Below are 124,670 nucleotides of genomic sequence, written 5' to 3'. Positions count from 1 at the left end.
GTGAAGGCACGAGAAGCACATAATGCCTTTCACCAAAATGCACGAGGACTACATCGACAATTCAACATTACAATGGAGGAAGCAAAAGGAATTGTCCGCGCCTGCCCTACATGCAGTCATCATGGACCTGGTTTAGGGTTAGGTGTAAATCCAAGAGGTCTCAGATCTCAAGAATTATGGCAAATGGACGTGACCCATTTTGCTGCATTCGGCAGATGGAAATATGTACATGTCACCATAGACACTTATAGCAAATATATATGAGCCTCTGCGCAAACGAGTGAAAAGGCACTCCATGTTATAAGACACTTAACACAATGTTTTGCCATTATGGGAGTGCCTCAGGTGATAAAAACGGATAATGGTCCAGCATATACTAGCATGAGGGTCAACGATTTTTACAAACATGGGTAGTACGGCATACTACTGGTATTCCACACTCCCCCACAGGTCAAGCTATTATTGAAAGGGCGCATCAAACCCTAAAGCAGTATCTTCAAAAATTTATGGATCTATCTGATGTTCAAGAACGATTAGCAAAAACTCCTTTGTTTTAAACCATCTATGTATATTTGGAGATCAGAAAGAACCATCAGCATGGATCCATAGTCATGATAGTGATGAGCAAAAGAATCCACCAATGTTTGTTATGTACAGAGATCTGACAATGGGAACCTGGATGGGGCCAGCTGAAGTAAAATACATGGGTAAAGGGTACATGTGTGTACTTACTCCCACAGGACCTAAATGGATTCCCAGTAAATGGACCAAAGCAGCAATAACTCAAGAAGTCAATGACCTACAGATGGATTCTTCCGACGAAAAAAGACAAGCAGAGGGTCAATGACAAACTCTTGCTGACTGTAAAACCTATTATTGAAAGGTTAAGAGGCTATCAAAAAGAGATTGACGACATAGTTGAAAGTTGCACATCTTTTGAAAATATTGTAAATGGGATAGAAGAATTAGCAACATTTCAAGTCAAGGGACCAGCTAAGCAGAACTGTCTTGGATGCAAAAAACCACAATGTGTAGCATGGGTAGCTTTACAATGTGGAATGTGTAAAGAAATATTTTGGATAAGGCAAAAATTTTTTGAGAGCACTATGGTGTTCAACTTGTGAATTTAAATTTGGTTTTTATAATTGGCAGAGAGAGCTGCGGAGACAAACTAAATTACCTTTGTCCATTTCCATAGCCTTGTTTGAATCACCAGAACAAAAAATATTGGCCTTTTATCACTTTGAGGCTGAGGCCTGTGTAAGAAGGATTCAGGCTCAGTTAAGTTCAAAAATTTTAACTGAACTTAACTTAACTTTTAGTTAAGTTTAAAATTTTAAAATTTTAATTGCTTTATCACTCACACTGAGTCGTCCGCTTGCTTCCCTCGCCCATCGCATTTATAGTACAGACAGATGGGCATTCGAGAGTCACCTTGCCATTCATTCCCATCTTGGAAGGGGTGTGTTTGGCTATTTCTGTGTTTGTTCCCATCTTGGAAGGGATGTGTTTGGCTATTTCTGCTCCTGGAGCAGAGGGCAGGGTGTGGCAGGTATTTCTACACCCCAAAGCAGGGGGGTGGCATACTGGCTGTAGAGGAAAGACCAAGGGCTGCCAGCTGGCAAAGCGCGCAAACAAGAAGTTTCATTCATAAGGTATTCCTGTGAGTTCCCTAAAGACAATGTGGTTTAGAGAAGAGAAACAGCATCCTGAAGTGTTCTTCCTCTTGTGCCAGTATGATGGAGGATAGGGAATCCTGTCTGAACTTGAAACTCACTGAGCTGTTTAGCACCTTGCCAAATGCTCCTGGTTATCTTCCTTGGTCTGTTTTTACCCCAAGCGGACATCTGTGCTCCAGGTTTTATTTCTGTATTCCTGAGATTTACGGAGGACAGAGAATTGTGTTATTGATTGCAATTACAGATGTTCAGTACTGAGTACCAGATTATGGTCAGTGATGCATTCACAGAGCCCGGCTCTACATCAGCGACACCAGCAGTGTGGATGGTCCTGTTTCCCAGTCTTCTGACAGATTCCCCTTTCCAACCCAGCCAGGATATATTTTTAGCTTGCGGTTTTGCCAGGTCTTGCTGATGTTGGTTCTCAATCAACAAAGCCTATGGATGAGTTACAGTGTGTCTGGAACAAACAGCACAGCAGCGTCCTGATACCCATGAGGCACTTGCAAGCAAAACCCCCTGAACTTATGTCTCTGCATGTAACCTGTGGGCCTGTCACTGCAGTGGCTGTTGCAATGCTTTCAGGCGCTCCCTAGGAAGACTGGACACCACAGCCTTGTGCTTATAAAGAGGGTCTGGCTCTGGGGGTTAATTTCAGTAGGCATGCTCAGCGCTGTCCTGTCAGTGCATCCTCTGGGACTGGTTGGATGGTCCCTTTCCAGGTACTGCAGTGCTGCCCTAAAATGCGAGGAGAGACGCTGCTGGCATCAAAGGTAGCTTTGTTCACTTAGGCAAACTTGCATTTGGAAGCGTCCAGACTATCACTGCTCTTTCTTAGAAACTAAGGGTCTGTGCCTGGTATGTCTTTGTAATGGTGATGATTTGAGAACACAAACTGTTTTACAGACTTCGTGGTTTTGATGCTAAAGTAGCAGAGACACTACTCTCTGTAGTGTAGAGTACTGTAGTAGAGTAGGGAGGGCTTCCCCTTGTACTGTTGTCTTCTGAGTCTGTCAGTCTCATCGTCATTGGTGAAAAACTAGAAATGGCATTTGGGTTATATACGTTTTTCAGTTGCACTGAATGCACCATGAGAGAACAGTTTCTGCATGCGAAGGAATTTCCATATTCAGTGGAATATCAGAACATAATGTTTGATGCTCAGGGTTTGTAATCGGTTTTCTCTGCTATATGTTGGGTACGAGTGGGTACTTTATTTTAGGCTCTGATTGCCTTTCTTTCTAGAAGTGGAATGGAGCCAGTACGTGGAACAGCAAAAGCAGTATGTAAAAACACAGCTTCACCCTTTTCTCTGCACTCGGCACTTATTTCTAAATAATGAACCCTTGTAGGCATTTTCCAAGCATGAACTTAATATATTTTCCACTAAAACACAGAATATGTTGTAAATACAATGGATTGGATTCAGCACCATAGGAATGGAGAAATGCCATCATTTGCAATGTTCTCATGTCAATATTGGTATTTGTGCCATTATATTTCACCCAGAATACGCTGGAATATTCCCTGTGTGGCTCTGTGTTACACAGGCACTGTGCGATCGTGTTTAGGTCTTTCACGTTCAAGATTTGCACGGTTGAACACAGCACTGTGCTCTGCATGTATCTGTCTGTATCTGTCTGTCTGTACAGCTTCTGCTGTGCTTTTTGTTTCTGGCTATTCAAATGGTTTGGAGTGGACTTTTGCCATTTGCACACTATCACTCAGCTTTTGGTTTTCAAGACTACTTTTGCAGGATGCTTTTTGAAAAGGATAATAAACCCCACAGAGGAGTAGTTCTTCTTGAATTCGATGCCGTTTCCTCTTAGTTCACCAGCGTGTGTTGAAGCACGATCTCGTGTTCATAAACAAATAAACTGAAATATTTTTAAAAATATTTTTTAGCTGAAAATTGGCAGTTGCCTCTCCCCTTTGACTCCAAAGCTGTTATGAGCGTTGGACAGGCGTCCCTTGCTGAGCTGTTCTGGAGCAATGAGCTGATCTCAAGTGAGTGTGGTTCTTTCAGCCTCTTCTCATTAACCTCACTTACGCTGCTGTAGGTTTGGGCTTTGTTGTGAACAAATACAAATCACAACCAGGCTGGAAATGCCTCTTTCAGTCCCACGCAGAGGACACAGCACAGATGTTCAGAGTACAGCAGAGGTTCACTGTGGCTGCATTTGGATAGTAGAGCTTGACTCTGTGTTTGAATATCTCGGCACAGGTTGATGTCTTCTCTGCACCGATGGCTCTCGCCCAACTTATTAAGGTACATAGATAATATTCTCATTAAAGACTAAAAAAAGAGTGTTTGCTTCATATTTTTAGATCTTATACTGCACTCTGTCACTGAGAACTGCTGCAATGTGCACAAAACTTTATTTTTTTATGATTTAAGTTATGTGTTTTAACTTTACAATGAGCGTCTGCTCTGAAACTGCCCTGTAATGAGCAGTTCCAAGATGGGAAGAGAGAAGGGGAGCACCTTCTCAGCCTTAAAGTCATGTTGCAGTGTTCCTCATCTCCAGGACACAAAGCAGCAGCACTGCAGAAGCTGTTCATTGGTCTTCATTCATTTCATTAATTTTGCATTACAGATGAACCCAATTCTTACAGCAGAATTGAATTGGTGTGAGTGATGAACATTTTGTGGTGGGGAGAAACTGCCCAGCCAGAAAAAAAGCATTACTGGAGCTTGGAAAATGGCATGGCTATTTTTGAATTTCTAGTCATGACAGTTCTAGATTCCTTCCTGTAATTCTGCAGTTTCATCAGTTGTAGGACACAAACTGCAGACAAGGCAGTAGGATTTGTTTAGCCATGCACTCTTTGAATTGTGTCCCTGTCCCTCATTGTTCTCAGGAATGCACCAGTATGTGTGTGGTGCATGAACAGACGTGACTGCTGAAAATGCTGTGATGCCGTGTGTTGCTGTGCAACTGATTGTGGTTTTGGCTCTGCAATGTGTAACTTTCTCTGGGGCAGCACTGGTCATCGCTCTGCAAGAGCAGGCACAGGGCTGGCACATTAAATGACGAGTCTGTCAGGTTGCAGAGATGAGAGAAGGCAGAGCATTCCTCCTGCTGAATAGAAAGGCTAGAGTTTTTTTCCAAGACTGAGAAATGTCTTCCTAGTGGGAACTTCTTCCCTCTCTCACTGCAGAAACGAAATTGGGTACATTTTTGGGAAAAGAACAAAATTAAATATTCCAGAAAAATACAGGAGTGGAAGATAAAACAGCTAAAACCTGTGAGTGCCTTTGCCCTCTCAAGCACGAGCCGGCTCAGGGAGAAGGCAATGGGTTGTAAAAGTTTTCTGTTTCTTATTCTTATGTATTCAAATGCCTTTTTTGAATTTGCGTCTATTCCTACTGATGTTTTATGGGTTTGGATGTGTTTTGTAAACCGTTTGTGTTCAAACAGATCTTTGAAGTACCTGTAAGGATTTCTGTCATTGTTATTGGAATAATTTCATAGATGTTGATCTGGGTTCTGTTACTGATCACGAAAAACAACGTCTATGAAACAACAAGGTATAAAATGTTGAAAGGCATTTCTTGCTTTTGCAAGTGAATGCAGACAGAAACAAAACCCGGAGTGGTGGGTCTGAAGGAGCGGTACTTGAAGGTCCAACTAATATGCAGTCATGCCCTTAGACCCTGGTTGTACCTGGACTAGTGTGTAATAAAACCAGCTATTGAACACATAAGCCTTTAAAGAACCAGCTGGCTTCAACAACTGGGAAGACCCAGATCTGTGTAAGGTTTCTGTTTCACTTTGTGTGTCAAAAGGACACCGTCAGCTGAGAACAGCGCAGGTTCTGCTGTCTGTAGTTAAACGACTGAATAGGATGAAGTTTGTAGAGGAGAAAATGCCATGTGGGCTGCCTGCAACACCCGATGGGAAAATTTCTACTGAAAGGAACTTTTGTCTTGCTGAGGGATTATAAAAAGTTTGATTCCTTTTAATGGTGCTGTGTCTGAAGCTGAATTCTGGCAAGAGAAACAACTCCCCCGACTCCTCAGTTGTGTCCTTCAAATGCTGCAAAATACAAACACTGACACTTGCATGCGTCTTTCTGGCACAGTGCCTTCTCCCTCAGACAGTCCGGAGCTGAACAATCAGTGTGAAAGTACTGGATCATATCGTGTTCTCCACACGTAGCTCCAGTCCTTTTGGAAGAAACCAGGGTTAGTCACACAAGTCTTTATGGAAGGGGCAAACCCAGCCTGAGGTTCTGAGTGCCCAAGGATGCTCTTTGCCCATAGGTGAGCAGGAATAGAACCAACATGAAATGGTTTGAGGGCTCCCAGAACATCTTCAGGACATCTCTCTTTTATGTCAGCAGCCGTTTTCACACAACTTCAGCCCACGCTGTGTTGCTCTTTACAGGATGGGGTGAGTGGTGCTGTCTTTGTCCCTGTGGGTTTAAATGTGTGTCAAACGTGCGTGTCCAATGATTCCCTGTTACACAGATGGCTGATCTAGTCAGAGCTCACGTGCCTGAAGAAGATAAAATAAAAGTGATGATGATCCAATCTTGCCAGGACTATGAGCCCATCAAGTAAGTGTTGATAATGTCCAATCTGTCCCTTCAAGGTGATGGAAAAATGGTAGAGATGTTTGTTTGAAGAGGACAGACATATACACATCTTTTCTTTTTTTTTTTTTCCCCAGACCTTTTATTTACGTGAAGACACCTCTGTCATCAAATGCTTGGTTACGTTGTGGAAAACCTGGCCACTCCATAAGGAACAACCCAGCTGATGGAGTAAGATTGTGGGGCACGGCTGAGGTCACTAAGCTTTGGATTTTCTCATCTGGGCAGGGAGGTAACAAATCCATAACCTATCCTGGTAAGAGCTGTGTCTCCTGGGATTGAGGCCAGAGGTTACACAGCAATGCTGCAGAGTCCTTCAAAATTCAGGGGAAACCTTGAATCTAGAAGTGTCAAGTTTTCTTTATTCCATAGGTCGTTCTGGGTCTTTCTGTGAGCTTTCATGGGGTTTTTAATCTATTTCCATATTCCTGGAAATTTGTCTGGTTTTAATTCTTTAATGACAGTTCAGGGTATTAGTGTTTCTTGTACAGCCAAGATGTTTCTGTTGACTTGTGTACTGAATATCTGCATGTTTTAATTACCCAAGTCTCTGGCTGAGTGTTGCTGCCATTGCACATCAGTCACTGACTGCAGATGCACGACGTATGACTTCAGCCTTCGTACAGAGATGGGGGATATCAGTCCCTCCAGGGACTGATTCAGGGCCCCCGATTCAGCTCTCGCTCTGAACTGCACTGTGGAGGAAGAGCGGATTTGTGTCTCTGCTCTGAGGGGAGGATGAGCTGAGGGATATTTCACCCTTAAGAATGTCACATTAAGCCAAGGAACTCGATTGAGTTTGAAACACTGCTCAGGCCTTGGGAACATCCTGTCTGTATTCATTCAGGAAAACAGGTCTTTCAGTCACGCAACCCTTGTGCTGGGTAAAGGGAGAGGATTAATGGCTTTTGCTGCTGACAGAAATCATTGAAATATTGTTTGCAGTGTGAGTCTTAAGACAAGATCTGTCCGCATTTCTGTTCTGATTAGGGCAGACATTTTGGGTCTGTTCCCAGAATTAAAAAGTGCACAGGAATTCCCAGGAGTTTCCTTAAGGAGATGGAGGATCCCAACACAAAGGGCGCTATGCTGACGAACACTGGGAAATATGTCATCCCAATCATGAATGCCTAAGTATGGAATTGATTGGACTGAGCAGAAAGGGAAGGAGAGAAACCATGTGCAAAAGTCCGAGTGGCAGTGCCACTGTGATTGGTGCCAGCGTCTGTAATTGCAGGGCAGGAAGCACTGGCGTTTTATCTTAACCTGGGACACCTTCTGGTCTTACAGGCAAGGGGGCTGCTGTGGCTGCCCTGAGTGCTGAGAATTCTTTCTGCAAAATATGCCAGTGATGTTCACAGTGGAGTCGCTCTCTGGGAAAGCGCATTTTGCTTCTGGTTTGTGTTTCAAAGGCATCTTGCAAAATTTAACAAACAGCTATTGGACCGAGATTTCCTTACCCTCCAGCTTCTGTCAAATCCCAATGGAAACAGGCTGAACTGCTGTTGCTTCTACTCCATGCTAATTTCTCAGTTGATCCTCTGAGTGGGAGAGTTCTGCAGAGGGAAAATTGTTTTCTACTCCCTCTTCTAGTGCTGTGGCTTTACAAAAGGAGAAGGACTGCCTGTGTTTTCACGGGCTGATGTGGAGAGGGAAGAATTCCATCTATTCTCTTCCTTTGATAAATCCAGAGCTTGAAGAAGTTTTCCTTTACCTATCTTGAACCTTTTTCTTTTTTCCTTCCCCAACCCCTCGAGGGAAGCTTATGCCAGAGAGAAGAAGAAAAAGCCTCCCTTGTTACCGGTGGAGCCATCCTCCACCTCCTTAGATCCTCTTCCAGAGGAACAGCCGCCACTGACACTTCCTCCCCCTACCCTCCTGGCTGTCAGACCTCCTGCTGCTCCGGTGTGTGCCCCTGAACTTTCTCCACCTTCCTCTCAGTCAGTCAGACACTTGTTGGATGACAATGGAAGTTTTATTTCAACACATGCAGTAATTCTTTTATTTCAGCAGAGCTTGTTTTCCAAATGTTTGCATTTACTCCTAAGGTCTGTCCTGTCCAAAACCAACCGGCAGCAGCAGCACCAGTTCTTCCAGGTGCCCAAGGGCAATCCATGTCCACACCTGGTGAGTAACCATCACTGCAGGATTGCTGTAAAAACATGATCTTCAGTTCAACTGAATGAGATCTCTTTCTTTTTCCTCTTCCCAAAGCTCATCCCAAGCGAGGCAGGAGGAGGCACTCAGCAGGTAGAAGAGCAGGCTGGGAACTGTGAGTACCTACAGGCACTCACTCTGTTAACTGCTTGTAACCTGTGACAGGAGGCCGTAAGACAGAGCCTCTATCACAGCTGATTTACAAGGGAATAATTGTGCACAGAGGGTTGTGGAGAATGCAAGTGGTGATTAATTTTTAAATTGCTTAATTGGAATTGGCTTTTACAAAGGGGAATTGTGCTTGCAGTAAGAGTATTCAAACTGAACCTCCAGTGCAGGACTGAAAAAAGGACTCTGAAAAATGAAGGCTTTTTGAGGAAACTGTCATTACTTATAGAAACGACCTATAATTAAAGGATGAGATGGAAAGCTACCCCATTGAATAATGGATGAATAGGGCTGAAGATCTCCTGAGCAACAACTTGGTTGATACTAATTGAACAAATGGCTGGAAAAGTCAACACGGTTCTTTTATGAACATTTTGGATTTCTTCAATTCAGCCATATCAAACGGCCAAGCTGCCTTCTGTCCACTGGGGACTGAGGGGCCTGGTTTATCAGTTTATTGTGTTGTGGCTGATGCAAGCCAGGATAATATTGCCCTTCCTTAAATAGTAAGAGGACAATGGAGACGTAAAGAAGAGGAAATGTTTGGCTCAAGGAAGTTGTGTTGGTTTTCACTTTTTTTTATTCCAATAATGAATCAGGCTGCAGTTACATTAATGTGTGTCTGACACAAGCACAAATGACTCAGTCTTTTTCCCAAAATTATTTTGTTGCAGAGGGTGAACATGCCAAACTGAAACCTTTCCCTAAAAGTGGTAGGAATTCTAAACTGGTTTTGCTTAAACAGGATCTTCCCCTTTGGCCTTTGCAGGCAGGAGATAGATTGTCATATTGGCCAGTTGGGTTTTTTTTCTTGATGTCTTTTTGTAATAAAGGTCCAATTTATTTTGACGGGGAAACAAAGAAGTCCAAGCTTGACAAATTTACAAATGAGTTTGCTGAGGAACCAATGGAATATGAAAAGATTCCAAAGGCGTGGAGGTGTTCAGTTTCCAGGTAACTACTTTCTGTGTCCGTAACAGAGAGGCAGAGTTTCTGGAAGAATCAGGAGGAGCCCCACTCTGCCTTTTAACTGTGAGATGGAGTGGATGATCCAAGGGATTAGCAGGGATAGGTGTTTCCTATGGGGGTTGCCAGTTCAAACACGGCAGAGATGACGGTTGATGGAGAGTTAGAACATGGCAGCTGTTGTGAAGAAGCAGGCATCTTTTCTTCCTGAAGCTTCTCTGTACAACTGGCAGGAGCTGGAACCGGAATAGGGGCAGTTGCTGCATTTCCTGTGTCTCCCTATTCTGGTTGTGACCATGACCTCAAAGCGCTTTGGAGCAATCACATGAGAGAAATTGTCTTCATTTCCTTTTCTCACATGGTTCTCTGCTGCTCCGTCTTGTAAGCAGAAACTGAAATATTATCAAGTTCTTCAGTTGGCAGCGGCATTATGTCAGTAGCTGAGAGAAGCTTTGACAGAGGCGCATGGAGAGAATAAAAGACAAAACTTGGGAGGCAAAAATTGAGGAGAGGGACTCTTTGGAACTAACTTTAATTTTTTGTGGGTTTTTGGTTTTTTTTTAAGGTCCAAGTCTCCCTCCAGTGCTTCATCTCACTCTAGAGGTTCATATTCCTTCTCTGAGTTCAGAACAGGTTCTTCCTGCAGTCACTCCTACTCAAAGAATCACAGAATCACCATGTTGGAAGGGACCCACTGGATCATCGAGTCCAACCCTTCCTAACACTCCCTAAACCATGTCCCTAAGCACTTCATCCACCCGTTCCTTAAACACCTCCAGGGAAGGCGACTCGACCACCTCCCTGGGCAGCTGTTCCAGTACCCAATGACTCTTTCTGTGAAGAATTTTTTTCTGATATCCAACCTGAACCTCCCCTGGCGGAGCTTCAGGCCATTCCCTCTTGTCCTGTCCTCTGTCACTTGGGAGAAGAGGCCAGCTCCCTCCTCTCCACAACCTCCTTTTAGGTAGTTGTAGAGAGTAATAGGGTCTCCCCTCAGCCTCCTCTTCTCCAGGCTAAACAACCCCAGCTCTCTCAGCCGCTCCTCGTAAGACTTGTTCTCCAGACCCTTCACTCCTGAGCATTCAATCTCACTCCCACTCACCATCCCCGCCGTATCGTGGCAGGGGCAAAGGGAAGAGTCACAAATCCGGCTCGAGGTCCACGTCCCATGGTGATCCCCATTCAAGATTAAGGTCACCCTCTATAGAAGACACCATTCACGGCCAAGGTCACCCTTATAGAGAGGCCACTCTCACACTCAATGGACAAGACCTCAAGGAGAAGGACAGAGGGATTATTTTAACAGATACGCAGAAGTTCCACCACAATATGAAAGCTCAGAGGGGCAGAGCTGCTGAGTATAGAGATCCATTGTCAAAGGAAAGATACAGAGAATGGGAACTGAATGATATAGAACAGTATGAGCAGTTTTCCAAGGACTGGGCCGTTGGTGCTTGCCTTCACTCTCCTGTAACCCGCGAGAATTTTTCTCCACATTGGTTTTGACCACTTGGGACCAGACGAAAATATCTGCCATGTGCTTGGGGACATAGGCAGGATTCTTCAGGTGGGCAGAGACCCTGCTCTTTAATTCCAGTTGGTATAAGTTTATAACAGCTTTAATCTCAGTGATACAGGACACTTTTTTTTTGTTTTGCATTTAATAAAAATATTATTATTCAGACGTTATTAATCAGGACCTGATTTCGAACAGCAAAAAACACACAATAGAAGGAAACCAAATTTGGTGTGTTTTTAATTAGCTGTCTTGTGTATGACAAGATTTGTCAAGTCACTGGAAATCAGCTTGGTTGGCCAATGCAGTTGACAGCTTTTTGTACCTTTGTTTTCTTTCTCCTATTGGATGCATCAAAAACCTCAGGGAATGAATGGTAAGGAAAAATCTTGGTAGGTAAAAACAAAAAGAGGCAATAGTTATTAAAGACATAAAGCTAAGAGAATGCACAACAGCTGAGTTGCAGAAGTGCACCTGCTTGTTGCTTGACTGAGAAATAGTGGGCAGCTGACAGACTCAGGATGCAGCAAGGATGTTCCCTCTCCGTTACTTAAGGTTTCTCACTGCTTGAAATGAGACTTGAGAGACTGCTATGGTTTGTTCCTCCCAGGGCTCCAAAGTAAGGTCTTTATCACTTCCTCATCACTTTGTGCCCCAGTGTTTTGGAGAAGGAAATAAATCTGAGGGCTTTGCAAGGCTCTTTGAAAGGGAAAAATAAATTGCTTTTTTGCTTGCATGAGCACAGGAAAGCACTGTGTCCAGGGAGGAACCAACGAGCCTCAGGAACTCTTTGAGAAGTCCCTCCTGAGACGCTGCAACTTTGCCTCCTGGGTCCCCAAGGGCTTGGTTGTGGGGGGCAGCAGAGGGGCTGGGGAGACACCATGCCCAGGGCTTGCTGCTGCCTGGGGGTGCCCCAGGGGTGGGGGTGGCCATGCTGGAGGTGTTGCTCTGTGCGGATCAGCCCTAGATGTGCTCACTTTGTGTTGGCCCCACATGAACCTGGATTTCTTGGGCCCCTTGGCTCAAGCCTGCATCCTTCTCATTTCCAGCAAGGGGAAAAGGTCCAGTTCAGGAACCACTTTGCCTGGAGAGCCCGAGCAGTGTGTCACACAGAAGGAAAATGGCAAGAATGGCAACTGAAAGAGTTTGGGCTGAAAAGGAAGCTCAAATCAGAAGCTGGCAGGACAACGCTGACTGGAATGAGACCCAAGTTCCTCGAGTCATCTGGAGGTTCTGCCATAGTTGGCAAGGTTTCTCACACGGGTCACCGAGGAGGGGAGGGTGTCAGAGAGAGAGGAGCACGGTGGAGTTTCCAAATGCCCAAGGCAGTGCCCAGATGCAGGACTGACATAAAACCCAGAGACAGCCACGTCCCTTGGGCTGGCAGAGCCAGGCTACCAGTGCAGGTGCAACCATGACACTCTCGGTGCTCACAAGCGCAGTCACTGTCAAGGATCCCCCGAGTTCTGGCATGGCCCCTCTGTTCCTCAGTGCCCCTTCCTGGATCCCAGCCCTCTTGCCCACCCTATCGGTCCCGTGCTCGCTGGCTGGTCCATCCTGGTGCTCCCTGCAAACAAGCAGCCCTCACACATTTCTCCCACAGGCACCCCACACTCGCCCATCTCCCCAGGGACCAGAACGGACTCTCTGCCTGCCTGACAGTCCAGCGCAGACCCCAGCCCCCCTAGAGCCCAACTGGGCCAGACTGAAGTTTGCTGGGGAACGCACAAAAAGAAGTTAAAACAACTACAAAAAAATCCCCTGAAGTCAAAAGAAAAGAAAAATAAAATAAATCAAAACTATTCAAAACAAGTAGAAACAAGTCAAGTAAAAAAAAAAGTCAAAACAAGTCCACTGAATTCCAAACAAGGCCAGTGACTTGTTTTCAAGTCAAAAGAAGTCAAACCAAAATGAATCAAAACTCATCAAAACGAGTGAAAATGAATCAAATCAAGTCAAAACAAGTCAAAGCAAGTTGACAACATCCCACTAGATCAGGCTGCCCAAGGCCCATCCAGCCTGGCCTTGAAGACCTCCAGGGATGGGGCATCCACAACTGCCCTTGGCAACCTGTTCCAGGGTCTCACCACTCTCATGGTTAAGAAATTCTTCCTAATGTCTAGTCTAAATCTACCCTGTTCATACCCATTCCCCCTCGTCCTATGACCACAATCCTTTACGAACAGTCTCTCTAGAGCTTCTTGAAGCCCTGAACCTAATCAGTAGCTAAAGGTTCTGTCACCCTGATAGCTGGCAGGAATTACTCCCAAAAAAAAAAAAAAAAAAAAAAAAAAGCCTGTTAGACTCATTTTGGAGTTCTAAAATGCAAGCATCCTTTATCAGGCCTGGGCAAGGTGCAGGAGTAGTCTCCATCAATCATGTATAGGGAGACAAAGGCTGAATACAAAATACTTCCCATGTAAGTGTATAGTTTTCCCCAGAAATCTTATGCATATTGTATTACTTTCCAAGGTCTAATTTTAATGTTATGAAACTCTGCAACAGTCAAAACTCTTGCTAATTTGTAGCTGGCTCCAGCTCTCTGCTTGACCTTGTATTTGAGATAAAAAATACTGTGAACAGAGGTGATAAGAGAAGAAGAAACATCTGTCCAGACAATGTTGGACAATGTCGGGGAATACACTGTTATAAAGAAGGCATGCTATCAGAGGGACATTTTGTTTAACTTTCAAAAAAACTACACCTGCTTAGATGAAACTTAACTGTACTTTCGCTTAAATCAAAATATTTTGCTTGTGAAGTTTCAAAATATTCGACATATTGTAGCACTTGGGATCCCTGTCCATCCAGGTTCCTGGGAAGGGCTGCATTTGGTCACCCCATTGGCCTCGTCCCCAAACACTCCTGACCTCCTCAGCCCAGCCCAGTGCAGCAGTGGCAACGGAGACCCCAGCAGCAGGGAATTCCTGTGGGCTTAATGGAAAGAGAACGGGGCAGCAGGAGGATTCGCTGTTAATTCCTGTCAGGCTGGGGCAATGCAGCATGAATCCCAGCTGCTCTGCAGTACTGGGGAATCTCTTCCTTAGCTCGGGTTTCTGCATGACCTGGAGTTCCTGGAGTCTGCAGGACCCAAATGTATTGGAAACCGCTCTTGCTGCTGGGAGGGAACATTAGGAATATAATACTTGAGAGTTCCAAAGTGGCTCAGCCAGGAGATGCACAAACCCCCTGGTGTGGGAGAGGAGTTGCTGCAGCTCAGGATTCACCTTGGAACCAGATTGTCTTCCACAGACAGGCAGGCTCGGTGCTGAGAGGCTGCTTGCTGGCAGCTGAGAAAATCTGTTGTTTCCAGCCATGTCCTGCCAGCTGGGGGCTGAGGATGGGAAGGGGCCTGGAATGCCCTGGGTGTGCAGTGCTCCAAGTTCTGATTGTGCGTGGCTTTCTCCCTGGATTCTCTGAGCTGTTTTACTGACAGCATCAGTGATAGACCCACAGCAAAGGCTGCTGGGTAGCAAATCCTGGGCGAATCTTTCTTGGAAGCAGGCAAGTGGTTTGAGTTCTTTGGGAGCTTACCTTGAGACATTTCTGATCTTTGAGGTCATTTGTGTCACTGTGCAGAAGAAAGTGATGCAGGTTCACCAGCTGCTAAAAACCTGCACCTGAGGAAGAACAGACCCCACAGAAAGCATTGTTTAGAAAATCTATTGGATGTAATTTGACAGGAATGAAGCAGGGAAGCGCCAGGGCAGTGGCAAGGGAGCCGGGAGCTCTGGCACGACATGGCCGTTGGCGCAGCCATGTGAGGAGGTGCAGGGGGGTGGCCTCACTGCACAGCCAGGAAGGGAGTCCAGGGGGAATCGTTGCCCTCTCAGGAGCTGAGCTGGGGTGCCCACCCGGCGGAGAGCTGCATCCTCTGCGCTCACCACAGTGAGTGCAGCCACCCAGAGCAAGCTCCCAGGAAAACATGCAGCCACCCATGTCCCAGGCTGCAGGGAACGCCAGAGTGTGTCCCTGGGAACTGACAGCAGCGGACAGAGCGGCCCGGAGAGAAATAACAGGATGAGCTGCTGGGGCAGAGCGACCTGAGGAAGTAGAAAGTTTCAGGAGAACCAGTGAGACTGAGAGAGAAGGGCCGTGGAGCCCTGCTCTGCCCTCCCCAGCACATAAAGAGGAGCCGCCCCCAACACAAAGCCAGGATGAAGAGGATCCTCCCCCTCACTAAGGTGTGAGTTGGGGCAAATTCACACTCAGAGTGGCAGGAAAAGCCCGGCCTAGCCCACCTCGCTTTCCCAGCTTCCTCTACACAGCAGCTGTGAGGCCCTGGAGGTGGAAGGCCAGGCAACAGACGTGGATGACAGCCCATCTACCCCAGAGGTGTTGCCACGGTCAGACAGGCCCGACCCCCATACTATGGCCACCTCTACGGGGAAGAAAAGACAGGTTATAGTTGTAGAGGACTCCATTCCGAGGGGAACAGAGGGCCTGATATGCCAGGCAGACTCTCTCCTTAAGGAAGTCTGCTGCCTCCCTGGGTCCCAGGTTAAGGGCATCCCTGGGCTGTTCCTAGCCTGCTACAGCCCTGCACTATTGCCCATTCCTGCTCTTCCATGTGGGATCTTATGGAGCTGCAATGCACAGTCCAAAAGAAACTTCAGGGCCTTGGGACAGTTGGTAAGTTTGAGAGTCTGGCTGCTTGTGTTTTTACAAAATAGAAGTTTTAGCATTAAGATGGAGGGCCTTACTTAATTGAACTTGTAACACTCCTGCAAAATATGATTGCATAAGTTGTTTTTCAGCAAGAAATGGCTGAACAAGTGTTTTGGAGATGAGAAATATTATCTCCTGATACCTTTCTGGTACAGTACAAGATATGCTTAGGAATGTAAGAACTTATAAACAACAGATTGGGTAAAGAAATTTAATATATTAGAAGTAGCCTATTAATTGCCTTATAATAGCTTTCTGATAGGCTGTAAATTTGGGGAGAGGGTGGTCTTGCCCTGAAAAGAAATGGTCTACAAACTTCTTTGGTTTTCGACAAAGGTTGAGAACTTTCCTGCTTGCCAAAAGGAGCTGCTCCCGCGATTGCAGTCACAAATAAATAAATGAATAATGTTGTTTCACACGTGCCTCAGTTTACCTATTCGACTTGTGAGCGATTCTCACATAAGGGAGCTGTGGTGAAGAGGAACAGATGTCATCTTCTTGGAGAGAGTTATTTCACACTTTGCAGCAGGTGGTTGGGAGCTCCCTGCTGGAGCTGTGTGGGCATTTGCAGCAGTCTGGGAGACCTGGGCTCTCACGACCTGTTCAGGCTCTCCCTTCCCTGCCCTGAGCTGGCAGGCACTGCGCTGGAGCAGAGTGGGGCACAGGCAGGAACCACTGCTCTGTGGGGACCTGGTGGGTGCTGAGCACCCCTCCGTGTCTGCCACTGCACTCCACAGCCCCGCCTCCCTCTCTGTGACCTCACTGTGCCGGGTGAGTTGGGGCAGGCTGAGGAGCACCATTGCCTCAGGAACCAGGTCAGTAGCCCAGTGGTGGTGGAGCTGCTTTGTGTGTGTCACAGAATCACAGAATCACAAGGTTGGAAAGGACCCATTGGATCATCGAGTCCAACCATTCGTGTCCGTCGTGACAGCCCCTCCTCCCTCTCTGTGACCTCACTGTGCCGGGTGAGTTGGGGCAGGCTGAGGAGCCCCGTTGCCTCAGGAACCAGGGCAGTAGCCCACTGGTGGTGGAGCTGCTTTGTGTGTGTCTGTCGTGACAGCCCCACCTCCCTCTCTGTGACCTCACTGTGCCGGGTGAGTTGGGGCAGGCTGAGGAGCCCCGTTGCCCCAGGAACCAGGGCAGTAGCCCACTGGTGGTGGAGCTGCTTTGTGTGTGTCCGTCGTGTCCCCGTGTGTCCCTTGCAGATTGGAAACATACAGAGCTCCGACTGCTTCAGGAGTGCACAGATTGCTTGTCACAGGTTGTCCGGCCTTGCTGCTTGGCTGAAAGGGTTGGGGAAATAACTCAGGGTTTTACTTCTATGAATCTTAACTCTGCAGCTTTAACATGGTCTGTTCATGAAACGGTGTGGGGAGGCCTCCTGTTCACATAGGAAGGATGCCAAAGCCTGGAGCCACAGGGGTATCCGATCTACCGTGAATGGTATTCTGGATTTTCAAAGTCCCATTATTGTTCTTTCCAGGTGACTGAGACATGGCCACTCGCAAGATCTGTCAGCCCATGGGGGCTGATCGATTCCAGAGCAAGGTGGCAGCACCTCGTGATCAGAAGCTGGTCAGAATGGCAGGGAAACCTGTAACTGTCAGTACCTCCTGTGTCCAGGTAGGAGCTGTGTTCAGGCTGTGTTCCTCCTCTGCCCACCCTTCCTGTTGTCTAGAAGCACTGGGAAGCTGGGTGCCGGCTACTATTTCTGTGCTGCTGTGCTTCTGTCAGAGTGCAGTGGGGTTTAGGCTGTGTGCTGCTTCAAGGCAAATCCAGAATCTTGCCTGAACGCGCCACTGGAGCAGTGCGGGAGAAAAATGGACAATATGCATATCAATGTGATCAAGGTATTGGAAAAATGGACAACACGGAGACCAATGTTATCAAAATGTTGACGCCTTTATTAAACCCAGATAGCATCTTATATATCTTTTCCCTGTGATCATGCAGCTAGTTCTAACAGTGATTGGTATACGTTTACGTATCTTAGCGACTGGATAATGCTTACTTGGTTAATTAGCTTTGCATATTTTACATGCTTTTCCCCTACGTTATCATGATTTCTACTTTTCTAACTTACACCTCCCTCTCAGCTTCTGGGCATACAGCCATAGCTTACTGTTGCTATCTGTTGTTTCCTCTTACCGCACTGTTCATGGTCCTTCAAGGGCACCGTGGCTTATGCTAACCCATAGTTAATAACATCTTTAGCTAATATATACAGTTTCTCCAACAACGTAAGCTGGATTGCTCACATGTCTGTTAAGGGCAAGATATTCTTCCACAGAGCAGAGTTAAATGAATGTCCTGGGCATTGATTTGGGAATGCTGGAGCATGAGCATGTGGCTCTTTCCATCCTCTGTGGGTGGGCAGTGATATCTCCTGTCCTGCCAGCAAACTCACCAGCGCTGCTCTGGCCGAACTGGCCTTCCATAAGCTGGGCATTTGGTGGGTGGCTCCAGCTCTCCCTGAAGATTTGGAGACTCGGCTGGTCTCAGATGGAATGGGTTCCAAAATGGTTATTATACCTCATCTCCTGTGTGGAGCACAGATCCAGCCCTGCAAACAGTAATGGAGGCAGGGCAATTCCTCTTACCCATCCCCAGTTGTCCCCTTTACTGACTGGAGTTCACTTGGCTAGTGCTGAGGCTCTGTCAACAAGATATCTCTGCATACTTCTGTAGGGGGAACAATGAGGCCAGAACAGAGAGAACATGTGCTAATTAAAAACAGTGAATGAAAACTTGGACCAGTTCCTTTCCACATAAGTCCTGGCACAAGGCTGCTTTCCTGCATTCCTCTAACTTACTCAGCAGTGACATCTCCATATGCATGTTGGATTTGAGCATTGTGCAAGGATTGAGTTAGGGGATTTCTGATGGCTCCTCCCCACTCTCTCCAAAGTTCACTGACTCAGTCCAGTGGAGGAGGAAACAAGCGTCCAAAAGGCAGTAATACCCCAAAGTGTCACATCAGATCATGAAGGAGACGATAATGGGACACAGCCACTTGGTTAGATCATCTGCATTCTGCTCTGTATCATTGATTTACCAAAATATTTCAGCAGAGACCTTAGGAGATTCTAGGATGATCCTAGCATCAGTGGCACTTCAACAAGCAGAGCCTTTCTGAACCAATTTCTGTAGCTCTTGCTGATGTTTTGTGTTTCAGATGACTCCTGCTGCTTCCATGAAAGAGAAGTCCCTCATTACCAAGCAGAGGCTGGCTGCCACTCAGGAGGTGAAGCTGCCCCAGATTACCCAGCTTCGAGACATGAGGGAAGCATCTCATCCCAAGGTAGCCTTCCTTTTTCCGTTTAGTGTGGCATTTGTAGAGGCTGCTGACTCAGTCCAGCAAAACTAAGAAGGAAACAAATGTCCAAAGAGCAGAGATACCCAGAAGTGTCACATCAGATCATGAAGGAGACGATAATGGGACACAGCCACTTGGTTAGATCATCTGCATTCTGCTCTGTATCATTGATTTCCTGTTGTTAAATATTTCAGCAGAGAATTTAGGGGATTCCAGGATGATCCTAGTGTCAATGGCACTTCAACAAGCAAAGCCTTTCTGGACCAATTTCTGTAGCTCTTGCTGATGTTTTGTGTTTCAGATGACTCCTGCTGCTTCCATGAAAGAGAAGTCCCTCACTACCAAGCAGAGGCTGGCTGCCACTCAGGAGGTGAAGCTCTCCAAGGGCACCCAGCTTCGAGACATGAGGGAAGCATCTCATCCCAAGGTAGTCTTTCCCTGCCCTTCCTCTTGCTGTTTCGTGTGACATTTGTAGAGGCTGCTGACTCAGTCCAGCAAAACTAAGGAGGAAACAAATGTCCAAAGAGCAGAGATACTCAGAAGTGTCACATCGGATCATGAAGGAGAAGCTAATGGGACACAGCCACTTGTTTGGAGCATGTGCATTCTGCTCTGTATCATTGATTTCCTGCTGTTAAATATTTCAGCAGAGAACTTTGGGGATTCCAGGATGATCCTAGCATCTGACAATTTGCCTCTGACAAATTATCCATCAGTGGCACTTCAACAAGCAGAGCCTTTCTGAACCAATTTCTGTAGCTCTTGCTGATGTTTTGTGTTTCAGATGACTCCTGCTGCTTTCATGAAAGAGAAGTCCCTCACTACCAAGCAGAGGCTGGCTGCCACTCAGGAGGTGAAGCTGCCCCAGATTACCCAGCTTCGAGACATGAGGGAAGCATCTCATCCCAAGGTAGCCTTCCTTTTTCCGTTTAGTGTGGCATTTGTAGAGGCTGCTGACTCAGTCCAGCAAAACTAAGGAGGAAACAAATGTCCAAAGAGCAGAGATACCCAGAAGTGTTACATCGGATCATGAAGGAGACGATAATGGGACACAGCCACTTGGTTAGATCATCTGCATTCTGCTCTGTATCATTGATTTCCTGCTGTTAAATGTTTCAGCAGAGAATTTAGGGGATTCCAGGATGATCCTAGTGTCAATGGCACTTCAACAAGCAAAGCCTTTCTGAACCAATTTCTGTAGCTCTTGCTGATGTTTTGTGTTTCAGATGACTCCTGCTGTTTCTATGAAGGAGAAGTCCCTCACCAAGCAGAGGCTGGCTGCCACTCAGGAGGTGAAGCTGTCCAAGGGCACCCAGCTTCGAGACATGAGGGAACCATCTCATCCCAAGGTAGCCTTTCATTGCCCTTCCCCTTTCTGTTTGATGTGGCATTTGTAGAGAGTGTGTGCTTGTGACAGGCATGCCTCCAGCTCATTCAAACACCTCAGTGACTGGGTCCCCTTGTCCTTTCAAACTGCTGATGGCAGTGGATTCCTTCTGCAATCTGCTAGGGGAGAGGGAAAGCAGAAAGTTTTTCACCAGTCAGACGCTGAAGTCCTGCTCAACGCTAGACCAACATAAAAAACCTCAAGCTGGTGGGTCTTGCTGGAGTTAGCTCCCGTCTTAGCTACCATGGCTAAAGCATGGTGCTGTGGGAAGGCTGCAGCAGTACACACAATGGCACAGCCTTGCCATTTTCCATCCTCTTGCTGGAACAGCCGCCTCCCGCTTTGCTGTAGTCACTATCAAATGCCTGGAATTACGACTCCCTCAGGGGTGGCTGCATTGGTCTTTAAAGGCTGTGGGTGCTCTGGTAATCACTGAAGATTTAACAACACAGATTGCATTAATGTTTTGGGTTGTAACAACTTATGGGACCCTTAGAAAGTTGTTAGCTTTGCACGGTGTGGGATGCTGCCAGATACACAGGGGAATTGCCCTGGGCAGAGTGGAGTGGATGTGCTTTATCTGGATCAATGGTTTCTCAGATGTACGTTTAAAGCTACTTTTCTCACGTGACTGCTCAGTGTAGCTGATGGTCCAAACAGGTTGATGACTGAGCTGGGCTGCTGAGCAGAAAATTGCCAGCAAGAGACCTGTGAAACAAGGGTTAAAGGTTGCTCTAGATTGCATGGGACATTGGGAATGCATTAAACGAGCGCACAAGTAACTGGCAGTGTGCTGCAGCTGGTGGCTTCAGCATGACTGGGATCTCTGTGGAGGAGCAGGGGACTTTAGAGTGTGCCTTTAGAGTGGGAACAGCGCAGCTGGAAGTGGAGAGGCAAAGCAGAGAGGAATTTTCTCAGAGTAATGCCTCAGTCAATATTTGCTGTTAGCGTATATTTTCAGGCATGCTTCTGCAGTGGTATCAGAAAAAACAGCAGTCACAGAATGGAATAAATCATCTATTTAAAGCTCATGGAAAAGGAGATGCCAAGCCCACTCTTACTTGTAGCCTGGCTGTGAAGAGCTGAAGCTTATCACCAACCAGCACTGACCTCACTTATCCTTTCCCTAATGAGTGGGTTACCTCCTGGGGTGCCGATTCTAGGCTCTGTATCAAAAAAGCTATTGCGGGCCACGTGGGGCTTAGTGCCTCACTCTTGGAGTAAAGCTCATCCCAAAATTGTCTCCCATAGAGTCTCACGTAAGTTCTTGGGTTTCCCTTGCTCCATGGGTGCATGTGGCTCTTCCAGTAAGTGCTCTGGAGCTGTGTGACCACATCAATACAGAGCTCAGCTGGAGGTAATCATTGCCCCGTGTTTTTGAGAAGGAAACCTCTTAGAGAAATGCCTGCCAAAAGAGATTCTTAGTTTGAGCCTCCTTAAAGTGATCCAGAAACTGTTGATCAGCTCAGAACCCAGGTGGGTGGGCTCCTGTTTCCCCAGAATGAGCCAGGCAGATGTGCTCATCAAGGGACACTATTTCACAGATCATTCTTGGGGGTTTTGCTCATTAATCTTCCTCCCAGCAGCTGAACCTCTCACTGCTGTCTGTCTTGTGTCTCCAGTTCTCAATGGTTGACCTGGAACGAAGCTTGTTCCAGCCTCTCCCGTCGGAGGTTGTATTTCAGAGCTACGTCCCCCATGAGGTCTATGAAATGCCACTGGTTCTGAGGAATGTAGACAAGGTAAGTGTTGGGACGTGAAGGTTTGATATTACAGAATCACAGAACGGTTTCAGTTGGGAAAGACTTTTAAGATCATCAAGTCCAACCAGAAGTCCACCACTAGACCATGTCCCCAGGTGTGACTCATCTTTAAACACCTTGAGGGATGATGACTCAACCACCTCCCTGAGCAGCCTGTTCCAATGCTTGACAACCCTTCCAGTAATGAAATACCTCTTAATATCCAACCTAAATCTCCCCTAGTGCATCTTAAGGCCGTTTCCCCCCATCTTGTCATGAGTTACCAGGGAGAAGAGAGCCACTCCCACCTCGCTACAGCCTCCCTTTATGTCATTGTAAAGAGTGATAAGGTCTCCCCTCAGTGTCCTTTTCTACAGACTGAACAACCCCAGCTCCCTCAGCCACTCCTCATAAGTCTTGTGCTGGAAAAGAAGAGTGATGCCATCCCCATGCTGCACAGCACATCCAGAATAAAACGTATCACCATCTTTATTTTGAAGGTGGTTGTAATCTTCCCATGCTGTGGTTTCTCCCATGGTTTTGGCCATGCGTTCGTAGTTTCTTACCCAAAGGAGCTTCTCTGGTCACCATCCTTTCCCTTGAAAGCCCTGGATTGATGGGAATCTTGAGGGCTGTACAGTTCTTATCTGCTCTCATGCATTACTGGGAGTGGGGAGGAATGCCTAGAAATCTGGCTTGCCTGTGCTGGCAGCTGCCTGGCTTCCATCAATAGGCAGCAAGAGCCTCCGGAGGGCTGAGACTGGCTTTTAATAATGAAGCCATACTGAGTCAGCGTTAGTCATGTATCTCAAGGCAGAAGGTGCCCTTGAATCCCATAATTGATAGCCAGAGCCTGGTGGGGTCATCTGGTATTCCATGACTGCTCTCATCTTCTGCATCAGTCTTTCCCTGCAGAGTATCACACTTCTCCCTTGTTTCTTTACAGCCCCCTTGTAATTCCCTTAGCCTTTTCCTTTTTTTCTGGGGTTGTCTCTCTGTTCTCTTGTGTTCCTCCTTTTTCTCTTCTTCAGCTTGCTTCTACTCCCAGTAAGACCTCAGTGTCTGCAGTCTCCTTCTCTTGTTGCTCTTCCTGCATGGCCCTGTAGCACTGTGGCTTGACTGTCCCACTTACACCCAGTTTGTTAGAAGGGAATGTCTTCCTTGCCCCAGGATAACAAATAACTGTTCTACCTTCAGAGAATGCCAGAGGTCCCCTCTGGAGGTGTAACTGAATGGATGTGTGCAGACAGAAGCAAGCAGGTTCTTTGGGTTGGTTGATGATGTGGTTGTAACTCGATACTGCTGGTGTCTTCCCTGCTTGGGATACTGCCTCCCTTGCTTCCCTGCTGCTTCTGGCCTAGAGCAGTTTGCCCAGACAGAAGGGATTCAAGCCCACCCTTGTGTGGTCTGTACACGTACCTCTGGAGTGAAAGGTGCCAAGGGTGGAAGGGTGGAAGTGGAAGTGGAAGGGTAGCCAAGGAAGGAATTTGCCAGGGTGTGGCCAGGTCTCTTCTCATGTTTCTGCAAGTGCAAAATTATAGTTTCATGTCTTTCCTGTAGGTTCCTCGGCGTTTGAAGATTGTCATGGAGAGCTCACTGTATTTCAAACTAGACATCCCCAGTGGTGTGTGCCGTAAGGTAGCACCTGGCATGACTACTTCTTTTCACATCCTTTTCACCCCTGAGGAGAACAAGGTGAGCGTGGGTGCCCCAGGAGATTGATGGTGCCTTCAGTGGAAGCTGAACCTGCAGGGCTGGATTTAGAACAGGGCATGTGGTGTGGGTTTTGAGGGACTGTCCTGGTTTCAGTGGGGTGAGACTGGATCTAGAACTGGGGGAAAATCCTTCCCCATGGCAAAGATGATGTTCTCCTAGGCTGGAGGCTCTTAGATGTTTCACAAATAGATTTTTCATATTTCACCAGGGACTGACTGTCGACTGTTTATGTGACAAAGTCCTTTTGAACATGAACCTGAGCATCCCCTGCCATGTGACGTTGCCACACTGCTGGTATTAGGAGCCAGTGCTGTGGCACAGCTGGGTCCTTAGTCGTGCCTTTATTAGTTGGCTGTGGGGACTGAAGCAGGTTCTTGTTACTGCTGTAGTCCCCCACTTAAAATGACTCTGGTTTGGTGTCTCAGAATCAAAGTATGAGTTAGTTTTGTCTGGTTCTGCAAGCTTGCTGTGAAAGCATGTGGATCCACAGAGTAGTTTCTTCCTTGTGAGTTAACAGCCCTGTGCAAGCCCTGTTGCTGGAATGAAAGGTTATTAAGGTAAAATGTGCCATTGTGCTATTGAATGCTGTGGCTGGAATCCTAGAAACATTGTTTTTCCGTCTGCCATGGGGATGGCACTAAATGCCCAGTGATGAGACTGTTTCTTCCCCTGCAGGATTATTTCCACCAGCTCACCTGCATCACGGAACGGGGAATGTTTAATGTGCCTATTCGAGCTATAGGTGCTCGAGCTGTCCTAGATTTCCCTGACCGGCTGAACTTCTCCATCTGTCCAGTCAAGTACAGCACCCAGATGACTCTGCTAGTTCGCAATGTTGGTAATCGGGAGGCCCGCTACTGCATCAGCACTCAGAGGTAATAGAGCTCAACTCTTTTGTGCAAAACACTGTTGTGTGATGATATATGCAGTGCTACAGACTAGGGGAAGAGTGGCTAGAAAGCTGCGTGGAGAAGAAGGACCTGGGGGTGCTGGTTGATAGCGATGGAACATGAGCCAGCAGTGGCCCAGGTGGCCAAGAAAGCCAATGGCGTCTTGCCTTGTATCAGAAATGGTGTGGCCAGCAGGTCCAGGGAGGTGATTCTGCCCCTGTGTTCGGCACTGGTGAGACCGCACCTTGAGCACTATGTTCAGTTCTGGGCCCCTCACTACCAGAAGGATGTTGAGGCTCTGGAGTGTGTCCAGAGAAGAGCAATGAAGCTGATGAAGGGGCTGAGGAACAAGTCTTATGAGGAGCGGCTGAGGGAACTGGGGTTGTTTAGCCTTGATTCTATGGTATAGTTGGTAAACAGTAACAAAAAGGAACAAGAGCATCTGAGCTCTGTGTTGTCGTTCATGGCAATGGACAGGAAGTGGGTTCTGCAGTTCCTTACAGTGTTTTAAGCATGATGCAACTGTTGACCAAACTCTGAAAGCTGCAGCAAAGCTTTATACTGCAATAACATATCTCCAAAACAGCATCCAGCAAGACTGATTCTGTTAGATTGAAGGCACCTCGGCTGCCTGTGGGCTGTCTGAGGTGCTGTGTGGCAGTGACAGCTCTGGGAGCTTGGCTCAGGCAAACCAAATGCTGTGTTCAGAAGTGGGCAAGCTGTGAGCTAGTGAAGGAGGCATTTTGGAATGTGTGAGCTGTTGTGTCTGTTTTAGCAAGTGCAACCAGAAATTAATCCCTTCGTAAAGGAGAGTCAGTAGCTCTGCTGCTGATTCTGGATGTTGTGCCTTTCTTCTGCTGACTGTGGTTTGATTGCTTCTTAGAATCATGGAATCATAGAATCACTAGGTTGGAAAAGACCTCTAGGATCATCAGGTCCAACCATTGCTATTTGCCACTAAACCACATCCCTGAGTACCTCATCTACCTGTCTTTTAAATACCTCCAGGGATGGTGACTCAATCACCTCCCTGCACAGCCTCTGCTAGTGCTGGATGACCCCTTCTGTGAAAAACTTTATCCTGATATCCAGTCTGAACCTCCCCTGGTGGAACTTGAGTCCATTCCCCCTTGTCCTGTCCCCTGTCACTTGGGAGAAGAGGCCAGCACCCACCTCTCTACACCTCCTTTCAGGCAGTTGTAGAGAGCAATAAGGTCTCCCCTCAGCCTCCTCAAGGCTTGCATAAGTAAGTTGAAGGGAACTAGACTGCAAAAGGAATGTGGACCCCAAGTCTCCCACAATAGTCTTGGTATCTCTCTTTGTGTTGCAGCCCTTTCTCTGTCAATCCCTCCATTGGGAACCTTGGAACAGGTGAAGCCACACGAGTAACAGTGGAGTTCCACCCACTGGAAACTGGGGATCATTCCGGGTCCCTGGAAGTTCACTATGACACGGGTAAGTTTCAGTGCCAGAAATGAGCAGATGAGAGGCAAAGGCTGAGTCCTCCTCTGTGTCCTGTGTCACTGTGTGCTGGCCCATCCCTGGGGACCCTGGTGTCAGCAGGGTGTTCTCCACCCAGCACCCCGGTGACAACCATCTGCCACCATTCCACACTGTCCCAGCTGACTTACTGTCCTCTCCAGGTATACCTCCCCATCCCAGCTTTGCCTCAAATAGCAGTGAAAATGATTGGTGATCAGAGGATTGTTAATGCAGATCCCCTGAAACAGGAATGAGGGTTTGGAATCCTGTTTTTCTGGGACTTGCTCAGTGCCAGAAGGAGGAATATGAATTCTCCATTGCAGTGTGCATACACATGTGAGGCATTTTCTTCCTGTACAATGCCATGTTTGCAGTGTAATGTGAGGAATGCATGTCTCTGTCAGACTCTTCCCAATGCTTGCTCTTTCTTACACATCTCCATTCCAAACACTGCTTTTCTGTTGTCTTGCCACAGACTCTTTTTCTGTGTCACCCTCTGCCCGTGCTTCACAACATCAGCACTCAAAGAGCTAAGACTTGAGGCCTCTTGGGATTTGGCAGGAAGTGCTCACTGCCTCCTGAGATAGGTATAAAATTTGTAGCAGGGTGCCAGAAGCCAAGATCAGGCCACAGAAATGCTGTCAGCTTTGTGAGTCACTTGAAGGGAAACTTGAGAAAAACATATGGCGTGTTAAAATGCTTCCTTGGTTCAGCAGAGGTACCTCGTGACCCAGAATTAGACACTTTCTCCATTGCATCTGCTGTGCATTTTCCCTTGCCTGAAGGTTTGGTTTGTCCCTGCTCCTGGATGTTAGTCCTGGGAAGCATGATGTCCTAATCTAGGTGACACTGTGATGCTTGAGCCCAGTGATGAACATTTTGGTTGTCTCGAATTTGTACAAGCTATAAAATGGCTCCTATGTCTTCTAGATGCTCTTTACAGCCTTGTGAGTTATCTTACCTTTGTTTAATATTTGTCATTTTTTATGACATATTCCCAGAGAATGGTTTATGCCCACTCTGAGAAGCTCGGGTAGTTGGATAACTCTTTTGAATGAACTAATGAAATTTCAGAGAAGAGAAGCGCAGAAAGTACCTCGCTTGTATGCATGTAGAGAATCTATATGATAAAATGCAGAGGGATAGATCTTTCCCTGGGGTAAATTAGTAGTGACACGGGAGTTTGGGGCTGTGGGATTTATACTATGTGAATGAAAAGACGGAGTGAATTATCAGGGCCAGGATCTTCGTGGCTTGCATTGGAAACCTGGGTCTTGTTCTTACCAGACTGAAACACCTGGTTCCTCCGTGGTTGATCTTTGCCAAAATGATTTGCATGGATCAGCTGGAGCGATCAAACTGTCTTCTGGCTCTGAGGTGAGCAACCTCCCAGGAACTTGTGCAGCTGCCTGGGAGATGAACCCAGGATTCATTCCTGCCTGGCAGTGCAACGCTGCAGTTATTTTTAAGCGAATCATGAATTAAGAAGGAGAGTAAGGGAATAATAGAGGGACTGTCTCCCTAGCTTCAAAGCATGCAAATAAGGAAAAGGCTGCTGAGATTAAATGCTAAAGTGAAATGGGAACATTTAATCAATCAGTCTTAAAAGCTGAATGAATGACTGTAGAGATCTACTATTTTAAGAGTGAGTCTTGCTTCATTCCCCAGCTCTCCCGTCCCAAGAAGGGGCTCTCTCTTCCCAGAGCAAAGGTGATTCTGCTGAGTTGTCTCTCTTTGAACTTAAGGAGTCCATCCAGCATGTATCCATCTCTCTCCTTGTGTTGTTGCATGGAGGCCTTTTAAAAGCAGTTCTATCTGCTGGCTGCCTTGCAGGGAGGAGTTGCTGGGGGTGCTCCCCAGGCTTGACTGGGTTGCTGCATTTGTCAGCTGGAGCCAGCTCTGAGGCTTTAAGCACCACTTTACCAAAATACTATTTCTAGGGAGTCAGAGTGGTGATGGCCTTCCCCAAAGTGTGTCTGGTTCTTGCTGTTTGCATCTAGGAAACACCTGCAACAGGAAGACTACAACATTTTGCAACATTTTAGTACTAAAGTTTGCTCTCAAATGATTCCCAGAAGTTATTTAGCTGGGAAGAATGAAGGCTAGAAAGCTCTGCAAATGAGGGATACTTTTCTGGAGGGATACTCCTGTTCTGGAGGCTGAAATAGTGGTGGTACTCCAGCAAGACTCAGTTCTGAGTTGATGTGCAGAACCAGAGGCTCTCTGCTTTCAGCTGGGTCTAAGGTGGGAACCAAAGCTGTCCTCACTGTGGTCTTTAAATAGCTTGGCAGCACTCAGTGTAGACTTGCACACGCAGGTGTGAGCAACAGGATCCAGGCTTGCAGGATAGTAATGGGCAGGTTGGTATGGGCCATGGCCCAGCAGTGTCATTTCAACACTTCTTCATAAACACAGCAAGTGAGGTCACTCCTTTTATAATGCAGTTAAATTCCCTTCTGTGCCTCATCTCGCTGTGTGCTGCTACTTCACTTGTTCCTCTGAACCTCCCTTTTTTGCCCATGTGCCCCTAGATGTCTTTGCTTGTGGGCAACAAGGGGTCAGGAAAGACACAGCACTGGTGGCAGGCCTGCAGGAGACTCTGGGCAAGCCTTGACTGACCTGGTAATCGTCTGTCACCTAAATGACCTCGATCCAGAATTCCCAGTGACCCGAGTGGGATGGCAACCCAAAGAAATGGGGTGCTTAAGATGGAGTCTGGGACATCCTCATGCTGCCCACATGCAGCTATCAGGATGTGATAATTGTACTGGTCTGTGGAACTGTTAATACTGCAAAGAGCCATAACGCATCCTCCTGCTACTGGTGGTTTGCTCTGCTCTAGTATCAGCAAGTGAGGTGAGCAAAGGTTCTCCCATGCTTTGTTCCAGGTGAAGCTATCCACACAAGCCTTTATGGAGTGGCTGTAGATGTAAACATTGGGCTGGATAGGAGCTCCTTGACAGTTGAGAAGACTTGCCCTACTCTGTCAAACTGCAGCACTGTGGTCCTCCACAATCGGAGTGAAATCACAGCCCACTTCCAGTGGAAGTCTTCTGCTACTCAGGAAAAGGAAGATCAGGAGAAGCTGAGGTTTGTTTGAAAGACTCATTTCAGTAAGATACTCTGCTGAAGGGTAATACCTTCGTCGAAGGTTATGGCTCAGGGGGTGTCAGTGATCTGGATTGATTTAGGACAAGTATGATTTAGACACCATCTGCGGTGTCAGGGGATGTCACTGAGCTCCAGGGTAGTGGAGCTCAACACTTCGCGTTCCGGTTCAACCCATGCTCCAGCTGAGGATGATGTTTTGGGGAGAAAGTTTGATTGCAGTGACTGTTTTGCAAAGTCGTGTTTTGTGGGAGCAGAGACCACTGAAGTCCAGAGATCCAGGGCTACAGAGGGTCCATGAGGCTGAGGAAATATCAGCAGTTGTTACCTGAGACTTAATGTAGCTACAGGAAACAGAGCTGTTGTGACAGTCACAGCAGTTGCTTCTGTTCTGGTTTTGATAATGCAGCAACTGCTTTCCCAGCAGGGTGCAGGGTGGAGTCCTGCGGCCCAGAAAGCAGAGGCCATCCTGCTGTGGGATATTGAATTGACTTCCACTGTCCTGGTTTCCAGCAGAATAAGGTGTTTCTCCCCTTCCTTAGAACCTGGAGAGAGTTTGGAGGTGAGGGGTTCTGTGGGGAAGGTAGGACAGCACAGGACAGGGAATGTCCATGACTGGAGTTCCTTTTTATCGGCATTTGAATTTAGCTGGGTGGTGATCGCTATACTGTTTATACTGCAGTGCCTCCATCTGTTGCTCTTGGAGCCTTCCACTCATCCCCCAGACGTGTCCCCTGCCAGGGGACTCTAGCGTGAACAGAGGACAGCAATGTGCCAGCTCAGAAGCATCTTCACTGGTGCTCCCTTCCCTTCTCTTGGTTGTGATCTTTAAATACTAGAATGATTTCTGCTACAAGTGCCAATTGTAGGAGAGATCAGCTGTGTCAAAGCTTTGCAGAGAAGGCCAAAAAGGAAAAAGAAAAGACGGTTCAAGGCTAGACTTAAGGGTTTGGATGGAGAGGCGATTCTCCTTCCTTTCTCAGGGCCTCTCTTTTCGTGCATATAACCCCATTCATTTCACTGAGGTGATGAAATGCCTGAATTCATTCATCTGCTTTTCTTGTGCTCTGGTGGAAGGCAATATAGGGAAGATACAGTGTAGAGTTGACTTATCCCTGCAGGTCCAAAAGGGAAGATAAAAAGTGTGGTGCTGGTAACTTCCAGCAGAAATGCAGCTCTTTCTCCCCTTCCCAGTGAAGCACTGCAGTGGGTGCTCCTTGGTTTTCATCTGCCTCCTCTGAGCAGCTCTATGGTAGGAAAAGCCAGTTGAGGTTGTTGGTGGATTTTCCATCAGCTGTGGTGATGTCTTTGAGCCAGGTTGCTCTCTTGAGGGCTGCTGGCTTTCATAAAACGTCTTCTTAGCTTGTGAGCATGGGGTAAAGCTGCCTGCCATGCCAGCGCACAGCACATGGCAATCATGTCCATTTGGGACCCCGTGGCTCAGGGTTAGCCCCTTGCTGAGCTGCTGCTGTTCTTCCCTGAGTGCGTTGCTGCCCCTGTCCTTACACAACAGTGTCTGCAAAGATGCCGCTTGTTAAATGATCTGTGTGGTTTGTCTCTCCCCGTGACTTCAGGCTGTGCCACAGGCTGCAGAGGTCCAACGAGAACATGGAACTCTTTGACTGCACGGAGGACCCCATTCTCCGAGAACACCCTCCTCCTCTCTCTGCCACCTTCAAGAAGGCAAGAGTGCAGAGAGACCCCATGCTTTTCTCCGATGATGTTTTCACCATTGACCCAGTGGTAAGCAGTAGCTGAGAACCTCCCTTTCTTCTCTGCCTCCGCCCTGATGAGGTCAATTGGCACATCTTGCATCAGCTGTTTGGATGTCCTGAGAAAGAAGACTCTAGGTTTATCTTGTGGGGCTGGGAGAGCTTGTTGCAAAAAGCATTTTTGCAACAAAAACCTGGTGATTCTATGATTTATGTCCTGAGATGAAGAATGCCTGCTGTGTGAGCTCTGCAAGATCCTTTCTCATCTCGAAGTAGACCCTAGAATAATCCCAACCACTTTTTTATTTGAAATAGGTGAAGCAGATTCCCCCCTCCCGCCTCGGAAGGGGATATTGTTCTCCTTTTGGTTTCTCCTGTAGACCCTGTAAGGCTGAGAGCCACCAATGTCAGCACAACAGCAGTTTCGCACCAGTGTAGCTAACAGCAGCATGATGTGACCGTGAGATTGTCAGAGCAGTAGGAATGTTGTAGGGCATTAGAGCTGATCAGTTGAGCATAAAGAGCATCCTGTGGTGTGTCAAAGCTGGTTTTGGAGTGTGTCCCAGCGCTCCTGCTTTGCTACAGTTGGACCATGTATCCACAAGTAGCTTAACCTGCTCTTGAATTCCTGAAGTGCATTAAGGCGAGGTCCTGAAGTCTGGCTGCCTGCAAAACTGAGTCCTGGTACTCCAGGTAATGATGTCCCTGCAGCATCTCTATGGGACCCAAAGGCTCTGATATCCAGCACACTGACTGCAGGTTGCAGGCTGATGTCACCAGTTTCCTTCCTCAAGTAAGTGTGGTGTCATGTAATAAGGCTTCATTTTCATCCAGTTGCTTTCTGGGTAGAAATATGAAATATATTTTATCGGGCAAATGTGTTTGCTCTAGGTTTTGAGGAGAATCCAAGTGACTTTATGCTTTCAGACTTCTCTTTTCTTCTTACTGTGGTGATGATGGTTTGTTTGTATTGTCAACAGTTTCTTCCACCTGTTCTTCCCTCTCTTCTGTTGACTCTGAGCAGACTGTGCCTTAGGGAATTATTTGCAGCTGCAGCCCAGTAATTCCCCATGTCACAGCTCTGTGATTTTTGTGGGGATAGTTCTTTGAGCTATAAGTGCTAGATTGATGAGAAGAGTTACAGTTATTTGATATTTATGCTGCAGAAGTGCCAGAGTCTCCCATTAGTTCAAGATTTCTGGAGAAGTCATTGAGGGTGCCCAGCAGTAAGCAGAGTTAAAGCCTCACACCTCTGACAGAAAAATAACTGTTCTTTTTGTCTCCTAAATTCCTCATTCCTGGTATAGGAACATTACAGTTGTCTGAGGTGCACATGCTTATGTCAACAATGCATGAAGAGGCTTTTGTAAGGCTAGAGATTGAGGGGATGCAAGTGGCGCCTTCTTTTAAACCAGCTGCAAGAAGCAATTGGAGGCTTTACAAACCAGGACTGTCTTCGAGACAGCAAGACTCTCAGGGGCTCAACACCAGCGCTGGGACTCTGTCTCAGAGAGAATCTGAGAGAGAAGACCCTGAGGAAGCAGCAGACAGTTTGCACACACACTGCTATCACAGCCATACTTAAATCTCTAAGCAAGAGTGTGACAAGGAAAAAAAGAGATTTTTGGTTGAAAGAGATGTGGAGCTGTAAGCAAATCTCATCTCTTCTTGTTTGAGCATGTGTTCAGGGAACCAGGAATGTGTGCACCTTGCAGAGAAAAACAGCATGCATCCGACTCTCAACTCCTTTCTCAGGTCGTCTGTCAACTAGAAGAGCCTGCATGCTGGCTGACTGCTTATGGCATGGGGCATGAGCAGCCATCAGCAGGATGGAGTCTGTTCTTCATTGATCCCCGACAGGAGGCCTTGTTCTGTTGGGAACTATTGTTCTACTGAGAACCTTGGCTCACTGGAGTGCATTATGTACTTATGTACATGTTCAAGGGAAGGGTGTAAGAGGCAGCTTCTTTGTAACTAAAGAATGGAAAAATCTATTTGATTTGCCAAATCTTTTCTGATCTGAGTCAAAGTGTTCATGTAGCCATAGTGACACAGGGATACAGTGGAAGGTTTGGAGGAGAAAGGTTCCTTAGACTGGTTGGTGACTGAAGAAATCCTGCTTGATTCGCTGGAGTGTAAGACAGTTTGGTTCCTTCACTATAGCCCAAATTTGACCAAATGCCTCTACCAGGTGCCAGTAAAGGTAGGGGACTTAGAATTTTGCAGCTGCTTCCAAACTCTCTTATAAAATTTGTTGTCAAGTGTTACTGTCTTCTTGCTGTGCACTGATACTCTGAATAAAGGCTCCAGGGCTGGGGCCGAAAACAAGAAATGTAATGTTTGAAGATAAATGGTTTGCTTTCTGTTTTAGGAGGGAGATGTCTTGCCAAATTCTTCGATTGAAATTAATGTGATCTTTAAGCCTCGAGAAGCTACAGTCTATCGAAGAGTGGTCTACTGCGACGTCTCAGGTATGGCTCCTTCGTCTCCTGTCAGGCACTGGGAAGGCAAGGCGTGGTCTTCCAGCCCACTCTGCTCTAGGGTAATTGCTAGGAAGGGTCAGTGATGGCCGTGCTGGCTCATGCCCACTGTCCCTGTGGTTTTCTGGTAGCCTCCTGTCCAAGACCAACCCTCAGGATGCCTGACTACAAGCTTGGATCACTGATCCCAGAACAATCAAAGCATGGGTTTGCCAGCATTTGCTTTGCTGTTAGGTGTCTGTGAAGGCCAAAGAACTACAGAGACCAGCTTTAATGGACAAGCACTAAGCCCCAGTAGACCATTTTCCTCCAAGATGAGTCTTTATTATGTGGATACATCACCAGACTCCTGAGGCGGTGGGATATCACTGTTCTCCCAGAGCCCAGATCACCTCCCACTGCTCTGACGCTGCTGAGCACAGAGTGCTATTCATAAAGACTTGTGGTGATAGGACGAGGGAGGATGGGTATAGACTGGAGAGGGACAGTTTAGGCTAGACATTAGGAAGAATTTCTTCACTATGAGAGTGATGAGACACTGGCACAGGTTGCCCAGGGAAGCTGTGGCTGCCCCATCCCTGGAAGTGTTCAAGGCCAGGTTGGGCAGCCTGATCCAGTGGGATATCCCTGCCCATGACCGGGGGCTTGGAACTGGATGATCTTTAAGGTCCCTTCCAACCGTAACTACTCTATGATTCTATGATTCAATTATCATTGACCTACCTAGCTTATACCATCTTTGCCCCTACAAAGGTGATTGCTTTGCTGTGCTAACATGGAGCAGGAATGCTTACAATGAACTGTGTGGTTCAGGTTACCTTGTCCTTCATCTGTGTCTTTGCATGGTGCTACTACAGGTGGTTTTCAAGAGTGAGAGATGGCTGTCAAAATTCCTCCCAGGGAACATTATGGGGTTCCCCATTTGAGAGGAAGAAGTGTGAGGCCCATGGTCCTCCAGTAGCTCAGCTCCCGTTCTGGAGGGTGGAGAAATCACTAACCCAGCTGCCTTGTTTCTTTTCTTATTGCTCCGAGCTAACAGATACAAATGTGATGAAACTGATTTGTAAGTATACTGTAAGCACAGGATTTACTGGGCAAATGCTCCCTGCAGTAATTACATAGGTCTTGTGTTAACAAGCTGTCTTCCTGCTCACCAGCTGCAGTTATTGGAGCTGTGTCAGGAGAGCGTTGATAGAAAAGGTTGCTCCCAGGGGATTCCTCACTCAGTGCTGTGCTCCTGGCTCTGAGATTCTTACGCTGGTGATGGGGATGCCCTTCACTTTGCTGCAGGTATCTTCAGGGCTTGTGATGGGAGAGCTTTTTTGTTGCAGAGAAACAGGAAAACTATTTGTGGGCAAGCCTTGAGCTGGTCTCGGAGTTACAAGAAACAGAGCTGGGAGAATGATGTGTGTTTAGCAAGAAAAAATCCAGGATAACAGAAGGAATTATTGTACTAAACTGAAATCTCTCCCCAGGCCGTGAAACCAGTCTGCCCTTGTGCATCGAAGGGGAAGGCATAGAACCCCCGCTCCGTTTAAGCTTTGAGCAGCTGGACATCGGGAAAGTTCTTATTGGATCAACCAACAGCTATGAGGTGAGCAGTTAGGGCTTCACAGGAGTTGGGGTGGATCCTGATGGGCTCCCTAGGCCAGCCTCATGGACCTGCAGGATTTCTGGCAACTCGGGCAGTTTTTAGCAGGGAACAGTGACATAATAATCAAATCTGGGGTGTTCACAGAATGTGGATGCTTTTGATGGGGTCTGAAATGTGCGTGTATTGTTCGTGAAGACCTAATCCCTGCCTCTGGGCAGCCTCCCTTTGAGTTCAGCTGGGAGGCTTCATGCAAAAGAAATGCCTTGACATACAAAAGCAGCATTGGGTCCAAGAGCCACTTCAGCCTTGGTACAACTCAGGCTTTAGAGTGAGAAAAGCATTTCTGCAAAGAGGCAAAGAAACCATCTACATATTTGTACACACCCCTCCACTCTCAAGTCTTCTGCAATAAAAAACAAGATAGAGGAACTAGAAGAGGTAGAAAATGAGGCGGTACATCATTTCAAAAGCTTGACTGTGGCAGGGAAGGACACATGAAGGTGTTTTCTTACCAAAGCATTGTGCTCTGCATTTTTAATGCTGCTACTTTATTGATTCTCTCTGTACCAATTTATTATTTTCATTTCTTGGGAAAATGTGAGTAAGTAGGTAATGCTCTTAGTGCCACACTAAACAGCAAGACTGGAGGTAAACCTCAGCTCGGTGTACGGTCCCAGAGTACAATTTAGAACTAAGGTGTAAAAGAGATGAGAGGAGAGAGCAGTTTTCAAGTCAGCTTTGCAGACCTGGAGTATGGGAATATTTTCAACAGCAGCTGCAAGATTAAAAAAATCAGGAACATCTCTCTGCTTCTGTCTCAGCTTTTCTGACAGGTTTTGCAAGGACAAAAAAATAGAGAACAGAAATCCAAAGTAGAGAGATCAGCCCATGGAAATGGCAGGGTTTCCCTCTGCAGCAATGAGCAATGTCCCAGCTCTGCTCTGGGTGGGTTTGTTGGTGATACTGTGCAGGCAGATGTGGGCGTTCCTTGCCTGACATGAAAGAGGTGACTCTAAACAGTGCGTGAGCGTGTCATTGGCTCAAGGCAGCTGATTCCCAACTGTTTAACAAAACAGGCTTTGTTCTGAATTTGCAGTTTATTCTCACAGTGGTAAATTCATTTGTGGTGACTGTGCCTATTTAGGGAAGAGAAATTCTTTGGAGCAGGTGGAGCTGCTCTGCATCTCCCACTCCTCCTTTGCTGACATGTCTGAGCAAAGACTGAGAAACTGTCACATTGAAGAAAAAGTAAAAGAAACCTGAATTACATCCTGTAGCAGAGCTGGCGGGTGCTCCTGAGGTGTCTGCTGCAGGCAGTGAACTTGTTAGCTGCATTTGAAGCTGAACTGGTTCTGCCCTTGACAGGACCAGACTCACCTGGAGCAGAAGCCATTGTGGATGGGCCACAAATGAGGCTGCAGCCAGCCTTCAGGGCTCTTAGGGGCAGGGCTGCATTGACGGGGTGATGCTGAGCATGTCCTCTGCACTGCAAGTCAAAGCGGACTGCCCCATGTCAGTGGAATCATAGAATAACAAAATCATAGAATAGTTTGAGTTGGAAGGGAGCTTAAAGGTCATCTAGTTCTAAGCCCCCTGCCATGGGCAGGGACATCCCACTGGCTCAGGCTGCCCAAGGGCCCATCCGACTGGCCTTGAACACCTCCAAGGGTGAGGCATCCACAATTTCCCTGGGCAACCTGTGCCAGTGCCTCACCACTCTCATGGTAAAGAAATTCTTCCTAATGTCTAGTCTAAATCTGCCCCTCTCAAGTTTATACCCATTGCCCCTCGTCCTATCATCACAAGCCTTTGTGAACAGTTCCTCTCCAGCTTTCTTGTAGCCCCTTCAGGTACTGGAAGGTCACTATAAGGTCTCCTTGGAGCCTTCTTTTCTCCAGGCTGAACAAGCTCAACTCCCTCAGCCTGTCCTTGTATGAGAGGTGCTCCAGCCCTCTGATCATCTTTGTAGTCCTCCTCTGAACCTGTCCCAACAGCTCTATATCCTTCTTACACTGAGGATTCCAGAACTAGACACAGTACTCCAGATGAGGTCTCAAGTATTCCAGATGAGGTCTCAATAAACCCAGAGTGACCAAAGGCAGACCTCATCCTATTTCTATCTTCCTTGGCTTCAGCCAAGCAGCAGCACTCAGCCTCTTCTGCCTTTTGCAGATGTTGAGTGTTTAATTAAACGCAAGTCATACTTCTGTAGAAAGGAAGACTTAATGTATTTCTGTTTTCGTTTTCTTGTAGGTGATCCTGTTTAACAAGGGAGCCGTTGATGCTTCCTTCAGCTTGGTGCATCCAACTACAGCTCTGGCCTCCTGCTTTACCTTTGACCCCTGGGAGGGCATCATTTCACCAGATGGACTCCAAGTCATCAAGATCTCCTTCAGTTCCACCATCCTGGGGAAGTTCAAGAGAGCATTCAAGTTCAGAGTGAAGGGATCCCCTGAGTTTGTGACTTTGACTATCAGGTAAAGAGGAATATAGGAGCTCTGTGGGCACGTCTGTAGCCACCTCTGGGTAATAACCTCCCTCCAAACTCATTTTGTTTTGAAGCAGAGGGAACAAAGGTGTTGCCTATGGTCTTAGTGTGGGGTTGCTGGGATCAGAGCCGAGGCTTTTTAACCTTGACTCCAGTTTGAACCCTGCAATTTCATCAGCAAATGAAGTGTGAGGGGAAGTGACCGTGCCTCTGATGCTCTCAATACCCAGTGTAACTCTGAAAGTCTTGGGGAAGCAGCTTTGCCTTCATGGTTGAGACAGGCAACCCTTCTTGTAGATGGGCACAACATCAGCCAGCCTCCAGTCCAGTGAAACTTCCCCAGTCAGCGAGGACTGCTGGAAGATGATGGAAAGGGGTTTGGAAAGGACATCCGCCAGCTCCTTCAATACTCTTGGGTGGATCCCCTCTGGCCCAATAGACTTGTGGGTGTCTAGCTGGGCAAGCAAGTCTCTAACCGCCTCCTCTTGGATCATAGGAGCCTCATTCTGCTCCTTTAACTCCTGGGTTTGTACACAGGGGGAACAACTTCCCGTACTATTAAAGACTGAGGCAAAGAAGGCATTAAGTACCTCAGCTTTGTCCTCATCCCTTGTCACTGTTGTTCCTTCTGCATCCAATAGGGACTGAATATCCTCCCTAGTCCTCCTTTTCTTGTTGATGAATTTTTAGAAAGATTTTCTTTTCTTGTTGATAATTTGTAGAAGTTTTTTTTGTTGTCTTTCACAGACTTAGCCAATTTGATTTCTAGTTGGGCCTTAGCACTCCTGATTTTTTTCCCTGCACGATCTCACTTCCTCCCTGTAGTCCACCCAAGACGCCTGTCCCTTCTTCCAAAGCTCATAGTTATTTCTCTTCTTTTTGATATCTCTGAAGATCTCCCTACTCAACCAAGCTGGCTTTTCCCCCCTGCCGGCTCCTTTTCCGGAACATGGGCATGGCTTGCTCTTGAGCTGCTAGGATTTCTTTTTTGAAGAGCGCCCAGCCCTCGTGGGCTCCCTTGTCCTTAAGGACTGTCTCCCATGGGACTTTGCTAACCAGCCTTCTGAACAGTCCAAAGTCTGCCCTCTGGAAGTTTAATGTGACTGTTTTGCTAATGCCCCTCTTCATCTCACCTAGAACTGAAAACGTTATCATCTCATGATCACTTTGTCCCAGGCGTCCTCTAACCGTCACATCCCCCACAAGGCCTTCTCTGTTCACAAACAGCAGGTCCAGGAGGGCACCCTCCCTTGTCGGCTCAAGGCTCCTTGATTGTTATCTAGGGTTAAAAAGTAAGGTTTAACAGAAGTAGCATTGATTGGCATCAGTCGTGAATTAATGAATTGTGTGCAGTTCCAAGCACTGATTTCATTAGATGCTGGTGAGTTTGAGCTTGGAGTCTGGCTGCTGAATTGGAAGTATGGGTGAGAAGGTGTAGTGGGTTCAGGACGACCATCTTCGGTTTAAGATGTGTGTCATTCTTGGATGTGAGCTGATGCCTCAGTGTCAAGCTGGTACTTTTTTCCAAGATTCATCTGGCCGCTGTGTAGAATGATTGCTGCTCTTGTTGAGGTCAAGGGGTGTTTGGGTGCTTTCCTCAATTCATGTCTCAAAATCCTGCATGCCTAGTGATTGTGTGGATCAAGATCATCTGAGAAGATGATGTTCATGTACTCCGTGGAAACATGAGTTCCAGCTAAGAAATGCCAAAGCAGGGAACCTGCAGCTGGGGAGGCTGCTTACAGTAAGTCCACTTCTGTGTGGACACCTCTCTGTCCATCACATTACAGATGAGGAAACTGAAGCACGGAGCCATGGGGCCAGCATGGGGCCAGCATGGTCCTTCATGGGGTCAGCAGCAACCTGGGGGCAGACCCTGCCTGGCGCAGTGCCCTCAACCAGATCAGCAGGTCTCAACTGCGGACTGCTTTGCCTGGGCTGCCTCCTCTCCACACAGATAGTCATGCTAAGTACAAGGGTGATGGGTTGATTTGAAACCCACTGTGGTTGTGAGGCCAGGTTTTATTGATCTGAGTGGTAATGCAAGCAGAAAGCATTGCATGTCTCTAACCAAGCCAACGCCTATCTTTGTCCTCACAGGGGCTGTGTCATCGGACCAACTTTTCATTTCAATGTACCTTCCCTCGACTTCGGTGTTGTCTCCTTTGGTGAGTGTGCCCTGGGATGGGACCTCAAGTTGAGAGGTCTCTGTGTGAGCAACGTGGAGCACTGTGGCATGAGGGCATCTGTCAGCTGTGTTTCTTTGCAGCAGCCTTCAAGGTGTTAAACCAGGGCTGCTGATTGCTTAGGCAGTATTTGGCCATCATGAGATCAAATGGGACCAAAGGAATAGAAAGTCAGCATGTCCTGGTGTTCCTTGTAGTCTGTCCAGGTCCAGCCTCCCACCCCTTGGCAACAGAATGACTGTGAAAGTCCCAGAGACTGCAGGAGAAAGGAGTTTATGCCACTCATGAGCCTGTAGCTACTCTGTGGGCTTGCCTACTGTGTAGTGGGCTGCAAGTTGCCTTGTGCTCAGACTGGCTGCCCCACCAAGAGATGCCTTAAGGATCCTTCCTAGAGAAACAGCATTGGAGTGCATTGCATCATGCTGTAGTTCCGTATTTTGTCCATCCTTTATCTTGCTGTAGCTTCTCCTTGATGCCAATACACTACTTGTTCACACAGTTACCAGGGAATTTTATGGATTGAATGTTTGGAATAAGTGGTCTGTCTGGATGTACACTCATAAGTGAAAATTAATTGGTGCTGGTTTAGGGACGTATGAGAGAGCTCCTCAGTTAAAGAGAGAAAAAATCTTGTGTGCAGCATTGCTAAGAGCGGGCATTGCCAAGGAAGTAATCTCTGTGGTCTGTATAAAAGGAAACTTCAGTGGCAATTCCTCGCTCAATTTCTCAAATTAGCTGTAATTCCTACTGAAAAGAGCTGAACTCCAAGCAGAGTTTTGTCATAACGGGGTACTCACACTAGGAATCATGGGATAATTGGTGTCTAAGTTCATAACTTGGGTCATTTTCCTAGGCTTTCCTCGGACCCTGTCATGTTGCCTCAATAACACCTCCTCAGTACCCATGACCGTTGACCTTCGCATTCCTGGGGATGGCTCGGGAGAGCCCAGTGTCACCAGTTCTGTTCTGATGTTGGACAACACTCACCCATCCTGGAGAAGGGAAGATCAAGGGCACAGAAGACCAACCGAATTTACCATAACTCCCTGCAGAGGGACCATTCTCCCACAAGGATGCCTGGATATCCAGGTATGGAAACAGTCTGGCCATACATACTTCAGCAGGTCGAGCTGAACCTTTGCTAACGTATGAGAGGGTTTTAGTGCTGCTAGCATAACACAAGTAAGATATATGCACTAATATTAGGCTTTTCTTGGCTGGGCTACTCTGGGACATTTCTGAATGAGCACCATTTTTTCTCCAAAATTGTAAGCTGAAGGTCTGGTACTATTTTGTCAAGGACAGAAGCCATTCATGTGTTTTTTAGAGCTGCTTAGAGCGATTTCTTTGATTTACAGTAGGCAAAGGAAAGATGAAGACAGAAGGTGGCTGTTAAAGAGAGATGTGATTGCATAAAGCAATTTGCTTTTCTTCTTGGTCTGATTTCAGCTCTCCCGCTGAGCAGAAGGAGCTGTATTCACAGCAGAGGTCACCAGCGCAGACTGGAAAAGCTCTGGTACCCATGAACTGCACAGCATCTGCTGGGCCACATTTTGCCCTCAGCTTGCAATTGTGAAGTTGAGCTCATTTTGTTGACAACAACAGTTTTCCTCAGGACTTACACTATTGTAGTCAAGATTAAAAGTTGGTCCCTTAATTTTAATAGTGTCGATTACAGTATTAGTCCAACTCTGCTTCGATTTAGCTCATATGTGCTCCGATAACTGCACAATGTATTTAACAAAGCAGACATTTTCAGAAGACTTTTATTATCCCAGGGACCGTGCTCTACACGTGGACCAGCAGAAGAATTAGGGAAAAATCATCCCTTTCCTTACCGTGGAAGGAGAACCTGAGGACACCATGCATTACTGGGGGCTTTTCAGAGTGATGGCTTCTCTTCTCTTCTCTTCCACCAGGTCACCCTTTGTTCCAACACCGAGAAGACGTATGAGCTGGCACTTGTGGTGGACGTGGAGGGTGTTGGCAAGAATGTGTCAGCATTGCTCCTCACAGCCAGGTATCAGAGATTTCCTTGCAGCTAATCATCTCTCCTTGTGCACCCAACCACCAGCACACTGCCTTGCACGCAGTTTGCTGGCTCCAGCTTCCAACAAGAAGCACTCCCTAATGGGCCAGCTCTGCCCAACCAGATATGAGAACAGCAGTGCTATGAAAGCAGCTTATATTGTGAAGCACTTAAGCTTACTGGATAGGCATGACCCTGAGCCTTCTTCTAAAGGGAACAGTAATTATATTCATTATTCACTCGTTTTTTGGTGCTTGAGGTGTAACAAATATCCAAAGGGCTGCCTGTCTCCTTCCTGCAAGTGCTGGACATGTGTTGGGTTGCAATCAAAATGCAAAACTTGTTTGGGATGCAGTGAGCCTACTGAAAGCTGGAGTATGGTTCAGTTAACAAAGGCACGTGCGAACGGGGAAGGGGCTTGTGGCAGGACTGGTGAGGGAAAAGTCAACGTAGGACATCACAAAGGGGAAAATAGCCCTTGGTTTAGAAGGTGAGGTCAGGTTTCTCTGCTTTCTCTCATTCCTTTGAGCATTAACGTTATCAGAGCTAAGCTAAACGTTTCTTCTGGCTGCAGCCAGGTTCAATCCTGTTGTGCTGCAGTGGGTATCTGTTTAATTACAAGAGAGATGAGTTTCCCTCTCCCAGGAATTGCTGTCCGGTCAGTGCCTGGGCTGCAGTTTTGTAAAACAAGTGCAGATGGGAACAAACAGTGTATGGACACAGGGGAATGGAACTAGGGGAGGGTGATCACCCACTTGCGTAAGGCAGGTGGTGTCTGGTGCCCTCCATCGCTGGAACAAGTGGCTGAGTTTTCAGGAAGGGCAACGGCACTGTGAAAGAGGAGAGAGTCATTTTTACTGAGATACTGGAGTCTTGCATTCCCTGGGCCTTGGCGAGCACTGAGCCCTGGTGGAAAGGCTCCCTGAGAGCTCATGTCTTGCTGGAATTGTTGGGAGGGTCCTTGCAAGACTCGTGCAGCAAAGGTGCCCATCAGGCAACTCTGGCTCTGCCTGGGCACCTGGCAGTTTCTGTGACACTGAATCTCAGGGTTTTCCCCTCCTTTACAAGAAGTTATTGAGTGAGGAGTTACAGGTGGTTTATTGCCATAGGGGTATCAAATGTCTGTTTGGCAGTGACAAATGTGTTATGCTCTGTTTCATGCTGTTCAGGGGGTAAGCAAATTCTGCATTCTCTCGGTATCTCTAATTCCCTGTTGGTCATCTCTGCCTAGATGCATAGTTCCTGCACTGCGAGTGCTCAACCCTGTTGTGACGTTTGGACAGTGCTTCCTGAAAGTCCCCTATCAGCAGATGCTGACTCTTGTGAATGACAGCGATGTTCCAGGCTGCTACAGGGTTCTTCCTCAGGTTTGGCATTGCATCCACCTCCTGCCCTCAAATGTTATCGAAGGGGTTATTAGAGCAAAAATAAGAAGGGATTTGGCTAAGACCTTGGTGAATTATATTCAGGTTGATTCCTAAGTTCATATTCCTACCTGAATATAAACTCTTTAGGAAGGAGTTTATCTCCTAACCTTTAGGATGCTTTCATGCGGGAGAACCTAGAGAGCTGTGAAAAGCCGCTGCGAGGACACTGCCAGCACAGAAGTGGGTATTTGTGGATGAAGCAGCTTCTGGACCTCCTCAGGGTGCTATGCCCAAGCTGGTCTCTGGTTTTGTGCCTTTCTACTTTGTCCTAAAGTTTTTTTTTAAATCTATTAATTGCCACTCTGGTAGATGTCAAGAAGTTTAAAGTTTCCTCTGAAGCTGAGTTCGATTATGTCCCTTATAGGACCACAAGGATGCTGCTGCTGTGTGGTACTCCAGCCCCAAGCCATGCGGGATTATCCAACCTCACAGCTTGGTGGAGGTCCCATTTACACTGGAAGCCCAGATGATAGGAGAGCAGTACACTGTTGCTCAGATTGTGGCATGTGGGAGTGAAGTATTCCCACTGGTGAGTGCTAGAGGAGATGTGTCCTGTTGTGTGACTCGTTCTGGGGGGGTTTGGGGCGTGGTGGGGCAAGAGTGTGCAGGGATTCTTCCTGGGGAAAAAAGGCCTTATAAGGCAGTATTGGGAGTTTTATCCATTCAGATCCCACTGAGGTGTTTAGAATCAATGAAATCCAGCCAGACTGGATAAATTCTCCTTTTTTTTTTTTTTTTTTTTTTTTAAATGATGTGAGAAGTTGGTTTAGCAAAGCGGTCTGCATTCCTTCTCTATGGACTGTGCCAGTTCTGCAAAACGTTTGGGTCTCAGACTGTCAAAAGGAAAAACAGAATGCTGCTTGAATGATGTAATCAGTAATGTCTGTTATTCATATCATACCAGGAGCACATGTAAGCACAATCAGCAGCAACTGACTGGCATGATCTCTGCTCTGAAGAACCTGCTTTGCTCCTGGCTTGTGTCAGTTTCCAGAGGGTGTGGCTTTGAAGTGCCTCTCCAAGTGTGTCTGTGCAGCAGCAAAAGGCAGGGACAATGGTTTGGGGCAAGGGAGAGCAGGAAAAGGGCTGGGAGCAGGCACAGGGGAGAAAAAGAATTGCTAACACATGGACGAGCTGTGGAAAAGCAAGTATGAGAATCTAGACTTCTTCATCTGCTGATAAGGGGGAGACTGTAGCTTTCAGATGGGATGACTCCAGGTTCCACACTTGCTCCAGGCCTTCTGTTTCAAGGTTACAACACTGCAAACTTCAAAGAGCTGTAACTATCCTTCAGTCTAGGAGTGCTCTTAGAGCTGTCTGAACTTTTTAAACCTTCCCTGTTCTTTTTGATGTCTCCTACACGCTTCCTGGAGCAGGAAATCCACTTGGTGAGCGTTGGAGAAGGACCAGTTGTCTACGTCCATCCGAGCAAGATAAATTTTGGCAGGATCCAAGTTCTACAGGATGTTTCTCAAACTCTCCACCTCTCCAATCAGACTCTCACCCCTGCACCCTTCCGGGCAGAGATGGCAAGTATCTGTGGGCTATTTTCAAACAAAAAAGCCTGGTCCATAGCAGCCTGTGACTTGATTTTTATATACAACATTTCCTGTCAGAGAGAAAGCAAGCTGTTCCATCACAATGTGGCAAGAGGAGCCTGGCTCTGGGGACAGTTTTACCAGGAGCAGCCCTCAGTAAAACAGAGAATTTGCCTGGATATTTGAGCAGAAATGAGCCTGGATAGTTTTGACAAAGTTCTCCCTTTATTTTATGGAAGGTATTTAGCTCTGACAATCATGCTTTTGGAGCTCTAGGAGTTCAAGAGAACCCTGTAGCCCATTGCTCCTGACAGGGCATGGGTTTACCTCTGGTTTCCCTGTTATCATCCGCTTTTGCTTTATGTCAGACTCCTGTTAACAATAGAGACCAGGGTGTGGATGCTCTCTCACGAGAGGTATGACTCGGCAAAGTACAGCTGCATTTTTAATGCTGGGTTCTGCTTCCTCATTTTTTTTTATTTTTTTTTTTGGTCTGGATTGTTGCCAGGCTGTGATAGATGGACTTTGTCAGATGGTAGACTTGCACATTCACCTCTGGAGCAGAGCTGTCAGGTCTCCTTTTCAAGTGAGCCACCCTGTGTCAGCACAATCAGAGGAAGAGTTGCACATTAATGTCAGAGAAAACCTGGTATCCACCAGCTTAGAATGAACGTGCTGGCTGGGTGGCCCTCGGCTGATGGCAGCATGGTGTGTGTGCCATTCAGTCTTGTGCTCAGCTGCACATGGGGTGCAGGGACAGCAGCACAGGGCAGGTGGGATCCTGTGTGGTCATTGAGTCCCCAGTGTTTACCCTGTACCAACTACTTTCCTCCATCCCATTTTCATCTTGGTTTTTTTGAAGACTTTCTTTTGCAGGTCTAGAGGATAAGTGATATGGAGTTAAGTTTATTAACTTTGCCAGCACCTGAAATAATTTGGATGGCTTTGGGATGCTCCATGCAGGCACACAGATCTGACCCGCTCTCCATGCAGGGTGCAGTCAGCCTAAGGATTTATTGTAGCTGGGGTACCCACAACACACTGCTGGACCCTGAATGCTCAGCCAGTTCTTGCTTCCCTGCTCTCCAGCTCCTCTCATCCTCACTATTAGCAGAGTTTGTTTTGTGAGGTTATTATAACGCTTCCCATGACTTGGAAGTGTGGCTTGGTTTTCCGATGCTCTTCTCCCCAGTCTGGCTGGTGTCCTGTTGGAGCTTGGTGCTGCCCGCTTGACAGATAGAAAGCCAAGCTAACATCATGTGGATCAAGCACTCCCTTGGATCATGTCAGGCCTCCAAAAGAACCCCCTTTTCTCTTACGGTATTGTGGTGTTTTGGGTGAGTAGTGCCTGTTGTCTCAAACACGGCACTGAACTATGCTGGACACTTGGAAGCCAAACATCTCAATCCCAGTGCATTTCGTGCTGGCCGGGGTAGGGTGGCGGGGGAGCATCATATGTATTTCCCACTGCCTGTTGCAAGCTTACTCCCTGTGAATCTGATTTTGGATGGGCTGGTGTCCAGTACTCTTATTGATCCATCCATAGAGAGAGATCCATGAGAAACCTGAGGAAGAGAGTACTTGGGAAGCCGGGGCCAAGCCCATTGTGCACACAGCTTGCAGTTTTCTTTCTGCTTATTGCTTTACTGCCCTTCTATAAACATTTATAGTTGGATTTTCCAAAGCAGAGGGCACTGGGGCACCTCGCTGCAGTTGCTGATCAGTGAGCAGAGTATATCAGTCCTCCAGGGACTGTTGAGAAGTGCTGCTGAGCTCTTGGGTAAGAAGACTTCTGTTTTGGGCTTTTGGTCAACCAGTTTTGCGGAGTTGTTCCTCGGGCTCTCAGCAGCATCCCTCAGCCATGTGGCCGCTGCGATGAGATTTTAGCAGTCCTGGTTTTGAGCCTGTGTGCAAATCTGGCCACTGGTGGGAAGAAGCCAGGAGAGGTAAAGTAGCTTCTCTTAGCTCACATTCTACAAGAGAGACTGGAGTGGGGATAACCTTCTCCTGAGGATGAGCATCCCTCAGGTTGAGCAAAATCGAGTTAATGAAGTGACTCTGTTAAAGGAGGGTAAAAATACAGGCTGTATAAGCTCCCGCTTAGCGTTTCCAGAAACTGTAGCTTAGATTTAGGGAAATTAATCCTTTGTTTTTTATGCTCATATCTTTTGTCTTTCCTCTTCCTGCACCTCACAGGAAACCAGGGTCCATGGTTTCCCTCCTCACTGTTTGGCTTGTCTTGCAGGTTGGCAAATGCTCACGCTGGAGGATTGAACCCAGTAAAGGAGTGATTCCCCCCAACACTGAGCTGGCTGTGGCAGTCATAGCAAACTTGGATGACACGGAGATATTCAAAGACGAGGTGAAAGTGTTCGTAGAAAACAGCCTTAGCTACATCATCCCCGTCCAGGCTGTTGGCATTGGCACCACGATTGTGACTGACAAACCCATCACTCCGGAGCTCAGCTTGGGACCCCAGTACAGGTAGAGTATGTCTCAGCTCCTGCTCCTCCTGTGGGCTCCGCAAGGACGACTTGTGCTGTAGTCCTTCAGGCTCGTTCTCTTTCTGTGCTCAAGGTCCTGGCTCCATTTCATTGGCACTACAGGAATTCTATTAGAAGTATTTTATGGTCATGTGAAAATTGTTAAGACATCCTCAAAAGGCACCAAAATGGAAACCAGTTCCTATATCATCTCTCAATTGCCCTTAGTTTTAATGCATTTATTTCTTTACGTTTTTTTTTTTTTCTCCGAGGATACAGCAGGTCTCAGAAGCCTCCAGCTGGAAAATGCTACATTATGCGTATAAACGTATTTCCCTTTGCAATAACAGTACTCGTTTTTTCACTGTCTATGGAGCATCATCCTGCAACAGCAGAAAACCTTGGCAGTAGCTTGTTAGCACTTCCTTGACTAAATTAATTGTGCTGTTTTATTTCCCCTCTGCCTGGGATGCCTGGAGGAGCAGCAGATTTTTTTTTTTTTTTTGCCTTGTGCCATCCCTCAGTTCACTCATTTTCCCCAGCTCCCCTACCAGACTGCTCTTTATTAGACATACTTACTCTCTCCTCCTTTCTCCTGCTGGCTTTTCTCTGTCTTCTCCATCAACACAGCAGTGGCAAGCAAGGGTGGCTGCATGACCAGCTCTGAAAGGGAGAGGAGGAGAAGTCTGCTGAGGTTTGGCAGGATAAATTGAGTGTTAATTGAAAGGGCTTAGCTGTAGGAAGGGATTCACTGATCCTGTGTCTGAAACCAGGCACATTCTTACAAACGGGAGCAAAATAGAGTCTTTTCAAAGCGCTCTTTGCCTTGGGTTGGAAACATTTTGGAACAAGAAACTTCTCAAGGTGGCTCTTCCTTTTCCTTGTTGCAAGGAGGGTACTTAGGGCCCTGACACCTACATTTTTTAATAGAAATGGCAGCGCCTGTGACATTTTCCATCTGCTTCTTTTCTAGCCTGGTTCCCTTCTGTTACCACTTCAAGGTAACAAACAAAGGACGACGCACCCATATTCTCTATTGGACAACGGAAGGGTTTTCCACATTTCGACAGCGTCACCATCTCCCTGTCCTCGGTAGCACCAAAGGTGGAAATTCCACCCAGAACTCCAAATCTGCCTGCCCCGTCTTTAAGCTTCGACCGCTGAGGGTGGAATTGATGCCAGGCAGGAGTATGGACATGGTGCTGGAAGGCTTCTCCAGCACTCCAGAGGTGAGGTCCCCCACAGGAACTGAGTCTTTCCCATTGGATCACCTCTACTGGGACTTTTTCAGTAGCCCCTTGACTGAGAAGCTTGAGAAGATGGGCGAGTGCTTTCTAGACACTGTTTTAATGACACAAGTTACCACAGCAGCACAAGTTGCTTTCCTTGCTGGCTACCATCAGTTGCTAAGGCTTTTTCATATTTCTATAGCTACTGTAAACAGAACTTGCCGATACTAAAATACAGGCTGAAGGAAGCATTGCTACTTCAGGGGCAGATGGCAGGTTACAAGGTGCCATGTGCTGAGGCAGAAAGGAAAGATAGAGTTTTAGGTTTAGGGAGTGTTAGGAATGGTTGGACTCGATGATCCAATGGGTCCTTTCCAACCTTGTGATTCTGTGATTCTGTGATTCTGTAAGCTCCTGCTGATAGTAGTGTTTTGGAGGGTATTTTAAAGGGTTGTCTTAGTGGTAGCTTGAGGAAGACTTGATTACTCACCTAGCTGACTGTGAAGTGAATGTCCCTGTGCAGTTCTGAGCTCCAGGGTGTTGCTGAAGAGGAGTAAAAGGTACCAGAAAGGAAATGAAATGGCCAGGGCACTGGCGAGGGTGTCCTGCCTGGAAAGCCAAAAGGGCTGAGCACAACCAGCTCCTGCAGTCAAAGCCAAGACGCTGGGAGTGGGCTTTGCACCTTCCTTCGGTCTGGAGAACTTAATGCTCTTCAGGCTGGTCAGAAGTCCAGCTCCCTGCATTGCATGTGCAACACAGGTGACTTTGAAAGCTGTAGGCTCTGAGGAAGAGTTGGGCTGAGGTGCTGAGGTACCAGAGGGAAGAGTGTGAAATGAGGGGAGGAATTTTGGGAAGTGAAACCATGAGAAGTCAGGAAAAAGTCTTGACTAGAATTGCTTTCAGCTTATGCAGAGGGTTTCCCTGTGAAGTGCAATATCTCTCTTTCCCAGGGAGATTTCTCTTAAAACTGGCTCTAGGAGGGCACTGTTCATCCTAGGAATGAGTGATCCCACTTTACTGGAAGGCAGGCTGGCTATTTGAGGTCTTTCCACGTATCTTTTCCATGTAGCTTCCAAGGGAGGGTTTGCTGCCATTGGTCCTTCTGCCATCTGTGTCCCTAAATCTAGTTATATATTTTTTAATCAGATCCTGCAGCTTTCTGTAAGCATGATATAGCAGTGGGGTACATCTAAACATTAATCATTTGAGGCAGTAATTATTATAGCTGTAGACAGCACATGGCTCACAAGTGAATCTGTGGATGTTAGGATGTAGCAGTATGGCCATTTGAATGCAGAATAAATAGGATGGAGCGTAAAAGGAAAGGGGGCTATTGAGGAAAGCAGTGGCTATAACTATATGGCAGTAATACCTGCTGATGGTTGATGGCCCAGGCCCCATGGTACAATTTCATCCAGGCTATCAGTATCCTTTATGCCCACAGTTGGGTGGTGAGCAAATGCAGTGCGTTTTCTGGATGCCCTGCTCGCACCCACTGGTTGACAAGCTACTCTTACCCACAGGTGGTGAAAGAGCGGCTGTTGTGTCATGCTGTCGTGGGGAGCAAGGCAGGAAAGGTGCAGATAATGCAGGTGGATGTCACATGTGAGTTCATTGCACCTGTTCTGCAAGTGTCCTCCAGAGAAGTCACTTTCCGGGTGGTGAAGGTAAGGCTCTGGATTGCATCCTGGCAGTTAAAAGCGTGGCTGGTGACTGAAAGCCTGTGTGACGTGTGTGCACTTGGCGTTCAAAGGAGGAAGTTAAACAGCTTCTGCAAGTCCCTGGGTCTTTGGTGATTGATTTGAGTGGGACTAAGCTTTTGCCATTAGCATTCAGACAGGTATTTCGCTCCTCTGGGGCTGGGGACAGTCTTGCCAGTTCTGTTCTGCCTTTCTTGATGTGGAGACAGAATTGAGCTGCTGAGTGAGCCAAGGGCACAGGATGAGACATGTGGGACCCACGAGTACAGCATGTGCTTTGCACAGCCACCTCGTGTGCTGGGACTGCAGGTGGGAGAGCAGATGGCTGCAGCTGAGCGATGCTAAACCCCTCCTGAGGTGCTTTGTAAAATCACTGAGGATGTTTTTAGAGATGGGACTGCTTTTTAACTTCATCTCGGTTTTACTTTGGTGACAGCTGCTCTGGCAAGGGGGATCATGGCCACCTCAAGAGAGACACACTCATAGAGAGATGTTTTCAAGGATGCTCCAAGGCGCAGTGAAGTCTGTAGGGCAGCTGAGAAAAACTCAGCTCTGGATTCCTGTCAGTTCCTCAGGCTGATGAGGAGAACCTGTCATCTCTTGTTTCTCTTTGCTTTCTCTGCTGTTAATGTGGATTTGCATTTCCCCAAGCCTCAACTTCTTCAAAGGACCTGCAGGTGTCCCTCAGCTGCAGTAGTAACACCAATGCAGAGCCCTTCAGTCTCTGGAACCTGACTCCTGCATCACCTTTCCCTCTCCTGTGAGGCCTCTGAAAAAGAAAGACTATTTAATGGTTTAGCTTCTGTGTTTTCAGGTCTCACCTCCATTCCTAGTCATACAGAGAAGCACAAAATCCTGTGAGCAGGCAGTTCAGGTTTAATTAGAAGTTTTTCAGCTATCCCTGATGTCTGCCTGTGGTCTGCTTGGTGCCGTGTAGTCCATTTTGTCAAGTGCTACAACACTGCAGCTGTTTGATATCAATACATGCAGAACTAGTTTTTCAAACACTCTCTGTTTTATACAAACCATGCAGGAAGCCCAGAGCAGCGCATAAACAAGAAGAAACAGCTTATGCTGAGCTTAGCTTTGAGGCACAGAACCCCTGTCATTGCATCAGGGGCAGCAGAAGTCATGTTGCTGCTGGACTGCTGAGGTTTCTAGCTGTCTGTGTGTGCATGTAAAAGTTCAAAGCTAACCTTCGTCTACTACGGGCTACATGGTGCTTGCGTGTCTCCTCTGACAAGAAGGAGAATATGAAATTGCTGTACAGGAGTGAAAATCATCTTGTGCCATTCTACACAAGAGAGGATAAAAACTAGAGACAGATGATCTGGGTTCACTTTCTGGTTTTGATATTGTTCAAGCAGCTGCCTCCTCTCAGAGTTCTATTCTCTCATCTGTGCCTGAGACTATTTCCCTGTTCCCCCAAGTGATGCTGTTGTTTCTAAACATGAAAAGCACCTGATATATTTAGAGAAAAAAACCTTCTAGAATGGTGCAGACTAATAGAAATAGAGATGAAAAATTTGAAATGCATCAAAAAGGAAAGGAGGTCCATGGCCACTTTAGGATGTTTTCTCTCATCTTCTGTTTCTGTAGCAACCCAGTGATGTCCTGACTCTTCAACACAAGCCTCTTTCTTTAAAAAACATCTCACTCCTGCCACTCAGCATTGTGCTGGCCTTAGAGCAACCATTCTTAATCTGCGATGCGGATGAGCAGCCCCTCCCTGCAGATGTTCAGGTGAGTAGCCATGGAGCTTCCTGCTGGTGGAGATTGAACAGGAGGAGCATGGTGGTGCATTTCTGTTGGGAGGCCCTCCAGCAGAGATGTTTATTTTTCAGAGTCAGCAGTAGACTGGCCTGGACTAAATCATAGAATCACAGATGGTTTGGGTTGGAAGGGACCTTAAATCCCATCCAGTTCCACTCCCCTGCCATGGGAAGGTCACCTTCCACTGGATTGGGTTGTTCATAGCCATATACAACATGGTCTTGAACACTAGAGTTGAAACTGCCGAAGGAAAGTAAAGATCGTCTGAACTGGGGAAACACCCTGGCTCTAACATGAAGAGAAGGGAGCAGGCAGCGGGGTCTGGGCAAGCCATGTGGTAAAGGTACCTCTTGGAAGACATCTCAGCACTACAGCAGCCATCTTCAGATAACCGCAAGAGCTGCTTGGTCTCTTTGAGGGCAGCTCTTCCTTCAGGAAGGCTGAGGAGCCTGGTGCCTGCCCTGTTGTTAGCGAAAGGTTTTGGACATAGACTCTACTAAATACATGTTGTTATAGGCATGGCCGCCACTGCTGTTCCATGCCGGTGACTGGCCCCAGCAAGGGTGAGGATGCAATGTCATTAGGCTTGTGTTGAGCAGGAGGCTAAAGGAGTTCCTCAGGAGGCAGGGCAAAAGTTCCTGGCTTGCCAGTGTGCTCATTTGATTATGTATTTATCACACAGCTTTTGTGGTCCCAGAATTCCGTAGAACAAGATTTATTTCCTTCTTGTACTGATGCAGAGCGCAGAGATGTGAGCCTGAGATTGTCTCAGACAAGAGTCTTGTGGTGCTTGCAGGCAGGCATGCTCTCTAGAGGAAATGAAGGATGAACTGAGAAGCCCACGTGGAGTTCCCGCTTTGAGCATTTACACGTTTTATGCCATCAGACCTTGGGAATTCATCACACTGGTGGTTAATACTCTTCATCTCCTTGCAGCACGTGAAGCTGGAGGCAGGGGAGGAACTTCATCTCTCCATCAGATTTAACCCTGCTTACGAAGAGGGTCTGAATATCCGGAAGGTAGAGAAGACCCTGAAGATAAAGTTTCTTGAGCACCCTCATGAGGAGCAGGTCACAATTCGGGGAGAAGTCTACTTTCCAAATCTCCATATCCCAACCACAGCCCTGGACTTTGGCTGCATCTTGAATGACACTGAAACTGTGCGTTATATCGAGATGACCAATTGCAGCCCGCTTCCCGTGCGGTACCACTGGGTGTTCCTGACCAACAGCCCAGCAAGCCAAATGAGGTATGTGCACCTTTGCCCTTTCCTTGAAGCTCCTCTTCCTGATGTCCTGTTTGTTCCTTGCAAAGGCCAAGGCTGTTTTCCTGTGATCTGACAAATTGCTTTCAACTTTCCCTTGTGAAAAGAGCACGTCCCAGCTGTGGTCAGGGTAGATGCTCAGGGAGCAGGTGATCTCCACCAGTTTGATGCTGGGAAGATGGCAATTTTCTCCAGCTAAGCTGGGTCCATAAGAGCGTACCAACCCCTTTTCACACAGCCCAGAACCTAGAATCCTGCTTTAGTGCTGGAGCTTTAAAGCCACACTTAGACACCTGGACAACCAGATCTGTAGTGACCTCTTTTTCTTCCCTGCCAATGCAATTTGTTGTCATCTTAAGAACTTACGCAGGCACTGCCACTGGAATGATGTGCTGCTGCCCCAGCCTCTTGCTGGTTTGCTGTAACCTCAGTACTGGTTCCCCTGGGAAAGGCAAGCTGATGTGGAAAGCTGCTTTCTCAGACCTTTGTAGCCTTAGGCAAACACCACTGGGTTTTCACCTGTGAAACTGCATGACACATTCGAAAACCAACTATGTATTCTCTTCCAGAGAAGAGCAACGAAGCTGGTGAAGGGGCTGGAGAACAAGTCTCATGATGAGCAGTCAAGGGAACGGGGGTTGTTTATCCTGGAGAAGGGGAGATCTTATTGCTCTCTACAACCGCCTGAAGGGAGGTTGTAGAGAGGTGGGTTCTGGCCTCTTCTCTCAAGTGACAGGGGACAGGACAGGGGGGAATGGCCTCAAGCTGTGACAGGGCACATTCAGACTGGATATCAGGAAAAAAATTTCACAGAAAGGGTCATCAGGCACTGGCAGAGGCTGCCCAGGGAGGAGATCGAGTCACCATCCCTGGAGGTATTTAAAAGATGGGTAGACAAGGTGCTCAGGGATATGGTTTAGTGGGAGATAGGAATGGTTTGACTTGATGATCCAAAAGTTCTTTTCCAACCTGGTGATTCTATGATTCTATGTTGGTCAAACTATAAACACAGTTCTGTTGGTAAAATGAGCCACTGAGCTGCTATGCTGAATCATTTGCCAAATTGGTCCTCAAGTGGTTGGGATTTAGAGACCACTGGGGAGGTGATAGTGCCCTCAGTAAGTGCCACATCAGTGGCACTTTGTTCCAGCAGAGCTGTTGCTCTTTTAGCATGAAGTGCTGTTGGAGCTGTTGTTTTGCAACCAGGGAATACCTGCTGCACAGCAGGGAGCTGGATCTTGTCATTGCAATTTGCAGTGTATTGGTAAAAAAAGTGACCAAATCTTTCTTCCCCAGGATCAGTGGGCTATTTAATTGTGAGTCTCTGCCTGGAGGTGCTCGATGTGTCTTTCCATGTTGCTGGTGACCTTGTGTGGCAAAAGTATCCAATGCTGGGCCCTGTGGATGCCCTGGAGTGGTGCTAGGCTCTCTCTGGCCAGGGCACAGACAGCTGTGGGATCCATTGCAGCTCCTGCCTGTTTGCACTTAGAGAAAAACACCAGCATTGCCGCTTGCTTGTAATGCCCCACAGCTGTGGGTAACTGTCAGTGGAAACAGTCAGGATAAATATCCAGCACAGCTGGAAAATTTCTGGCTTTGTGTGGGGAAGGCAAGGTCCACAGATGTGGGTGCATTCATGAGGACTGGGTGGGTCTGTAATGGCTTATTGCTGACTGGATCTGCCCCCCCCCCTCCCCCCATCTGTCTCACCAACTTGCACAATTTGTGTGAATTTTCCTTTCCTGCTGCAGTTTTTACCTCCACACAAGGTGTTAACCTCTGTGCTCTTCCATATCTCCTTGCAACCATTTGCCAGATGCTTGCACCACCACTACAGCAGCAGCATCCCTGGGCAGTCCCAGGCATTGACCTGCTCCATCCTGGCTTTGGAGCTGCAGGCTCAGACCCATACTGAGCTCACACCATCAGTGCCCACCCAGGGGCCACATCCTGGTCAGAAGCTGCTTGTGCAGGTTTTCATCTCTCCCACTGCAGGTCCACAATTGAAGTTATGTTCTTTTCCAGGTTCCGCCCTCCCACAAGTCAATTTTTCATCAAACTCCAGCCACGAAAGGAGGAGAGAGCCCAGTCAGAATGCTCAGCATATGCAGAGGGAAGCTCCAAGGAAAGGAGTGTGGATGCAGATGACTCCTTGGAAGCAGAGGTACGTTTTCTTCCACAGCTACAGACGGGCTTGGCAGCACTGGACATGGGGCTTCTGCAGGGGCGTAATAGAATTGTTTAGGATAGCTTTGCTTGGAGAAGGCCACTCAGAATCACGTACCTCTGTTGGATTTGGGAGGTTTTTTTGTTTCTGTTATTACAATATCATAGGAGGCTTTTAATTGCATTGTGTGATGCAAAGGCTTCCATTGTCCTTTCTGTATGAAGCTACGCGATGTACTGATCTCCGGGTAGTGCCTTCTCAGCTCCAGCTAAAACCACCCTTTTTCGCTTGTCTGTCTTCCCCCATGAGCCGGTGTTGCAGTGCCACAGAGATGACTCTCATAGAACGGGATGTCATCCAGAGGGACCTGGACAGGCTGGAGAAGTGGGGCTGTGAGAACCTCGTGACGCTCAACAAGGCCAAGGGCAAGGTGCTACACCTGGGTCAGGGCAATCCCCATTTTCAGTACACAATAGGGGATGATGTGATTGAGAGCAGAGAAGGACTTGGAGTGCTGGTCGACATGAGCCGGCAGTGTGCACTCACAGCCCAGAAGGCTGACTGTGTCCTGGGCTGCATCCAAAGCAGCGTGGCCAGGAGGGCAAGGGAGGGGATTCTGCCCCTCTGTTCCTCTCTTGGGAGACCTCATCTGGAGTCCTGTGTCCAGTTCTGGAATCCTCAACATAATGTTAGAAACACTTATTCACTGGTAAAATACTGAAAAGGACAAAGTCTTCGAAGCAAAGACAGTAATATTTTTATTTTACAATTCAGTGCTGAATCGGATACCCTTCTAAAAAAAGGCATGCCATCATGCAAAAGCAGTGGGTATATATACTAGTTTTAGACAAAGAACCATATAAATCTTCAAAGAATGCTCACTATTTTTTGGAGTATCCGACCATGTCCGGAGACTTCCTTCTGGTTGTCTCTTGACCTAAGACAACTACACCTTACAAGACAACTTAAGCATATCAATACATTTTCGCAGCCCTAAGGCAGGTTATCTCTTGACCTAAAAAGAGCTATATCTTGCTAGACAACTTAAGCATCATGCCTGGAGATAGTCTGCATATTCTCTTCATACAAGAAAGATTTATATGACAAGATAATTAAACATACAAACCAGCTGCAGCAAAACTTATCAATTGATTCTCACAAAGGTCACAGCATGAAACAATTTTTCCCTTTAGTGAAGAAGAGAATATTCTTCAACTTCGAGATCAGTCACAAAGCCCTCATTTATAAATAGGGGTCGGAAGCCTAGGGACAAGCTTCCTTCTGAAACGTGGCCCTTTTGAGGTTAAACATGCACACAGCTGCTGCAAGACAAGAAAAACCTTCCGCAAAGCCCGACTATGCTTCTTTCTTTGCCTTAACCACTCTGTCTGTAAGCCTGCCCCTCGATGTGCTCTGCAGTGCCAGGCTGGGCGGAGGGCCGGTGCCAGAGCAGGCACCGCTCTCCCCACTGGGCTGAGCTTGGGGCCGGCGCTGGCTATATATAGCTATATATAGCCCTCAGTCCCACTGGTGGCCCTCAGTGCTGCTCCCAGAGTGGCTTCGTGCCCCTCCAAGCATTTCACACAGTACTGCTGAAGCAACTGGTCATTGGGGGGGTCGTGTGGGTCATGTCACAGGGCTGACCGAGGACCTTAACTGCATAGCAGATATGGAGGACATTACTCATCCCATCTCTAATCGGTGGTTGATAGGAAATTTCTGCAGTAGATTTTGCTGCAGCATCTTGAGAGGGAACAGCCTGCAAGTCAGAGAGAGCGTGAGAAGCGTCGGGAGTCAGATGAGCTGGGCTGGAGTCCACAACTCAGCTCCAATGGCTTTCACCTCCAGGTCTCGTGTTACTCTAGAGGCAGTCGAGGGTGTTTTTAAGGGCAGGTTCTGCAGCAGAGAGAGAATTTATTGCTGCCAGGAGACCTCCAAAATTGCTTTAATGTAATGTGTTAATTAATGCATGAATTGGTGAATATGGGAGAATATTTTTCATGTAGTTCCTCCACAGGAAGGTGTAACAGATGGGAGATGACATGAGGATGATTTTGCCTCTGTTTAAGGAAGAGGCCCCTCCAGCGACATCCATCCTTTGCTCCAGGCCATGGCTGCCCTTCTGCATTGGTTTTGATGCTTGACATCTTGATCTCTCCTCTCCTGTCTTCAGGTTTTTCACATCCTGCCACTATACGGTGTGCTGCAGCCGAGTCAGAGCCAGCGGGTCGCGTTCACCTTCTTTGGCCATGCAGACATTGCCGCCCGCATCATGGCACTGTGCAGGGTGGAGGGAGGCCCAACCTACGAGGTTGCTCTGAGCGGGGAGGCTTCGCTTATCAACTACCTCCTGGACGTCACAGAGATTGACTATGGGCTGCAGGTACCACACAGTTCTCTTGGCAGAGGTCCTTGAAACCATCACCAGTGGGTCTAGGGCTCTCTCCCCTCCCAGCTACTTTATTGGCTATATGGCTTGGAAGTACAATATTTGAGGGATACGTCCTGTATCCAAGCTGGTTTTTAGTGGCCATCTTCATCCCCTTCTTCAAGGTAACTAACACTGACTCTTTGGGCAGGCAGGATCCCAGTGCCCATCTCCAGAGGAATGTGTTCCCAAGACACTGATCTGCTCCTAAAGCCTGAGGCCCGAAGAGATGGTTTTTCTCCACATGCTATGTGTTGTGCTGCCTCTCTTTTTGCTGTCACTGCCAGCTCTGCAAATACTTGCATGTGGGTGCCTTTTCTGTAATGCCTTAATACCATCTCCTTTGTTTCAGCTGCTAGAGCACACTTTAAAGTGCAGAAAACTTGTATCCTCTTGGGTTTCTTTATCCCTGATCTTCATGGGATTGGTTTTGCCCCTCTGCGTGCTGCCATAAAGATCTGTTCCTGTGTAGGGCGATGAGGCACCTACAGCTGTGGGTTCCCCAGGTTAAACTGGGAGATGTGAGCACCCCCATCTCCTCTGCCCCTGCTTCTCTTCTGTGTTGTGTTCATTTGCTCTCATCCCAGTGAAAGCAGAAGGAATTTCCTAGCATCAGGCCTGTGTCTCTAACTCCCCTCTCCTCTGTGCTCTCTTCAGCTGTTTAACAAGGTTGCGGAAGCAGAGGTCACCCTGTGGAACAATGGGAAGGTGGGATTCACCTACGCGGTGTTAAACCCCAGTGTGGCCACTGCAGACTGCCCACAGCCCCGTGAGCCCATGGTCCTCCCCAGCACGGTGAGTACGGAGGATGCACAAGTGGTTAACCACAGCCCCGTGTCCGGCTGCCCAGGAGGGACTGTAGGGGAAAAAAACAGGGGAAAATAAACAGAAAAAGAAAATGAAAACAAACCCCTGATAAGTAGTGGGAGAGGGAAGGCTGTAAGCAATCGCTGCTGGGGGCAGAGGGGACCAAGATAGCACAGTCCTAACAGTCCTACTAGGTCTGCACTGGGGGAATGCATCCCTGCCAGTCCTCTGAAGGACGTGCTGCATCCTGGTGTAGGAGACCTTGGCTTTTGATACAAGAAAGCTAGAAGGTGGTGTTGTCTGATACTTTCTCAGAGTTGCCTTCTCTTCTCAGAGTGTCTGTCATCAGAGCCATCCCTCCACCAGTCCCTCTTTGGTGCATTCCTCTTCTTCTATGTCTGCAGGGTTACCTTGGACCTGGCAAAAAGCAAGTGCTGAAGGTCTACTACCTGCCAGGAGTGCCTGGAGTGTTCTTCAGGACTTTCCAAGTCCAAGTGGGTTACCTGGAGCCAGAAGAGATCTCCCTGAAAGGAGAGGGGAACTTTCCCAGGTTCTCCTTGGACCTCCCCAGGAATATCAAAGGTGAGCACTGCCTGTCTGCTCCCCCAGAAGGTCCTCTGTTCCCCACCCCACCTGCTCTACGTCTTCCATCCCCAGGGCAGCTCACACCCACTCCACCAAGCCTGCAGGTTTCGGGGCTGCCAGACCAACACTCAGCCCTCTGGTTGCTTCCTGAGTCTCTGGCAGATGAGCCTGTGGGCTTTGCCCCAGGAACCATCCTGCAGAGCTTGCCAGTGTATCTGTTGGAGTCCTGGAAAGGTGATGGCTGGATAGAAATGCTCAGGAAAGCTTTAATAGAGGCTGTCAGGGATTTTGGCAGGGTTGGATTTGCATGACATTGCAGGGGATGAGATGCTTCTTTGTGGAGAGGAAGACTGAAGGGGAGTGGACCTCAGGATTCAGAGGGGAGCAGCAGGGTCCACTTGCGATACATCGTTCAAGTAATGTGTTCTTGGGAGAAGCCAGTGTTGGGAGAATGGGGCTTCCAGCTCAAACAGGAATGGCACTGTGCACATGCTTCTATTTGAGGATGTTTTCTTCCTTCAGGAAATGAAAAATACGAGAAGGTCCTCAAGGAGGCAAAAGAAAAGATGGAACAAGACAACCAGAGAGACCAAGCAAATGTTCTGGGAGAGGCTCTGGCTGCGGAGGCACCAACAGACAGCTCAGACACCATGGTGAGAACAGCTGCTGCCCTGTTTGGCACATGCCACCCTCCCTCTGGGTCATTTGGTCCCCTTGCAGCCCAGAGCAGGCTTCCCAGCGTCCTGCTGGCGCTTGGGACCTCCTTGCCTGCACCTGGCTCAGCACTGCCCTAGGAGCTGCCCACCTCTGGCAGGTGTCCTCCTATAGCCACACCAGTTTCCCCACTGCCCCAGGGAGAGATCCTAAAGGCTATGCTCAAGTGATTGAGTGTATGGTAGTCTGTGACGGAGATGCACGTCCCCGCTGGGATATTTGTTGCTCACAGTCCAACCCCTGCCAGGTATACAGAGCATAATACCAGCAGCCTCACTGCACCCTGGGATTATGCTGTTAATGTTCATCTCCAAGAGCTTTGTTGTGGTTCCATTTTCAAGAGGGATTCTGTCCAAGCTGCTTTGGCATTGGCTGGGGGCAGGCAAATAACTTGGAGCTCTGGAAGGTTCCTGGCTTGTCTGTCTGTTTGCCAGATAAGCTTCCGTAAGAATCACTGGGCAGGTGAAGAGGCTGGAGTTCTTTTCCCTTGAGATAAGGCAGAGAGAGTAGAAGGTGTCACAGGCACTGACTAGTGAAACAGGAGGACCCCATTACCCCTCTCAACAGGAGCAGGGTGGGATCCTCTTTAAGAGACCATCCTGTGCTCTGGGAAGGATCCTTGTTAACCAGGCACTGTCTTTCCTTTCCTCAGTTGGAGCCTTGGCTACAGATGCGGATGGAGGACTTGCTACTAGAGGAACATGCCCTGGAGCAGCAGAAAGCTCTGGCCTCCAATGCCCCAGGGGACAGTGGCTTTGACCAGCATGCTCACTGGAGGCTTCTTGAGTAAGTAGGGAATGCCGTACCCTGTCTCCATGTGGCCTGAGGGTGACACCCAGCAGTGCCCCTGTGCTCCTGAGACCTCCTTGTGTCTGCGTCTGCAGAGCTGGGGACTTCAGAAAGGAGCTGATCCTGACAGCTTTGACATGCTCCTTGTGAGTGGATGAGTGTCCTCACTTCCACAGTGCCACCTGGAGCTTTGGTGCTCAGCTCCCCAGAGATGCTGGGTTCTGCTCTTCTTGCTGAGGGCAGGGCAGTGCAGACCATCAGGGCCTTCCAGATAGCACAGACACTACCTCTGCTGACCAGCTCTGAAAAAGGCAACTGTTTGAAAAAGACATCTTTTTTCCACCTAGCAGACCACACTAAGTCAAAAGGGCAGGGGATCACACAGGTTGACAGACCCTTGACAGACCCAAAATCGGATGGCTTGAATGTTGGTGGGCCTGCAGGGCTTTCCTTGGTAACTTGGCCCTTCCCTTTGCTCTGTCATGATGAGGCACGGGCACGGTGGGCTCCAGGAAGAAGATGCTCTGCAAAACAAATTAATTGATGTGCTTTCCCGAGTGGGATTGCTCTGGAAAAGGACCTTCCCAGGAATCCTGTAGGTGTTAATGACTGCATTTACTGTTTCTGCTTTGGGGACAGATCTGGTTGCAGAGCAATGAAGATTTCCTCTGCGGGCAAATCCTATTACAAGGTCCTGAGCCAATTTCAGGCTTAGCCTGTTCACCAGGCTTAGCAGTTTCATTGAGACCAGTGGAGGTCCAGGGAACTTATCTAGGATGGATTTTTGTAGCAGAAGAACTGTGACCCGTATCCATTTTGAAGTGATTTTATTTTAAGGTCCCATGGGTAGGTGGTAAAACCTTGGACCCGTATGTCCCCATGACTTACCATGTGGCCTTGGGTTTCACAGATATGAGTTGAGTTTTTACAGCAGTGAATAGAAACAAATCCACTATATTTGCTTCCTCCGTTTGCTTGGAAATGTATCCAGCCTGTGGTTTAAGGACTGTCCTTATTCCTTCTTTCAGAGCTGAGCTGCCTGAGTACATCTTGGACTTTGGCTACGTCATTCCTGGTAGCATCCACACGCACACTGTGACGGTCACCAATACTGGGCATTTCCCTGTGTCCTTCCACATTGGTGGAAGGGTCCTGCGTGGCACAGGTAACCGCTACTGATGAGACTTCACTTGGGCTTGAAGGAGTTGTCTCTGACAGATTAGCTTAAGGCACTGGACATGGGGAGTTTTTTGTCTTTGTTTGTGTAGCTTTTTCCTTCTTGAGGCCCTCTGCTTGGTGCTTTAGAGGTGGAGTTCTCCTGGGCAGCAGTGCCCAGAGATTGGGCCTGCCTGTGACTGCCCTAACACTTTATTGTGGGGCTGGATTGGGAGACCGACTTGGTCAGCATTTTCTACTCTTCACTACCATGAGCATCACCTACCTTTCCTCATGCGCTCTGTGGGCTTGTGTTGCAAACAGATGGACTATTAGTGGTTGGGAAGTGCTTTGTTTAAAGTTCATAATGTTATGGCACTTCAGCTCAGAAGTGGCACTTTATTGAGAGAACAGCCTCCGAGGTCCTCAGTTGTACTGAACAAGGCTTCCAAACCAGGCCTCAAGCTGAGGCTACAGCACCACCAAGCAGTGCCTTGCTGTGTCTGAAGGGTGGTCAAGTGTCTCCTCTAAGTTGTTTTCCAGGGAGCACTTTGGCACGGAGGAATCTTAGCTGGAAATTCTCCTTTGGAGAGTTCTGTGCATTCTTCCTTGGGATACCTGATGAAGGAATTGCTGGAGTCTCTCAGCTGATAGGTTTCCTTTTTTTACCATGTGGGACCCTTTTTCCTTGTGCTGGGACAAGGGAGAAAGAGTGGCGTTCTTCTCCACAGGTGCAAAGGGTCCTTCAGAGCTCCCAGCCGGGACACCCATGGCCTTAACATGCACGTGACATGCTCATGTTGATTGTGTGGCTCAGCTGCTTTATCTTCCTCTGTTCAAGGTTTCAGTGTGAAGCCAAACCGCATAGAGGACCTGCCCTGCTGCAAGACTCAGACATTTGAAGTACGCTTTGACCTAGGAAGTGCCAACCTGCCTCTGGGAGAAGTGGACAGGCTCCTGCCCATCAAGGTACCACCTGCTTCCTCAGATCCCTGTGCCTGCACTCCCTCTCAGGGCAGGTGGCAGGTTGGGGACAGCAGCAGATGTCGCCTGGGCTCTCAGCTGGATTCTCTTCACTAGGTAGCAGAAGGCCCCACGTTTCACATCCGCCTCCGTGCCAACGTGACTCTGCCATCTCTCTGCCTCTCCAAGGACAGCCTGGAGTTCTCCGCTGTCCAGTGTGGGCAGTGCCAGGAAGAAACTGTCCAGTTCCATAATCAGCTGGAGGTTCCCTGTACGTGGTTCCTCACCATCAATGAGCCTGTTAAGAAGGTAAAGCATAGATAATGTCTAACATGTAACTTCTTGGTTGATTTTTCTTTGCCTCTTTTGCCTTTTCTGCCCCTGCGGCTGCTTCAGCACTTGGGCCACAGCTCATTCAAGGATGCTTTTGAGGGTTCAGCGCAAGGCTGGTTCACACCTGGACGTGTTCCTGAGCTGGTGCCTCACTTCTCTGCCACCTTCACCCATTCCTCCTCTTCTGAGAGCAGTGCCTCCCCATCTGCTCACTCTCCAGTTCTAGGCTAGTGGTGGCTGGAGCTGCTTTGGATGTGGGTGCTCTCAGCACCATGGCAGTATCTCAGAGCACTACGGGAATTGAGGGTCTGTCCTCCCAGACCAAGGAGACGTCACAGTATGTTTTTTGTGCTCAGGTGGACAAACAAGTGCGAGGGACTGTGCGTCGGAAGATGCTCCAGGAGCCAAATAGCAAGCCCCATGTTTTCACAGCGCTGCCCTCAGCTGGAGTCCTCTCACCAGGACAGCGATGCAACGTGCGAATCAGGTTTTCACCCACAGAAGAGGTGAGATTGGTGGTTATCATCCCCAGGAGGTCTGGCAGGGCAGTGTGGTAATGAGAGCCCAGCACAGGGAGCCGGAGATGAGTCTGCCATCCCATGGAGCTTTCTGCAAGCCCCATACCCACTGTGCCTCCGTTTCCCCTGGAGCACTGTCTTCTGAGAGGCACTTTGAAATCCCCGTGGGGAGCTTGCACGGAGAGCATCAGGGCACTGCAGTCTGGCTCCCTCTCTGCACGTGGTGGAAAGTCTGCTCACCCTTGCCTGGGTGTGTTTGCAGGCTGCAGTGCCTTTGTGCAGAGCAGCTGGCACCCTCACAGGGCATGATAACCTTGGAAGGACTGAGCTAAGCTAATCCTGCTGCTGGTACCAGCGGAGAAAATAGCCACCAGACACCTTTCTGGGCATGGCAGGACAGTCACCTGTAGTGGTTTGCTGCCAGCAGTCCCCGTGGCTCTGGCACAGCCTGCCCGCACACTGCCAAGTAGTTTTAGAGTCAGCATAAATGATGGAGCAAGCATTCCCGAAGGCAGTTTGCATGGAGCCATGGTGATTTGAAAACTGGTAGTGTGTAACAGTGTGGCCACAAGGGCTTCTGTGTTTTGCAACAGTCCCAGGGATGTTTTAATTGCTAGTAGAGATGTGTCTTGTCTCTGGCTTTGACCAGGCAAGGACTGAGCAGAGAGGAAGGGCCTTACTTCTATCCAGTGAGACCTCATCTACCTCTTCCATGTAGCTGATGTTTGCCTGATGAAGCAGTGCCAGGACTGTGTCTGGGCAACGTAACCCTGAGGACCTTGCTCCAGAGCATTGCACTCCCTCATAACTAGGTGGAAACATCTGATAGACAAATTTAGATCATCCAATACCCAAATATCCAGTTACACTTGACACTAGGACTTGTCTCAGTTACTTGGAGCCAGCATGCAGATGCTGTAGCCCCTGCTATAAGTAAATATCTGTTTTCCATTCACTTTGGTGGTACTAATAACTGCCCTGATCTTGGGGCAAGGGTTGATTTTGAGACCCTGTCACGTGGAACTTTACAGAAATGAGCTTTCTACACTTCTCTCTTTTCAGAAGTCCTACAAAAACATTCTGAAGATTAACATTTCCCAGAGCAGCCAGCATCTCCAGCTGCTGGTCTCGGGGCATGGGCTGAAGCCACAGCTGGAGTTCTGCCCCAAAGTGCTTGAGCTGGGACCATTGCTGCCAGACGGCCATGGGGTGGAGGGGACAGTGGTGGTGAAGAACCCATGCAAGTTCCCCATTGAGTTTTACTCACTGGAGTTTGACAAGGAGTACCTTGCCGAGGAGCAGGTGAGAGGGAAGGTCTGGTCCCATGGGCATGCTGCTGTAGCTTCGCAGTGCTCCAGTGTTCCCAGGCTAATGTCAGGGAGATGGAGGCATCTTCCGGACAAAGTCTGGTGATGTTTCAAGGTCAGCCAAGCTCTGCTGGCAGGCTGTGGAGGGGCTTGAATAGTCTGTGTTGTTGGGATGAAGGAATGCAGGAACAGATAGGTTGGCTGGGGAGTCTGTTAATGCAATGAAGGTCAAGAAACGCGTCCTGTGTATGGTTTCTCTTCCCCCTGCGCACAGATCCTGCGGATGCTGAAGGAATACAATTCCCAAAACACCTTGTTGCTACCTCCACGCGCCCCGGGTGAGAAGCTGCCCGTAGAGGTGCTGGAGTACTATGAGGACCAGAAGAGGCTGCAAGATGAGCAGGCAAAGTCCGGGACGGTGGAACCAGCAGGCCAGGCCAACGGTGAGGCTTTGGCATTTGGACTATCCTGGGTGTGGACACAGCAGGGAGTTGAGTCCACGCACCCTAACCTTGACCTTAGTCTCCATGGAAGGCCCGTGCTTTTAGCAGCCACCCATTCCCCAGCGTGGTGGAGGAATTCCCAGATGAAACACACATCCTCTGCCAGCCCTAAGCACAGCCAAAGCTCATACCTGGCTGAGGAAATAATCAGGGTGTCCCCTTGTGTCCCTCAACGACAAGTAGGATGGGATGAGTTCTTCAGCCAGCAGGACCAGGTCCAATATCGGTAGCTATTTTATATTTGCTCCTTCACAGCAACAAAAGCACAAGCTCAGAATTTCCGTGAGGGCAGAAATAGCCTGGAGAGGCCTTGGGAGTCTCCCTGCTTGGGAATTTTTCCGTCTTTTGCATGTGGCCATGCAAAGTGGCAAATGGCAAAGAGCAGATTGCCTAGAGGTGTTCACCCACTTCTTCTCTCCCCGTGTCCTTCCTCCTCAGGAAACTTCGAAGGCACCCAGTCTCTGTCAGATGAAGGAAGAAAGCCCTCTGCTGGGATTATTCACAATATCTCATTCCATAGCTCAATCACTCCTTCCCTCGTTTTTGGTGAAAACCAGTCCAATAAGGTGGACTGTAAACCTGAATGTGGAAAAAAGGAGAGAGTTATTGAGAAAAGACACAAGAGGGCCAATAACCCTAAGCTTTTCACTTCTTTCATGTCCATTGTGGCAAAAGGGCCTTGGTGAAGGACTTTTCGGTGTCACCTCCATCACTTCACTGCAGCCCAGTGTCACTTTCATTCCTACAGGCCCTGAATACACTCTTCTATAAGTCATTTTTGGGCCCTGGCAGAGGCTGCCCAGGGAGGTGGTTGAATCCCCATCCCTGGAGGTATTTAAAAGATGGGTAGATGAGGTGCTCAGGGACATGGTATAGTGAGAGATAGGAATGGTTGGACTCGATGATCCAAGTTGGGACTTTTCCAACCTGGTGATTGTATGATTCTGTGATTCTATGATCTGTGGAATCCTGAGAAGAGTCTGGGGCAGGGACAAGTGAGAGGCTAGAGAGGTTTTCCCCAGCTTTGTCAAAGGAGCACTTTTTTAACCCAGGAGCTGGTGGGATCAGGGCGATACTATTCCCTTTCCTAGGCAGTGCCCTCTGTGGCACTGCAAACTGAGATGACTTTCAGGGACTCCTTAAGGGCAGAGCTTGGAGCTCTCTGAAAATGCTGTGGAAAGTGTTATGGTGAATTCAGAGCTCACCCACCTCTATATTCCTAAAGCACCCAGGCTTTGGATAATCACTTGGTCCCCAAATGGAGGCTATCCCTTGGGACTGTGTAAAATGCCTGGTCCTGCCTGTCCAGCCGCTTACCCAACAAGACTTGGGACAAAACTCTCATGAGGACCATGTTGACAATTGGTGGAAGGAGGTTTGGCCCAGTCCTTTTAGGTATTGCCAGATGCTTGTTCTTTCCTCCTGCCACCCATCTACTCTGACCAGGCACCTTCACCAATATCTAGGGCAGACCCTGGTCTGCACGAGCCTGAAGGAAGGGCATGGTGAGAACTTGAGTGTGATGTTGGTTTCAGCAGAGTCTCCTCTTGCAGGGTCTGAGGGGATGGGGAGGGTGATCAGGGTCACAGGTAGGCAGGACGCTGACCCTTTACCCGGTTCTACACAGCAGAGCATTGGCAAAGCACTGCCAGCAGTGTGGAGGCTGCAGGAGAACAGGATGACAGCCCTGTCTACAGAGCCATCGCCCGCCACCTTGGCATTGATATCTCTGCAGAAGGTCGTGCAGCCCAAAAACGCAGAGGAATTGTCGTCATTATCCATGGGGCACCCCTCACAGGTATGTGAGCTACAGCCCTTGGCTGCAAGGAGGGAGAGGAATTGGGTGGACCATGGCACTTTGTTGATGAGTCCAAGTGAAGTAGACCACTAGGCTCTCATTCCCCAAAACAGGATGGTCCCTGTTGTCTTGTGGGACCACACTGCCTATGGTCCCAAGGAGGTGGTTGAGTCCCCATCCCTGGAGGTATTTAAAAGATGGGTAGACAAGGTGCTCAGGGACACGGTTTAGTAACAGATAGGGACGGTTGGACTCGATGATCCAAGAGGTCTTTTCCAACCTGGTGATTCTATGATTCTGTCATTCTATGTTGCCTTGTGGGAGCTGTTTCTTACCCCTCCTGACCCCCAACCATGCCCAGATGTTGCCTTGGACAGCGCCGACCAACACAGGCTGGAGAATAGTCAGAGTAGTGGTGGGACGAGGCTCAAAACCTGGCCCAGAGTTGAGGTCACCACAAGGGTCAAAGTCCTCAGCTGAACACGAGGTGGAGACGACCCACGTGGCTTTAGAGTTCAACATTTGTAGCCATGTTCAAGCTCCCTCCCTCATGGCCTTCCCTAGAGGGGCACTTCTGGCTGTCCTTGAGAATTTGAAATCCCATATGGGGGCTTTTCAGAGCCTGTTTTGAAAACATCTCATGTACAAGTGTCACCAAACAGTCATCCTCTCTCTTTCTTTCTCAAGGAAAGACCTCAGCAGCGACAGCCCTTTCCAAGTACTATGGCGCTGCCTGCTTGTCCATTGACGCCGTGGTGAAAGAAGCCATGTCAGACAGGAGAAGCTTGGCAGGGCTCCGTGCGCGGGAGCTGTGCATGGCGGCTGCCTTGGAGCAGAGCTACAAGGAGACAGAGAATGCCGGTAAGGAAAGACGCTGGACCCAGAGCAGTGCTTTGGAAACCTACCAGGCCCATCAGCTTCTGCTTGTTCCAGAGAAGTCTGACTACCCTTGGGTCTCTTAGGGAGCATGGGTGCAGCATGTAGAAATGCAAAGCCCTTTCATAAAGCATCTCTGGTTATTGGAAAGCAGCCTCTGTTTGAAGGGCTCGGGCAGGGGTACGATTCCTGCCCTGCACATCTTGGCACATGTTCCTTTTTCTAGGAGTGATGAAACACACCTGTATCTATCTCAGAGGCTTTAATATTTCCTGAAAGCTGAATCCACCTTGCTCCTCACGGTTATCCAGCAGAACTGCTGCCCATTTTGATGGGAAAAGACCCTCTCAAGTAGCTCATTGAGTGCCAGATGGCTGACTTTGAGTGTGGCTTCACAAACATGAGATGAAGGGAAGAATGAACTCTCTGGGGACTTCCAGATGAGAGATGGTGCTGCAGATGAGCTCTTTTCTCCAGAGATTTTTCCTGTACATGCTATCAGGTCACACAGCTAGTGCATGTTTTGTGATTCTCCATGCGAGACCAGAGACTTATAGGAAACTTCACTGGCAGCTGGTACCCTGGTCTGTGCAGGGTGAGGCCAGACCTTGGCTCTGGTGGGAGAAGTTTTGCATCGCTCAGCTTTGAACCCGGTTGTGTTGGCAGCTGGTGGAGTGGAAGAGGGGTCTGGGGCCTGAGTGGGGTTATCCCGCATGGAGGATTTGGCACCAGCAGAGATGGCTGATAGAGCTGGGGCAGGGCTGCCTGTTATGGTCTTTGTGTGAGAACGCAGGATGGGTGCAAGGTATGGAAACTGATGGTCCTGGAGGACAAATCCTTGGTTTGATCCACAAGAGAGCTACCGTGCAAATGGTGTCACTGGCACGCACGTTTGTTAGGAGGGACATGGGGCTGTGCATTGAAAGCTCTGTGGCTTTAAAACAGCAGCTGATGGTGTGCTTTACTGTGCCACTAAGAGAAGCAAGTGCAGCTGGGGGATGCGTGCTGCATCCCTGTCAAAGCACAGGGTTGTGCCCAATGGGGAGAAAGGTGCCTGCTTGCTCCCCAAAGCACAGGACCATCGAGCTCAGCTGAGCCATCTGTCCCCTCCGCAGGTGAAAGTGCAGATGTCTCCACCCGCCGCAAGTCCACTGTAGGGAGCAAGCGCAGCATGCAGGTGAGCCAGTCCGGCTTCAAACGGAAAGAGAGCCTGCGGCCAACCAGACCCCGAGTCCAGGTGAGCACTGCAGCAGGCAAGAGGAAGAGAGATGGGCACACATCCCACTCTTAGAAACAGCATAAAATAGATACAGCAGGCTCCCAGGGAAGCCCAGTTATCTCTGGTTAATGCACAAGACCTTTCTGTTGCCTTTGAGAACCATAGAATCACAGAATGGTTTGGGTTGGAAGGGACAGTTAAAGGTCATCAGGTCCATCCGCTGCAGTGAGCAGGGACATCTCAATCAGGTTGCTCAGAGCCCCATACAATCTGACCTTGAGTGATTCCAGGGATGGGGCATCTACCACCTCTCTGGGCAACCCGTTCCAGTGTTTCACCACCCTCAGCATAAATAAAAAGTCTTTTCTGGTCTGAATCTCCTCTCCTTGAGGAGATTCAGCCCTTCTCCTGTTTCTACAGCCCTTACAAAAAGTGAAGGGACTGCTTACAGTGGAGACTCCGTGTCACCCAGATCCTGGTGCAGGGCTGTGTCGTGCAGAGAGCCAGCTGGGCAGGCTGGGGATGGGGTGGGGTGGGAACCAAACCACTTGCTCCAGCAGAACTCTACTGGGTCTTGCAGTTTGTCGTCACAGTGTAGTCTTGGCTAATGTGGCTGCAGGATGCTGCACCGGGAGCTTACAAGCTTGTCTGTGATGGCCAAGAGACGTGACCCCCGCCCAGGGCTGTCCCCTGATGCTGCTGGCCTGCAGTTCCGGTCTGATCTCCCACTAGTGAGAGAACTCAGCTCTAAACCCAGCAATTAGAATTGTTGAGGGGCTTCCAAAGTATTTTATTTCTTTTGTGGTGTTCAATATTGTAGGGGTCTCAGCCCATCTTTCCACTTCTCTGCATTCCTGCACCACGACGGCTGAGCATCAGTGGAAGCACAGCAGGAGAGACGGGCTTTATGAGCTGTGTGCTGCCTGAGGACTTGCTGGTGGCCATCCTCTCTGAAAGGCTGAAGGTACGTGGGCTGGGGGCCAGTAATACATTCCTGCTACCTTCGAGACAGTCAGCAAGGTGCCTATCTTCTTTGGAGAGAAAAGGATCTACATCTACTGTTGGAAAAGTCCTGAGCTGTGTGCAGGGATCCTTGGGTGAAGCTGTATTGGGAGCGTAGAATCACAGAATCATAGAATAGTTTGGGGTGGAAGGGACCTTAAAGATTGTCTAGTTCCAACCCCCCTGCCATGGGCAGGGACATCCCACTAAAGCAAGCTGCTCAAGGCCCATCCAACCTGGCCTTGAACACCTCCAGGGATGGGGCAGCCACAGCTTCCCTGGGCAACATGGGCCACTGTCTCACCACTCTCATGGGGAAGAAATTCTTCCTAATGTCCAGCCTAACTCTGCCCCTCTCCAGTTTATACCCATTCCCCCTCATCTTATCCCCACAAGCCTTTGTGAACAGACCCTCTCCAGCTTTCTTGTAGCCCCTTCAGGTCCTGGAAGATCTCTATAAGGTCTCCTCTGAGCCTTCTCTTCTCTAGGCTGAACAAGCCCAACTCTCTCAGCCTGCCCTCGTTTGGGAGGTGCTCCAGCCCTCTGATCATCTTTGTAGCCTCCTCTGGACCCATTCCAGCAGCTCCATATCCTTTTTCTGTTGAGAATTCCAGAACTGGATACAGGACTCCAGATGAGGTCTCCCAAGAGTGGAACAGAGGGGCAGAATCCCCTCCCTCGCCCTGTTGGCCACGCTTCTTTGGATGCAGCCCAGGACACAGTTGGCCTTCTGGGCTGTGAGCGCACACTGCCGGCTCGTCTCGAGCTTCTCATCGACCAGCACCCCCAAATCCTTCTCTGCAGGGCTGCTCTCAATCACATAGTCCCCCGTGGTGTACTGAAAACGGGGATTGCCCCGACCCAGGTTTAGGGCCTTGCCCTTGGCATTGTTGAACCTCACAAGGTTCTCACAGCCCCACTTCTCCAGCCTGTCCAGGTCCCTCTGGATGAAATCCCATCCTTCTGGTGTGGCAACTGAACCACTCAGCTTGCTGTCATCACCAAGGGAAAGAGCAAAGCTGATGCACTTGGAGCAACGATGGCTGATGTCCTTTGACATTTGGATTTGCTGACCAGCTGCGATGTGATAGCTGACTTACTCTTTCCATTTGACTTTATCCTCAGCTGAGTGACTGCTACCAGGGAGTGGTGTTTGACAGCCTCGAGACACTCTTTGCACGCAACATGGCATCTGCTCTCCTCTGCCTGCTTAAAGCTGTCGGAAATCGACCTCATATCTATTTTGTGAACCTGTCCCAGGATTATGCTTCTTGGAAAGCCAGGGAGACAGCGATGAAAGAGCAGAAAGGTGAGGCTCTTCACTGCCTTGCCTCTCAATTATTCTCTCTCAAGCCCTCAAGCTTTCCCATGTGTATTTCTGTTTCCAGCAGAGCTTGCAGGAAATGTTTTTATTAATTCTTCAACCTTCGACATCAGTGTAGGCTGCACTCGGCTCATGATTGCTTACAGCTGAGGCTGTAAGGCTGACCTTACTCTCTAGCATTAGAGCTTGGGCAAGCCATTGTGGCTCATTAATTAACCACCAGCCAGCTGTCCACAACATCGGTGCATGTGAGCCAGGCAAGGACAGGAGCTCGCTGACTGGTGAAAGTTTGGGGAATGATTTGAATTTGGCTATGAGCTCCCCAGTATCTCCTGATAGGATGATGGGCTGGGTCAGGGCAGAGCTGTGAATCCTCACAGCCTGTAGTCACTAACAGTTTCTCCTCTGGTCTGTGCTGAAGAACGGGAGCAGGAAGAAGCTACCAGGAGGGAGAAAGAACGTCTCTGGAAGGTGAACGAGGAAGAATATGACGCCCTCACTGAGGAGGAGAAAACTCAGCTTAATAACAACATACGACAAGTTCAACGTGAGAGGAAAAAGAGGTCTGTAAGCCTTCCAAGGGTAAATCACCAAGACAATATCCCTGAAGGGTTTCCCTGCTCCAGAGACCTTGGTTGAGCTCAGAGAGGTTACAGAGCAACAAGGCCACAAGTGTCTATGACAAGTGGCACAAAGATGGCTGGTTCCACCTCCATGGTTCCCAGCAGAGGAAGGATGAGAACATCTTCCCTCTGTTTTAGTGGCAAGCCCTCTGATTTAGACACTGGCTGCGGGGAGCTGGGCTCTGTGCTGGCCTTGCCACTGCGCTTCTGAGTGTCTCTAAGTTAGTGGATTGTCACCTGCAACCCCTTCTTCACCAAACCAGATGGACTGTGGTGTCAGTAGGTATGAGGTGCAGCGGTGCTAGCTTGGTTTAGATACCAGTCCTGCCATAGGTGAAGTCTTCCCAGAGTTTTCCTTACTGACACCAGCCATAAAAGCTGATGTCTCTTAGGCTACCCTTCAGCTACAGCAGCAGGTGAGCCTGGGAGAAACTCTGGTCCAGCGAAGAAGCCCAGTTAAGGAGGATGGATAGGACAAGTGTGAAACTGGGATGGGGACCTGCTTAGAGCAAGTGTGTGTTTCAGCACTTCTTTCAGCCCCGGCTGAAATTTTTTGCCCTTGGATGAGATCACTAGGGCTGCTTTAAACTATGATTTCCAGGACAGTGAGCACAAGATTCTCACTTGGTTTTTCAGAGCCTCTTTTGCAGGAGGGCATTTACTGCAGCCTTTGTTTTCCCATCGATGTGATTATTCTCACTAAGGAGCAGACCCTGCAGGGAGAAGAAGGGCTGGAAAAGCCAAGTATTGGTGCAGGGATAAGTAGGGGTTAGTGATGTGCAAGCTGATTTGTGCTGGGAACTCAGAGAGGGCTTCAGGCATCGGTGCAGAGAGAAGGTGGAGCCATCTTCAGTGGTGTGTTGGAGATGTGCAGGTGGACCTTCTTCGAGAAGTCACACAATTGAGACCTGATGACAGCAAGGCTTAGAATTGGCTGGCCCTGGAGGTCCCCTCTCACCTTTCCTCAATGAGGGTGTTGCCAATCTCCCCAGGTTGAGGGAAGTCCATAGAGAGATGGTCTAAGAGTTCTGCCTGGCCTTAGGGTCAATAGTGAAGTGCAGGACCAGCTGGGATTGCAGCGAGCCCAGATGGTGACTCTTGGGGATATTTCCTGTTTGGCTTTCTCAAGGGAGATAGAGCAACTGGCTCAAGAGCTCAAGGAAAAGCAGCAGCAGGAGCTCAAAGGCTTGGAGGAAGAGCTGAGCACATCCTCTAAGGCGGAGAAGAAGCGACTTGGAAAAGACAAAAATACTGCTTTGAGGAGTGAAAGCCAGCCTGGAGAGAAGCAGGTGGGTGATCAGAAGAGCCCTGGGGATCTTCCCACTGAGCTGTACCATACCCTGAGAAGCCAGCAGCCTCAGCGCTGGGGACGAGTACCTGGCCATGAGTAACATATAGGACCATCCTGGGAAACAACAGCTTGAGTTGGATCATGCCGCTGCTTCACCAGGAGTGTTTTCTCATGGATTTGTGGGAGCTGCTCTTCTAGAATCATGCTGCCTTTGAGTCATAGCTTCCCCTAATTCCATGTATCCACTGTGAAGCCCTACACAGTTTTAGTCCAGCATTTCTCTCGGCTCTGCACATGACTTAAGATCTCTGAACCATGACCCATCTGGGATGTGGTGCCTTCTACATGTTTGGCAGGAGATCCCACCAGGCCTTAGATATTCTTACCAACTAGACTTCTCAAACAGTCAGCCCACCACAGGAATGCTCAGCATACCAGAAAAGAGCCCAGAGAACTGCAGAGGAGTAAGGAGGTGTCTGAAGTTCCCTGTTTGGGTTGGGAAATTGTTCTGTTTCTCAGCTGGTTTGCAGGACTCCTCATCAATCTGACATTGGGGAGTGTGGTTTCAGGTAAGCTACACTGGCTACCAGCTGTGTGCTGAACTGGGAGTTGTAGAGCAATGAGCACAGGTCTCGAACAAGGCTGAGGCTGCTATTGCAGACCTTGTTACTGTCCTACAGCATTTGCGTTGATGCTTTGAAATGCTCACTGCTTTTTTCTGCTTCTCCTGCCCAGAACATGAACTCACCCACCAGCATCGTGTCCCCCGGCATCCAGCCTAGTGTCAACGAATGGGTAAAAAAGAAGGGATCTGTAAAGGAGGACCCAAGCTGTGTTTCAAGTGACAAGGAAGTTACAAAGCAGCGGGGCAAGGTTCCCCTGATCGCTGCCTGCCCGGCAGTGGGTGTGGAACCTGCAGACCCAGGACTGTGGGAAACTGAAAATGAGGCCTTGAGTGACAGCGAGAAGAACTTGGCCCTGAGGTTTAAGATCTATGAGGCATCGCAGAAGGGCATTGCACATATTTTGTCATCCTGGGACAGAGCTCAGGGTATCCTGCTGTCCCCTCTGAGGCACGCAGAAGACCATCTCAAACAGTTATACATCTCCAGGAGCTGGATGGATAGAAAAAAGGCAAGGCCAGAGAAGGTGTGCGGAGAGAAAAGGCACCAGGACAAGAAGTGGCTGGGAAAACTGAAGGCTCTTAAGGAGTCCAAGTTATCTGTTCTGAAAGAGGAAATTATGGAAGAGTCATCCATAGGCCAAGATGGCAGAGTGCCCTGCGTGGAGATGCAGGTGCTGAATACAGAAGATGTGACTAGGAAGATCCTAGAGAGTGGCAAGTTGCCAGCTGCAGAGCAGGTAAAGCCCTGTGAGGGTCAGATGCTGAGCTTGCCATGGTCTTCACCCTGGTGTGTCCTACCAGATGATGGCAGCACAGGCCACTAATTCTATTCCACAATGATTCCACAGCAGCCAGGTGGCTGGGGAGGTTCTCAGCAACCCTCATACAGTGGGAAAGAGGGAGTGCTTTCTGTAGAAGCATCCTGGGTTTTCAGTTTCCCAGTCTGGAAATCATGAAAAAATGGTCCCAAGGACGGGGCAGATCATGGTCATTGTTTCCTTCAGCTGAGCCACTCAAGGGAGGGGTTTCTCTCTAGGTCCCACCTGTAGGTCCTAGCACTGCTCTAGAGCTGCCAGCCCCATTGGACATTAAAAAAGCACTGTACTCCATATGAAAAAAAAAATGCCAAAAGCTCAGTGCCTTTAACGAGTGTGGGGATAAAGGGGACGGGAGTATAAACAGGGTTTTCTCTTATGCTTTAGATCCTGGATGAACTGGGTCTGGGTCCCTCAGGGCCTCCTGTTCCCGCTACTGCTTTTTACTCTGTGGTCCATTACCCAGAGAAGCGGATGGCCCCTGCAGCAGAAGCCGTCAAGCACTTCTTCTTTGTTGCATCAGAAGAGGCCACTGTGGAAGGCAAAAAGAAGCGTACCTCAAGTCACTCGCGTTTGCTTACAGTGAAGGTACAAGAGATGAGGCTGTATGGGGAACACAGTGGTGGGGAGGGTGGAGAAGGATCGCTGTGGATGGGCAGTGAAAATGTGACAGGGTCCTGTGTCTGCAGGCATCCTTTTGATTGTCCAAAAGAGACAGCTCTGCTTGAGACACAAGTTCTGTAAGGTGAGAGAAAGGGTCACCTAAAGCCCGCAACATCCCTTGAGGAGAGGGTCCTCAGTGAAGAGAGGGTCCTGGATGAGGAGGTGTTGTGGGCAAAACAAAGTCCAATAAGGAAGATCAACTCCCTGGGTGGATGTGAAACCAGTAGAGGCAGGTTATGTATTTATTCTCTCTTGTACTGGTTAAGAGAGACACAGCTTTCTTTCCAGAATGAGGATGTCTCAGAGCAGGTCTCACCTCTTCCTTTTCTCTCTCCCCTTGGTGTGAAGAAGTCAGAGGAGCTGGCCACCCTGACCAGGGGCAGGTTGAAGGAGCAGAAAGCTTTGCACGGCCCGAAGACTTCCAGGAACAGACTGAGCCCCAGCCAGGGCAGGATCCACTATCGTGGATCCACAAGTTCCCTCAAGGTGAAGAAAAGTGGTGTGCACATGGTCCCATGCTCAGAGAGACCTGCCAGGTGGATTGTACCTGCCCATGGTGAAGTGGAACTGAAGGTCCGCTTCAGCTCCACAGAGCCAGGTCAGTTTGATCAAATGCTACATTTTGAAATCGTGGGGACAAAGCGTCGGTACGAGCTGCAGTGCAGGGGCACCTGCCTACCTGTATCCACCATCAGCCAGGACCCACAGTAAAGCTGGCTCTTCCCCTGCGGAAACATTCTTAGAAGCTGGAGGCCACGATGTTTTTAAAGGACCTTGAACGGCAAGATAAGAGAGAGTTGGACATAGGAATGAGAAGAATTAGCAGCACACACAGAGTAGAAGAAAGAAAACAAGGCTAAAGAAAATGCAAGCTATGATGATCATGTAGAAGAGCATGTAAATATGCACAGAGTCAGTCAACCAATTGTTTAGAATAGGCACGCGGACATTAGTAATGAACCAATAATATTGTAAGCTTGAGCGCATGAACAGTCAAGAAAACCTATTATAAGTTTAGCCTTCTGGTTAATAAAGGTTCTTCGATTTGCACTCTGAATCCGTTATCTTCAATCTCCTCATTCTCTCTGAACTCAGAGCCAATACTGCCTCTTGTACCCCAGTGAACTTCTGACTTGGACTGAGAGTGCTGCCTGAGCTGCCCAGCATCCCTTCCCATGCTAGGAGCTGGGAACCAATACTGCTCTCTCCAGCACCAAGAAGGAATATGGCTTTCTGACCAGGTTTTCTACTTGGAGCATCTCACAGCTCCTCATTCCCTATTTTTTCTGCCCCGGGTGATTTTTTAAAGGATTTTGAGCTCTACAGGTAGACTGTACGAGCAGTTATTCTGCTGATGCTTTGTAAGCCATTAATTAGTCATTGTAGCTGCTGACATTTTTCTGGTTTTGACTTTGCTCTTCTTTTGTTTGTTTCATATCGGAAGCACAGTTCTTGTCACCATGGGAGCTCAGGAGAGCTGGTGGCATTTGGACCTCTCAAGGAAATTAAATTCAAACAGTTTAAAAAGCAAAAGAGGATCTTTAGCCAGGCTGATGAATGGTCTGGGGTGGGGAGGGGAGGGGGTGTGTGTGTCTGTTTGCTTTTTTAACCCCTGAACTCCAAATTCTTATTCACAGCTGAGAGAAAGGACATTTGTTAAATTTAGCATTCCTCTTGGGAATTGATCCTTTCTATTTCCTTCCCCAAAACTTTGACCTCACCCATGAAATACAGGGCAGTCTCATGACCTTTTTTGAAAGAGGTACGGTAAACTATTTTTAAAACCTCTTTTCAAAAGTATTTTTTTATGCCCTGCAGGGAAGGAAATTAAACAATAGAGGGGTAAAGAAGACATGTGCCTGCCATACTTTAGTTTTTCCAAGCGCCTTTGAATTTGTTTTTTGCAAAACACTTGTTAAGTGGCTTGTGCATCATCACGCTTCTGGGCTGGAGGCACCAAGTGAAGGGGTGTGCATTAAATTAATGCAAGGATGAACACACTCATGCAACATCCTCCTGAAAAGGATCCTTGTTCTTAGCCTTGGTTTCACAACACAGCCTCCTACAGACGAGACATGGGGCTTTCCATGTGTGATAAAGGCAACAGTCTGCAGCCTTTTCCCCTTCCATGGACAGGTACAAGGTGCAGCACTGTCCCAACAACTGTGAGAAGATAACCATCCTCAATGTCACATCCTGGGAAGAAGAAGTACAGTTCTTCTTTGACCATGATCGCAAAATGGAAACATTTCATTTAGACCCTTCCAGCATGAGGCTGAAACCTAAGGAGAAGCAGGTAGGAGAAGGCGGGCAGGAACCTGCAGAAAAGTCATTCTTCCTGCTCATTGAATGCTCTTCTCTATTTCTTTTTGCAGGGATGGAGCTAGGAGCTAAGCATTTGGGCGTACCCCACTTCAGCTGGGCTTGTGGAAGACGACCTCATGTGCTAGGTTAAAGATAACCCCAAGCCAGTGGTCTTCTGCCTGTGCTGCTAGGAGCTGTGGGTGGAGCTGGAGGTCAGCCCCACAAAGGTGCACTTCAACAGGTGCCACTTTACACCACAGGTCAGTCATCCTGCGGCTGTTCTTCTGGGCAGCAGCACTGTCAGTGAGGTCCCCTTCAGCTTCTCTTAGAATCATAGAATCACCAGGTTGGAAAAGACCTCTTGGATCATCAAGTCCAACCGTTACCTATCTGCCACTAAACCATGTCCCTGAGCACCTCATCTACCCATCTTTTAAACCACTTCAGGGATGGTGAATACACCCCCTCCTTGGGCAGACGCTACCAGGGCCCAATGACCCCTTCTGTGAAAATTTTTTTCCCTGATATCCAGTCTGAACCTGCCCTGGTGGAGCTTGAGGTCATTCCTCCTTGTCCTGTCCCCTGTCTGCTGGGAGAAGAGGCCAACACTCACCTCTCTACAACCTCCGTTCAGGCAGTTATAGAGAGCAATAAGGTCTCCCCTCAGCCTCCTCTTCTCCAGGCTAAACAACCCCAGGTCCCTCAGCCGCTCTTCGTAAGACTTGTTCTCCAGCCCCCTCACCAGCTTTGTTGCTCTCCTCTGGACACGCTCCAGAGCCTCAACATCCTTCTTCTAGCGAGGGGCCCCAAACTGAACACAGGATTCAAGGCCTCACCGGTGCCGAGTCCAGGGGCAGAATCACCTCCCTGGCCCTCCTGTCCACACCATTTCTGTTCTCCCCTTTCAGAGCCATGTAGGGCAACAGTGACCGATGCAGGAGCAGAGCCTTTGAGATCAGGACAGGTCTTGGCAGACTGCTCTTCAGAGCTGATGCTTGGAGCCTGCCAGGGGCTGCGTGGGGCTTCTCCTGTGGCCAGCCTGAGTCTGACATCTGGTTTGGGTTGAGGGGAGTCAAGCCCCAGATTCCCTGCCCAGAGGGAGGGAGGGAGGGAGGGAAGGAGGTAAGATACTGTAGTAACAAAACATTCCTGCCCAGCTCCTCTCTCTTTCACACAGCACGATTCTACCAATAACGAAACACTTTCTCAGACTGTTATGTATTACCCTCTGTCCCCTATTTTCCCAAATTACATTCTGTTTACAATGATAACACACAATCACCAATATCAGCAGTAGTCTCATTGTCAACAGATTCTCTTCCGTTTGTGAAAATCCATCAATGTTCACGCTGATCTTCATATCCATACCAGGCTTTGTGTGTAGTGTCCTCTCTCTTTTCTGCCAAAGGCACTGTCTTTGGCTTTCTTTGTCCCCTTCTCTCCTGCTTAAGGAGTCTTAAATTGCACAGAAGCAGCTTCTTCATGCAGCATTTGGGGATGAAAGCTCGAAAGACCAACTGCTTATGCTAACGCTTGCTTTTTGTTATGAGGGCAAGCGAACCCTGGAACAAGTTTGTCCAGAGAGGTAGTGGAGTCTCCATCTGTGGAGGTTGCCAAAACCCACTGGACACAATCCTGGGCAATCTGCTCTAGGTGACCCTGCCCAAACAGGGGCTTGGACTAGATCATTTCGGTAGGTCTTTTCCAAGTTCAACCATTCTGTGATTCGTGTCAGCCACAGACTACTTGGCCTGCCCTTTCCTCCTGGGTGGTCCTCTTGGAACAGAGGAGGCCATCTCTCGCATCAAGGTCTGCTATGGCACGTGTCTCCACCTCTCAACACCTACTGGGTTGCAGCCAATAGCGGAGCTAAAAGTCCTTATCCGCAAACACAGAGGCCAACCCAGTCATGCCCTTGAGCGTAGTAGGAGGCGCTTGGCCAGTCTCAGTCCTTTCCCCTGGCTGTCAATTCAGCAATTCGCCTGCCTCGTGCTGTAAGAAGTCCCTACCATGTCAAAGCCTAAGCAATTTGCATTAGCAGAACAACTACAACAGGGTGCAGGAGTGCGTTGAAGGTGATAGTGGTCATGGTTAATAAATAGATCTGGCCAGAGAGGATCTGCAAAATGAAATTCTACACTATCAAGTTATTTTCTCACCTAGCACTCAGTTGCAGGGACATTCTAACTTTAAAAAGAATAGAGTTACTTCGATGAAACTTAACTCTACTTTAGCTTAAGTCAAACGTTCCACTTTTGTAATAGTAAGACTTCTTATATCAAATCCCTCCTTGTCTTTTTGGACCTTTCTGTCCTGGTCTGAAGGTCCACACCGTCCTTCTTCTCACAGGATTACACGCAAGGCAGAGTAACACCAATGTTGTTTATCTACCCCTTTTCTAGAAACACCATCCTTTTCAAAGCTACGCATTTTAAACAACTTATTACCAAAAAAGATGATCCTTATTATGACGGTGATTAACACTACAGTTTGCAACAAGGAAACAAGACAGCGATATTCCACTTATATGACTTAAAAATTTATCCTGCCAATTGTTTTGTGCATCCTCTCTAAGATCCCGAGCTTGTCAGGAAGCGGACTTGACTGAATTTGTTCTATCTGCTTATTAAGATCTTCTGTGACATTTGGGATACAGATGCCACAATAATCTGTGTCCAATTTCAGATATCCACAGACTCCGTGCTCTCGGCCAGCAATAACTCTAAACCCAGGCGGTGTTGCAACACTGCCTTCGCGTTTCCAACAGCTGCAGGCATTATCATTTCTTGTACAGGTGACAAACCCATACTGATAGGGTTTGGGGTTATACTACCGTACAAGGAATGGTCTCCATTTAGCTACTGGCTCGTTAACATGGGTGATTTATACAGAAAATCATAGCCTCTGATAATAGATACGCTGGAAGCACACGTATCCGAGTCATTAGATGCAGTCTGATTATAATGTTTATATATTTGCATGTAGTCCTAAAACATCCTTTCTCTGGCGTTAAAGCAAACATCATCAAACTCATCTTAAGGGCATCATCTCGGTATAAGAATCCCAGCCCCCTTTCCAAAATTTGGGCTTCCAAATCTACCAATTGCCCTTTCCCATCAGACACTCCAGGGAGTCCAGGGAGCCGAGCACGGACACGTTTGTGTTTACCCCCAGGGCCACAACGGGGTAAACCTTTTCGATGCGAGCCTCAGCCACGGTCAGGGTGTGGGTGATGCATTGAGGACCTGGTTGGGGTGAAGCTGATGGGCCTCCACCAGGCTTGGAGCTGCTGCTCCTTCTCCATGACTGCATCCCACACAATCTTTCAGGAGGATGCCGTTGTCACTGTCTCTCGGGATACCTGCGAGGACACTGCACCAACATCGGCCTGGATGCAACTAAGAGCATGAGAGACATTTTGTTCGATGCCCAGCACTGGCAAGAGCACCTGGTAGTCTTTTCCACCTAGGAGTTAATGATTGTGAGTGCCAGGCCCTGATCTACACCTGATCCGCAGGCTGGACCAGATGTGCTGGTGTATCAAGCTCTAGGGATTTGTGACCCGTCACAAATTTCTGCAGATCCTGGAGACTCTTTCCTAAAGATATCAAATAGTTATTAATGTCCACATTCCCTTTCAGAGTGATATCTCCTGGGACTTCAGGTTTTTTGATAAAACTGTATTGTCTTTCCCTTTCGCTATTACTTCAGCCAGTTCAGGAGGGCCTTTTGGCTTTTAACCCCTAACTTGTGGCCCCATCATCAAGGCTGGTGGATGGAAACCCTTTATCTCCATGAATGGTGGTGACTGAGGTGGATAGCCTCCTTCTCACTCGTTTTTTCTCTCTTTTGCTGAGATGTGAAGGGGGAGGGGGATGAGACCAGGCTAGTTGGGAGTGAGCCTGGAAGTGGGACTCCAGTGACTAAGAGATGGTGTGCTGGAGAGGACCGCCAGTACATCAGCTCAGAGCAAGTGGGAGCGACTACACGTGGGGACAGGAAGGATGAAGCTGGCACTGCAGCATTAGTTATTCTAAGGACCAGTCAATTGGGAATGGACTCTATTCCCTTTATGAGGGCTGAAGGTTCATCAGCCCAGCTGAAGTGCATTTACACCAATGCACGCAGCATGGGCAATGAGAAGGAGGAGTTGGAAGCTGTTGTAGGGCAAGGTGACTACGATGTCATTGCCATCACAGAAACGTGGTGGGATGACTTGTATAACTGGAGTGCAGCCATCGGGGGGTATAAATACTTCAGGGAGGACGGGAAGGGTAGGAGAGGAGGCAGGGTAGCCCTCTATGTTAGAGAGTGCTTTGATACCCTTGAGCTGGATTATGGTGAGGAAGGGACTGAGTGCCTGTGCGTTAAAATCAGAGGAGCCCACAAGAAGGCAGGCATTGTGATGGGAGTCTGCTACAGACCACCCAGCCAAGAGGTGGCAGCTGATGAGCTCTTCTATAAACAGCTGGGATAGTGTCTAGATAGCTACTTTTTGTCCTTGTTGGAGACTTCAATCTTCCTGACGTCTGCTGGAAGTGCAATACAGCAGAAAGGAAACAGTCTAGGAGGTTCCTGGAGTGTGTGGAAGACAACTTCCTCACGCAACTGGTGAGTGAGCTGACAAGGGAGGATGCCCTCCTGGACCTGCTGTTTGTGACCAGAGAAGGCCTTGTGGGGAATGTGATGATTGGAGGACGCCTGGGACAAAGCGATCATGGGATGATAGGGTTTTCAGTTCTAGGTGAGATGAAGAAGGGGATTTAACAGTCATGTTAAACTTCCAGAGGGCAGACTTCGGAGTGTTCAGAAGGCTGGTTGGCAAAGTCCCATGGGAGACAGTCCTTAAGGGCAAGGGAGCCCACGAGGGTTGGGCGCTCTTCAAAAATGAAATCCTAGCAGCTCAAGAGTTCATGTTCCGGAAAAGGAGCCGGCGGGGGAAAAAGCCAGCTTGGTTGAGTAGGGAGAATCATAGAATCACCAGGTTGGAAAGGACCCACTGGATCATCAAGTCCAACCTTTCCTAACACTTCCTTAAACCATGTCCCTAAGCACTTCATCCACCCGTTCCTTAAACACCTCCAGGGAAGGCGACTCGATCCACCTCCCTGGGCAGCTGTTCCAGTGCCCGATGACTCTTTCCATGAAGAAATTTTTTCTGATATCAAGCCTGAACCTCCTCTGTCGGAGCTTCAGGCCATTCCTCCTTGTCCTGTCCCCTGTCACTTGACAGAAGATTCTGGTCATAAAAGAGTCAAAGAAGGGTCATAAAGGTGTTGGCTCATACAAGAGCTGGATCATAGAACTAATGGCACATATAAGAGTTGGGTAACAGAGGAGTCAGGTTACATTAGAGAAATGTCAGCTCATAGAAGGGTCGAGTTACAGAATAGTAGGGCTACAGATGAGTAGAGTCATAGGACAATGGTGACACACAATCTGCCCAAGCAAAAACTAGACCCCTTCAGTTTCTGAAATCCAGAAATGGGATCTGAGTGGACATAATCCGGGGCACAGCCTTCAGTTACCTTGCTGATCCTTTAGGCATTCCTGAAAAGGGCGTGCAGTCTGGGAGTGGTGCCAGTGCTCAGGGAGTTCCCCCAGACTCCATGACCTTTGGAAGATGATGGAGATTGGCCTCATTGGGACATCATCCTGCTCACTCAGCTCCCTGCAACGCTACCCCTCCTGTCCCATAGACTGGGAAGGATGGTGGTTGCTCAAGTCATCTCTGACTTGATTTGTTTCCTCTCTGGGCCCTTGCTGTGCTTGCAGGATGCTGTCCTTGAAGCCCATCTGTCCTGATCTCTGTGACCATAACACAGCTCTGTCTCCCACAGAAACAGCTCCAGTTCCTCCTGCCTGTGGCCCTGGCCGAGGGCATTGCTGCCCATTGGGGCTGAAGCCCTGCAGCTGTGGCACCAGGCAAGCTCATCCCTGCTATGAGGAAACCTGGGATCAAGTGTCCAAGAACTCATGTGTGTGAAGTCTTTGCTTAGAGCAGAGACATAGCTGGGACAGAAGAGAGCTGAATGTCTTTCCAGCCCCAAGTCTACAGACTCAGGATCAAATGACTGAATTCACGCAGTGGAACAGATCCTCCCAGCTTGGAGAAATGAAACCATTCTTTGTCACCTTCCTCCTGTCCTGTCTAAAGATGGGACAAGAAGAGTGATTCTTGTGCTCAGCTATTTTTCTAACAGGAGCAATGACACTGCAGGACAGAAGTGTCTCTGCCAGCTGAGGGAGGGAACATCAGGGATGGCTTCAGTCTGTTTCTCAGCAGGTTCCCCTGGGGTACCTCCAGAGAGCCCCGAGGGAGCAGAGAAAGGGCTGCCTTCGGCTGCTCCTCTGCTGCTGAGCTGGGCTGGGCTCCTGGCATGGAGGGAGCTCTTAATGAGACAGAAGTTCAGAAAAGAGTCAGTTCTAGCCAGGAGCATCTCCTCTGCAAAGCCCAGCAGGGCTGAGGGCACTGCCTGCAGGCAGCGAGGGGAAAGGAGGGAGGCAGAGAGAGGTTCAAGGCAGGGTGAGGTGGGAGGAGAGAGGAGGCTTCAGCTGGAGAAAAACATTCACAGCCTTTAACAAGGTAAGTCTCTGCAGGCAAAACAATACAGGTGCTGTTCCTGGGTGAATCACAGCCTGTGGGATCTCTCAGGAGGGCTCTTGCAGTTTTTCCAGTGGAAAGAAAAAGGATGTGCTTTGGGCTTCCCTGCACATTTTGGGCTTCCCTTCCGGTCAGAGGGACAGGGCACGACAGCTGCCTTCACCCAGGGATGTCTGCAGAGTGTGGGGCTGGGAGTGCACTCAGGGGTTCCCTGGGCTGTCCTTGAGATCCAAGTCCCTGCTCCCCAAGCTCCAAGTTCCAGGGCAGGGGCTCTGCCACCTGCCAGGGGCAGCCCAGCCTGCCTGGGGACCTCCCCATAGCGCTGTGGGGAGAAGCTGTGGGGGGAAGGAGCAAATCCTGGCACACTTTTGTGTCCAGAGTGTGCTGCATGGGTCTAGGCTGCTCACAGCTCCAGGTCACCCCAGGACATGTCTAAAGGGACATTTCAAGGGGAAATTCAAGGCAGGGATTACATTACAGATGAGGAGCTTTCCTGTGTCTGTCCGTTCAGACTGGGCTGGGCTCCTGGCATGGAGGGAGTTGGTGGCAAGTGGGCAGAGCTACAAAAAGCCAGCTCTGTCCAGGAGCATCTCCTCTGCAAATCCCAGCAGGGCTGAGGGCACTGCCTGCAGGCAGTGAGGGGAGAGGAGGGAGGCAGAGAGAGGTTCAAGGCAGGGTGGGGTGGGAGGAAAGAGGAGGCTTCATTTGGAGAAAAATCTTCACAGCCCTTCTCAAGGTGAGTCTTTGGGTTCAAGACAATGCAGGTGCCATTCCTGGAGGGATCTCCTGAAGTCAGCACAGCTTTTGGGATATGTGAGGAGGGCTCTTGCCCAGGTTTCCAGTGGAGAGAAAAACCAGGTTCAGCACTCAGCCTGCCTGGGGAAGTCCCCATGTGGTACAAAGAAAATCTGTGGGTGGAAGAAGCACCTCTTGGCAGGAGAGGGTGTGTGTACTTTCAAGAGGGTGTTGCGTGAGTCAAGGCTGCTCAAAGCTCAAAATCACCCCAGGATAATTCTAAACGGAAAGATCGGGCCAGGATTATGTTAAACATAAGGAACTTCTCTGAATCTGCCTTTTCAGTTCCCTGCTCTTGGGGAATTTCAGGGGAGAAATGGGACAAGAGGTTCTCATGCTTGAACAAATCAGTGAGACTACTGCGCTGTGTCCTTGAGTGGTCAGTAGGTCTGACAGGAGTCTTCTAAAGTGTCTCCAGCTGCTCCTCTGCCCATGGAGAGCACCAGCATCACCTCTGCTGAACCCATCAGGCTCAGCCTGTCCTGTCCCTTTCTGCTCTCTGTGACTGAGGGGCCAGAGCCCTGTGCGGCTTCAGCCCCTCCTGCCAGTGCCCCCAGCCCAGTTTTGGGGCCAGAACCCCCATTCCCAGCCCCTGGCTCAGCCCCCTCCACCCCTCAGCGCCCGCAGCTCCCCCTGAACCCTGCCCGGGGGGAAGGGTGGGGGGAGGGGGGGGGGGAAACAGAGCCTTAGCCTGGCAACAGCGTGGGGGGCGGTGATTGGCCAGCTGAGGGCCTCAGGGCGGGGCCCACCTGTGATTGACGTGTGACAGCAGCCAATGAGAGGAAACTCCCAGCAGGGCACTGTGGGGGGCGGGTGGTTTCTCTCCCTTGCAGAGTCCAAAGACTCACTTGTAGCACTGCACTTATCCCTTTAGCACCCAAAGCCTCACATTTTGGGCTGAAATCCTCAGTTCTAGAGCTCCAACCTCTCTTTGAGGACCTAAAGGCATTTTAGGAGCCACAAAACTAGGATTTGCAGGCAGAACACAAGATTTTGGGGCCAGAACTGCTAATTTTGGGGCCAGAACACTGATTTTACGGACAGAACACTGATTGTTCTGAGCCACAACACTAGGGCTTGCAGGCAGAACACAAGATTTTGGGGCCAGAACTCCGACTTTTGTGGCCAAAACACCGATTTTATGGGTAGAACACTGGTTAGTCTGGGCCAGATCACTAACAGTTGGAGCCAGAACACAAGATTTTGGGGCCAGAGCTCCTAATTTTGGGATGTGCTGAGGGATCAGGCACAGGCTTAGAGGGAACTTGTACCGTCCCTCTGCCTGATCCTCTGCCTGATGTCCTCTGACATGCTGAGGCTTTACCTTTCTCTCACTCTCGGCAGCTCTGTCCCACCTGGGGAAAGCCACAAGGACAGGGTATATTCATTTTTTCACGAGAATCCATGTCCTGAGCAGTCTCACAGGAGGGCGTAAGTGTGGACAAATCCTGAGAACTGGAGGTGTGCCAGCCTCCTGTCTGGCCTGAGTTAAATTGCCTCCTGAAGATGCCACCTCCCTCAGGGGAACGGTTCCATCTGATCTGACTGCTGCTTATTTCTTAAGAGTTGGGCACAGAAGCTGTGCAGAAGAAGGTGTTTTCAGAAGGGAGCAGTGGCTCAGTGCCTGTCCCTGCCAAAGCAACGGAGGCGATGCCGGCCTCCAGCACGCCAGGGAATTGCTGGCCTCCAGCCACCCAGTGTCACCCATCAGAATCACAGAATCAGAATCACAAGGTTGGAAAGGACCCATTGGATCATCGAGTCCAACCATTCCTAACACTCCCTAAACCATGTCCCTAAGCACTTCGTCCACCCGTTCCTTAAACATCTCCAGGGAAGGCGACTCGACCACCTCCCTGGGCAGCTGTTCCAGTGCCTGATGACTCTTACTGTGAAGAATTTTTTTCTGATATCCAACCTGAACCTCCCCTGATGGAGCTTCAGGCCATTCCCTCTTGTCCTGTCCCCTGTCCCTTGGGAGAAGAGCCCAGCTCCCTCCTCTCCACAACCTCCTTTCAGGTAGTTGTAGAGAGTAATAAGGTCTCCCCTCAGCCTCCTCTTCTCCAGGCTAAACAACCCCAGCTCTCTCAGCCGCTCCTCGTAAGACTTGTTCTCCAGCCCCCTCACCAGCTTTGTTGCTCTTCTCTGGACACGCTCCAGAGCCTCAACATCCTTCTGTGGTGAGGGGTCCAGAACTGAACACAGTATTCAAGGTGCGGTCTCACCAGTGCTGAGTACAGAGGGAGAATAACCTCCCTGGACCTGCTGGTGACCCCATTTCTGATACAAGCCAAGATGCCGTTGGCCTTCTTGGCCACCTGGGCACACTGCTGGCTCATGTTCAGTCGGCTGTCAACCAGCACCCCCAGGTCCTTCTCTTCCGTTCAGCTCTCCAGCCATTCTTCCCCCAGTCTGTAGCGCTGCATAGGGTTGTTGTGCCCCAAGTGCAGGACCCGGCATTTGGCCTTGTTAAACCTCATCCCATTGGTCTCATCCCAGCAGTCCAGCCTGTTCAGATCCCTTTGCAGAGCCTCCCTACCCTCCAGCAGATCGACACTTCCTCCCAGCTTAGTGTCATCTGCAAACTTGCTGAGGGTGCACTCAATGCCTTCATCCAGGTCATTGATAAAGACATTGAACAGAGCTGGACCCAGTACTGAGCCCTGAGGAACTCCACTTGTGACTGGCCTCCAGCTGGAGTTAACTCCATTGACCACCACTCTCTGGGCCCGGCCATCCAACCAGTTTTCAACCCAGGAGAGTGTGCGCCTGTCCAGGCCAGAGGCTGACAGTTTCTGAAGCAGAATGCTGTGAGAAACTGTGTCAAAGGCTTTACTGAAGTCCAAGAAGACTACGTCCTCAGCCTTTCCCTCATCCAGTAGTTGAGTCACTTTGTCACAGAAGGTGATCAGGTTAGTTTGGCAAGATCTGCCTTTTGTAAACCCATGTTGACTGGGCATGATCAGCCAGTTCTCTTGCATGTGCTTCATGATAGCACTCAAGATTACCTGTTCCATGACTTTCCCTGGCACTGAGGTGAGACTGACAGGCCTGTAGTTCCCTGGATCCTCCCTGCAACCCTTCTTGTAGATGGGCACAACATCAGCCAGCCTCCAGTCCAATGAAACTTCCCCAGTCAGCCAGGACTGCTGGAAGATGATGGAAAGGGGTTTGGAAAGGACATCCACCAGCTCCTTCAATACTCTTGGGTGGATCCCCTCCAGCCCCACAGACTTGTGGGTGTCTAGCTGGGCAAGCAAGTCTCTAACCGCCTCCTCTTGGATCATGGGAGCCTCATTCTGCTCCTCTGACTCCTGGGTTTGTACACAGGGGGAACAACTTTCCTTGCTATTAAAGACTGAGGCAAAGAAGGCATTAAGTACCTCAGCCTTGTCCTTATCCCTTGTCACTGTTGTTCCTTCTGCATCCAATAGGGACTGAATATCCTCCCTAGTCCTCCTTTTCTTGTTGATGTATTTGTAGAAAGATTTTTTATTATCTTTCACAGACTTAGCCAATTTGATTTCTAGTTGGGCCTCACCCCTCCTGATTTTGTCCCTGCACGATCTCACTTCCTCCTTGTATTCCACCCAAGACGCCTGTCCCTTCTTCCAAAGCTCATAGTTATTTCTCTTCTTTTTGATATCTCTGAAGATCTCCCTACTCAACCAAGCCATTTTTTTCCCCCGCCGGCTCCTTTTCCGGAACATGGGCATGGCTTGCTCTTGAGCTGCTAGGATTTCATTTTTGAAGAGCGCCCAGCCCTCGTGGACTCATTTGCCCCTATGGACTGTCTCCCAAGGTACTCTGCCAACCAGCCTTCTGAACAGTCCAAAGTCTGCCCTCTGGAAGTTTAATGTGACTGTTTTGCTAATGCCCCTCTTCATCTCACCTAGAACTGAAAACCTTATAATCTCATGATCGCTTTGTCCCATGCGTCCTCCAACCATCATATCCCCCACAAGGCCTGAGTTGTTATGTCTGAGTTCTGCTTTTATTTTTGGCTTCTCTATGACTGCTTTATTGTAGCTGTCAGCCTGGACATTTTACCTGATGACTGCACAAAAAACATGGCTGTATGTGATGGTAAGACTGGGGGGAAAATGGCAAGAAGAGGATCAATATCAAAGAGTTGAAAGTGCTCTTTAGAGTTTGCTGCTTCTTCAGCTGGTGAGAAACTGGATGGTCTCTGTGATTTTGCCACTGTATGAGACAGAACAAAGATGTTTAATCAATGTTCACTTCTATCTAAATGGTGTATGAGAATACGAATATGTAATACATACCATATGTAACTTATCGAAATGCTCCTGAGACCTGTATCTCAGTGAATAGAATATTCACTGGAATCTGGACAAGTTTTTAACAAGGATTATTGATACTTAATGGATAAATAATGTATATGCAGTTCACTTATATAATTTAAATCAAGCCTGGCCATGCTACTTCTATATGAACTTTCAGTAAAAGGGGCAGCAAAGAGACAGGTTGACCCATCGGGACTGCAATACCGCGGTTTGGTCACACGGTGGCAGCAGAGAGTCGGGTTTGCCGATTGGGGCTGTAGTGGCGATTTTTGGTCAGCAGGGGGGGTAGCAGAGATCTGTGTTGTTCGACTCGGGCTGCAGAACCCGGAGGGAGCGAAGAGCTGCGTTAATGAGAGGAAGGGGCCGTCGGCCCCAGAAGAGGGCGCTTTCCTCCTGCGCCTGCGTTTCCTTCTCTGTTTTTCCAATTCCCCCCATCCTGGGCTGTGACCCACCCAAATAAAAATGAGAAGAGAATCTCCTTCAGATTATTTGCAAATTATTTTCACTCATGCCCCTTAACAGAAACCCCAAGGAAAGTCAGGACTCGCAAGACGGAAAGCAGCATCGCTGGACTAAGCTTTATAACTAACCAGAGAGAATCCAATAAATTTTAATATTTATTCTGGACATGATTAACAGTTATTTAAACCAAAGCTAAAAAAAAAGAAAAAACAAACCTACCAAAATAGGCTGGGTCTATAATGAGTTATACTATGAGTGCAATGAGGTTTGCAGATGAAGGACAGCTTATTGTTGTCTAAACAGACACAATCACAAGTTTCTTCAGGGCATTCTTGATTTCCTTGTTCCTCATGCTGTAGATGAGGGGGTTCATAGCAGCTTAAAGAACTGCCGTCACCAGATTGACAATCCTTGACAACGTGGAGAGAGGCTTCAGATATGCAAATAGCCCAGAGCTGATAAGCAGGGAGACCACAGCCAGGTGAGGTTGGCTTGTGGAAAAGGCTTTGTGCTGTCCCTGCTCAGAGGGGATCCTCAGCACTGCCCTGAACATCTACACATAGGACACCACAATGAAAACAGAACAGCTGAAAGCTAAACAGACACTGACAACAACAAGACAAAACTTTCTTAATTAGGAGTTTGGGCAGGAGAGCTTGAGAATCTGGGGAATTTCACAGAAGAACTGGTCCACAGCATTGCCCTGGCAGAGGGGCAGGGAAAATGTATTGGCTGTGTGCAGCAGAGAATAGAGAAATGCACTGCCCCAGGCAGCTGCTGCCATGTGGACACAAGCTCTGCCGCACAGGAGGGTCCTTTAATACAGGGGGTTGCAGATAGTGACATAGTGGTTGTGGGCCGTAATTGTGAGAATACTCATTGGAGATGAAGAAGAGAGAAAAAAACTGTGTAGCACATTCTGGAAATGACCTCTGAGATCATCAAGTCCATCCATACCTATCTGCCACTAAACCATAGCGATGTAACACCTAGTAGAGTGTGGGACTTGCCTGCTGTCTCTGGTGTAACAACACGCTGCCAGGGTTGTCCTGCAGCCAAGGGATCTGTGCAGCACAGCACAGGTCTGAAAGCCACACGGTATGTGCAGTACAGCACTGACTGCTCGATGTACAATGGCCTTCTGGTCAGGATCAGAGCTCAGATCTCCCTGTGAGAAGCCTGTGCTCCACTGAGCACTCTATTAAATTAATACGGATTAAATGAGATGTGGTGGGACAGAGCGCTGAGCAGTGGTGCTGCAGTGGAGACATACAGGCTCTGCCCCGGGAGCAGCAGGGAAGATGAGGAGAATATCCCCTATATGAAAGGAAGACCTGTATTTATAGAGGTCATAGAATCATAGAATAGTTTGGTTTGGAAGGGACCTTAAAGATCATCTACTTCCAACACCCCTGCCATGGGCAGGGACATCCCACTAGATCAGGCTGCACAAGGCTGCATCCAGCCTGGCCTTGAACACCTCCAGGGATGTGGCATCCACAACATTCCCTGACAATCTGTTCCAGTGTCTTACCACTCTCATGGTGAAGAAATTCTTCCTAAGCTCTAGTCTGAATCTGCCCCTCTCCAGTTTATACCTGTTCCCTCTCATCCTATCCCCACAAGCCTTCATGAATAGTCCCTCTCCAGCTTTCCTGTAGCCCCTTTCAGGTACTGGAAGGTCACTATAAGATCACCTCTGAGCCTTCCTGTCTTCAGGCTGAACAACCCCAATTTTCTCATCCTGTCCTCGTAGGGAAGGTGCTCCAGCTCTCACCTGGACCTGATTCTGGCCAAGGAAAAGCTGATGCGACAGTCAGTGTCAGCCTTGGCTGCCCTGACCATGAATCAGTGGGGTATCAGGTGCCAAAGGGCCAGCAGCAGAGTACAGACCTCGGAATCCAGAGGAGAAGATTGTGATGTACTCAGGGAGCTGATACAGGTGATGCCATGGGCAGGGGGTTCTAAGAGGTGAAGAAAGATAGGAAATCTGATAGGCCTTATGGAACAGCCTCCTCCAGGCATGAGAATGATCTCTCCAAGAACCCTTGAAAAGAAACAACCATCTCAGGAGCTGGTCTTAACTGATTGTGAAAAATGAGTCACACTCAGCCTGGAGGCCTGGAACAAGGGGACACTGCTGACATTTCCATCTTGACTACATGCCTCAGCCTGGGAGATGGGCAGTCCCTCTGCTGGTGGTGGCTGTGTGTCCCCATATGTATGGGTGTAGGTGGTGCAGAATCAATTTGAAGACATTCCTGTCACCCAAATATACTGAGATTAATGCATATTTGGCTGTTCGAAATCAAGTGCTTTATTCACTTGATCTCTTTGCTTTGACATCATCTCAGTTTCACAGCACTCCTGAAATCTCTCTAATTAACCACATAAGAACTGAAGAACAAAGGAAAATTTTGCGCAGACTTGGGTGTTTTGCCTGTGAATGAGCCCTCTGGTGCCAAGTTCCCAAACTACAGATCCTTAAATACTGACCAATTCTCTAGAGAATTCAAATTCAGAAGCAAGCCTTCAGGTTTCTCAGGTGTCAGCAGGCCCTGATGAAATCTGTCACTGAAGAGACTGTGTATAGAATGAGCAGAGAAGGTTCCTCTGTTTGGGGGGCTGGTGAAGCAGGAAGTCAGAGACTTTTGGTATAAGAGGAAATTTAAATGTGAAAGTCACTGCGAAAGACCTTGATGGGCTTCACCAAGCAGGACGGCCAAGCCCTGAAAACCCCCTCCCCATCCTCCCACGGTGCCTTGCAGAGAGGATTCCCTTCCCTCTTGGGGAGCTCTGGGATCTTTGTGGGGGTGATGTCATGTGGGAGGCTGTTAGGAGAAAGAAGCTATACCTGAGAGAACAAGGGTCTCAGTTCTGTTCTGGTAGAAGCCCCACCAAATCCCATGGCCATCCCCACCCTGGCTACACTGTCCTGTCTCTGTCCCTGCTTCCTTGCTTCCATCACCAAGCTGTGGTTTTCTGCAGATTTGCCAATGCCTGTGAGCTTCCTCACAACCCGTTTCCATTTCCTTGCTAATGCTCATGCAGGTTTTCAAGCCCCAGATATGTTTGAATCCTCTCTATTGCTCCATATCCCAGCACTGAACTGCACACCCACCTCCTTGTACTGCTGCTTCAAATTACAAATGCGACTGGTTTCACTTCAGCATGACAGCTCCTGATATGTTAATCTTCTTCCTCAAGGGCGTCTGCTAGGGTGCCTCTGTGTTTATAACAAAAAGAGCATGCCATGGGGTGAATGCATGCCTTCCAGCTCTGAGCATGCCATGGGGTGAATACCTCCAGCTCTCAGAATGTGGTGCAGTGAAGGTCTCCAGCTCCCATAATGCTTTATCCATTAAACTATCTCTATCTCAACCCACGAGTTTTCTCACTTTTACCCTTCCAAATTTCTCCCCCATCCCACCAGCAGGGAGGGAGCACATGGCTGAGTAGTGCTCAGTTGCCAGCTGATGTTAAACCATAACAAAGGAAAACTCCACAGGTCTCAGGACCCTGTTCCAGTACTGGACTGTCCTCCTGCTGGGTTTTTATTTGTTCTGTCAAATTAGTCAAGCATTACACAACTTGGTGCAATACATTATAGCAGGGGAAGGTGACCTACATGTCTTTTAACTTGGACCCTGTAGATAGTTCGTGGGGTCGAGCAAGAGATTTCCCAAACCTGAGGGGAGCCTTCTCTTCATCAGCTGTGTCAGTCTCTGGGCCACATTGACTGCTGATTTCATTTGCCTGGTTCCCTCTAACGTTGCGTTCGTCAGACGCAGCTCTTTGCACTAAGCTGTTTCCAGGTACTGAAGATGCTCTAGGGTACAAAGATATGGTGGGGAATGACAGAACAGGAAGGCCTTAGGACACTTTTCCCCTTCTTCAGGAGGATGAAAACTAGGCTGGACGTGTGGTTTTGTTTCAGCAAATATGGGGTAACTTTGTTCAGGCAACAATGGACCCCAGTGGGACTTTTAGATATTTTACATACTCTGTAGTCTCACTTTGTCCACAGGAGCCTCTTCAAGGCAATTCTCACTTCTGTATTCCTCAGGCTGTAGATGACAGGGTTAAACACAGGGGTCACAACTGTGTAAAACAGGGCAAGGTATTTGTCAGTGTCTACAGAATCCCTTGACCGTTGCTTTAAGTAGGCAACAATGGCTGAGCCATAGAAGAGCGTCACCACCACGATGTGTGAAGAGCAGGTGGAAAAGGCTTTGTGTCGGCCCAGAACTGAAGGAATTTTCAGAATTGCTCTGATAATTTTAATGTAAGAAATTACTATGAAGGAGAAGGGCAAGATTACAAATGCCAGGATGATGGTGTACAGCATTACATGGTTCCAGAAAGTGTCTGCACAGCTGAGTTCCAGCAGTGGGGGGACATCACAGAAAAAGTGATGAATGTCATGGGATGCACAGAAGGGCAAAGTGAACACCTGGTAGGTCTGTCCTACTTGCACTGGCACCACCACCATCCACGAGCCCACCATCAGTCTGGTGCAGAGTCCCCTGCTCATGAGAAGGCTGTAGTGCAGAGGGGCACAGATTGCTGTGTAGCGGTCATAGGCCATGGCAGCCAGGAGAAGGCATTCGATGCTGCCGAACAGAACCAGGAAATAGAGCTGGGCTGCACAGCCGAGGAAGGAGATCCTACCATCTTTCATCAGGAAACCCACCAACATTTTTGGCAGAGTGACTGATGTGTAGCAGATCTCCAGGAAGGACAAGTTCCGCAGGAAGAAATACATGGGGCTGTGGAGGTTTGAATCCACCACTGTGATGAGTGCAATCAGGCTGTTCCCTGTGAGGACTGCAAGATAAATGACCAGGAACACTGTGAAGCACATGCCCTGCAAGCTGGAATGGTCAGAGAATCCCAGAAGAACGAATCCAGATCCAACGGTGTGATTTTCTAAGCCTTTTCTTTGTGGCATTTTCCCTACACAGTGCAATCCAAACAACAGGCTCTTAGTGGATGCTCGTGTCCTGTCCACCATCACACATGCTTCAAGCCTAGGGAAAGATGAAAAATCTCAACACGTGTGATTGCAGGATTAGGTGAGCTTGACCAGAATCTGCATAAATATTTGGAACTCTAACATTGGTTCCTTGCTGTGGGGATGTTTATAAAGAGAAGAAAGAACAGAATCCTTGCACCTGAATGACTGGGGTTTGTCATATAGATATAAGGAACTTGACTTTGTTTTTCAGACATGTTATTCAATAGGGTATCTGCTGATAGATGAGAAAAAAGGAAGAAAAAGGGTAAATACTAAACTCCTTTAAGAACAGTCTTACCTATGTTCCTGGACCAGATTTTGTAAGAGCTGCATCTAATGAAAGAATAGTTACAAGAAATAGGGTGAAAGGGACACAGGAGATGAAAAAGGGGAAGACAAAGCAAGGCAAGTCTGGGCAAGGAAAGGCAATCAAAACAAAGCAAAGGAAGGCCTGATCTGGTTCTCAGGCTTTAGTGAGAGAGATTTATCCCAGCTCTCCTCACATATAAGTGCTCATCTACTCATGCTGTGCCCACACACAAAGATCTGGGAGAAAATCTTAGATCTGAAATTTTACATTTTGAGGGTTGAGTCCCATGAGAAAGAAGTAAAAGAGGCTTCTAATCTGCCAATGGATCCAGTGGCACTGATGCATCTATGGGACATTTTAACCAGGCAGATAAGCAGCAGTTCATGCAGAAATCACAAGTTTTCAGGGTGCTAAAAGACATCAACATGCAAGCAATCAAACTGCTTAATGCATATTTCAGTCCTAGAGAAAGCAAAGTGATTAAAAGCGAGTGATCTCCCCACAATACCCAATTTTCCTGAACAGGTCGGGGTTTGAGAGCTTCTCAGTAATTGAGTATTCATAAACTTCCTACTCTGTCCCCATAACTTCTGACAGTTTAACAATCCAGCCGACAGCTCCTTCACTCGGTTCCCAACCCTGAAATGCTTCCCAGTCCCCTGAAAGCTCTGGCAGAAGCAGAGCAATGCTTTTGCTGCCCGGGGAACCAAGCCTTCCCTTTGCAGTCCCCACCTTCCCAGAGCATAAAGGCTTCTTGCTGGCACAACCGAAGGATGTGAGTTACAAGCAAGCAGCACTGCAGAAGCAGGTTGTTTCTTATGAAGAAGAGACTCAGCTGAAAGATATTTAAGAATCTCCATTTAATGTGGAGAAGGAATATCCTCCTTCAGGCAGAGGACCGGGGATGCTGGCTGTGTCTCTCTATCTGTCTCTGACTCACTTTGAGAAGTCTTAAACACTGATGTGTTAGTGGTGAGAGCAGCAGATCAGAAAACAAGTAATGAAAGCATTCAGATTAGCCAGGTCAGAAACACAGGGCAGTTTTCTCAAGAGAAAAATATGAACTCACAAAATCATGGTCCTGATGGTCTGATTCCTTTTCCAAGATATTCCTGCCTTTTTCCTGTGAGTTTTATTGATCTCATAGAGGTGCCATTCAAAATCTCCAAGGTAACAGTAAGATATATGTGAGGGGAGAATAACCAGGGTTGGTTTATAATCTACCTCCTCCTTCATATAAATGTGCAGAGAAATGAAATACTTTTATTTCCTGAAAATAACAACCCAGAGATACTCACATTTCTTTAAGTAAGGCTTTAGCTCAAAGCAACCACTTCCATGCAGAGTATCCGCATTCCAGCATTTCCTGCTTGCTTCAAAATGCCCTCAAACACCCAGCCTATTCTTTTCTCCTCTCAGATGTCTCAGTGCTTCACAAGCTCACAGGCAGAGCACAGTTCAGGCCAGTTTTGCTCATGGGAAACTGCCAGAGTGCTGCTTACCTGATGACTATCTCGTGGGTAGCGTTTCTCAGAGCTGAAGGAAGCCTGGTCCAGTGAGCCCAGCTGAGCTGGAAAGGCACCGGCAGCTGCTTCTGGCAGTGTCGGTGCTGTGACTCTAGTCCAGCAATTCAGAGCATGCCAAAAGGGATCTCCCATTGCCAGGGAAGTGGCAGATACACACTCCTCAGCCCATGATGCTGCAGGAGGCAGTGGCGACCTCTTTTCCTCTCCATCATTTCCCTGCATATCACCTGGAGGTGGTTCTCTGGACACCTCTCGGTTACTCTCACTGGGTTATAAGACGGTTTGTGAGCAACCTCAGGAGAGAAGGTGGAGGCGCTGGTGCTGCCACTGCTTCTCCCTGGATGCCCACAGCCCCAGGAGCAATGTCAGACTGGCAAAATCAGTTGGCCTGACTGGCGGTTTCCAGCAAAACTACAGATGTTTAGAAAGCGGAAAAAATGCAAGATGAGGTTTGGATGCTCAAAAGAAAAGTCCTAACTTATGGAAGGAAAACCAAACCAAACCAAAGAGACAAGCAGTGAAGCAGAAAATACACCTGAGCTTAACTTCTCTGTGCAGCTACAGGAAAGTCTTCTCTGTTCCTCCACTTCCCCAGGTCCCAACCTGTGCCTGTGCCCTACATTATCCTCCAGACCCAGGTGCTCCTGAGAGGTTGAACCCTGTTCTACAAAAGGAAGTGAAGACATTGTTCAAAGACAATGGGCAAAGGGCAATGAACTGAATCTGAGATGGGCCATGACAGATATTTCCCTTTGATGAGAGCTGATCCTGCTTCTGAAGAGGAGTGCTTCTCAGGTTGGCAAAATATCTGAGTGATGGAAACCCCTGCAAAAATCTTGCAGTTCTAAGAACAATCCAACTCCCTGTTATTCACCATCCTCGCCTAAGATCCCAGCATCCCGTCTGGCTGCAGTTCCTCAGCCAGACCAGAAGAAGGACAAAGGAAGAGACAAGGAACGGTCCAACAACCGTTGCCTCTGGAGCACCATGCAAACCATCAGGCCTACAGCAGCCTGATGGCCTGGCCTGGCACTGCCAACCTCATGTGCTCCATGGGGCAGCCCCCCAACCATCCTGTCCTGGCAGGATTCCCCTCCCAGGCACTGGAGCTGGGGGACAGTGTCAGCCCCCTCCCTGCTCCCTCAAACACTGCCAGGGACAAGGATCAGAGAGGTGAGAGCTGGAGGCTCTGGAAGAGCTGAGATAGGATGTAGGGGACATGGAGGGGTCCTGGGGGTGGCTGGAATGGTACCCAGATGCTCGCAGGGTGAATTCCTGTAGCAGGGACAATGCGAGTAGGCAAGTAACATCGCCCCAGGCTGGGGGTAGGAATCCAGCTAGGGGGACCCCAGTGAGAGGAAGGAACTATGGTACCTGCAGGGAGTCCCAGGGTGAGCAGGGAGCCCAAGGTAGATCCAGAGGCCCAGAATGAAGGGAAAGCACTGAGAGAGCATGGAAACTACAGGACAGTAGGGATGGGGTCCCACAGAGCCCCCAGCCCTGCCCAAGCCCCACTCACAGGGGTCCCAGAGGGCCCCAAGGCACAGCCGGGACCAGACAGTGCTAAGAGCATCCTCAGCCCTATCACCCCCAGTCCTGTGCAGATGGGCTCAGGCAAAGCTGGGGAGAAAGAGCAGGGGCTGCGGGGTGCCCCCAGGCAGTATGGGGGGTCTTGGTGTCCCTGGGCCCTGGACCCCTGGAGCTGGGCTGAGGCAGCACGGAGGGCTCTCCCAGCTCCGTTAGAACCAGCATCACCCAAGCAAGGTTTGCTGTGCACTCCAGCCACATGGCATGGGGCAAAGCGACTGCTCAGACCCTGCAACCCTCCCTTGGAGAGCTGGGAGGGAGCCCGCAGGGGCAAAAATCCCAGGGGATGCAAAGCCCCAAACCCAGCAAAAGCAGAAGATGGTGCTGAGTGGATGGAATTCCTAATGACTGTCTCCAAAATCTCCTGATTCTCCCCCATCCTGCTGAGAGGGGATGAATGGCTGGGGGATGTTTTACTGCAGGCTCAGGTCGAGTAGCCAGGGACTGGGGTCCACAGGGAGGGGATTCTCTTGAATTCCACATGCTCTGGCTGGAGGGCTGGGTGTGAGGGTCTTTCACTCTCCTTTCCCTCTCCTTTTCCTTCTCTTTGACTCTGCTGCTGCTGACAACCCTCTGAGCTCTACCATCCAAACAGTTCTCAGTCCATCTCACTGTCCATTCATCTGACTCAGACTTTTTAAGCTTCTCTATGAGGGTGTTGTGGGACACAGTGCAAAAAGCCTTTCAGAAGTCAAGGTAGACAACATCCACTGCTCTCCTCTCATCTCCCCAGCCACTCATGCCGTGATAGGTGACTATCAGTTCGGTCAAGCTTGATTTCCCCTTGGTGAATCCAGGCTGACCACTCCTGATAATGCCCTTTTCCTCCGGATGCTTAGAGATGGCATCCAGGATGAGCTGTTTCCATCAGCTTGACACTGACTGGAGCACAGTTTCCTGGGTTCTCCTTCTTGCTCTTTTTGAAGATTGAAGTTTTCTTCTGTCCTCAGACACACTCTCCCATTCTCCATGATCTTTCAAAGTTAATGTAGAGCAGCTTAGCAGTAACGTCTGCCAGCAGGACAGCTCCTTCTTGACCAACTCTTCGATGACCTTTGCATGACTCTTCTCTGACCTGATTCTTCTCTGAGCCAACCCTTCTATCACCAAACTCCTCTATGACTCTTCTATGACTGCTTTGTGACCTGACACTCTTAAAATCCTACACTACTATGTTTTCCCTATGGCCTGACTATTTGATGACCTAATTCTTCTATGACTCTATTACTACACTCTGCTGGGGCTCATGAGAAATAAGGATGTGATTGGTCACAGCCAACATGGCTTCACTGAGGGCAAACTGTGCCTGATAAATTGATGGCCTTCCACAATGGGGCTCCAGCATTGGCAAGTAAGGGAATAGGAACCCATATCATCTACCTGGGCTTGCGCAAAGCATTTGACACTGCCCCAAATGACATTCTGGTCATCAAATTGGAAAGACATGGTTTTGATGGATGGACAGTACATAAGGAATTAACTGGCTGTTCACATTCAAAGTAGTGGTCGACAGCTCAATGTCCAAGTGGAGACCAGTGATGCATGCTGTTTCACATGGGTCAGTACTGGGACCAGTGTTGTTTAACGTCTTTGTCACAGACATGGACAGTGGGATTGAGTGCACCCTCAGCAAGTTTGCTCATGACACAGTCAGCACGCTGGAGGGAAGGGATGCCATCCAGAGGGACCTGGACAGGCTGCAGAGGTGGGGCTGTGTGAACCTCATGAAGTTCAACAAAACCAAGCAAACCTGGGTCGGGGCAATCCCAAGCACAATTATAGGCTGAGCAGAGAATGGATTGGGAGCAGCCCTGAAGATAAGGACTTGGGTGGAGGAGAAGCTTGACATGAGCCAGCAATGTGTGCTCACAGCCACCCATGTCCTGGGCTGTAGGACCAGCAGGACAAGGAAGGGGATTCCGCCCCTCTGCTCTGCTGTGCTCTGGTGAGACGCAACTTGGAGTCCTTCATCCAGTTCTGGAGCCCTCAGGACAGGAAGGACATCGATCTGTTAGAGCAAGTCCAGAGGAGGCCACAAAGATGATTTGAGGGCTGAAGTACAACCCATTCGAGGACAGGCTGAGAGAGCTGGGCTTGCTCAGCCTGGGGTGACAGTTTGGCCCCAGCCTGAACAATTTCAGCAGCTAAAATTGAGCAGATGGGCTCCCAATTCTCTTCCTCGCCCTTTGGCCCCTAGGGTGAGGGAAAAAAACCCGTGTTGGTTGGAAACCAAAACTACAGCTTTAATGAAAAAATAACAACAACAACAACAACAATAACAACAATAACAATAACGACAACGATGATGATGATGATAAGAAAGCAATAAAATCTATACAAATACATGAATTGCACCACCACCCCTCGATGAGCACACATCACCAGAGATGCTGCAGAGCAGATAAAAGGAAAGCATGCGAGGCTGGGAGGGCACTGGTCTCAGGAACTGGAATCAGGAATGCACAGATCTGAGATCAGGGGCAAACAGACAGACGAGACATCGTCTCGTCTCGAGACACTGGACATCAGACATCGCAGAAGAGGACAAGACTCCCATGTTCCCTCAGTTTCATACCAAGTGTGACCTATATGGGATGGAATCCTCTGTTGGTCAGCATGGGGTCAACCTGTCCTCTTCACCCCTTTCTGCAGGTGCCACCCTCTTCATCCCCTTTCACTCACAGCTCCACCAGCTCCAGGATGGTCTTGGTTTCCATAGGAATCAGGACAAGCATTGACCTTTCTGCATCCCAGTGTGATTACTGCCAGAGCAACTGTCTGGAACACATGCGGTTGGCTTTCAGAGAATGAGGAAAAAAGTGAGCTGAAGTGTGAAACAGATTGTACTTTAACTCAAATGAACCACATTGGCTTTGAGGAGACCTAACTACAGCCAAGGGGAAAGGGAAAGGAATAGAATTTCTTCTTCAACAGAAGAAATGGAAAACCATGTTTTCCCTGGTTTGAAGGAATGGGGAAGAACTGGAACAGCCACAGATGACATCTACCAGAGTGAGGTTTGGGGGATCTATGGGGACACTGGGTTTCTGGGGTTCTTTAGCCTGGTGAGACAAGGATTCGGCTCTATTGTCACTGTCTGCAAGTGCTTGAAGGATGGTTTCCGAGATAATGGAGTTTTTCTTGGTAGTGGAAAGAGAAGACAAAACTCTACAAAATGCAGCTTGGAAGGTTCAGACTGGAGGTGAGGAAAGGAAATTTCACTTAGAGTGAAGTGTTTGAGTGTATGAGGTCCCTCAGAGGGAGTCTGGATCAGCCCATGGCATTGTGTTCCAAGGAAATGCTAGCAATGGGTCAAGAGGCATCAGTGAAGATACAGAAATGCTGAGGTAAGGACTAGGTGGGGAAACAAGAAGATGAAAATGAAGGGAAAGAGGTGCAGGCATGGGGAGTGTAGGACAGCCTGCCATGGAGATGGCTGAGGCCTCTGACAAGGCTGAAAGACCCATCACATCTGAGGTGTCTGTCCCCTTGGCTATGGTGGTTGCCTCTACCACCAATGCCAACCAGGAGGAACTTTCGCTTGAGGCTCTGGACTTCATCTCTTCCTTTCCCCTGCCTGGGGAGGCCAGCAGGTATTGCACAGTTTTCCTGTCCTTCACATTGCTCCCCCTCCCATCTCACTGCCCCCAGGAAGAGCCTTGAACAAGAGGGAGGGACAGGGTCTACCAGCCCAGGGTTGGGGGTCAGGGCTTGGCCTTTCTGCTTCATAAAAAAACCCAGGCTTTTCTCAGCCTCACAGCTGCCTGCACAGCGCCTTTGCCTGCTGCAACCTTAGCCTCCAGTTCTCGGCTCTAGCAAGTCCCTGGGGAGACTTTGTCAGGAACAATCCTCACTGAAACATAGAATCATAGAATCAATCATAGAATCACCAGGTTGGAATGGACCCACTGAGTCATTGAGTCCAACCATTCCTAACTCTCTCTAAACCATGTCCCTCAGCACCTCATCCACTTGTCCCTTAAACACCTCCAGGGAAGGTGACTCAAACACCTCCCTGGACAGCTGTTCCAGTGCCCGATGACACTTTATGTGAAAAATTTTTTCCTGTTGTCAAGCCTGAACCTCCCCTGGCGGAGATTCAGGCCATTCCCCCTTGTCCTATCCCCTGTCACTTGGGAGAAGAGCCCAGCACCCTCCTCTCCACAACCTCCTTTCAGGTAGTTCTAGAGAGCTCCCCTCAGCCTCCTCTTCTCAAGGCTAAACAACCCCAGCTCTCTCAGCCGCTCCTTGTAAGACTTGTTCTCCAGCCCCTTCGCCAGCTTTGTTGCTCTTCTCTGGACACGCTCCAGAGCCTCAACATCCTTCTTGTGGTGAGGGGCTCAGAACTGAATGAACACAGTACTCAAGGTGCGGTCTCACCAGTGCTGAGTACAGAGGGAGAATAACCTCCCTGGACCTGCTGGTCACACTGTTTCTGATCCAAGCCAAGATGCCATTGACCTTCTTGGTCACCTGGGCACACTGCTGGCTCATGTTCAGTCAGCTGTCAACCAACACCCCCAGGTCCTTCTCTAGGCACCTTTCTAGCCAGACTGCTCCTAGTCTGTAGCACTGCATAGAGCTGTTATGCCCCAAGTGCAGGACCCGACATTTGGCCTTGTTAAACCTCATGCCATTGATCTCAGCGCAGCAGTCCAGCCTGTTCAGATCGCTTAAATCAATTAATATTGATCACTGAGATCACTTAATAATAACACTGAGATCAATTAATATTTCAAGGGACTCCGAGTTGGGCTTTTGTCTTCTTGAGAGCTTTGCTCAACCTCCTCTCAGCAGCCAACTTAGGCCTGGGGCATATATACTTCTCACTTTTGCTATAATATTTTCTCCAGCCCATGTTTCCGCAATTAGGATATGGATCATCATCAATAGCATCACATGCGTCAAAAGTCACCGACACTGGCGTATTTAAATTGGCTATAACTTTACTTGTTCCAATCTAACTACCTCCTTCAGAATTTGTCCTTATTTCTATCCAATACTGATAGGGGAGTTCTTTTGGATCATAACATACAGTTCTGTTCCCTTCTCTACACAGAGCATATTGGGTTAGGTTATGAATAGAGCTTCCCATTTTTTGGCCCTTACAATCATAAACAGTATGATAAAACAAGGTCTGAGAGCTTACTCGTCCCCTCCTAGTAGTTACTACACATTGACTACAGTTGTTTGCCATAACCCGAGTCCAGGAGCTTATCCCAAGTAGGACTAGAAGAGGTCCGGTCAAGGCCATAATGATCGGCGGTCACAGCCTGAAGGGGTTGCAGCCCTTGGCAGACCCTTTTTGAGCCACACCACCAGCACCCCTCTGGTCTTGCCCTCTTCCTTAACCTCTCAAGGGGTAATCTTTAATCAAGAAACACTCTCTGGTTAAGCTGACAACAACAAAACCTAACCCACAGCAGGTTACATAGGAGGGTGTTGGTCCCCACAGCGAATATACAAAAAACCTAAACCATTTCTTGGATTAGTACACTTTGCCCTTAAATCACTGGCCCTCCTCCCATTCACTTCATATTACTCCAAAAATATTCCTGTCCATTAATTCTACAGGAGTAGTTACAATGAAATTCCCACAGCAATTTAGCTTATGCTCCTTGATAAAAGCCTCTCTACGTTCTTCTGATGGCTAGCTTAGTTTCTCCAGGCTCAGAGGTGACTCTCCACTCCTTTACGGGGCCTTTCACTCGTAACACATGGGTTCATCCTTTTTCAGCAGTTCTCACAGCCGTTTCTGTAGTTAATAAGACAAGAAAAGGTCCCTCCCAGAGAGGAGATAAGGTTTCCTCCTTCCATGTTTTTATCAGAACCTTATCTCCCGGTTTTAACTGATGAACTGCAAATCCCAATGGTGGTGTTTGAGCCATCATCCCAATCTCTCCCAACTCTTTTAATCTTTTTCCAAGAGTTACTATGTATTTTTGAATGCTATGATCTTCAATTACATTGTTCCCCAGAGGCATCTTTTGGGAATAGGGCATGCCATATAACATTTCATATGGTGATAATCCAGTTTCACTGTGTGGCTTAGTTCTTATGTTTAATAGTGCCCATGGTAAGCATCTTGTCCAGGGCATCTATGTCTCAATCATTAATTTAGCCAATTGCTGTTTTATTGTTTGGTTCATTCTTTCTACTTTCCCCAAGCCTTGGGGGTGCCACGGAGTGTGATATTCCCACTGAATAACTAATGATTGACATAATAATTTTATTATTTTAGAAGTAAAGTGTGTGCCTTGATCAGAATCAATGTACTAGATTATCCCGTATGTAGGTATTAAGTGCTCTAATAAAATTTTTACCACCATCTGGGCCGTAGCCCACACTACAGGGTAGGCTTCTACACATTGTGTTAAATGATCCACTATTACCAATAGGTATTTTACTCTCCCCACCTTGGGCAATTCAGTGAAATCAACTTGTACTTTTTCGAAAGGTCTATAAGCGGTTTTCCTTCCTCCCATGGCGGCTTGTCGAAACACCTTCTTGTTTATCTTTTGACAAGTTAAACATCCTTGTGTAATTTGCTTTGCTATTTCAAAAATCTCAATACAACCGAATTGTTTAAGAAAATGATCACTTAATGCTTTTGTACCCCAATGTGTTTGTGTATGTAATCGCTCTAATATTCGTCTGGCATAGGCTTTTGGCAACATTTCTCACCCACTGGGTAATGTCCATTTTCCCTGTTCTAACTTATCTCCTATCCTTTCCAATTTTGCCTGTTCCTCAGGAGTAAACCTCTTCCCTGTCACCTGTCGCCTTTCTTCGCTTATGTCTTCCTGCGTTTGTACTACATTAATTTTAGCGACTCGAGTCCTCAGGGCTGCTTCCTGGGCCTCTTTATCTGCTAGGTTATTTCCTCTGGTTCAGTAATCTAGTCCCTTTTGATGTCCTCTCACATGTACCACTGCTATCTCCTTTGGTTCTTTTAACACCTTTAAAATTTTCACTATTAATTCCTGACGTATTAGATTTTTCCCTTGAGTATTAATTAAGCCTCTTTCTCCCCAATTTTTTCCAAAAGTGTGGAGCACTCCATAAGCATATTTAGAGTCTGTAAAGATAGTCACATTTTTTCCTTTTAATAATTCCAGAGCCCTCCAAAGGGCATACAGCTCACAAGCTTGAGCTGAACATGAGGGACTTAAAGGTCCTGATTCTACAAGCTCTAGATCCTTATTAACTATGACATATGGTTTCTCCTCCCTTCCACCACTCAAGAGGAGCCATCTATAAGCAATGCTTCTCCCTTTTCCAATTCATTATCTCTTAAGTCTGGCCTCACCTTAGTCTGAGTTTCAATTACCTCTAAGCAATTATGTTGTACCTCCTCCGATGGTTCTCCAAACAGAAACTGTGCTGGACTCTGAGCAGAAGTCACCCTTAGTTATAAAACAGGGGAGTCTATCAGTATTGCTTCGTATTTTAAGATCCGGCTGTCCGTTAACCATTTTTCTGCCTTCTGTTGTAACACATTTCTAACATTGTGTGGGGTATACACCTTTAAAGGAGCACTAAAGGTAATTTTCCGAGCTTCCTCTATTAATAATGCTGTAGCAACCAAAGCTTGGAGACAAGCAGGGCATCCTCTACTGACTGGATCAAGTAACTTAGAACAATACCCCACAGGTTTTTTCACTCCTGCCCAATCTTGAGTAAGAACTCCATATACTGTCTGGTTCGAAGTGTTCATAAAAAGATAAAAAGGTTTTTCTAGGTCTGGGAGGCTCAATACAGGGGCTTGTATTAATGACTTTTTTATTTCCTCGAATTTCTGATCATCTTCTACAAACCACCTAAGTTGGTTATTCGTTAGCTTTTCATAAAGGAATTTTACCTTTTCACTATAATTTTCAAGCCATGGCCTACAATATCCTAATAATCCCAATATTTGCCGAACTTCTTTTTTAGTTTTTGGAGGTCTTAAGGATAAAATTCCAGATACCCTGATAGGATCTAACTTCTTCCTTCCCTTACTCAGCCAATGTCCTAAGTATTTTACCTCCTGTTCTACAAACTATAGCTTTGATCGGGACACCTTCAATCCCTTCTCCCCTACAAAGTTTAAGAGTTTAAAATGGTGGCTCCTCGAGTCTCCCCCTCAGTTTCTCCTGCTATTAATAAATCATCTACATATTGCAATAATTTTACTCCCTGAAGTAATGTAATGTAAAATTTTCTCTAAAGCTTGCCCAAATAAATTTGGTGACTCTGTAAACCCCTGTGGCAATACCATCCATCTTAATTGCTGTTTTCGTCCTATTTCAGGGTCCTCCCACTTGAAAGCAAAATAATCTCTGGATCCCTCCTCTAAAGGACAGGCCCAAAAAGCGTCCTTCAAATCTATTACACTATACCAAGTATGCCTGGGAGAAATATGACTCAATAAAGTGTAAGGGTTTGCCACTACAGGGAATTTAGTAATTGTCCAATGATTTACAGCCCTTAAATCCTGTACCATTCTATATGACCTATCCGGTTTCTTTACAGGGAGTATGGGTGTGTTATGAGGTGACATACATGGTTCCAAAGTTCCTTTTTCTAAAAGTCTGTCAACCACAGGTTTTAATCCTTTTTGACCCTCCATGAGTATAGGGTACTGCTTGATTCTAATCAGACGATGTGGATCTATTATTTGAATGCTTATGGGTTCCATTTTTAGTTTTCCAGTTTACCCTTCTTTATACCATACCAAGGGGTTAATGGCTTCTTCATCTTCCTGTGTTAAAGTATACAATTTAATCTGCAATTTGTTCCCCTGACTCTGGATGCTCAAGTTTAACTTCAAAATCAAGTCCCTTCCTAATAAATTGTATTCCGCTTCAGGAAGCAAAAGTAAATAATTGAAACAAATCTTCTCTTTTGTTTCTACTTCTACATCCTTTAATATGGGTACTTTAATGGGTCCTCCTTTTGCCCCAGCTACTGACATATAACTCCTCCCTATCTCTATTCCTTTTGGAAGTGTTTGGATGGTTGATTTTTCAGCTCCTGTATCCACTAAAAATAAAAACTCTTCCTTATGGGGACCTATTAATAATTTTATCAAGGGCTCTGTTGATGTTGGAGTCCCCAAAAGATATAGCCCTTGACACCCCTATTCTTCATTGAACATTTTCTCATCTTGTTCTCGCTTACGGCAGTTCCTCTGAACATGTCCCCTCTCATCACAGTAGTAACAGACGGGAATTGGGAATCTCTCTCTCTGAGGCTGTCCCCTGGGTGCCTGTTCTATTCTTTTTTCCCTTTTCTCTCCAACCAGAGTCTTAATTTTCTGACTTTCTCTCACAGCTGCTACAAAAATTTTTGCTTTCGCTTTTTGTTTTTCTTCATCTCTCCTAACATAGACCTTCTGGGCCTCTCTGAGTAACTCCTCTAATCCTCTTTCTTGCCAGTCTTCAAGTTTTTCTAATTTCCTTCTTATAGCTCCCCAGGATTTGGCTACAAATTGGGTTCTAAGGAGTGCAGTCCCCGCTGCTGTATTCGGATCAATTCCAGAATACATTTGTAGGCTTTTCCTTAACCTCTCCAACCATTCTGTTGGAGATTCGTCTTTTCCTTGTTGTTCATTAAATACTTTATTAATGTTTTGTCCTCGGGGGACTGGTTCCCTTATTCCCTGTATGATTAATGTTCTCAAATCCCTCATATTTTGCCTTCCTAGGGGTTGTTGGTGATCCCAGTGAGGGTCCACATTGGGCCATTTCCGATCTCCTGGGGGTCCCGCCTGATTCTGTCTTTCCCAAATCCTCATTCCAGCTTGTCTAATCATTCCCCGTTCCTTGGCAGTAAATAAAATCCCTAAAATGGATTGTATTTCTTCCCAGGTATAAGTATTGGCACCTAAGAATTGGCCTAATTTTTCAGCTACTCCTAGGGGATCATCTAGTAGGGTCCCCATTTCTTTCTTGAAATTCCTTATGTCTGTGGTATTTAATGGGACTGCCACAAACCCAATGCCTCCCTGATGACCTCCAAGCGGTACCTCTCATAAGGGATATAGAGAAGCTTCCTCAGATACGGCAGTCCTACTTCTTGTACATAAAGCCAGAGGTTGATCTAATTCTGGTGCTGTTGGTGGTGGAGGCAGGGGTAGCGGTGACTCTGGTGGAGATACTACAGCCGCCGGAGGTGGATTGTTAAAATATGGAGGTGGTAAGTTATCTAGTGGCTCCCATTTATCCTTTTTTCCTTCCTTTTTCATTCTTATCTCCCTTTTCTTCCTCGAACTTTTCATCTGTTTTTAATGTAAGTATTGAGGCTGGAAAGGGACGTGAAGTCCTAATCCATAATCCTGCATAATCACTTTCCTCCTGACTAAAAGGTTCCTTTGAATTAACATATATATTTAAAGCCTGACAAATCCAGTCTTCAAAAGATCCAAAAATCGGCCAAAAAACATGTGGTTTTAAAGGTTCCTTTGGCCACTCAATCATACAATATTGAATCAATTTTAACTTACTTTTTCCTTTTCTGGGGCCCCTTTTATTGCAATTCCTAATCATTATTCCTATTGGACTTTCTAGCGGTATATCTGGTAAATTGCTCCCTTTCTTCTGGTCCTGGGTCTTCGATTTTGTCTGACCCATCTAGGAATTTTATTGTGGCAATTTCTACAGCCCTTGGTTACCCGTAAGAGTGTCTTGCAGGGGGTTTAGGACCTATCACCCATCCATGAATCCTATAGGAATCGCTTCGTTCCTTCACCGGCCAAGTCCCTCGCGGGAGATTGGAACCACGGTTAGAAGACCTCCACAATTGCTTCGGAACCAGGTTCCATCTCAATCACACTCTTACACACACAGACAACCGAATCCCACCCAACCGAATGGTATACGCCTTAAAAACTTAAGACTCCGTCATCTTCATTTAGATCTTCACGCGCAGCATTACAGGCAAAATAAACTGCTGCAGCCGGCAAGGGAGCTAAAAAAAATCAAATTCTTTGCTTGCCCCTACTCAGGTTCAGGATGGCATTAGTCCCGACACGACCCGATCAGGAGCCACCAAATGGTGGGGCGGCCCTCCTAGATCAAGTCAGAAATCAGGAACGAAGACCATCCCAGACAAGCCCCCAGTTGTGATAAATAATTTAGACCAAAGCAGGATTCCAATCAAAGTCCACAATTTATTAACTAAAGGCAAGCAAACAGCGCTGGGTGCGCTGGGAGTCTATGCTCAACCAAGACGGCCGCCCTACAAAACAAGGCAACTTCTTTTATAACTTAGCTTTAGTTACATATTCATAATGGGCGTGTTTTCCCTACAAATTCTCCACCCCTGGGTTGTGCAGGTGTAGTAGCTCTTCTAGAAGCTTCTCCAGTGATCGAGAGATCTTCTGTATAATAATTAAGCCCCTTACTACCCATGTGCAGTAACAGTAATTTTGTGCAACACAAACAGGTTTAACAGAAAAACACAGCAGACCCTTTTTGCCCAAAATAGGAACTATATACATACCATCCTGCTCTCCCTAAATCTGCAGTTGTACAAGGACAAACAGAATGGTAAAGATTACATGTCACCCTGTGGTCCCAGCATTGCTCCACACTGACACGAATCAGGTGAACGCATTTCACAGCATATAAACAGGAACCTGTGCCCAGCTTTACCTGGCAAATAGACTGGTTTGTTTAGGGGCAGGGGAAGTGCAGAGAGGCTGGGATGAATGTTTGTGAGTGATGATAGGGAAAAGATATTAGACAGGGAAATATTTGCAGGGATGAAAATCTCCAGGAAGCAGGAGCGTGATCAGTAAACGGGAGGAAACCGAAACCAGGAATCTTGTGCGAGGGAGGGATTCAGAAAGCACTGTGTGATCCTCTTCAGTGCAAACCTTTCCTCTGAGCAAGCCCCCTTGCCTCCTCTCCCAACCAGCCTCTATGTCCTGACTCTTCTAAAACCTGAGTCTTCTGGGAACCAAGCTCTTTGTGACACAACTCTTCGCTGACCTTTCCATGTCCTGACTTTTCTATGGCCTAAGTAGTCTATGACCAAACTCTTATATGACCTGACACGTCTTGATCTGACTTTTCTGTTCCCTGACTCTTCTATGACCCTTCTATGAGTCAACAGTTCTATGACTTGTCTATGACCCAACCCTTCTCTGAACCAACTCTTCTCCGAACTGAATCTTCTATGATCAAATCATTGGAGACCCATGTAGAAACATTTTATTTTAACAAAGGCCATGATACCCTTGAAGGACCATGAAAGGTGCAGTAAGAGGAAACGACTGATAGCAACAGTAAGCTATGGCTAATGTCCAGAAGCTGAGAGGGAGGTGTAAGTTAGAAAAGCAGAAATCATAACAACTTAGGCAAAAAGCATGTAAAATATGCAAAGCTAATTAACCATGTAAGCATTTGATCGAGATGTGTGGACAGTAGCAACTAACCAATAGTAGTATAAACTTCTGTGCGTGAACAGTTGTTTGTAACCAATCAAATGATGCCAAGTTTTAGATGCAACATAACATTGTGTATCTAAGGAGCTTGCTAAGACCAATAAAGGTCTTCAATCCAAGATATCAGAGTCCACGTCATCAATCTCCCCAGACCCCTAACAAACTTTCACACTTCAATGACTCAACTCTTCCCGGACACAAACATTCTATGACCTTTTTATGACCTCAATCTTCTATGACCCAAGACTTCTATAACCAAGCTCTGCTATGAGACTTCTATGACCCAACCCGGCTATGAGACTTCTGTGAACGAACGCTTATATTAACCATCTCAAACTGAACTCTTCTGTTACGCCTCTGTGACCCAACTCTTCTATGACCTGACAATTCTCGCACTGAAGTGTTCTCATGCCATTCTATGACCCAGCCCTTTCATGACCCTATGATTCTATGACTAAACTCTTCTACAACTCCATGGAGCAGTGTGAGAGCCATGGGATCAAAGACAGATCTGCCTGCCCAGGGCCTGCGGGTCAGGGCTTGGCCTTTCTGCTTCATCAAGAAAACCCAGGCTTTTCTCAGCATCACAGCTGCCTGCACAGCGCCTTTGCCTGCCTGCAATCATGGCCTCCAATTCCTGGCTCTAACGAGTCCCTGCGGACACTTTTTTAGTAACAATCCTCACTGAGACCAATTAATACTTCGAGGTACTCTGAGTTCTGCTTTTGACTCCTTGAGAGGTTTCTTCAGCCTCCTCTCAGTAGCTGAGGTTCAAGGACTCATCAGCAGGAAATCCACCCTGGGTCTCATTAAAATACAGAAAGTCTTAACGAGCACTCTCTCTTCTTCAAGTTTTCTTCAAGTCTTCCAGCCTTGTACAGCTCCTTTGAGCCATTTCCCAGTGAGGTTAAAGAGGAAGATTTCAAAGTGAGCCTAAGAAAAATATATTTTCATTTAAACTTAGTATAACCATACTTTTCAGAATCATAGAATGGTTTGGGTTGAAGGGACATTAAAGACCATCCAGTTCCCACCCCCCTTCCATGGGCAGGGACACCTCCCACTGGACCAGGCTGCTCAAGGCCCATCCAGCCTGGCCTTGAACACCTCCAGGGCAGGGGCATCCACAGCTTCCCTGGACAACCTGGGCCACTGCCTCACCACCTGTTTTCTGAACAATTTCTTCATAATGTCTAATCTAAATCTTCCCTCTTCCAAGTTAAAGCTATTCCCCTTTGTCCTATTACTGCATGTCCATTGAAAAAGACCCTCCCCTGATTTCTTGGTGATGCCCTTCAGGTACTGGAAGGCTGCTACAAGGTCTCCCCAAAGTCTTCTCTTCTGAAGCCTGAGGAAGTTCCAGGAGAAGATTAATATTTCTTTGGAAAATCTCTTTTGAAAGGGCATGAGATTGGTGGAGCTCTCTTGTGAGTGAGGACAAGCAAGCGACTCAGTGCCCAGGTCCATCTCCTCAGGACACGCCTCAGACGGTCTCTGCCCATGGTGCTCCATGGAAATGTTTTTTTGACTTGTGGGTTAAGCTAAAAATAGTTTAATAAGTGAAAGAAAAAAGATAAAAAACCAACATAATCCAAAACCAAAACGGATGCAAATGCCATCACTTGCCACCTACATCAAGTATAATGACACCCCACCAGTCTACTACCACTCGTCACCTTAAAAGATAAAAATCTCCTCTTCTTCCTGTTTCTGCCGCAGGCTTTATCGCTGAGCATGGCATCTATGTTCTGGAATCTCCCTCTGGTCAGCTGGGATCAGTTGTCCTGGCTGTGTCCCCCTTCCAACTTCTTGCCCCCTCCCCCCCCCCCAGCCACCTCCTGGAAAGGGAAAAGAGTGAGCAATTCTTGATGCTGTGCAAAGGAGACAATCACTGCCCTCACTCTTCTGGCACCAGGATGATGCCACAGGACCCAATGAGTCTCACGTTTCAAAGGGAACATGGAGAAACTGGAGACGATCTAGAGGACATCTGCCAGGATGGAGTCAGGGGCCCACAGTGTGAGGGGTGAGGGCACACTTTGGCCTGCTGAGGGAGGCTCGGGGCAATCTGCTAAGTGGGTCTCTACATCTTATGCTCATGGGAAATCTTAGGGAATAAGAGAACTCAGGTGACCTCTAGTCCAATGCCCAGCTCCATGGAGGGCCAGCTCTGAGGTCAGACCAGGCTACTCAGTCAACGTCAGCATCCACAGAGAGTTTAGACATCAAGAAGGCACAGAGACCATGATTAAAAGAAAGGATTTTGGCATTGACTGGCTTCATGAACACAGCTATCAGTCATCTTTGATACCTGGGAACATCCACCTTCTTGTCCAGAAGAGTGGGATCCTTCCGCCAGTCTCCTGGTCCATCTTCAGCCCATGGGGTGCTTTAGGCTGGAAACAGAACTCAAGCACAATGACTTGGGAACTGTCAGCTTAATTCCTAAAAGAGAGGAAGGTGGAGACATCTCAGAGCTTCCAGGTTCCTGTGGAAGACTTAAGAGCTCCCTTAAAGGAAGTGAAGAGAACAGTTTTGAACAAGCTTTGCCTTTAGATCATTTCACATTTGAGGGCTCTGCTCCCCACTTTCTATCAATAACAGTCTGAAATCTCACCTACTTTTCTATATTGCCTCTCAGACCTGACCAACTGATGAAAAGAAAGGAAGCAGAATGGCCCTAGGTCTCTGTGAGTCTCCTGGGTTCTGGCACTGGGATGGCTATGATGTCATTCCAGTTTTAACCCCATAAAGAACCAACCTGGGAAGTGACACTCATAAGTGGACGCGTGATGGTTCTATTCAGCTATGATCTCGGAGTGCAAAAAGAAAGCAAAGCAATAATTCAACAAGTCAAGGAAGTTAAATTTCAATCCAAACAGGAACTTTATTAATTGTGCCCGTAAAGAGGTTTGCTAGAGAGAGAGAGAGAGAGAGAGAGAGAGGGAGAGAGAGTAAGGAAAAGGATGGGGAGAAAAAGGAACGGAAAAAAGTGGTTATAGCTACCACCATGGGTCCACAGACGTCCGGGTCCCGGTCCAGAAGGGGTTCTTCTGCTTCTGTCTTCGATCAATGTGATCTCACAGTGGGGAAGATCTTCGAAGTTCAGCTGCTCCAGGGCTGTCTTTTATGCTAGTCCATGCACCTGATTCCTCCTGGTGACCCACCTTTGTATGCCAAACTCCACCTGGCAGGCCACACATGCCAGGAGAGGAGTGTCTGAGGTATGGTCAGCGTTGAAGGCAGGTATTCTCCCCTTGCCCATGTGCTCCTCCTGGCGGCAGTGGTCGATTTTGTGGTCCCTGATGAAGGCTAGTAGTCATCTTCACCTTGCACTTTAAATGAACTTGCACATGCTGTGTTGGGGTATGGATCTGTGGTAAGTCTCACCGTTAATTTTCCTGCTTCGCTTCATGGATCTTTCACAATAGTAGTTAACAGAGAGCCTTTGGATCTGTAGTTTTGCCTTGCTTCATGGATCTTTCACACTAGTAGGGGCTTAGAGACAGGTACAAAGCATTCGTCCTGTACCAACCTTGATAGGTACAAGGCATACCAGCTTCAGCTGTTACTGCAAGGCCTGCACCTGTGGTTTAGCACCTGATGAGAAATGTTGAGACAGAAATCGATCCTTTGATCGACCCTCACACAAGGCCCATGGACAGGACAGGCTGTGTCTGCGTGGTCTGTGGACATAGGGGTGGGTGGAGGTCCAGGTCATACTGATCAGGGCCATGAAGGTCCATGGATGCTCTCAGGGCCCTGACACTGCCTCATGGGTTGAGAGAAAGGAAGGAACCGCACAGAGCCTTGACCTCTAATGTGATGGGATCCCATGGAGAGGAGCCACACTGGAGCAGGGGAGATGTGTGAGGAGGAAGGAGCAGCAGAGATGTTCTTCACTGACTGTTAACCCCCTCTTCACCACCCTCCATGCTTCTCCTGGGGATGGAGTGGGTGGAGGAACTGGGAGCAAAGAAGTCATTTGAGCCTGGGAGAAAGTGGAAGAGGAATGGGCTTTAATATTTTGTTCTTGTTTCTCATAATCCAAACCTTTCTTAACTTGCAATAAACTAAACAGACCTTCAGCAAGTCCACACGTCTTTGCCAGTGATGTCATTGGTCCCTGAACCTCCTTTGCTTTCTCTTGGCCCATGAGCTTTCCTGGTTTGTTTTCTCCTTCTGTCCTGTTGATTCCCTGGGAGCAGCTGGGGGGGGTCCGTCTGCTGGACAAGGTTAACCCACCACAGGTCACATCAGGGCTGCTGTGTCCAGGACGGGGCTCCCAGCACAAGGAAGACCCTGCCCAGCCTGGAGCGAGTCTTGCCAAGGTCAGAATGATCGTTGGGCCTGGAGCACATTTTGGACAAGGAGAGGCTGAGAGAGCTGGAGTTTGAGAAACCTTTTAGGGTGAAAAAAAATTCTTTGAGGGTGCCTCCAAGGGAGATCTGAACGCAAGTCGAGTTTTAACAACGTGGCGCTTAGTATTAGACTCATTAACAGACCTGCGGGCCGAAAACCAAACGGCCATCGCCGCGCGAACTGCTCTGTTTAAAAATAACAAACAGGAAACCGTAGAGACAAAGTGCGCCACAGGTTCGGGTGGTGGAGCGGTACCGCCATCCAGTGACCAGACTAAGGAACCGATCTGTACGGACGTGTCTGCAAAGCGAGAGCGAACCCGGTGGTGAGGAGGATTGTAAGGACGAAATATCGGGTTTTGGACTGTAAAGAACAAGGAAATAAAAGGAGACAAGCTCAAACATCAAATCAGCTATCCCCAAAAGAGAGGCCGCCACCGGCAGCCCCCCAAGGAAAATACAAAGGGAGAGTCTATTAGAGAATGCTGGAGAAAAATAAAATTAGAAGTATTAAAGGAGGGGGAAATGCTTAACATGTTCCCAGTGATCATTACCCCAGGGCAACCAAATCGATGTTGTGCATTTGAGTAGCAGTTTATTAAGGAACTGTGTAGGGCAGCAACGCAAAATGGACTCCAGGCCCCATTCACACAAACATTATTAGAAAACGTAATGACAGGTCAATTAATCACTCCCTTTGATGCCTCACAATTAGCTTCAATGATTTTAACACCTACACAAAACTGTTGTGACGGGACTGGTGGCTCGAATTTTGTGAAGTCAAGGCAATAGAAAACCTTGGGAGGCAACCAGGTGACCCGTTATTCGGGGTAGGCATGGAACATTCTATGGGAACTGGTCCATTTACTGACCCTCAGGCACAAGCTAGGATGCTGCCTGAAATATTGAGAGATTCGGCACAATTAGCACTCAAGGCATTTGCAACATTACCCGAGGCCAGAAAGCCACAGGTATGTTTTACTAATATCAAGCAAAAGCCTGGAGGACCATATATGACATTCATAGATGGGCTCTGAGAGGCCATAGATAAAGAAATCGAACACCCAGGAGCAAGACAGTTGTTAATGTTAAAATTAGCCATAGAAAACGCAAATGTTGATTGTAAAAAGGTTTTGATTGCCCTACCAAGAAATTCAACGCTTGTAGATGGTGGATGCAGCCAACAGAGTAGGGACCATGGAACAACAGGCCAATGTATTGGCTGGAGCATTTGCTGCCACTTTAAAACCATGGCAACCTAAAAGGTGTTATACATGTGGTCAACGGGGCCATCTAAGCTCCCAATGCAGAAATCGAAATGTTAAAGAGTGCACAGGCTTAAAGAACAAATGTGCACCAGGACTCTGTCCAAAATGTCATAAGGGACCACATTTTGCTATCCACTGTCGATCAAGGTTTTACAGGGCTGGTCACCCCATCGATCAGCAGGGAAACCGGAGGAACAGCGCGAATCAGAGGCGCGCTCGGACACAAATACCCGTGAAGGTGCCAAATCACCTGCCAGTGTTGGGCAGCTGAGACAACAATCAGGATGTTTGGATCAGCTCATCGCAAAGACTCGAGGAAGTGCCTGAGTGGATGTTGTAACAACTGAATGGTAACATTGACAACATCAAAGGTACACAAAATACCACTTAATGCCCATGGCCCCCTTGGACATGGTTTGAGTGCTTTATTATTAGGACGTTCTAGTACCACTATGCAGGGTGGTTTTGTTCTACCTGGAATAATTGAAAGTGATTATGTTGGCATAATTCAAGCCATGGTCTGGACTCTGAGTCCACTGGTATCCATAGAATCAGAAACACGTTTGGCACAATTGATACCCTTTGCAAACAAAGCCCCCCGGCATGAGAAAAAAGAAAGAGGTAGCGGAGGATTTGGCTCCACAGGACAGGAAAAACAGATAATATGGGCATTGGAAATACAAAATACAAAACCAAAAATGAAAGTGACATTAAATTTGAATAATTGTGAAGTGTATTGAGAAATGTTAGTCGACACAGGAGCTGATGTAATGGTCATTGCGGAAAAGGAATGGCCTGAAGAATGGCCAGTAGTTATACCATGGTGCCCTAGTTGGCGTAGGGAGCAACACCACATCTAAAATGAGCAAAAACATAATCGCAATAAAAATGCTGGATGGGTTGTTGCACTGGACTAAACCCTACATTGCAAACATACCCATGAACCTAATGGTCAGAGACTTATTGGGACATTTGAAGTGTCTATTGTCAACAAATTCAGAACAGCATTTTTAATCTTGGCCGCGGATGAGTGACCACTGCTCAAGTTAAGGTGGAAAACGGAGAAATCAATTTGGGTACATCAGTGGACATTGGTGAAGGAAAAGGTTGCCATACTACAACAGTTGGTATAGGAACAGCTGAATGCAGGACACATTAAGGAATCTACCAGTCCTTGGAACACACCAGTATTTGTTATACCCAAGAAATGAGGGAAATGGAGATTGTTACATGACTTGCGCTGAATCAATGAGGTTTTAGAAGAAATGGGTCCAGTACAAACAGATTTACCATCCCCAACCATGATTCCAGAAGGGTGGAAAATTTTAATAATAGATTGTGAAGGACTGTTTTTTCACAATCCTGATAAATCCTGAGGATAGTGAAAAATTTGCATTTTCAGTTCCTGTTGTAAATAAAGACGGACCGATGAGATGTTATCAATGGGCAGTATTGCCTCAAGGGGTGAAGAACGCATCAACGATATGTCAGCTATTTGTGGATAAGGCCTTGAGACCTTTCAGAGAAAAACACAAGGAACTGTTGGTATATCATTATATGGACGATATATTGATAGCCGGCCAAGATTTAGAAGGAATAAAAACAGAACTATGTCAAACATTAGGTGAAAGCAAACTCCAGGTGGCACCAGAAAAGGTGCAAGAGAAAGCACCGTGGCAATATTTGGGGTGGAAAATTTTAGACCATAGCATTATACCTCAGAAGGTAACAATTTGAGTCGAAGTCCAAACACTTAACGATGTGCAAAAACTTGTTGGAAATATTAATTGGATACGGAATCTAGTAGGAATTGACAATCAAACTTTACAACCCTTGTTTGAATTATTGAGAGGAGATTCAAAATTAACAGCCCCCAGAAATTGGACAAAGGAAGCAGAAAAGGCATTGCAAGAAATTGAAAACTTGATTAATGAGAGACAAGCACATTGCATAGTGTATGGGCAACCAATTAATTTGTTGATTATAAACAATGAAGTACAACCCATAGGAATAATAATGCAATGGCTAAAGGAAGAAACAGACAGGGAAAGTTTAAAATTATTAGAGTGGCAATTTTTGCCCCACCAGCCACACAAGTCTATCCTTACTCAGCCAGAAATGTTTGCCAAATTAATTATGAAAGGTAGAAATAGAATACTAGAATTAATTGGAAAAGAGCCGCATGTAATTGTTATTCCTATTACAGAAGAATACTTACAATGATGTCTGCAGAACAGCCAAATTCTACAAATAGCTTTGATTGGTTTTACTGGACAGATAAAAATCCATCACCCTAGCCGCAAATTAATAACATTTTTAGAGCAACAGGTAATAGAACCAGAGCCAAAATGCCAAGATGTTCCAGTTAAAGGACTCACCATATTTACAGACGGCAACAGAAAAACAGGTAGGGCTGCCCTCACATGATTAGAGGACAGCAGGTGGAAATCACGTGTGATAATACTACAGATTGTGGAGCTGAGAGCTGTAGTAGAGGCTTTTAGCAAATGGAGAAAATCCCCAATAAATGTAGTCACAGGTTTGGCATACGTAGCTGGGATAATGCAGTGAGTAGAAAGATCTTTTTTGAAACAAATGGACAACGAGGTGTTGTTCAACCAGCTAAAAACATTATGGTGGGAAATTCAAAACAGAGAACATGAATATTATGTTTGTCATCACCATAGGCACACATCACTACCTAGGTTTTGTGCAGAGGGAAATAGGAGAGCAGACATATTAACACAACCCGTTTTCATGTCACCTGTACCTAACTTATGGCAACAGGCACGATTATTACATGAATTTTTTCAGCAATCTGCCAGAGTACTGAAGAGACAATTTCATATTCCCATTTCAGAGGCAAAGGCAATAATCCAAGCATGTCCTGACTGTCAAAGAGTGACAAAAGGTCCTAGTGCTGAGGTAAACCCTAGAGGGATAAGTGCTTTACAGCTATGGCAATTGGATGTTACGCATGTTCCTGAGTTTGGAAAGTTAAAATATGCACACATATCTATAGAAACCTATTCTATGGCAGTGTGCCTAATGGTACTAAGCGGAGAAACAACTAGGCATGTTAAATCACATTTTCGACATGCCTTTGCCACACTAGGAATCCCAAAAAGGGTCAAAACAGACAATGGACCACCATATATATCACAAACAACAGCACAATTTTTCCAAAAGTGGGGTATAGAACATATTACAGGAATCCCACATTCACCCACAGGACAAGCAATTATTGAGAGTACACATCAGATAGTTAAACAGTATTTATCAAGACAAAGAAAAGGGGGGAATCAGGAGAAACACCCACTAACAATTATGAAAGTACAATATGTAATGAATTTCTTGCATTTAGCAGGGAATGGTGAAGTCCCTCCCATTGTTAAGCACATACAGACTTTGTCAACAGGAATGTCTACATTCCAAGAACATCCCAAAGTGTTAGTAAAAAACAGAGAAGGATCTTGGGAGGGCCCTTTCCAGTTAATAACTTGGGGAAGAGGATATGCTTGTGTCATTACAGGTAGCGGGCCAAACTGGATCCCAGCAAAATGGGTGAAACCAGCAGTAGACGAAGCACGTGATGGAACACCCCAAGAGGAGCATCACAAGGGTGGATCTAGCCAGCAACAATCTCTATTATCACCGCAACACAGTGGACCATAAAGCCCAAAAATAACCATTGTATTTTGTTTGCAAATATGACTGGACAGCAATCATTATGTTTGTCTTTGGCTACGCCAAGTAATCCTTTTAGAACATGTTAGGTGGGTTATCAATGACTAATTGTCACAGTTTCAGAGGATCATTAGATGACACAGCAGTGACACAGAATGTAAGAAACAGCAGTGACATTGCAAGAATTGTAACATCTTTGAATGGGACAATAATTAATCTGGGATCAACTAACTAAATATTTGCATTAGGGGTAAATCATAGCTATATTAGATTTGTCCCAAATTTTGAAAGAGTATGTGTACAGTTTTGATTGGTATCAAGTATTTCCCAAGACGAAACAAAGCAGAGAAGGAAGGGAGAATTATAATGAGAATAGTAGATCAAACTTTAACATGCGAAGTGATTGGCGACAGGTGTTAGTGACTTTGTTTGTGTCTAATATAGCTGTAGGAAAAGCACTAGGAAAAATAGATAAGGTTGTTGGATAGCTAAACAAGCAAATTTAACTTCACATTTAATTTCTGAACTTCACATTTGATTTCTGAGCTTGTAATAGATATTAACTCAGTAAGACATGCTACGCTTCAGAGTCGTGCAGCCACAGACCTCTTATTATTAGCAGCAGAACATGAGTATGAAGGTTTAAAGGAATATGTTGTGTGAATTTATCAGATCGTTCTTAATCAATACATCATCAATTAAAAACAGTAGAAAGATTTGACGCAACAATTACAACACAACAATGATCCAGATTAATTAAGGCAATTATTGTCTGTATGGGGCATTGGAGCTTGACTTCAAGAACTATTTATGAGAACTGAAATCATTCTGTTGGTGATCGTTATGACTTTAATGATAATTCCTTGCATACTATAATGTATCTGAGGAATGACAAAAAAGGCACTGTCAACAACTAGTTGCTCTGGTTGTCAAAGAAAAAAAAGGGGTAATTGTGGAAGCATTTTATTTTCACGAAGGCCATGATGCCCTTGAAGGACTATAGATGGTGCAGTGAAGAGCAAACAACTTATAGCAACAGTAGGCTATGGCTGTATGCCCAGAAGCTGAGAGGGAGGTGTAAGTTAGAAAAGTAGAAATCATGATAACTTAGGGGAAGAACATGTAAAATATGCAAAGCTAAATAACCAAGTAAGCACTTGATCTAGGTGTGTGGACTGTAGCAACTAATCAATAGTAGTATACACTTATACGCGTGAACAGCTGCAGAAGGATGGCTCATGATTTAATAGCAGTGAACAATCCAGGGTTTGCTGTCTGTAGCTAGGCCTGACCTTGAGATAAGATAAAAGGGAGTAGAATACAGGAATGTGGAATCCAGCGCGGGAAAGTCCCAAAGAGTTGTGATGAGAACCTTGTATCTGCCACTTTCGCGTGCTCAAGAGCGTCCGGCCAGTTGCGTGACAGCATAAGGCGCGTGAACAGTGGGACATAACCAATTAGGATTTGTTTGTTAGCGCATGCACTATTGGGATAAGTATATAAGAAGTGTAAGGTGTATGAATAAATGAGAACGATCATACTCATATTGAGACTCCATCGTTACTCCGGGTCCGCCTCCCACTCCGACAAACAGCTGTCTATAACCAATCAAACAATGCCAAGTTTTAGATGTAGCACAACATTGGGTATATAAGGAGCTCGCTAAGAGCAATAAAGGTCTTCGATCCGAGATATCAGAGTCCGTGCCGTCAATCTCCTCAGCACAACATGTTTAGGAGTCTGCCTCAGCTGCTATCGGAATACACTCAGGAGAACTCTGCTGCAAAATTGGAAACGTTCAGCAATAGCAGCTAAGAGGAAGCCGCTAGCACAGAATGGTGCTGCTTGTTAGTTCTTTCTCCCGAGAGCGCTTTCAATGCAAACTGCAAATCGTGAATAGAAGAACACTGTACTATAGATTCTTCATCTGTGACTTTCCTGTTCACAGCCAAACCTGTCTGCCAATCTATCCCTAGGAAACTGCTTGTTTTGAATGCTGCTGCTTGTGAATCACTTCTCAGGCAAAGCTGTCTCTGCAAAGTGCACAACATGTTTAGGAGGCTGCCTCAGTATGGATTGGTCGGCTGCAACTGGAATACACTCAGGAAAGCTCTTCTGCAAAATTGGAATCGTTCAGCAATAGCAGCTAAGGGGAAGCTGCTAGCACAGAGTGCTGCTCCTTGTCAGTTCTTTCTCCTGGGAGTGCTTTCAATGCAAACGGCAAATCGCGAATAGAAGAACTCTGTACTATAGATTATTCCTCTGTGACTTTCCCGTTCACAGCAAAACCTGTCTGGTGAAAAAAAAATGTTAAGCTTCTTGTTCCAAATTCTGCTCTTTGGGAGTCCCTTCTCTAGCAGACCTTCCACTGTGCATGACATGTTTAGGAGTCTGCTTTAGTTTAGATTGGTCAGCTGCGACTGGAAAATGCTCAGGGAAGCTATGCTGCCAAATTGGAAACGTTCACCAACAGTAGCTAAGTGGAAGCTGGTAGCATGGAATGCTGCTGCTTGTTGGTTCTTTCTCCCAGGAGCGCTTTCATTGCAAACTACAAATCGCGAATACAACAGCACTGAACTGGAAATTCTTCCCCTGTGACTTTCCTGATCACAGGAAAACCTGTCTGGCAATCTAGCCCTGAGAAGCTGCTCGTTCCAAGTTCTGCTCTTTGGGAATCCCTTCTCTGGCAGAGCTGTCACTGCAAAGTACACAACATGTTTAGGAGTCTGCTTTAGTAAAGATTGTTCAGCTGTGACTGCAATATACTCAGGAAAGCTCAGCTGCAAAATTGGAAACTTTCACCAATATCAGCTAAGGGGAAGCTGCTAGCAGAGAATGCTGCTGCTTGTTGGTTCTTTCTCCCGGAAGAGCTTTCATTGCAGACTGCAAATCGCGAATACTATAGCAGTGTACTGGAAATTCTTCCCTTGTGACTTTCCTGATCACAGCAGACTATTTCCGTCAATCTAGCTGAGGCGAAAGTGCTTGTTCCGAATTCTGCTCCTTGGGAATCCCTTCTTTGGCGGAGCTGTCACTGCAATGTACACAACATGTTTAGGAGTCTCTTTAGTAAAGGTTGGTCAGCTGTGACTGCAATATACTCAGGAAAGATCTGCTGCAAAATTGGAAATGTTCAGCAGTAGCAGCTAAGGGGAAGCTGCTAGCACAGAATGCTGCTGCTTGTTATTTTTTTCTCCCGGAAGCGCTTTCAATGCAAACTGCAAATTGCGAATACAAGAACACTTTACTAGAGATTCTTCTTCTGTGGCTGTCCTGGTCATAGCAAAAGCTGCCTGCCAGTCGAGCCCTGGAGAAGGTGCTTGTTCTGAATTCTCTTCTCTGGCACAGCTGTCACTGCAAGTACACAACATGTTTAGGAGTCTGCTTTAGTAAAGATTGTTCGGCTGTGACTGCAATATACTCAGGAAAGCTCAGCTGCAAAATTGGAAACTTTCACCAATATCAGCTAAGGAGAAGCTGCTAGCACAGAAAGCTGCCACTTGTTGGTTCTTTCTCCCAGGAGCACTTTCATTGCAAACCTCAAATTGCGAATAGAAGAACACTGTAGTATAGATTCTTCCTCTGTGACTTTCCTGTTCACAGCAAAACCTGTCAGCATTCGATCCTTAGGGAAGGTGGTTGTTCTGAATGTTGCTGCTTGTGAATCACTTCTCTGGTAGAGCTGTCACTGAGATGTGCACAACATGATTAGGATTCTGATTTAGTATGGATCGGTCAGCTGTTACTGGAATATACTCAGGAAAGCTCTGCTGAAAAATTGGGTATGTTCACCAAGAGCAGCTATGGGGAAGCTGCTAGCACAGAATGATGCTGCTTGATTGTTCTTTCTCCTGTGAGCGCTTTCATTGCAAACTGCAAATTATGAATACAAGAACACTGTACTATAGATTCTTAAACTGTGACTTTCCTGTTCACAGCAAAACCTGTCTGCCAATTGGGACCTAGGGAAGGTGCTTGTTCTGAATACTGCTGCTTGTGAATCCCTTCTCTTGCAGAGCTGTCACTGCAAACGGTCCCTTGGGAGCACAGCAACCGGGAGCACAGCGAAGAGGAGTGGGGCACATTGGTATAAAGGGGCAGTTTGAGCAGGAAGGACTCAGGGAGGGGCTGGAGCCTGGCCAGACGGGACCGTGGACCATGGTGTCTACCAGGCAGAAGATTAAAGCTGCTCCGGGTGCTGCAGCGAGC

At 47.7% G+C, this 124,670-nt stretch overlaps 2 protein-coding genes across 2 annotated transcripts; one reads left to right on the top strand and one right to left on the bottom strand.

Annotated features, from left to right (window-relative positions):
• Window positions 1–17,247: 17,247 nt before the first annotated feature.
• Window positions 17,248–79,036, top strand: LOC104063205 (hydrocephalus-inducing protein homolog). Its single transcript, XM_054088058.1, has 48 exons — window positions 17,248–17,355; window positions 19,854–19,979; window positions 22,079–22,198; window positions 23,759–23,893; window positions 24,590–24,789; window positions 26,135–26,259; window positions 29,175–29,376; window positions 30,969–31,137; window positions 33,478–33,577; window positions 35,062–35,180; window positions 37,434–37,657; window positions 39,769–39,836; window positions 40,708–40,943; window positions 41,774–41,874; window positions 43,115–43,250; window positions 43,675–43,839; window positions 44,687–44,839; window positions 47,094–47,332; window positions 48,305–48,560; window positions 50,084–50,227; window positions 51,860–52,003; window positions 52,970–53,283; window positions 55,324–55,462; window positions 57,639–57,848; window positions 58,551–58,688; window positions 59,105–59,282; window positions 59,808–59,938; window positions 60,652–60,785; window positions 61,817–61,953; window positions 62,785–62,912; window positions 63,024–63,215; window positions 63,596–63,745; window positions 64,820–65,059; window positions 65,339–65,507; window positions 66,006–66,188; window positions 67,189–67,365; window positions 68,053–68,253; window positions 69,357–69,478; window positions 70,281–70,424; window positions 71,588–71,771; window positions 72,208–72,349; window positions 73,539–73,698; window positions 74,436–75,062; window positions 75,528–75,728; window positions 76,152–76,510; window positions 77,940–78,099; window positions 78,299–78,367; window positions 79,016–79,036. Exons 1-48 carry the CDS (start codon window positions 17,248–17,250, stop codon window positions 79,034–79,036), a joined length of 8,280 nt encoding a protein of 2,759 aa, XP_053944033.1.
• Window positions 79,037–94,287: 15,251 nt separating this feature from the next.
• LOC104064918 (olfactory receptor 10AG1-like) lies at window positions 94,288–95,226 on the bottom strand. The gene has a single exon (XM_054088681.1). It carries the CDS (start codon window positions 95,224–95,226, stop codon window positions 94,288–94,290), a length of 939 nt encoding a protein of 312 aa, XP_053944656.1.
• Window positions 95,227–124,670: the final 29,444 nt, after the last annotated feature.

This window comes from Cuculus canorus, chromosome 25, assembly GCF_017976375.1.
Source record: "Cuculus canorus isolate bCucCan1 chromosome 25, bCucCan1.pri, whole genome shotgun sequence".
Taxonomy (NCBI): Eukaryota; Metazoa; Chordata; class Aves; order Cuculiformes; family Cuculidae; genus Cuculus; species Cuculus canorus.
Note: the sequence above shows the minus strand (reverse complement) of the source record. Positions and strands in the feature narration are given on the sequence as shown.

Excerpts from the sequence above, each read along its gene's own strand:
- LOC104063205 (XM_054088058.1), top strand. The coding sequence starts at position 17,248 with ATGGCCACTCGCAAGATCTGTCAGCCCATGGGGGCTGATCGATTCCAG. Across the intron at positions 50,228-51,859 it reads TCACTTTCCGGGTGGTGAAG|CAACCCAGTGATGTCCTGAC; the intron begins GTAAGGCTCTGG and ends CTGTTTCTGTAG. Across the intron at positions 73,699-74,435 it reads GCCAGCCTGGAGAGAAGCAG|AACATGAACTCACCCACCAG; the intron begins GTGGGTGATCAG and ends TCTCCTGCCCAG.
- LOC104064918 (XM_054088681.1), bottom strand. The coding sequence starts at position 95,226 with ATGCCACAAAGAAAAGGCTTAGAAAATCACACCGTTGGATCTGGATTC.